Source organism: Canis lupus, chromosome X (assembly GCF_003254725.2).
Source record: "Canis lupus dingo isolate Sandy chromosome X, ASM325472v2, whole genome shotgun sequence".
Taxonomy (NCBI): domain Eukaryota; kingdom Metazoa; phylum Chordata; class Mammalia; order Carnivora; family Canidae; genus Canis; species Canis lupus.
In genome coordinates, this window is record NC_064281.1 from 9,420,541 (window position 1) to 9,564,719 (window position 144,179).

Consider the following 144,179-nt stretch of genomic DNA (forward strand, 5'->3'; position numbering starts at 1 on the left):
GACCGTTGGCTTAGCTGGGGCTTCTTAGACAAAGTCATTTCTTTGCTGCCAGTTGGCCACCCATGCTGTGGCCCTACCCGGGCGCGCCAGGCAACTGCGGCTGATTCCAAAGTACGTTGGAGTCAACTGGTGATGTGGGTGGGAGTGTGCGTGGTGAGCGAGCAAGCCCGCAGCCCGTGAGCGTCTCCTCTGGGCCAGGCGCTGTACGTTCTCTCCACCATCCGGAGACACTCTATTTTTTTTTTTTTAAGATTTTTATTTATTCATGAGAGACACAGAGAGAGAGAGAGAGGCAGAGACATAGGCAGAGGGAGAAGCAGGCTCCACGCAGGGAGCCAACGTAGGACTCGATCCCGGGTCTCCAGGGTCACGCCCTGGGCCGAAGGCGGCGCTAAACCGCTGAGCCACCCGGGCTGCCCATGGAGACACTCTAAATGCAAAAACTGAACCCAGGACACAGGGTCACACATTCAAGAAAGGCCTCAAGCTCCAAGTTTTATTTATCTTTAATTTTTACTTAAATTCAAATGATTCACGTAGACTGCATCACTGGTGTCGGAGGCGGAGGGCAGTGACTCCTGAGTGCCCAGTGCTCATCCCATCACGTGCCCTCCTTCATGCCCATGCCCCAGGGACCCCGTCCCCCTGCCCCCCCTCCCCTCCAGCCACCGTCAGTCTGTTCCTATGATTAAGAGTGTCTTGTGGTTTGTCCAGGTTTTGTATTAAACACTAGTTGCCTCCGATCCCGAACAGGTCTGTGTTGTTTTACTAGAAAATTAAGACCCCCCTGTGTTTCAAAACCCGTTTGAGAAACTTGAACCTAAAACATTCTTCATCTTCCTTGCTCTCGAGGAGAGAAATTGAGGTGCTGTATAAACTCAATCCTTGGGGCGCCTGGGTGGCTCAGTTGGTGAAGGGTCTGCCTTTGGCTCAGGTCATGATCTTGGGGTCTTCGGATCGAGCCCTGCATCGGGCTCCCTGTTCAGCGAGGAGCCTGCTTCTCCTCCCTCTGCCTGTCACTCCCCCTGCTTGTGCTCTCTCTCTCTGTCAAATAAACAAATAAAATCTTTAAAAGAAAAAAAAAAAAACCCAAAACAGAAAAACAAGCCTAATCCTCAACAAGGCACACTGCTGATCTTTCCTCAAAATCCCACCCTCCTCTATCAGGAATCCACACACCAAAAAAAAAAAAAAGGAATCCACAAAATGCCTTGGGAGGTAAAGTAGAAATCACTTTTGCATTGTCCAGCCGTGGCTTACCTGTAGTGTTGTGGCTGATTGAAGGGACGGTGTCAGTGGTCAGTGGCAGCTTCTGAATAATCTAATGACAGGTCTATTGCCACAGTGTTAATGTGGCCATTAAAATGGAAGGTATGAGATGTAGGAATCGGTTGGAGTTCAGAGTGAAAGATCCAGAAAGAATTCTTGACTTGTCTTTGGTGCAAAAAGGTGGTTTTATTAAAGCCTGGGGACAAGACCCATGAGCGAAATGTCTGCACTTGGGGTGGTGAGGAGTGGCCCCCACTTTATATACTCGCAAGTCGGGAGGGGGTTAGGGAGAGCGTGAGTCTCTCAGGGATTCTGGAAGCAAGGTTTCCAGGACCTTGAGGGGAAACCCCCCCTTATTACCACCTAATAAAACCTGAATCATGAGACCCTTCCAATGTGTCAGTGGGCCACAGGCTGGGGGATGATCACCAACAGATATATCTTGGAGAGTAGAGATAGGAGACGTTTCCAAAGGAATTTTTGTATGTTCAAGTAGATTTACAGGATCCCGGAGGAGGCGGGGGTGGGGGGTGGGGGGGTGGGATCTGGGGGTGGGGGGTGGGATAGTATTAAGCTAAGCTTGCCTTCTGCCATTAGCGAGGTATTCACATCGAGGCAGCTGAGCTCCCAGAGGAATGTCACTCTACCTGTTTCCAAGGACTTGTCAGTGGGCTGTAAGTAGTAAGGAAATTTAATTTTTTTTCCTTTGCCTTTGCTTCCCACATCAGTATGTACTTGCTGCTGTATGGCCGGACCTAACACATTTCCTGGCATAAGGTTTATGCTAACAAATGTTGGCTGGATGAACCAAAGAAGTAATCAAATGAATCAGGATATGAGGCAGGAAATTCAATTGATTTATAGAATGGAAAATCTAGAGAGTTTTCGCTTGAGATTGATGACTTCTCTAGTAGTAGCCAAAGAGGTGACAGCTGGCTTTCGTTTCGTTGTTAGAGCATAAATAGAGCATATCAAGATTTATTTTCTCAGGGAACCCTTGTGCACTCTTGGTGGGAATGTAGATTGGTACAGCCGTTATGGATGGAGGTTCCTCAAAAAATTAAAGATAGAGCTACCATCCGATCCAGCAATCCCACTTCTGGGTATATATATATCCAAGGAAAATGAAATCAAGATCTCAAAGGGTTCTCTGTACCCCCATGCTCATTGCAGCTCTACAGCCACACATACTGGGATATTATTCAGTCTCAAAAAAAGAGAAATCCCTGTCATTTGGCACAACATGGGTGAACCTGGAAGACGTTACGCTGAATGAGATAAACCAGACCCTGTGGAAAGACAAATACTACATGAAATCACTTCTTTGTGGAATCTAAAAAAAGTGGAACTTAACGGAGGCAGAAAGTAGAATGGCGGTTGCCTGGGGTGGGGGTGGGGATGGGAGAAATGAGGAGATGTTGGTCAAAAGGGATAAGGTTTCAGTTTTGTAGGATGATGAATAAGTTCCGGGGATGTAATATGTGGCAGTGTGACTGGAGTTAATAATACTCTATTGTATACTTGTAATTTGCTGAGTAGATCTTAAGTGTTCTCACCACAAAACAAAACAAGAAGAACAATGGTAATTATGGGAGGTGATGGAAATGTTAATTAGCTTGATTGTAGTAATCATTTCACAGTGTAAATATATATCAAAACATTATATTGTATGCCTTAAATATATACAATTTTTGCCAATTAGAAAGCTAGAGAAAAAGAGCAGCATAATCAGAATGCCAATTTCCCTCTATTGTTAATCACTTATTTTGAAATATAAAAAGATTTGTTTCATCTTTCTATCAAAATCTAAGAATGTCACCAAATATTTTATGGGTAAATATAACTCCAATACCAACGTCAACATTTCTTGTTGGCAGCTATTAATTACGTTTTTCTTTAAAAGAAGGATACTAAAAAACAACAACAACAAAAAGGATAAAAAAAAGAAGGATAAACAGCTTAAAACAGGAAATATTTTACACAATGAGTTTTTTTTTTTTTTTTTTTTTTAAAGAACTCTTGTGCTTTTATTAACATCTGACAAATCCCCTCCGGCAGTGACTTCTCCATCAGGCACGGAACTAAGGGCTCATGGAATTATTTCAATTTCTTCTAAAAACCAGAAGGAAAAAAGCCGAATATGATCCAGCCTGGATTATACTCCTCCTCAAACCAATATAGTCATAAGTTCAAACTTTGAGTACATACATATATATTTTGGTGGAGGAAGGGCTCCAGGAAGGGAACAGTCCCTACAGCTCATAAACGTTGTGTCCAGTGGTCCGGAATATCATCTCTCTACATTCGACTGCTTTATTCTTTTCAAATAAAAAGTTGGTGTTTCTCCTTGGCTTTTGGTTTCCATTTATCAGAGAGCTTCACTCAAGCATCTAAATGACTATCTGGATCCTTCAGTGGAGGGAGACTGGCAGCTAAGGACACTTTTCACAGCCAAGAGATGACAAGGGACTGACTCAGGAAGTGAGAGGAGAGGCTGTACGTGGGGTGATCAGTTTGCAGGTCAAAGGTGAGGGGTCATGGGCGACTCCAAGATTCTCGACTGAGGGATTTGGGTAGATGAAGTTACAGTTGTCCAACATATCTCAAGGAAATAATCAGGAGAGAGTGAGGATGGTTGATGGGTGTCGTGGGGAATGGGACTGGCGAGGGCTCAGGCTGACCCTGGCAGAGATGGAGGAAAAATAGGCAGCTGTCCAGACCTCGGTGCAACAGGCCAAGGCCAGCGGACAAGCCAGAGAGCTGGTCCAGAGTTTTTTTTTTTTTTTTTAAGATTTTATTTATTTATTCATGAGAGACACACACAGAGAGAGGCAGAGACACAGGCAGAGGGAGAAGCAGGCTCCGTGCAGGGAGCCAGATGTGGGACTCGATCCCGGGTCTCCAGGATCACACCCCGGGTGAAAGCAGTGCTAAACCGCTGAGCCACCCTGGCTGCCCTGGTCCAGAGTTTTAAGAGTTATAGAGAGGTGAGTAAATTCAGAGACCACAGATGGGTCAAGAAGGTGGAGGCTTGGAGGGCCACCCCCAGCTTTGGCCACGCAGAGGGCACCAGATGTCTTCGCTTGGTGGTTTCTGAAGTGCTGTGTAGGGAATTCAGGTTGCAGTGTATAGACGTGCGGGCAGAGAGGGAAAGAGAGAGTCCCTCCCTCGAGGGCCACCACGTTTTAGAATATAAGCTGATGTAAAGGAGTCAGTGCCAGGGAGAAAGAGAACATTCTGGTGTTTTTACTGCCCTTGTGTGTTGTGTGTCTCAAAATACACTTCAACGGTCAGAAAGAATGAAGTAATTTTTACAGTTTTTTTTTTTTTTTTTTTTTAATTCATGAGACACACACAGAGAGGCAGAGACACAGGCAGAGGGAGAAGCAGGCTCTATGCGGGGCGCCTGATGCAGGACTCAATCCCGGGACCCCGCGATCACGACCTGAGCCAAAGGCAGATGCTCAACCACTGAGCCACCAGGCGTCCGGAGAGAATGAAGTATAATCATGTAGCTCAGGGGTCACTGAAGTAGGGCTCATAGGCTAAATGCAGCCTGCTGCCACCTGTTTGTGAGTAAAGTTTTATTGGCACGCAGCCATGCCCATCCGTTTTTACATTGTCTACAACTGCTTTTTTGGTCATAGGCAGAAGTAGAGTAGTTGCAACAGAGACTGTCCGGCCACTAAAAAGGAAAATATCTACTATCAGGCCTTTCTTTTTTTTAAATTTTATTTATTTATTCATAATAGACATAGAGAGAGAGAGACAGAGACAGAGACACAGGCAGAAGCAGGCCCCATGCAGGGAGCCTGATGTGGAACTTGATCCCGGGACTCCAGGATTGCGCCCTGGGCCAAAGGCAGGCGCCAAACCGCTGCGCCACCCAGGGATCCCAGGCCTTTCTTTTTTTAAATTTTATTTATTTATTCATAATAGACATAGAGAGAGAGAGAGACAGAGACAGAGACAGAGACACAGGCAGAGGGAGAAGCAGGCCCCATGCAGGGAGCTTGACGAGGGACTCGATCCCAGGTCTCCAGGATCGCGCCCTGGGCCAAAGGCAGGTGCCAAACCGCTGAGCCACCCAGGGATCCCCTACTATCAGGCCCTTTACAGAAAAGTTTGCTACCCCCTGGTCTAGGTCAACTGCCTCGAGGTAAAAGAAACAGATACATCATGATATTTCTATATCCATTTGCTGTCGAGTCTGACAATCAGTAACGCCTCTCGGAATGACTAATTAGCTAGTACCTCCCTCATCGCAAGACTTGCCTACGCATCCTAGCGACAAACCCAAAAGAAAGCGACGTGCACCTCCACCCTCTCGGTAGGGGCCTCATTGCAGGAATGTCTATTGGGTTCCTTAACGAGTCCAAGCAACTTAGCTTCGGAGCTGTTTCTGAAAACATGGACATTGAGATGAAAAGGAAATACTTGTGTTTCTGCCTCCATCCTTTAGCGTGAATCAAAGCTCATGGTCAGGTTGGCAGTTCACAAGAAAGGGCGAGGTTGCCAGAAAATCAAAATCACACGGTTTCCTGTTTTTGAAGATGTATTTCAACGATGTCACTGAGAGGGCTTCAAAGACAAAAATGGCTATTTGCCAGAGCCAGACCAGCTCCAAGTGCCTTTGTGTGCTTAATTGTTTGATGCTGAGGGGTCAGAGCACCCTCTCCATTGTGTTCTTTTCTCTGTTCCCTGCCCCTGCTATTTTTTTGTTATGTTATTAAGATTCCTGCTGAAAATTAAATTAAACTTCCCAATTCCTCTTTGTCGATCCAGGCAGCTAATTACAGACAAATAAGAAATGGCTTGCAACACTAGGGCGTTTTTTGAGGTTGCCATTGGCCACAAAGATGGTGGGGCAATCGTTTTGAAAAAGGAAAGATATTTGTCCTGATTTTTCCATTAATACGTACGTATCTTGGCATCAAAATTCCTCACATTCCCTCCATTTGAACAGGAAAAGGTGCCTCTTACCAGCGCTGTAGTCTCCTCCCCCACCCACCCTCTTCTTTGCTGCTCATCCTCACATGTCCCCCACACTATTTTTAACTTATGGTGCCAGGCCTGTGTAGCCCTCGTAATCCAGCTCCAAGGCCAAAGCTACACTCCCAGACTACCTAGCCTGTCATTGTCACACTCACAGCTTCAGCTCCGGCAAGGTTGAAAAGTCTCCCAAGAAGGGACGCCCGGGTGGCTCAGCAGTTGAGCGTCTGCCTTTTGCTCAGGGTGTGATCCCAGGGTCCCGGGATCGAGTCCCACATCGGGCTCCCCGCAGGGAGCCTGCTTCTCCCTCTGCCTGTGTCTCTGCCTCTTTCTGTATCTTTCATGAATAAATAAATTTTTAAAAATCTTAAAAAAACAAAGGCCTTCCAAGTAATGTAGATGTTGATTACGACTTTCAGTGTGAAATCAATGTGGGGCAGCCAGGAAAGGGCTGAAAGAATTGCTGACAAGGGGGCTCCCGAGAACCCTTTACAGTGAATTCAAACTGCTAAGCAACTGTGGCATTCACCACTGCCCTGAGCTCTGGGTCCAGATCCATGTGGCCATCACAGACTTGAATGTTTTGACCTCTGGCCACCATAACTGAAGATCTGAAGATTAGACTCTTGAAGAAGTTAAGAGTTTCTGGAATCTTCTTGGGATGTGGGGACTTTAGGCCTTGAGTGCCTCAAAGGCTTCCCCCAGGAGCCATTTTGGGAATGGTGACCACATTGATTTTAAATTTGAAAGGTATGAACAAATATCCACAGGCATGGACAAGTATCCACAGAGTATTTGAAGCACTCTTGCCCCCGAGCCTCGATGACTTTTTTAGGCTACATACATGGCATTTTTAAGATTTGTCACTCCTGAGTCTCCTACGAAAGAAGCATTTTTCTCTGGCCTGGTCATCCCTGTCTGTCTAAGCTGACTATCAAGATCGGTCCACCTCAGAAATAAGACCTAGGACCCCACTCACTCTGCAACCTGGTGACATACCTGAAAGTCCTTGAGGCAAAATGACCCAGCTGCCGTAGTTCTGGAGATCCCACTCCTCATACCTTGCTAAATGTCCATCAACCAGAGTATGGCTAATCCCATTGTGGGCCACCAATGACATTTTAGTTAGGGGGATTTTTCTGTATTTACCTAAGGCCAATATCAAAATGGTTCTTCAAAAGGTGCTTTATTCAGAGCAGCTTGCTGTCCTCTTTTTTGATTTAAAAGAATTGATGAGTTGTCATTCAGACATGATCAGTGTTGAGTGTTGAGCCTTCTGAATCACCAGTTTATGGTGTTCCGATTTGGGGTGGGTCAGGATTCATGAATCCATAGGACTTTATCAACACAAAAGGGACAGAGACACAGAGATAATCTTTGGCCGTCAGTATTCACCATGGCAATTACTGAGATAATCATTAAAACATCATAAAAACCAAGAGGTCACAGCTTAGCCCCATAAAATCAGAATTACAAAGCGCTTCCAATCAGTATTGCTCTAAATCAGGGCAATCCATTCATCACACTAATGGTAAGGAATACTTACTAATTTGGACAAGTTTTCTGAATAGTCCACAGATTCAAATCAACGTTTTCAATTGAGTACAATCACAGCATTTTTGACCTTTTGAAAAATGAGTCTAAAAATAAGATGGATTCAGGATGGATGAGCCACAGTTCACCCTTTCTCAGTCCCATTCCTCGGAGGGATAATGACACTACCTTACATAAGCTTCCAGAATAGTTCTTATTCCACTTGCAAATATCCAACTGACAGCAGTTGACTTCCTACTCAGCAACCTTGTGAGTGGGAGCATACTGATCCATACAGTGGCTCACAATGCACATCTGTACCGGCCTTTCCTATAGCCTGACGGCAAACCTGGGGCATCCTTGCGTATTATTGGGTGGACATGGGCCTTATTTCATGGTTGCACAGTAGTCCATTGTATGGAGGGAGCCTGCTTTAACCAGTTCCCTTCTGATGGCTATTTATGTTGATTCTAGCTTTTTTCCCCCCAGTATAAACATGGTATTTTTATATCATTGTTCAGTTGTGCAGATTTGTAGGAAAACGATCCCTGGATCAACTGAGTGCACTTAAAAATCTCGTGATCTGTTGGATGTTTCACGTTGGCTTAAAAGCCGGTTGTAATATTTGGGAAGATAAGGCACACGTGTTAGCAGAGGTGTCACTGGAATTATTTAGGATAGAGCCCTTGCTCACCCACTCTTTTGTGCCCTGTGAGCTGATTAGCAGACATTTTGTATTTATAGCACTCAGTGCCAACTGCATGCTACGATTTATTTATTTATTTATTTAAAATATTTAATTTATTTATTCATACGGGGGGTGGGGCAGAGAGAGACACAGGCAAAGGGAGAAGCAGGCTCCATGCAGGGAACCCGACGTGGGACTCGATCTCGGGTCTCCAGGCTGCAGGTGGCACTAAGCCGCTGCACCACCGGGGCTGCCCCATGCTATGATTTATACTGCATTAAAAAAAAATTTCTTTATTTATTTCACAGAGACAGAGTGTGTAGAGGTGAGGAGCAGAGAGCAAGCAAGAGGCAGGGGGAGAGTCTTAAGCAGACTCCATCCTCAGCATGGAGCCCAACACAGGGTTGGATCTCACAACCCTGAGATCACTGCCTGCGCTGAAACCAAGAATTGGATACCTAACCCACTGGGCCCCCAGTCGCCCCCATTAAATTGCATTTTATCCCCATCCTTGATTATGAGAAGCTCTTCACATACACATTGAACCTTGTGAAGATGGAGCTTGATGATTTCAGGAACACAGAGAAGACGAGATAAATGTCTAGGATTGCTATTTAAAAAACCACTGTGAATTTGCTTATTTGGCATATAGATGTGGACTAATAAGCCTTGTTACTAGTACCACAAATACTCATGCAAGTCTTTGCCCTAAATTATTTATTGTTCCTTAGAACTCAGGCCATTCTAAGTATGCCTTGGATGGTGGCAACGACCCAGGCCCTCAGTATTGTCCAACTCTGTATAACTCAAGCAAAAAGGAATTGATTAGAAGGACATGGTGGTTCATGTAATCACCAGAAAAAGGAGAGATTGGACTCAGAAAAAAAAAGCAAGAACCAACAGTGGGCCCAATGGCCAAACACAAGGCTGAGATAACATTCTGCTTTGGTCAGGGCTTCACTATTGGCGCCACTACTCCTGGACCTCCCCACACCTTGAAGCTCCTTGACTCCACCACTGGCCGAGAATAACCTCATGCCAGCCTCCCTCAAGACTCAAAGTCACAAATGGGACTTTCGGATTGGCTGAGCCTAGGTCATGTGTCCAAGTCCTGGTCGCAGAGTACCTTGGGAGAGGGAATTGCTTGACATCTTTTGGCTTTCCCTTTGGGAAATGTCCTACAAAGACCCAGGCTCCAGGGAACTGTTGTTCCTAAATGAGGAGCTCAATGCCTCATTGCTCCAAAAATGAGAAATGAGAACTGATCACCACTGTGAGGTCTTGACTTCTATTTCTGGAATGACATTATAATTTATTTATGATCCTCTATATCGGTGCCTCCTTAAAAGCAGCATATTAGCTCCTCCTAACCTCATCTAACCTCTGTCCCTTGGTGTATGTTGTAATTGTTTTGAATGATGCTCAGTAATAATAATAATAATCCTTCACAGTCGCCTAGTGCTTGCAGTTTTCTGAATACTTTTCCATGTAGGATGGCATTTAATTAATTACCTTCATGTAGTGGGAATAATTCCTCCCCATCATGTTTACTTCTTTTGACATACCTTGTTTTTAAAACCCTCTCCCTATCCCAACGTGAACCTCACCATTCCTCCTTGCCTCCTCAGCAACATTCCATGGGAGTCACTGGAATGAAGACTTAGCTTTTCCCCCCTGGATTTCAGGACCCCTCTACATGCCACCTTCGCCTGCCCCTGCCCATCCAACTGCTGCTCACCACCGAGCATCATTCATCCAGCCAGCGGGGTCCCTCCTGCTCCGTCCTGAGTGTTTATGCGTACGTCATCCACTGCCCTGAATGGAAATAAGGGCTTGGATTTTGAGGGAAAACAGTAACAGCAGCAACAACAACAACCCATGTTTGTATTATTATTTCTTAGTATCCCAGAAATGTGCAAAAGCAAATTCCTTTCTATAGTTTTGTGTTTTGCACATCTCTCCACGAAATTTTTCTTTTGTGAAGGAAAGCTGAACTGGACTAAAAACACTTGAATGAATTCTATGAAAACTTACACTAAGTCAGCTGTGTGTTTTTTTGGAAAAGTAGAGAAGCTCTCTGGGCCTCACCTGAAACGCTAAATGTGGGACCGGATGCTTTCAGATCCCTTCCTCAACGGTAACTGTACGTTTTAAAAATTCCCTGACCAGAAAAGAGAGAAAATGAGTGGGAAATATCACAGAGGGTGACAAACCGTGAAAGACTCCTAACTCTGAGAAACCAACAACGGGTAGTGGAAGGGGAGGTGGGTGGGGGGATGGGGTGACTGGGTGACAGGCACTGAGGGGAGCACTTGACGGGATGAGCACTGGGTGTTATGCTATATGTTGGCAAATTGAACACCAATAAAAAAGTATACTAAATAAATAAATAAATATTGGAAGAAATAAAAAAATAAAAATAAAAAAAATAAAATAAAATAAATAAAATAAAATAAAATAAAATAAAATAAAATAAAAATTCCCTAACCAGAAGTAGGGGCCGACGGGGAAGGGGGGCTTAAGGCAACATTATAGAGGGGAACTTCTTCTTTCACTGCCTTTATCTGAAAATGAGAATCATAACTGATCTTGGAGTAGCTGGAGGTTAGATGACTTCACTGATGCCCCGTAAGTTTCTGGTTGTAAGCTGCTTTAAGACCTTAATACACATCTCCTGGAGATTTTTTCCCAGTAAAAACCCTGAGCACAAAAGGCCCAATTCTTGTTTTAGGGAACTCATGCTTTATTCAAATATAATAGTAGTTATTATTTTCAGGTGTGATAATGGCATTGTGTTTATGTCTTTATAAAGTCTTTATCTTTTAGAACAGGATTTCTCAAATCAACACTGTCGGCCTTTGGGGATCATTCTTTGATGGGGTGTGGGGGGGTGCTAGCCTGTGCCTCCTAGGGTGATTATTTCGAGCGAAGAATCTCCTGACTTAAAGTACTGTGTTCAGTGGAAGGTACCCCATATCTAAGGGATCAAACCATCCATTCAAGTCCGTCTTTTGTGCTATTAGCGTGTTAAAGACTAACAAGAACTCTGTTCCCTTGAGATACTTATTTTTGTTTTTAACCCCATCTCCCAGGCGGCCTGCAGATCCTTTTCTGATACCGTCTCAAATCTGGAAGTGAATCTGGTAGCTGTCTTTGTTGCCAGAGTTTTCTTGTTAGATGACCTTATAAAGAAATTCAAATCCTCCATATTACTATGCTCTTATTCTTTGATGTTTTTCTTTTCAGCAAATTATTCTGGCTTTTGTACAAACACGGCTCCGCACCAGGACAAAGGCTTCTCACTCTCTTCTGAGGGTGGTCCGACCAGCATCTGCTTTTGTGTGCTTGTCCTGTGCGCTCTGTGAATGGTGTTAGCACTCTAACCCGGTTCCCAGAGCAGGCCTCAGACCTCTCGTATCACGATCCCCCCACGGTATGGATTAAAACTGCAGTTTCCTGGCCGAACCCCAGATCTTCTGAAGTTCTAAGAGTGGGGCCCAGGAAACTGCAGTTTTACCAAGCATCCCTGCAGTTGAGGAACTGTGGCCTGATCCCTTAAATCCTGGGCCTGCCCACCGCCCCCCTAGCAAGCTCTCAGGCACCTTCATCCTCTGTCTTAGGGGCCCAGGAGCCTCCCTTCCCAGATAGGCATCCTGCCCGGTGTCAGCAAGCTGCTTTCCTAGCAAGATAGACTCTTGATAAGAGCTTTGTGGTGAGGGGTGGAGAAAGCTGTTTTTATCTGAAGTGAGAGGTCATATCTTGAGCCTTAGAACACAGACAGGATGAGTCATCCAAGGAAAAGATGAAAAGATCTGCTTGCCCGAGCAGAGGGAGACAGCCTGGAGTCTGACGATGTGAAACCATCCTCTGGGTTCAATAAATAGTTGCAGAATGAAACCAATGATTTACTGATAAGGACATGGTGAGACTGGCCACTCCGATTATCTCCCTGTGTACAGTGTCTAACTCTGACCGTCATGACAGCAACATAGCTTGTGGATCCTCCGAGGCGACTGGGGCTCGGCCCTTACTCAGACCTGATTGCTCTTGCTTTGTCTGTAATTCCAAGGAGATTGGTTATCCGATTGCTCAGGCCACTGAAAATGGGAAGCAGCTGATCAGAAGCAATTTGCAGGAGCAAGGGGACGGTGTAGACACGGGCTCCGTGACTCTGGCAAGGATCAACAGAAGTTAGAATTCTGGAAAATTTGGTTATGTGAGACTCCTCATTCCATGATTATGACATATAGGTTAGGTGGGGATGTAATAATATCTTTAAAAATTGAGTACTCCCCCCCCAAAAAAATAAAAAAAAATTGAGTACTCCCAACTTAAAGATTACCTTAGGAATCTAGTACTTAAGAAAAAAATAAAAGGTAGTCCATTGGCGATCAAGGACAATGTTAACTACTTCAGGGTGGAAAAAGGGTAATGAAAGGTGAAAAGGCGGTACACAGGTCGTGGAGTGATCCCGGGTCTGGGACTAGATCTTAAACAGGACTCCCTGCATTCACAGATTTTGTCTTATAAAAGGAAAACGACAGCCCCAAAAACCTACGTGGAGCTTCTCTCTTCCACTTGACCGACCTACATTTCTTTTAGCCGTGGCTGATGAGCGACGCATTACATTAGCAAAATGCTTCCCGCTAGTCTATGGACATTTCAGCTGGAAGTGCAATACTCCAGCAATTCGAATCAATGTTCCCTATACAAATGGAAGTGATAGCTCAGACATTTCTCTGCATTTGGGGAAGAAATAAATCAAGTTCTGGCACAGCTCTGTAAATATTAGCCAACGTCAGACAGTTCCAGCAATGCCATCACAAGATACAGGATGTAAAGGTCCAAATTCGAAAATAAAATTGAATGCTATTATGGCCACTCGTGTAACCCTTATATTTGAGGTTATGTTAAGAGAATAAACTTCACGTTTGGGGTTAGCTGAGATGAACTAACTCGGGCGGTGCAGTGCATCACCGTGACCGCAGTCTCAAGGTCTCAAGGAGCCAAGAACCCTGGGCGATGAGGGCCAGGGACATTGTTGCCAATAACCAGGCAGGTGAGCTTTTATTTTATTTTTAAAATTTTAATATTAATGTTTTTAGAAGATTTTGTTGATTTATTCATGAGAGACACACAGAGAGAGGCAGAGGCACAGGCAGAGGGAGAGGCAGGCTCCCTGCGGCACTGGATCCGGGGACCCTCGGGGATCATGCCCTGAGCGGAAGGCAGACGCTCAACCTCTGGGCCTCCCAGGCCACCCGAGCTTTTATTTTGAATCGCAATAGGAATGTGCACAATTCATCTCCCGTTGAGAAACCTCTTTTCCGTGAACCCCGAAGAGGCCTGGAACCCTCCCTGCCTCGAGTTCGTGCGTGTCCTGAGCCAGGGGTGCCGGGTGCCTGTCTCTCCGGTGACACGGGGGAACTGTCGCTGCCCCCGGGCATCAACAGGACCCTCCGACTCGGCACTCGGCCTCGGGGAGCCGATCAGAGAGGGTCGGGGCTCGGTCCGCAGGAGGCGCCGTTTGCACGGGGCGGTGCTCCCTGTAGGCAAAGAAACGGGTCAGGGTGGTGGGCCGGCCGCGGCCTGGGCGCCTGGACCCAGGGGGGCGAGCCTCTCGGTTCTGGAAGCTCCTCCCAGGCGGGAGCGGATCTTCATCCCCTTGCTGTCCCGCTGCCCCGCCGCCGCCAACGCAGCCGATGTTTGCTGGGGCTCAGCGGTTGCGCCGTGACCCCGGCGCCCCGGGATCGAGTCCCGCGTCGGGTCCCGCGGGGAGCCTGCTGCTCCCTCTGCCTGGGTCTGTGTCTCTGCCTCTCCCTGTGGGTCTCATGAATAAATACATAACATCTTTCAAAAAATGTAGCGGCGTCCGAGCGGCCACGGGTAGCGGGGCGTCCGTCCGGCACCGGCGGTCCTGCGCCCCGAGAAGGCGAGGAGCGGAGCGCCCACGTCTGGCGCCGTTGCAGGGCTCCCGGCTGCCCGGCCGGCTCCGGTGCTCGGTGCCCCGACGGCTGGGGACCGCCAGGGCTGCAAGAGAAGCCGAGGCCGGGCGCACGGCAGCGGCGAGGCGCCCTGGGCCGGGGCTGGCTTCCAGGCGGCCTGGGCGGTCGCGGTCGCGGTCACGGTCACGGCCACGGTCACGGCCACGGTCACGGCCACGGCCAGCCATCTGCGGGGGGTGGGGTGGGGGCTGACTCGGCAGGTGCCTCCCCGGCCCTGCGCCCCTGCCCTGGCCCGGCCCTCTGCCTGGCCTGTCCGGCGCCGCCGCCTCCCGGGTGCCCCCCCCCCCGCCCGCGCGGGCCTCGGGGCTCCCCCGGGGGGCCGGGCCGCACCCACCACCTGGCGGCCTCCCCCGCGGCAGGCGCCTCGAGTGGGTGCCCTTCCCACTTCCCGCGGCGGGCCAGGGTCGCAGGGCAAAGACCCCGGAATGCGGCGGGGACCTGAAGGTGAGGGGTCCCCGGACGGGATGGGACCGGCCGCGGGCGGAGGGACAGCTGGGCCGTAGCCGGGCTTCGGGGCAGCAGGAGCGGGGCATCTCCCGGAGGCGGGGCCCAGGGCCAGAGGCCTAGATGGAGGGGGCTCCCCCGCTCTCCCCCGGGAGGGTGGTGAACCATCGGGGCCACCCACGGGGGCCGGGCTCGGGGGCACTGGACGTCCCGGCCTCGCGTGGGACAAAAACACTTCGGCGGCCCACGGGCGTCCGTTCAGGACCCTCCTGGCGCCACACCAGCCGCTAGACCGTCCCGCGGAGCAGGGTCTCACACAGAAGGAGGCCCGGGCCACCGGCGGGGTCAGTGACTGTCCACGCAATGCAGGCCGTAGCCCTCCCAGGGCCACAGCACAGGCCCGGTGACCGAGGAGCAGAGCACTTAAGGGGACAAGGATTTATTTTTAGTGACAGCAAGAAATCCGTGTGCCTTCTGTGCTCAGCTGCCGCGGCCACTAGTTTCTGTTACTCTGCAGAGACGTTCTTTCCCAGCAAGTGTCATGTTGCAAGAAGCATAGAAACATCTCCTTGATCTGTTTATTCCAGACATTCAACTTGGCACCACTGAAGTTATTATTACAGACTTGGCACCATTTAAAAATCATTATTATTATTAAAATGCGGATCATCTGGACGTCCAGGTGGCTGAGTGGGTTAGACGTCTGCCTTCAGCTCAGGTCATGATCCCGGGGCCCTGGGATTGAACCCCACCTTGAGCCCCCTACTCAGCGGGGACTCTCCTCCATCTGCCCCCCCACCCCCGCCACTTGTGTGCTCTCAAATAGATAAATAATTGTTTTAAGTGGTCGCTCATTGAAGAATCCAAAAATACAGAGAAAAAGAAAGAAGCAAGAAAAAGATCCCCTCTGTTATGATCCCAAACACCCAGATGCCTATCCCCACACGGTGGTCTCCCATGAAGCCTGCCGTCCCTTCCTTTCCCCCTGTAGGAACGTGCTTTTCCAAGTGTCAAGAGGTGGGGTCCCTTCCTTTAATTTGGGCTGATGTCCCGAATTGCTCTGACCGTTAGAAGTCTGTAGAAGCAATGGCGTGCCAGTTCGAGGCCTAGACTTTAAGAGGCCTGGCCACTTTCACTGGCCCTCTGGAAACCAGCTACCATGTAAAAAGTCTGACTCTGTAGAAACTCTGTGCTGTGAGGAAGCCCAAACTAACGATGTACCAGGGGCATGTAGAGGAGAGCCGAGCTGTCTGACTAGTGAGAAAAGCCTTCTCGGACTTTCCAGCCTAGCCTGGCCACCAGGTCGGTGCAATCGAACGAGTGACCTCAGCTGATGGCACGGGGAGCCAAAAACCACCCAGATAAGACCAGTGACTCACAGAATCATGAGAAATCATAAATAATTATTGTTTCAGGACACTAAATCTTACAGAGTTTGTTGCTAGGCAGTCGGCAGTAATGGAAACACTCCCCTTATATTTGAGACTATCTTCTTAGTATCCTTTCCCAGAGCTTTTTTAGCAGGGCCACGCTCATGCGACCACAGTGATTGGTGCTTAGTGCTTTTACTTCACATTGCAGGACGGGCCTGTCCTCATTTTCCCAAAAGTACTGGGACTATGTTTGATGAATACCCGCTATACAATTTTACAGGGTGTTGGCGTCTGGGCCAATTAGACAATTAGATCCCCCCCCCCCCCCCGGAGGCAAAGTGGAGACAGAGTGATTCTGGCCAATCTGTGTGACTCAGTTGGGTGGCCACATTTGGACCTGTGCCAACGGAAAGAGGGACTCCGTTATAGAGAGGAAGAGGAGAGAAGCAGACACCAAGAGAGAAGAGAAAGCGGAGACAGTGCAGGCCACCCCCCCACACACACACACACCGGGGGAGGAGGTACTGCCTGGAGCTGGTCTTCCTTCGTGTACAACCCACCGTGTTCCATGAAATCCTTGAGTATTTGTTTCCAATAAATTCTTCATTTACTCGCCAACCACTCTGATGGACTTTGGTCCTCTACGACCAAATGACTCTTAAATAAGACCAGTGGTTTCGGAAGAAGAGCAAGAAGGAATGTCATCTTGGAGAGGCACAGACACTCTCTTTTCTAAGAATAGAGTTATATGTACAGACTTCAGTTTCTGGATGATGAATCCATCTCTACACCTTGGAACTGAGCAATGAACAGGCAACTTGCGCAGTCATTCTGGTGATAGAGGTATAGGTCATCTGTGGATGTCCACCAGGGAGAGCCACTTTGGACACTGAATTCTGATTCCATAAGGAATAGAGACTGGGTTAGTCTGCTCAGGCTGCCATAACGAATACTACAGACTGGTGGGCTTCAACCACAGTTCTGGAGGCTGGGAAGTCTGAGATCAAGGGGCCAGTGGATTTGGTTTCTGTTGAGAACTCTCTTCCTGGCTTGCAGAAGGCCACCTTCTTGCTGTGTCCTCACAAAGCGGGTAGGGGGGTGGGGGTTGAGGCAGAGAGACAGAGAGAGAGAGAGAGAAAGAAAGGGAGAGATCTTTCTCTCCTTATAAAGCCATCAGTGCTATCAGATTAGGGCCCTACCCTTATGACCTCATATAACCTTAATTTCTTTCTAAAAGACTTATCTCCAAATACAGTCGCTTGGGGGTTAGGGCTTCCATATGTGAATTTTGGAGAAATACAGCTTAGTCCACAGCAGAGGCCAAAACCCATATGTGTCCCTGAAAAAACAGTGCCAAATTATGCACTTGTAAAATGGGGACATTAATAATTGTCACCTTACTACCCTGAGGCCGTGACAAAGGCGACTGCTTGGGTTTCCCAAAATCAATCATGGCTTGAGAAATTAAGGATATCTGACTATTGTGTGTGTGTACATATCGATGTATAATTAACATGGTATTTCTAGGCTGAGAGCCCAGAAACTATTTTATATACGCATGTACAAATGTACCTTTATATTTTGATATTTAATCTTTTCTTAAGTGATTTCCTTCCTGAATAAATTATTTGATGACTGTATTTTTCCATGAGAGAGCACGGAGGAATGTTCCAGATTTATTCTCTAGTGTCTTAGATGTACAGCGACCTCGCCAACACGTGGGTCTTGATGCTCTGCATCCAGCCAGGGGTCTGTTGGAGCGCCGTTCTCTAAGCCTGCCCTTTTCTGTCGAGTATACGCAAATGGCTACCAAACAACTGAAACGTGTCAGATCCTGGTTCAGCTGTCCCGTGAGTGTAATACATAGACCTAACTTGGAAGACTCAGTACCAAAAAAGAATATAAAACACCCACTAATTTCTCTGTAGATCGCTTACTGAAATGGTTGTACTTCAGATAGATCGCATCAAGTAAAGTGTACTATGTTCATTTTACCGGTTTCCTTGTACTTTTCAAAATGTGACTGGAAAATTTTCAGTTACGAGTGTGGTTCATTTCTGTGGCTTCCATTGTACTTCCAGGGGACAGCACTACTCTGTGGAGCTGAACCCAGCCTGGTAGGAGTTCAACCAAAAAAGACTGGCAACCTGGGGCACCTGGGTGGCTCAGCAGTTGAGTATGTCTGTCTTCGGCCCAGCCGGTGACCCTGGAGACCCGGGATCGAGTCCCACGTCGGGCTCCCTGCATGGGGCCTGCTTCTCCCTCTGCCTGTGTCTCTGCCTCTCTCTCTGTGTGTGTCTCTCATGAATAAATAAATAAAATCTTAAAAAAAAAAAAGACTGTCAACCTGAAAGCCCTAGACTATTTCTTCCTAGGGGCCACAAGAATCGGTGCAAGCGTAGAATGGGGGTGCATTTGCCTTCGATGCCTCCAGCCTCCATTCTTTGTGCCTGTCTCAACTCCTGGACACTACTCAGAGCTACTGTGCATTCCGGCAAGAGAGCCTCCCCAGCATGCCCTTCTGAGAGCCTTCCCTGAGCTCTGCAGCAGCTCCTTCTGTTTCATCGCCCCAAAGCTAACACCTCCTGAGCCTAGGGAATCTCGCATCGTTCTTATGTGGAATGTGGGCTTTGTTTTTATTTTATTTTATTATTTTAAAAAAGATTTTATTTATTTATTCATGAGAGACACAGAGAGAGAGGCAGAGACACAGGCAGAGAGAGGAGCAGGCTCCCTGTGGGGAGCCGGATGAGGGACTCGATCCTAGGATCATGACCTGAGCCAAAGACAGACACTCAACCACTGAGCCAGCCAGGCGGCCCTGGAATGTGGGCTTAAAAAAACTCTCTAGAAAGCATAAAAGACAGATTCTCTATTACCCTGTTAGAAATCAGGGACACCTGGGTGGTGCAGCCAGTTGAGCATCAGACTTTGCTTCTTGGTTTTGGCTCAGGTCATAATCTCAGGGTCGTGAGATGGAGCTCTGTGTCGGGCTCTGTGCTCAGTGCGGATTGTGCTTGAAATTCTCTCCCTCTCCTCCTTCCCCTCCCCCAGCTCACGCTCCCTCTCTCTTTCTCAAATAAAATAAATAAAATCTTAAAAAAAAAAAAAGGAAAAGAAAAGAAGGGAGATCACAAGGCTCTCCCATCTAATCACTTCTGGCCAAGTGTCCCAGTAAAAAGATGCATTTCCAACAGCCGGGAGGGAGGTATTTGGGGGCAATGTATTGGAACCAAGCGTCGTAGATGCCCGGCCTTTCTGTAAACATACCAGCTTTCTGCTGAAGGCATAGTTAGCCGTCTTCCAGTCAACGTTATGTGGTCTCAAACTGATTTCCCCTGAAATAATCTCTACCTGTCTCCATATGAGCCCCTCTGCTCCATTCCCATCTCGCCTTCCCCATTAAAAATCTTTAAAATTCAGAAGGTGCCACTGATGACCAAATCCCTTCTGTTGCAAAGCTGTCAGCTGTTTTTAACTGCGCTCCGTTACTGGGACCTCTCCGTCCTTTGGAGGGACGTTTTTCTCATTCATTCATTTGATATTTACACACGCACCAATCCAAAAGTCCTTGAAGTGTGTGGGTACCTTTCCCGTGCGTGCAAACATGCTTTTCCACTGTTGTTCTGTCAAACGGGGTTCTCCTGAAATCGCATTCCACGTGCACACCGGTACTGCTGCGAATGACATCTGGGAATTTCTCAAGTAGGCTCCAGCAGAGCTCAGGGCTTTTTAAAAACAGTCCCCCTAAATTAACCCATAGTCTATAAAAAGTAGCCAAGATTTCAAGAGGCTTATTAAGCAATTTCCATAGCTACAGAATTATATTTCAGGCAGTTTATGGGGATAAATAGATCTTTATTGGGAATCACCGTTAACATGGTCAAGAGCTTTCATATCATTAAATATCTTATTTCAAGGGCACTTATGTTGGACTCTGTATTCATCAGAAAATAATTGCAGAAAAATGTGCCCTACACACCAATTTTTCAGAAGCATCATTGATACAAAAGGTGGGAATCAAAGGTAACATTTTCTTTTTGTGTGTGTTTTTTTTTTATTTATTTATTCATGAGAGACAGAGAGAGAGAGAGCGAGAGGCAGAGACACAGGCAGAGGGAGAAGCAGGCTCCATGCAGGGAGCCCGATGTGGGACTCGATCCCGGGACCCCGGGGTCACGATGCGAGCCAAAGGCAGACGCTCAACTACTGAGCCACCCAGGCCTCCTTCTCTAGGATTCTTTTAATCTGTTCCTCATACATGGATGTGTGCTTCTTGCTGCCAAGTTGGGCTTATATGGTGATTGATGGCTTACTCTTGGAAGACTCAGCCCATTAAAATAAGATTATCTGTGGGTGGGTGTGGTGAACGCATCGTAATGTGACCCCCCAGTGAGTCACATCTTTATATAATCTTCTTCCCTTGAGTGCCAGGGGAACCCGTGACCTGCCTCCTGCCTCTAGAATGTGGTAAAGGTGATAGGATGTCACTCCCTTGATCACATTATGTAAGACTGTCTTGCTGGACCCAAGTGAAAGACACTCCCTGGCCACTCTTGAAGAGTGACCTGCCATGTTAGGGGTGGGTCTGTGAGAAGGCCACGTGGCAAGGAACTTTGGGGGCCCTCTAGGAGGCTGAGGGCAGCCCCTGGCAGATAGCTAATAAGAAAACGGGGACCCCAGTCCTATAGCTTCAAGGAACTGAACTCTGCCAACAACAATGTAAACTTGGAAGGGGTCACTGAGCTCCAGATGGGACTGTAGCCCGCTTGGCACCTTGACGTTGGCCTAGTAAGACCTGAGCAGAGGAGCCAGCCATGCCGTGCCTAGACTCCTAATCCAGGGGAACCATAGAATAGTCACTGGGTGTTATCTTGAGTCACTATTGGGCTTTGTCATACAGCATAGGAAACCAATGCAGTGGGTTTTCCACTAATTTCTATGACACAGTATTCATACATTTATCTTTATTTTTTTAAAGATTTTATTTATTCATGAGAGAGAGAGAGAGAGAGAGAGAGAACAAGCAGGGGGAATGGCAGGCAGAGGAGGAGGGAGAAGCAGACTCCTCCTGAGCAGGGAGCCCGATGCAGGGTTCGATCCTAAGACCCCAAGATCATGACCTGAGCCAAAGGCAGACGCTTAACTAACTGAGCCACCCAGATGCCCCATAAATTTATCTTTAAACTGGTTATTTTCAAAGTCTTTCTATGAACAACCAGTGTTTTCTTTTTCTTTTCTTTTTTTTTCTTTATTTTTTATTGGAGTTCAATTTGCCAACATACAGCATACAACCAGTGTTTTCATCTCCAATCTTATCTATGGAGAAATCTTTCGCAAAATGAAATAAAAATGAAATATTAGAACATACTAAAGAGACATACGAAAAAGTGCAAGCCCATAGACGGGTACTTTCGTAAAGTAAAATAAAAATGAATTAGAAAAATTGCATAGAAAGGCATACAAACTGCAAGCCTAAGGGTTTTAAACATTTTTTTTTCTTTTTTTTTTTAATTTTATTATTTTTATTTTATGATAGTCACAGAGAGAGAGAGAGAGGCAGAGACACAGGCAGAGGTAGAAGCAGGCTCCATGCACCGGGAGCCCGATGTGGGACTCGATCCGGGGTCTCCAGGATCGCGCCCTGGGCCAAAGGCAGGCGCCAAACCGCTGCGCCACCCAGGGATCCCGCCTAAGGGTTTTATTATTAGATCCAATAAAGATAATTTCTCTGTCAAATTAGTCTAAAAGTTTCCCGACAATTACTCTCAATTTACATATGTCATTGAGGGAGAAGTAATAAACAGTCCACAGACCAGCCCCAGCCTATGGATCATGCACTTAAATGAGCCCAAACCAACTTATCAAAATAGCTGGTATTTACGGAGGGCTTGTTACCCCCGGACACCGTGTATAGTCCTTCTCATGAATTACCTTCTATCCATGCTCCTTACAACTCTAAGAACTTTACAAATTCCCCCATTTTTTAAAAAAGATTTTATTTATGTATTCATGAGAGACCCAGAGACCCAGGCAGAGGGGGAAGCAGGCTCCCTGTGAGGAGCCTGATGCGGGACTCGATCTCAGGACCCCAGGACCCCAGGATCACGCCCTGGGCCGAAGGCAGGTGCTCAACCACTGAGCCACCAGGTGCCCCCAGCTCCCCCATTTGATGCATGAACACTCTAGGGTTGGCGGGGCGAAGTCACTCGTCCAGTGCGGTCGCAGGGCCAGGCGGTGGAGAAAGCCGTGCCCCAGCCCCGAACTCCTCCCGGAACGAATGACCCTGCGCGATTCCTTTTCATTCCTAACAGGTGGGAAAGCCTAATACTCCCCTTGTCAGAAAAATGAGCCATATTCACTTTCAGCCCGGCCAACTACCCCGCCAAGGGCTCCGGAGGGGGTTCGCTGTGCGCTGCTCCCTAAAAATGAGACCAGTTCATTCGTGCCAAACATGAGCTACAGAGAGAGAAGACGTGGTGATTTCTAGAAGGAAATGAACCATGCTCTTGTTGCTCTCTCTTCTCAAAACACGCTGGCTCTCGGCAGCCAGAGCAGAGGAGGGGAAGGCAGGTGTGCTTCGGGGAGTTGTGCCCCGCTTACCCTCTGCGAAGGCTTTCACTTCCTTTCACTGAAGTCTGGTGGAGGCTTAGGGGTGACGGTTCCCATCAGAATCACTGGGGGGATTTTTACAGCCACTGATGCGTGGGCCCTGTCCCAAGGGATTCTTAGCTTACTGGTCCGGAAGAGCCAGGGAATCAGGATTTCCAAAGCCTCTCGGATGAGTCTAATGTGCAGCCAGGGTTGTGAGGACTGGATTTTTAAGGAAGGCCAGGGAGGACCTGGGTGGGGTGCAACCGCTTTGGCTCCAGTCTTTTTTTTTTTTTTTTTTTAAGATTTTAGTTATTTATTCATTAGAGACAGAGACATAGGCAGAGGGAGAAGCAGGCCCCATGCAGGGAGCCCGACATGGGACTCGATCCCAGGTCTCCAGGATCAGGCCCTGGGCCGAAGGTGGGCACTAAACCGCTGAGCCACCCAGGGATCCCCCTCCAGTCTTGACGCCGGGTGTCCCAGGGCTGTGTGGAAGGCACATGGGAATAGTTTTCTGTCCCCAGCACTCAACCATGGGGACGCCCCAGTAGGATTAGGGCAGCTCCTGGACTGCTGCTGTTTGGGGCTTGGGAAGACTTCCACCAACCACTTGAACAAGTCCCCAGCCTCTGTCCTGTGCTTTGCAAACTACATGCCCTTGATTTTAGTGTTTCAGGCTGTCGTTTATGGCAATTTCAAAATTACAATTTCATCGCTCCTCTGCCCTCATTCATGTTTTGTTTTTAAAAGATTTTATTTATTTATTCATGAGAGACACAGAGAGATAGGTAGAGAGACACAGGAAGAGGGAGAAGCAGACTCCCCGCAGGGAGCCCGATGTGGGACTCGATCCGGGGACCCCAGGATCACGACCTGAGCCAAAGGCAGATGCTCAACCGCTGAGCCACCCAGGCGCCCCTCATTCATGGTTTTTACCCACCCTGTAGGAAATACTTCTGCCCTCTTAGAACTTTCCAAGGCATGTTAGTACTCATGCATTTTACACTGACCCAGCTTTGAGTGACCAGAATTACGAATCATTGAGATTTTACTTTTAAGAATTTTATGTAGGGACGCCTGGGTGGCTCAGTGGTTGAGCACCTGCTTTCAAGCTCAGGGAGTGATCCTGGGGTCCTGGGATCAAGTCCCGCATTGGGCTCCCCGCAGGGAATCTGCTTCTCCCTCTGCCTGTGTTTCTGCCTCTCTCTGTGTGTCTCTCATGAATAAATAAAATCTAAAAAAAAGAAAAAAATGAATTTTACATAGGTTCCCCACCCACCATATTAGGACGCAATAGCGGAGCTAAACCTGAAACCCTATTCTCACGGCATGATGGCCAGAATCCAGGCTTGTGAGAAGTTCCTGGAAGAAGAGGTTCCCAGCCCCCTGCCCCTCGACGTGTGGCGGTCTACCAGCTGCAGGACCCACGCCTCCTGGGAGCCCAGATCTAAATGCAGAATCAGAATCTGCTTTAACTAGATGCCCAGGTGCTTTGTACGTATGTGTAGGAAGAGTTTGAGAAGCACTGGATGCTGAGAAGCAACTGCACTCATGTCCCCTGTTTGAAGATGAGTGATGCCCGTTAGCATAGGAAGGATTCTGCTAAGTCCAATGTTTAAGGAAAAAACATTCACTCCAGATTTTCCCAAATCTATCTGACCATACAACCACATTTTTTTTCTAGATGGCACTTTAAATAAACTCTTTGTTGAAGTCTGACATGCATCAGGATAGTGCCCGTACTATTGCCGGGTGGCCATGCTTCCCGGGTCTCTTGCCTTTTTGCAAGTCTTGGAACCAGAGGCACTGACTTCACTCATTCTAAATTCTCTTGTCTAGGGTGTTCATAGAGCCAACAGCCTTGGAAGACAGAGCTGGGTCTCCCTCAAGAGCAAAGGTCCCATATAATTAAGCCAGTCCAGTATAATAAAGACAATGTCTCTCTCCAGGGTAAAGGTCAGGCAGGCTTACTGCCTATTTTAAAAGATTTGGGTTCCCTCCAGTCTGGGTTCTTCAACCCTGACACAAAGCCGCTGCGTGGGCAGCATCCAATGGGCCCCTCCATGGTGCCCAGGGAATCCCAGGGACTAGGGGGTGAGGGGGCGTGACACGAACATGAGGCTCATGCTGCCTGCTGTGTTATGAGCAATCAGATCCTTTGTTTCTGGCCCAAGAGTTGAGTGTCTTCTGGTGGCATCCACAAAATTATGGCAGGCTGACTTGTCAGCTTGCAAGCTGGGACAAATCGGAAATCCTTCACAGTTCCTGATAATTATATGGATCAGCTTCATAGGTTGTTATAAACTGCACATGACTTCGGGACCAGTTACCAGACCAGGAAAGATGACATTCTCAGCACCCAGAACGCCTCCTCATGACCCTTTCTGGTCACTACTCTCCTCGACTCAGGTGGACTACAGTGACCTCATATATAGGTAATGAGCTGCTTGCTAAACCAAGATTATTTAAGCTGACATTTGCTAGCATTTAGTAGGGGCCACTTTACATGAAGTAAATAATTTATTCTTTGTAGCAACCCTCTGAGGTAGGAGCCATTATACTCACTTTACAGGTGATAACTAAGCACAGAGAAGCTAAGTAATTTGTCAAAGTCAGAATCACAGCTAGAAAAAAAAAAAAAGAATCACAGCTAGAATTTGAACCCAGGTAATTGACCTCAAAACTAACTTAAAAAAATTATTTATGTATGTATGTATTTATTTATTTATTTATTTTTAAAAAGATTTTATTTATTCATGAGACACACACACACACACACAGAGGCAGAGACACAGGCAGAGGGAGAAGCAGGCTCCATGCAGGGAGCCTGATGTGGGACTGGATCCTGGGTCTCCAGGATCAGGCCCTGGGCTGAAGGCGGCGCTGAACCACTGAGCCACCCCTGCTGCCCTATTTATTTATTTTAGAATGAGCAAGTGAGATAGCTTGAGCACATGAAAGTGGAGGGAGGGGCAGAAGGAGAGCTTCTCAAGCAGACTCCCCGCTGAGCATAGAGCCTGACACGGGGCTTGATCCAACCATCCATGAGATCATAGCCTAAACTGAAATCATGAGTCAGATGCTTAACCGACTGAGCCACCCAGGCGCCCCTTGACCTCAAAGCTGACTCTTACCTCCGTCACCACATTGGACTCCATGTCCTGAAACTGGCATAGGATATCCGCAACAGGAGTCATCCTCGGAGGTCTGGGCATGTGTGGTTTATAAATACAAACAAGCCCAAAATATAAATAGGCTAAGTTCCAAGAATTTGTCTATAAACCAATTATCTTTGTTGCACAGTGCAAAAGGCACTGAGTTTACTATCTGAAAAAATCTAGATTCCAATCCTGACTCTCATCTAGCAGGTATGTGACCTCGGACAAGTCACTTAACTTCTTTGGGCTTTAGTTTCCTCCATTGTAAAATAATGGAGTTGGCCCAGAAGACCAGGCCAGTTTCTTTTAACTTGAAAATTTGGTATTTTTATATTCAATATATATTCTCCATAGAAGTCATGTTATTAATTCCAAGGTTAGCACTACATTTTTTTTAAAGATTTTTTTTTTTTAATTTCCAAGTAATCTTTACACCCAATGTGGGGCTTGAACTTACGACCCTGAGAGCAAGCGTCACATGCTTGACCAACTGAGCCAACCAGGTGCCCCCATAATGTTTCTTTTCAAGTAAAATGAACCTGAAAATTATAAATAAACACATCACAATATAGACATAATCTCCGTGAACTGGAACTTGATTTTATCACTTGTGACTTGGTCAAATCATTTATTGGGAGGAGGCTGCCTTTACTCTGATATAACGAAAATTTTAAAAATATTTGTTCTTAGGGGAATCATGAATTCTAACCAGATGTCTATCTTTATCTATCTTCTATTTATCTGCATGTTTTATAAGGAGATGGGTGTGGTGGGCCCTAAGATACTTGCTGAGTATAACTTTATCTGCCCATCCACCCATCCATTCATTCCAAAAACATTTCTCGATTTCCTGCCCACTCTTTGCCAGGTACCATGTTAATGGTGGAGGCATAACATTAGAATACGGTGTGATAAAGCTTCTGAGAAAGACAGGTCGGTGGTGCCTGGGTGGCTCATTTGGTTAAGCGTCTGCCTATGGCTCAGGTCACGATCCCAGGGTCCTGGGATTGAGCCCCATGTCAGGTTCTCTGCTCAGCAGGGAGTCTGCTTCTGCCCCTCTTCCCCACTCATTCTCTCTCAAATAAATAAGTACAATCTTTAGAAAGAAAAAGAAAGACAGGTCAGGTACAGGGGCATCTAATATAAATGGCTGGGATTTGGGGGGTGGGGTTTGGGGGGTGAAGCAGGGGAGATACCCCCGAGGAGCTGGTATAAAAGTTGAGACTTGCCTGACAACACTGACCGGGCTGGTGAAAGCCAGACTGGAGCGTGGGTACGGAATGCTGTTCCAGGCACTGGGCACAGCACGGCCTAAGCGGGGAGGCAGGCGAAAGCCAAGATTCTTTTTTGTCAGTGGGGTCCACGCATTTGGACTTTTCAGAACCACGATTCCTCCAACAAGTGGCCTGGGGGTGGTATAGGAGGCTCTGATTATGGGATGGTGTAGACAGCTCTTTGTTGCAAACTTTCAATCCACCCTTTGGAGAGAATCGTTTCTTAAGCAGCACCCCCCAAATTAGGGAAATGGGGGATGCGACTCCTGGAACAAGATCTGGCTTATTTCCAATTCCTCGGAGGATCACTTTTTCTTCAGAGGTTATATAGACAGAGTGGCAAGCCCGGGGTGCCCTAAAGTCCATGTCACTCTGTGGTCTCATCCTTCCCCTCCTCCCCTCCTTGTTCTATCCTGCCAACAAGGCGCAGAGGCCGAAATTGAACTTAGGGATGTACCTTGGTCTTCAAGGCTGGCTGATTCTAACCCCTAACGGGTCTCTGCCTGGGTAAAGATGTCCGAGGGGTCCTCTGTCTCTGCCCCCCACTCTCTTTCCAGCCTGGCCCAACCTCTCCCAGGAACCACAGACCTGCCCTGGAGCTAATGGAGCAGGCTGCTGGTGCAGTAAACCCCACAGAGTCTTTCTGCTTGGGCCTCGGCCTCTTTAGGCCTCTTCACGCACTCGCTGGGGAGGAAATCTGAGGGAGGCTCTCTACTACAAAAGGGAAGTGCTTCCAGTTTCAGCTTTTGCTTGGGAGATCAGCAGGGCCTCCCGCCTCCTCTCCCACCAGCCCAGCCCATTCACAGGGGGGGTGATGGTGTCACCTGAACACCCTTAATTTTCCTTATCAGGAGGACTTCTGTGACTCACAACAGTTCTGTGGGTGGAGAGCCAGGGAACCAGAAGCTCCTTCAAACCCAGAGGGTGATCTCTGGTGCACGGGGAATGGCTTCCCTGAGCACAGAGCTCTTGCCTCACAGCCGTCTGGGCGCCATTTTGTTTTCCTAGCCGCTTTGTGACACAGGGAAAACAGGTCATTGTTATTTGCTCTCTGCCACCTCCAGTGTCTGGCAGGTCGTAAGCACTTGAGTTATGTGGTGGAGGAGGGAAAATGAGCCTGAAGGCTGAAAACTTTCTCTGAGTCAGGCATGGCCCTGACCTCAGATGCTGGTCCTTTCCTGTGTCAGGATCCAGCCCAGGACACCATGTTCCATGAAGTCTTCTGTATTTTTAAGCAAAACGATTTCTCCGTCTGGCTGGAGAATTTTCATTCTTAATCATTATTGCCCATCTTTCTTAAAAATCCCTGGGTCAGTTTTGGAAAACATTGATATTTTGGATGCTGAGGACATTCTTATATTTAACAGTGGATTGGCCCCTCATTGCTGATAGTAGAGAAAAATTATAAAAATTTAATAAGTGCTTCTGGTGGGAGTAGATATTTTAAATAGCCAAGCAGGTGGTAGCACATGACAGAGGGATGGGTCCAGCGAACACAGTGGGAGAAACACTGATTAACTTCTAAACTTTTGTCATTTAAAAATGGATTTACTGGAGATCCCTGGGTGGCTCAGCGGTTTAGCGCCTGCCTTTGGCCCAGGGCGTGATGCTGGGGTCCTGGGATCGAGTCCCGCGTCAGGCTCCCTGCATGGAGCCTGTTTCTCCCTCTGCCTGTGTCTCTGCCTCTCTCTCTCTCTCCCTATGTCTATCATGAATAAATAAACAAATCTTTAAAAAAAATAAATAAAAATGGGCTTACTAAGTTGGGCTAGTAGATGACTCCTACAATAGCCTTGCATATATCATATAAAATGGAAGTGAGTTCATGTCTCTTTGTTACTTAAAAGCCTACGATGTTTACAGCAGCATTATTCATAAAGGCCAAAAGGCGGAAGTAGCACAAATGTCTCTGGACTGGTGAGCAGATAAACACATTGTTATCTATCCGTACAATGGAATATTACTTAGCCATGGAAAGGAACAAGGTACTAACATGTACTACAAGATGGATCAACCTCTACAACATTATGCCAAGTGAAAGGAACCAGTCATGAAAGGCCACAAATTGTATGACTTCGTTTATGTGAAACATCCAGAACAGGCAAATGTGTCACAATGACATGGAGCCTGGTGGTTGCCAGGGGCTGAAGGGGAGGAAGGAATGGGGAGTGACTGCTGTATGGGTTTGGGACTTTGTCTTTGAGGTGATGAAAACGTTTTGGAACCAAAATGAGGTGGGGTCACCCCACATTATGAAGGTACTAAGTGCCACTGAATTGGTCACTTTTAAATGGTTCTTTCTCGTGGCACCTGGGGGCCTCAGTCGGTTGAGCATCTGATTCTTGATTTCAGCTCAGGTCGTGATCTCAGGGTCCTAAGATTGAGCCCCATGTGTCAGGCTCCACACTCAGCGGGAAGGCTGCTTGGGATTCTCTCCCTCTGCCCCTTCCGCCCTGGACCCTCCTATCCCTGCACTCACGTGTGCACACATGCTCTCTCTCTCTCTCTCTCTCAATAAATAAATAAATAAATAAATAAATAAATACAAATAAATAAATGGTTAATTCTATTTATGTGAATTTTACCTCGGTAAAAAAAAATGCTTATAATTAAAACCTGCAATGGCTGCCTGTTTCTTTGAGACTAGAAGCCAAACCTTTACAGTGGCTTGCCAAGTCCTGTAGGATCTGGCCCTGTTACCTCCTGTCACCTCCTGCACCCCATCTTCCCTTCCTGGGCACACGGGCCTCCATGCGTGTGGCTTCCCCTCTGTGCCAGGTGTGCTCCCACTCTCCACCCCTTTGCACAGGCCATTCCCTCTGCCTGGAAGACACTTCTTCCCATTACCCTTGTGGCTCCCTTACTCACTTCCTTTATGTCTTAGCTCTGATGTCACCTGCCAAGGAGGCCTCTCTTGACTACCCTATTTCCAATGGGCCCAAGTGTTATTCCCTTTAGTCTGCTCTACTTTATGACCTCCTAACAAACTCTGTACTTTTGCTGATTTACTCTGTTTATTGCTTGTTCTCATCCTCCCCCTCCTCCTCTGCCATTAGAATATAGCTCCATTAAGAAAAGGGTTTTGATTTTTTAATAAAGATTTTATTTATTTATTCATGAGAGACAGAGAGAGAGGGAGGGAGAGAAAGACAGAGAGAGAGAGAGAGAGAGAGAGAGAGAGAGGCAGAGACACAGGCAGAGGGAGAAGCAGGCTCCGTCCAGGAAGCCCGATGTGGGACTCAATCCCGGGACTCCAGGATTACTGCCCTGGGCTAAAGGCAGGCGCTAAACTGCTGGGCCACCCAGGGATCCCCCCAGAAAAGGGGTTTAACACGTTTCTGCATTCTGAGCTCCATTTGTGTTGAAATTTTTTTAACTGTCCACAGAATCAAAGGACAAGGAATTACACATTCAAACAGATTCAATTAGGTGGATTCTGAAGGAAATATCCGTAGAAAATTAAGTATCAAATCTAATAATAAAATGCTATTATGCTTTTTTAATTCTCTGCCAATATGTATACTTCATGTGGACATAAAAGCATTTCGGTTGAAGTTAAAACTTTCTTATGAGTCATTTGAGTTTTGAACCTGAAGGAGTTACTTTGGGTTGAAAGTTATTCATTACAGAAAGTGGCGGAAGTGGAAGACATTTTCTACAGGGAGAAGGTAACTTATTTTTATTTTTTTATTTTTATTTATTTTTTAAAAAAGATTTTATTTATTTATTCATGAGAGACACACAGAGAGAGAATGAGAGGCAGAGACACAGGCAGTGAGAGAAGCAGGCTCCATGCAGGGAGCCTGATGTGGGACTCAATCCCAGGTCTCCAGGATCATACCCTGGGCTGAAGGCAAGTGCTAAACTGCTGAGCCACCCAGGGATCCCAGTAACTTATTTTTTAATAAATAGGGCTATCTTCGTGCCCTGGGCCAATTTGGGTTGTTGCAGCTTTTATGGGGGGTGGGGAGGGTGGCATATAAAAACCTCTTTCTGTGGTTGCATTTATTTATTCCATTTGTGCAGGGTCTTGATGGTGACTGTGGGAGATCCAAAGGACATACACATTAGTATTCAAAGTAAGACAACTGGATTTATCAGAAGGGGAGTAAAAGTCCGAGAAAGAAAGGGGGGAAAAAAGGGAACGGAGAGAAAAAAGAAGGGACCAGAATTTAGAAATAGATCTCTGCCTGAAATATTTTTGTACACGAGCAGGAAGTCGCTTTCGGAAAGCCAGGCCGCAGACTCTTGCACACAGAACTTACACAAGGCAAATCTATGGTTAGAAAATCGTGTCATGAGCTTAAAGCTCGTACATTTTGCAGACGGGGCATCTCTATTAACGTGGATCTATATTGTGGCTGGAGATCCTGCTAATCTGATGCAAAAACAGACAGAGAGGCCACCTCCCTTCCTCAGTGTTGGTGTTAGAGCTGAAACGTATTTCTATGTGTGTCTGTTTACTTCAAGCATGAGGAACTGGAGTAGCATAGTGTCAGAATTCAGCAGGTATCTAAGATTTAGTGTGGAATTCTGATAGAAGAGCCCTTGGGCACAGAGTTTCAGCTTGGGCCAGGAAGGAGTTCTCTGTATCCGTCACCATTCTCTCATTCGGCGGAGGGGCACGCTTCACGAGTCCACATTCCGTTGTCCTGGCATGGACTTGGACACACCACTCCTATGGATTCCATTTGAGGAAAGAAAAGCTCAAGAAGCAGAGGGGAGGTGGGATTTATTTTATTTTATTTTATTTTATTTTATTTTATTTTATTTTATTTTTTGGTGAATGTTGTAATTTTAGAGAACACAAAAGTAGCGTGACCCAACATTGGTGACTCTGATGCTGCAGTTGCTCCGTTGGTAGCCACATAGGAAAAAGTAGAATTTTGCCTGCTGGCCAAAGAACAATTATTTTTCTTAACTTATAAAGCAGGCTGATATGAATGCTTCCCTTGGTTGATTTAAGCCTCCTCAAATAGTAGCAGACATTTGTGTTCTCACAGGGGGAGTCGGAGGGCAGATTAGTGGCAGTATGAGGCAGGAGTCATCATGCAGGGGTTTTCATATGTTCTTGGAACACAAACCGAGCCAAAAATATCCAAATAAGCCAGTTCCTCTTAGAGCTCTGATGATGTACAGTGAAACCTGCCCAGAAGACTCCAAAGATTGCCCAACCCAGCGGTTCTCGGCCGGGGGCAAATTGGCACGGGCACATTTAGCCGTATCTGGGAATATTTTTCATTGTCACAATTCAGAGAGGTGGCCACTGCTACTGTCATCGGATGCATAGAGGCCAGGGATGCTGCTAAACATGCAACATGTGCAGGACAGCCTCTCACGACAGAGAAGGACCCAACCCAAAATGTCACTAATGCCAAGATTGAGGAACCCTCATCTTAACACAGGTTCTAAATATAGACCCATTAGAAACATCCCCCAGTTGGAATTACCAGAACAGCAGTCTGGTAAAACACAAACCAAGCCACCTAGTTAGTAACATTCCCTCCTTCCTCTTTCCTACCCCACAGAGAACCACTGAATAAATGTAAGTATGACCTTTAAAAAAAAAATAAAATGACCCTGTAAGCAATCTCCTTAAGTGTTTAGCTCTGATATCTGCCATTCTCTAGAAGCTCTTATGTTCCCCCCAAATTGTTGAAACCACCTGTCATAATAAGAACGTACCAGTGCATTAGCATCTCTTGGTTAAACTTGTCGAAATGACAGGTGAGGGGGGAACCCAAAGCCTTCTTTAAAAAAAAAAAATCTAGTTTGTTTGATTATTGCTCTGCAGTTTCAGAAGGAAGACTGGAATTTATACTGATACTGTCTTTAGATGCAGGACACCAAGTGACGCGTATCAAAATGCAGTGGGGCCCAGTAGAGCAACCCCAGTTTCAACTGGCCTGAGCTTGTAGCTCTTCTCGTCTGTTGGCCAGAAGAGGAAACCCAGCTTCAGTCGTTCTTCCGAGTTAGGAAGCTTGATGATTGTTACTGAGATACGAAGCCGGAGATACTCTGAAAATGCCAATACAGAAAGTCCTGCCCGGGGCTTGGAGAGTTTTGTGCAAAGGGCACCGACTGGGCCAACTGGGGCATTTGGGCTTTAAGACCCTCCTCGGTACCATCACTTATCTGACTGACCTTGGTCTTCAGTTTTTCCCATCTGCAAAACAAAGGCTCTGGGATATGACCTCTGACGTCATTTTACACTAAAAGACAATCACGTAAAAATAGCTTAGTACAGGCCGACCTTGGAGATTTCCACCCTCCCACCCAATGTCGCCAGTCAGTTCTACCAATGTAGCAGTCGCTGAGTGCTAGCACGACCCCGTGGCTTTGCTGTTTCATTCAATAGAGGAGAGGACAGATATCTGCTGCCGAAGGACTGTGAATAATAAAGACCCCCCTGGGATCCCTGGGTGGCGCAGCGGTTTGGCGCCTGCCTTTGGCCCAGGGCGCGATCCTGGAGACCCTGGATCGAGTCCCACATCAGGCTCCCGGTGCATGGAGCCTGCTTCTCCCTCTGCCTATGTCTCTGCCTCTCTCTATCTCTCTGTATGACTATCATAAATAAATAATAAAAAAAAAAAATAAAAAAAAAAATAAAGACCCCCCTTTCCTTCAGCAGATAAATGAAACGAGGGAAATCTGTGACGGAGAATGGATTATTGCTCCAGCCCTCTTGTTATTCTGAAATGGCCAGGATTGGGCGTTTGTGTAATTGTGGGCTATTTCTGTGTCCAGTTTGGCCTTGCACCCCCCCGCCCAGACAACAGTACCTCTCTCTTAACATGGGCCTGCATGTTAACGTTAATTCATTTAGAACATTAGAGCTCTCCAAGCAAATCTGTAAGCAGAATAGGTCGCCCCACCAGCGTGGCGTTTCAGCATCTAGTGTCTTCTCTGTGACAAGCTCTTGAAAGGCGACAAGGGGAGAGAGCGGAGAGCAAGAGTGCAGAGATCACTACCCGGGTTTTCCTCTACAGGAAGCCTCTCGCCGGAAGCCGTGCCACAGAGCACACAGGCAGCCTGCAGACCCGGATGGAGCCCACACTGTGCCTGAAAGAAGCTTCGGGAAGGCCGGCTTGGCTGGTTTCTCAGCCGGTTTTATATCCCTGCCCACGCCCTCCCACCAGAGCATTTGGCTCTCTAGGCCCTTCCTTCTGCAGCTGCTTTCAATTATTTCAGGAATGGTTTCTAAAGTGTTTGCTCTCCCCCAATTTGGTCCTGCCTTTCCCCGTCTTCCCGGGCTTGGATTTCGACGGGCCATCAGAGCGAAGGGCAACGAATCCCAACCTCGTTTTATTTATTCGTTCTTTTGACAGTTTGCTTTCCTCTCAGCAACCGGTTAGCAAGAAAGAAGGTGGACAGGGTGACAAAAGTGGATTTACAACACCATTAGCGAGTTTTAAGAAGGCAGGCCCTCGTGGCGGCCGCTGCGGGACTGTTACACGTGGGCCGCGCAGGCAATCTGAAAAATGGTGTGCTGTCCGTTTAGAAAGGTCTCTTGGGGTGCCTATCAAGCTGCGTGCCTTTTTTTAAAAAAAGAGATGTTATTTATTTATTCATGAGAAACACAGGGAGAGAGGCAGAGACAAGCAGAGGGAGAAGCAGGCTCCATGCACCCCGGGATCTTGACCTGAGCCAAAGGCGGACACTTAACCACTGAGCCACCCAGGCGCCTCAAGGTGTGTGACTTTTGGAGAGAGGAATGGAGAGACCAGAAGGAGAACAAGAGAAGCCATCCTCCATTTGAGATCTTGTGAGCCAGCTCTGTTTCCTCTGCTAACTGTCTAAAGTTAAACACACACACACACACACACACCCAAAAAACCCACAGTAAACCCTCAATGGGGAAATATGTCAATATTTACAAAGGCTTCCCTTCTATCCACCATACCCTTGTGCAAGATGTATCATCTCTGCCTTGCAGTTTGGTTGTAGTTGAAATAAATGGTGCAAGAGGTGTTTTCGTTTATTTTTTTGTCTCCATAAAGGGGTGTAACCTACTTGCCAAGTCTGTGAGCATGCGTGCTCAATTGTGGACTTCATCTCTCTCGGAGGCGAAAAGCTAGGCCCAGTGCCCCTGGGATCTGAACGTGTGGTTCCTAAGAGTCTGAGCAGCGTAGATGTGGTTTTCGGGTCCCCTCGGACGCCCCGTTAATGCTTGTGCAGTTGTGATAAATGACAAGGCAGCTAAAAGGTTTTGTCTCGGAGCCGCATTTCCCAAAAGAGCTCGCTCCGCGGTGTGAGTGGAGTGGGCCGCTTCCTCCTGCAAGTGGTCTCCTAGAAGTTTCAGGAACTGTTGCTCAAGGGAAAATAGCTCCATCTGAGGGATTCTTTTGGAGCAAGTGAGCAAAGGCCCTGTGCGCAGGCCTCGCCTCAGCTGGGTGCGCTCCATGGTCCTTTGCGCGGTACGGTTCCGACGGTGCCGTAAGAGCAAATAAATACAGAGTGAGAAATCAAATGGCTTTTGTCAAGTGTGAAAGGGACCGCATCTAGCTCACACCAGAGCTGGACAGAAGCCGTAAAGGGCATCTGGTGTGAACATTTCCGGCTGCAAAATCTACCTGTTGCACTGAAACCACGACTATCGAGCACATGCTTGCAAGAACCACCCCCACCCAGCCACCCAGAAGCTTCCTGTTTCGTGTGGCTCAGGAGCAGGGCCGCACACTGCAGTACAGGCTTCATTGTCTTTGTACTGTTTCCAGGATGGAAGAAAGGACACTGTATGCTTGGCATTTTCAGGTATTCACGAATACTTTACATCTACCAATCTCTCCATGAGTACACAGACACTACAAGACGATAGAGGGGAGGGGTGCCTGGGGGGCTCAGTCGGGTAAGTGCCCAACCCTTGGTTTGGGCTCAGGTTGTGACCTCAGGGTCGTGACATCGAGCCCTGCATCTGGCTCCGTGCTCGGGGCAGAGTCTGCTTGGGAGTCTCTCCCTCTGCTTGCGCATTGTCCAAATGAATGAAAGAATAAATAAAATCTTAAAAAAAAAAAAAAAAAGGCAACAGAGAGGAGAGCGTAGAGCCAGCCTAGCCAGTCCATCTAGGCTTGGGGAAGAGTTGGATCATCTCCAAAACTCAAAGCAGTGTCGTTTCACAGAGGGGCTTCCAAGGAAGCATGGGGCTGAGACGGGGGAACGTGATTGACAGATGGTACGGCGATTCCTGAAGGTGGAACAGATGGGCTGGGCACGGGCAGGTTGCTTTGTGAGGCCAGAAGGCTTGCAGCCTCTCCTACCAAGTCCAGCATCAGGCAAAGACCGATTAGCGTGGAGGAGAATGTGGCCTCTCGCAAGGTTCCCATCAGCCCTAGCAAGTTAGCACCATGTATTCCCTACGGGATGGCTCGGGCCTCTCTTCTCAAAAGCTACACATACTCAGCGCCATTAAGGATGAGCATCTGGCCACCCTGTGACCCACACCGTCAAGGTTCTGATTGCAAGGTGAGCAGTTTCCTGATGATAGGAGATCCCTGTGACCATGGCCACAGGTCCCCAAGTAGGGGCTCCTGGGGCCTTTGGGCTCCTCCTTGAACTCTGCCCAAGGTTCACTTCAATGTGCTCTGAAGGCGACAGTTGGGGAAGGCTTTCTCTTCCCCCGTGTCAACTCAAGGAAACAGCAGAATGTCTTAGCTAGACACCGGGGCCTGTGCTTCTCCCCCCACTCTGCCCAACGGCTCAGAATTCCCAAATCTTCCATCAGTTGGGAGAAGGCTCACAGCCCACCGTCCCTGAATTAGCACGCGAGAGCAGTCGTCTCCTTCCCCACGTGCCTGGGTGAGCTTTTAGCCACCACTTCTGAGCATGGAAGCTGGGGCTGTCACATGGCACAGGTTCTATGGAATCACGATGGCCCTTTTATAAGCCGCAGGGTGCACCAAGTACGGGATGGCCTCGGGACTGACATTCTGGCCTCTGTTGCATCGACTGGATTGCTAGCCTGTTGCCTTCCTCTCAATTTCATGCTATGAAGTCACTAATTTCCTAAATGAATTTTTATTTTTTTATTTATTTTTATTTTTTTAATTTATTTTTATTTTTTTTAAAGATTTCATTTATTATTCATGAGAGACACAGAGACACAGGCAGAGGGAGAAGCAGGCCCCATGCAGGGAGCCCGATGCGGGACTCTATCCCGGGTCTCCAGGATCACACCCTGGGCTGAAGGCGGCGCTAAACCGCTGAGCCACCCGGGCTGCCCCCTAAATGAATTTTTAATTATAACAACGATGCTTAATGACTGTGGAGAATTTCAACAAGACAGAAAAGCACGACGAAGGAGCGGGGAGGCCCTTAGGAGCCTCATCCTCAGGGAGCCAAAGTTGCTGTTCGTATTTTGATATAAATTCCTTCTGGCGTTCTTTTCTCCCCGTCTACATACTTTCGGGAACATGTGTCTCTTTTCTTACGAACCTGGGTCATGCTGCATGATCAATTTCGTTCCCTCTCTTTTTTTTCACGTTACGTAGTATTTTAGCCACATTACTCCCATTCTCCCACCACACGGTTATCAGTGAGCATCAGAAGGTGCTGGTGCACAGTATCGGACTGCCCTCCAGGTGCCTGTGCCGATTGGCAGTCATGTAGGTTCTCTTTATTGATCCAAGGATCCCTGGTCCCGAGGGCTGGCCGTGATGGTGCAGTGTCTTAAGGGAGAGTGCGGAGCACAGCCCAGCTCCACGTGTGGGATTTAAAGATCCAGGAGGAAAACCGATCAGATGTGGAGCTGAGGGTGCTTCCCAGGGTTGTTCCAGAAGGAAGTAACCTCTCGAGGACCGTTTTGTCCTAAGTACTGACCTTTATCAAAGAGACTCGCACAAAAGGCCCTCGACTTGAACGTGAAGAAGACATATACTTCATCCAAAATTTCCCTTATGCCGCCAAAGCCGCACTTCTCTATTCAAGTCAGGGTTCATGACCGGCTAGCCCATTAGGGTTTGAGGCCTCAGTAAGGGGGGAACGTGTGTCTGTGAGTAGCTCTTGCGAAAAGGGAAAGCAAATGCACAAGTTGACTTTTGAGGTCACTCGGGATGCATGGCACAGTGGGCAACCTGGGGTGAGCCAGTGCTGGTCCTCTTCTGCTTCTGGCCAGAACTGGCTGCGTCACTGCCTGGTCTTCCACTGGGGATAACACTACCCGTGGGCTTCCCAGGGGGTGCTTGGCGTTGACTCGCTGTGTGTCAAGGTTGGGAGGAGGGGACCCGACGGTGCGTGCGAATGACGGGCAGGGAAGGCCAGCCGTGGCGTGGGCTCCCGCATGGCTAGCTAAGGTGCCTTGGTGGCTCACGGGATGAGGCTGGGGTTAATGGCCTTCATCCTCACAGAGTTTCTGGGGGGATTGAGCAAGAGACTCATGATCTGATCACAAGAGCAACAGGAGTGGCCACGTTGTGATAGCAGAGTGAAGCGGGCCTGGACGGAGTACAGCGCTTTCGAACACTCGGGGGGCCATTTCAACTGCAAAGCATGTCATCATCTCAGGCCATCGTGGAGAGGGGCCAGCTGAAGCCACCCCACCCGCATCCTTTTACCAGCACCCAGCTTTCAACGGGGCCGGGAAAACCCACTTGAGCTATACAGCTTGCTTTTCAGGGGTGTTTAAGCTGCTCGGTTTCCAGAGGTGCAAACTGGCAGCGCGGCAGGAAAGACAACTGCAGTTCGACCCAACGACCCGACGAGGGGACTGACAGCTCCGGAGACTCAAATGTCAAGGCCACTTGGGGTGTGGCTTCTCCGCTAATTCTGTTCTGTCAAACACAGTTTGAAAAATGTCAGCCCAGATTCCAGCTTGACTCCTCCAGCAGCCGCTAGTGGTGGGGCCCGGCCACCGCCCCCCCCCCCATTTAAATGATGAAGAAGGAGTTTGAAAAACCATTCAGTTGATTTCGACACTTCCTGGGGGGCCGTGTTCAAACCGCAGTGTTCTCTTTTTGGGGCAAGTCGAGAGCCAATCACGATTGAGGTTTCTCAGCAGGTTCTGTCCATATTTGGCTGTGATCTTGCTTCATTCACCTAAATTTATAATATATGCGCTTGAAAAGCAAGGCCCTGAGAAGTGGGTGTCTGTCTCCGGGTTGTAAAAAGCGCCTTACCTCTACGCCTTTGGGCGTGCCCGTGACCGTACAGGGTAGCTTCAAAGCAAAGAAAGGAGTCAGGCAGGAAACTGAGTTTTAACTTTTATTTAAAAAAAAAAAAAAGACTTCAATTGTAGCTTCTGGCTTTGTACCATTTCCATGAAAATACATAGAAAACAGAAACTAGTTTTGTCTTGTGCAAAAAGAACCAGAAGTGGCTTATGAGATTAGGGGATATTGCAGAAGGAATGCCGCGTGCGTTCTTGATGCCTTGGAGGTCCGTTTCACAGAGGCTCCAGGAAATAAGTGCATCCTTCAGAGCTGCTTCTCAAGGGTTCTTTGGGAAGGATGATCAAGTCTTGTGGAAAGATATAGCACACATACAGTAAACCTCATCCTACCTTTTAATTTTAATTTTTATTGTTTTTCATCCTACCTTTTTAAAGTGAATAGTTAGTGACCGCTTTATAGGTACCGTCTGTTTCGTTCCCACCATCGTCCCACAGAGGAGCCCCTATTCTTATCCACATTTTGCAGATGAAGAAACTGAGTCAGAGTTTATTTGACTTGCCCACGGTGCCTGGGCCTGTAAATAGTGGAGCTAGGAATCCACATCAGCAATTGGATGCCCAAGATCTCGCTCTTAACCACACGTTAAGATTGGGGACCCCAATCTTTAAGGCCTTAACCTCCTCTGTCTCTCAGGATCCTAGGGAAAGTTGAGAGGTCTCTCAGTCCCTAGGAGATCACGTCCGGAACTGTCTCTGGTCAGAGAGGAGCCCACGATCCGCCAGCTGAGTGGCTCACTCAGAGCCTCAGTTACTTCTAGTCTCAGGAAACACTGCCAGCGAAGGCCCTTCTCCGTGGGCTGAACACGCACAGGCTGGAGCAGAGACCCAGCAACATGAGCCTCTGTGTTATCAAAACCAGGGGGACTAGAGAAAGGAGGGAGGTGGTGAGGCAGCCCAGCCTCCCCTGGGACTACAGAGGGGCCCGACCTCCTCCCTGCAGAGCAGTGGTCTCAAGAGGCAGGGGGCAATTTGGAGACATCCCCCCACGGGGACGGTTGGCAATGTTTGGAGACATCTGGGGTTGTCACAGCTCAGGGGAAAGTGCTACTGGCATCTAGTGGGTAGAGGTCAGGGATGCTGCTCAACATCCTCCAGTGCACAGGACGGACCCCCCTCAACAAAGAATGATGTGGCCCCAAATATCACCAGGGCTGTGGTGAGAGGCCCTGCCGGAGAGTCTTGGTTCAGTGCATTCCACCCACAGATCTGAGGAAGCTCTGTGTGGGGTTCCTTCAAGGAGTCATTCTGCAACCAGGAAGCCAGCAGCCTGCACGCACCACCACCACCAGACAGAAGGGGGGAGAGAGGGCGGGACCACGCATACGGGTTTCAGTTTACTGCCTCTTTCTTCCTGACAGAGAGAGGTCAGTGTTGGCCGCTGTTTACAGGCCTTGGGACCAACGGCCCAACGCAGGGGCCGGCCCCATGCAGTAGGCAGAATGATGGCCCCCAGAGATGTCAGGTCTTAACACCCTGGAGCCTGGGAATGTTACTTGATGTGAAAAAAAAAATGGTCTTGGCAGGTGTGATTAAGCTAAGCTTCAGGAGATGGGGAGGTTAGCCTACGTTATCTGGGAGGGCCCTAACTGCGATGGCCAGCAACCCTATAAGAAGGAGGTGGATGGAGGCGTGACGCCCGCACAGTGGCGAAGGCAGGCTGAGAGAGGAAGAGACCCCAAGGACGGGGCCGCAAGCCAAGGAATGTGGGCAGTCAGCAGAAGCAGGATAAAGCAAGGGACAGAGTCTCCCCTAGAGGGTGCAAGGGGAGCATGACCCCACCAACACCTTGATTTGGGCTGAACCCAGTGATACTGGGTTCAAGCTTCTGGCCTCTAGAACCATGAGACTAAATTCTCCTTGTTTTAAGCCATGAAGTTTGTGGTAATTTGTTACAGCAGCCCTAGGAAACCAGCACACCCTGATGCTCCTTGAACCCCCAAATCTCGCAGTTGAGGCTGAGGGGAAAATCCTTCTAGTACGGACAGAGCCAAAGCCCTTCTGGGGTAGGATTTGAGAGGGAAATGGAAATTTCCTCCCTCCAGATGCTTACTTCTGCCATCCTCCCTTTGAAGCACCTCCCCTGTGAAGACGTGGCACCTACCTTCCCTCTGCTTCTCTCTAACACCAGTTTCCAGCAAATGCTGGGCAAGGCATCTGGCAATCCCAGTGCTTGGTTCCGACCTGTCCGGGGCCGCCTGTCACCTTCTGCGATTTATTGTCAGCGTACGTGCGCTATGTCCCATCCTAGATTCTGAGCTCCTGGGAAGCAGGAACCCTGTTTGATTTATTGTGAAGTCTCCCGAGGACCACAGCACATCAGCAAGCACACAGTAGGTGCTCAATCAGTGGTTAAGGTGCTTCCCTTACTATGAGAAATGATACTTGATTTTTTTCGTTGCCTGGCAGTGAAGTAGCTCAAAGCCAGGTCTGATGCTTATAACCAGGAATCCTCCCACATTCTGTGGGATCTGCAGCAACAGGACATGGACATCATTAGCATTGTTTGTTTTTAATCTGGTGCATAATGTACATGCGGCAAAATGCACAAATCCTACCTGCGCAGCTTGATGACCTTTCCCCCTCTCTATACTCTCTTATGACAACTGCCTGGATCAAGATACAGAATCTCTCCAATTGCCCCAGAACATTCCCCTGTTCCCTTTCGCAGGCAACCAACCCCTAGGCTCCTCACACGTCAGCGAACCACTGTTCCGTCTTCTACTCCATAAACTGGGTTTGCTTGTTTGTAAATTTCATTAAAAAAAAGATTTTATTTATTTATTCATGAGAGACACACAGAGAGAGAGAGACAGAGACGCAGGCAGAGGGAGAAGCAGGCTCCACGCAGGGAGCCCGATGTGGGCCTCGATCCCGGGTCTCCAGGATCACGGCCTGAGCCGAAGGCGGATGCTCAACCGGCATCCCTAAAAATCTGTTTTCTTGTGTCCAAACCATGACTAATGATACTAATTTTGATGAAGTTCAGCAGACACCTTCCGTGCGGCCCGGCCGTTATTCCTAGGTGTGTAACCCAGGGAAGTGAAAGGCCAGGGCCGTAAAATACAACAGCGCTCACAGCAGCTTTACTCACGATAGGTCTAAACTGGAAATGGTCCAAACGCTCATCAACGGAAGAAAGGATACACAAATGGTGGCGTATCCTTGCAACGGAATCATGCACGACAGTTTTTTTTTTTTTAAAGAAAAAACTACGGATTGAGATATAAAACATTACTCAAAAACATTACTTGGCGAGAAAGAAACCAGGTGATTCCATGTATATGAAATTTACATGGGGCGCCTGGGTGGCTCTTATGAACAAATAAATAACATCTTTAAAAAAAACCCAGGTTTTTAGACAAAAATGAAGCAGCGACCCTCTTTCTGTACTCATTTTCCCCGATTCTGTCCATTAGGGTAATTCCTTAAAGAAACAGAGTGCCACACGCATGGCTAATTGAATCAGCCGCAGAGAAAGCTGGAGGGTCACGAAGTGTGGAGAATCGAACAATCGCGCGCACATAAACACATTCTGCTATCATTTTCTACGCACACCAGCACATACCTTTATTTTTTTTATTTTATTTTTATTTATTTTATTTTTGTTTTATTTTTTTTTAGCCCATATCTTTAAAGCTGGTCTTCCCTGGCATTAGGATCGAGCACTGTGCCCACATGAACAGGTTCCCTAGGAAAGAAAATAGTTTATTTTTTAATTATTTTTAAAGATTTTATTTATTTATTCATGAGAGACACAGACAGAGAGAGAGACAGAGAGGCAGAGACATAGGAGGAGGGAGAAGCAGGCTCCATGCAGGGAGCCCTACGTGGGCCTCGATCCCGGGTCTCCAGGATCATGCCTTGGGCCAAAGGTGGCACTTTTATTTTTTATTTTTTTAATTAATTAATTAATTGATTAATTTTATTGGAGTTCAACTTGCCAACATATAGTATAACACCCAGTGCTCATCGCATCAAGTGCCCCCCTCAGTGCCCGTCACCCAGTCACCAAAGGCGGTACTAAACTGCTGTGCCACCCGGGCTGCCGGAAAGAAAATATTTTATTATTTTATTATTTTTTACTTATTTATTTTTTCAAAAGAAAATATTTTATTTATTTTTATTTTTTTTATTTTTTATGATAGTCACAGAGAGAGAGAGAGAGAGAGAGAGAAGCTGAGACACAGGCAGAGGGAGAAGCAGGCTCCATGCACCGGGAGCCCGACGTGGGATTCGATCCCGGGTCTCCAGGATCGCGCCCTGGGCCAAAGGCAGGCGCCAAACCGCTGCGCCACCCAGGGATCCCCAAAAGAAAATATTTTAAAAGGAAAACGTGCTCTGTAAGGAAGCCCGGATTGAAATGACAACTGGAGGCAGCGAGAAGAATGTGGACTCTGCAGAGTGAGGGCAATCAGATCCTTCCGGGGTGTCCGTTCTGAGGATCTGAAAACGTCTGATTCCGCTGCCAAATCTGCAGCTCTCTTGAGGTCCCGGGCGCACAGACCTGCCCTGCTGCCAGCGGCCAGCTCCCTACAGAAGGGAGCTCCTGAGAACCAGCTGCTCCCCACTGGAGTCCCACTGAATTCAAGAAATCCTAAAGAGCTTTGCAAAAGTGACTAGAGAAGCGGAAACTATTTTAAGACCCTGTAGTGTTGTCAAGAGACTGTAGAGCTAAGACTGGGACCGAGTTTTGTCTTTTGCAAAAGGTGTGTTTCCCGGCAGCAGTGACTCATTACAAGACAAATTCCTTTTCACCCAAATGGGTGTTCATACAATTTTTCTAAAGGTGCACGCTGTCTGATTGCTTTCAGATTAGCTAACATCCCATCCTTTCTGCTATTTAAGACTTTGATCTTTACCCATGTGGTACGTCTTGTGCATCGCCGAGGGGCAACTCAGTTCTTTCTTGTAGAATCTAATGTGGTGCTTCTGGGATCCAATCTACCCCTTCTGTGTCTCATAATTTACCTGGTTTCCCTCAAATCTTCATACTGTTCTTTGCCCCTTTATTTCCCATCCATGAAAAAAAAATTGGCCACGTCTGAGTGGCACCAAATGGATCGAGTCAGCAAATACGAAACGTCGGTCGTGATAAATAAATAAAATCCTAAAAAAGAAAGAAAGAAGGAGAGAAAGAAAGAAAAAAGAAAGAAAGAAAGAAAGAAAGAAAGAAAGAAAGAAAGAAAGAAAGAAAGAAAGAAAGAAATGTCAGTCACCAAGGTTGTATATCTGGCACCGGGAAATTAAAACAAAGGGGAGATTCGATATCTTTTTTTCTCTTGTTTTTCTTTGTTGTTGTTGTTGTTATTAAACGTTTGTTTTTCCACTGCTTTCCTCCTGTGTAGATAGTTGTTTTCTGGACAAAAATCAATCACCTGTTACTTGATCTTCTTTGCCATTTTTGAGAGAGACTGTTGATTGAGCTCATCCTGGAACTGTTTTCAGAAGAGAAGTGAGCTCTCTCAGGGGGGTTGGTAAACAATGCAGTGGGAACTGGCCCTACATTTTTAAAAAAAATATTTTACTAATTTATTTGAGAGAGTGAGTGATAGAGAGAGCATGAACTGGGGTGAGGAGAGGCAGAGGAAGAGGGAGATGCAGACTCCCTGCTGAGGAGGGAGCCCAACGCAGGACTCGATCCCAAGACCCTGAGATCCTGACCTGAGCTGGAGGCAGATGCTTAACCCACTGAGCCACCCGGATGTCCCGGCCCTACATTTTTTTATAGTGCTTTCCTGGATCTGTCATTATTTATTATTTATTTATTTATTTATTTATTTATTTATTTATTTATTTATTTTTATTATTTTTTTATCTGTCACAATTTAGAGCTCATTTCTCCTTTATTCTAAAGGGCATGTAGGGTTGCTTAGGAAGCAGTGGTCATGGACTCTGGTAGAGGCCTCTTTTATTATAGAAGTCGATACTCGTCCCCCCAGAATCCCACATGGAGGTCCTCAGTGGCCTCCACAGCGGTGGGGCATATTGTTTACGGAAACACTTCCAGCATCAACTTATTAAAATACTTTTTAAGCCTTTAAAAAAAAAAAAAAGAAACACTTCCTTCTTAAGTTCTACTAGCACGAGTAAGTCTTCACTTGGAAAATAGTGAATGTATTAGTTTTATGCTTGTGGGTCCAACTTTCTTCATTGTTGATCATGCAGGTTTAGTTTACCGATAGTGTCATTTGTCCTTTTTATGTATACAGTTCTAAGAGTTTTAAGAAACAAAATCATAGATAATGTTTTATTTTATATATTTTGAAATTTATATGTTATATCATTTAAGTGTGAATATGTTTCTGTTAAAAAAAAAAAAAGAGACAAAAGGCCCAACATGAAGTCACTTGTGCTAAACCTATGTCAACAAACCGAAGCTTAATATCTAACCTAAATGCAATTTCAACTTTTTCCAAGATTTCAGTCCTAACCTGTCAGTCCGGAATTTTCTGGTCAGCAGCAATGAGAAAATCTGCTGCGTAGATTATTTTTTTTGTGCCCCAAAGGAAGATGTAGTAATTCAGTCTTTCCTTATCCCTCCCCCTTCTGCCTGTAAGAGCTTCCCATTTTGTACGGTTCTTCAGAGCTCCTTTCTACATGGTAAGTGGGTGTTGCCTGATTCATAAAATCATTGAATAAAGCCAATTGGATCTTCAAATCTAAAAAAAGACAGAAAGAAAGAAAGAAAGAAAGAAAGAAAGAAAGAAAGAAAGAAAGAAAGAAACCAAGTCATGTCACGACCACCACAACCAAGACAGAGCATATTTGTCTCACCTCAAAAAGTTTCCCACCACTTCCCACCAATCCCCAATTCCTGGCAACCATGAGTCTGTGTCCCTATAGATTGGGTTTTTATAGAATGCCATATAAATGGAATCTTAACAGTACGTCATCTTTTGTCTCTCGTTTTCACTCCCCATAATGCTTTTGAGACTCATTTATGTTGTTGTTGTTTTTTTTAAGATTTTATTTATTTATTCATGAGAGACCCACAGAAAGAGAGGCAGAGACCCAGGCAGAGGGAGAAGCAGGCTCCATGCAGGGAGCTCGATGTGGGACTCGATTCTGGGACTATGGGATCACGCCCTGAGCCAAAGCAGACACTCAACCGCTGAGCCACCCCAGGATCCCAAGACTCGTTCATGTTGTTGAACGGATCGGTGCTTTCTTCTTTTTTATGGCAGAGCAGTATCGATCACAGTATGCACCACGGATTGTTTATGTTTCCTTGTTGACGGGGCACTTGGGTTGTTCCGAGTTTGGGGTGATTATGCACGGGGCCGCTATAAACCTTGCCTGGACAGACGCTTATGTGGGCGTGTGTTTCCATCTCTCCTGTTGCCTTACTTTGGGCCGTTATAACAAAGTGCCATGGACCCAGTGGCTTATAAAAAGCAGAAATTTCAAAAAAAAAAAAAGCAGAAATTTCTATCTCACAGTTCTGGAGGCAGGAAGATCGAGATCAGGGTGCCAAGCATGGTCAGGTTCTGGGGGGGAGGCTCTTCAGGGTCACAGAGGGCTGTCTTCTCGTTGTGCCTCAATGGCAGAAAGAGGGCAAGGGAGTGCTCACTTTGGCAGCTCACACATCAAAATGGAACCGCTACAGAGAAAATTAGTGTGGCCCCTGTGCAGGGAACACATGCAATTTTGTGAAGTATGCCATATTTAAGAGAGAGAGAGAGAGAGAGAGAGAGAGAGAGAGAGAATGTCCTTTTTTAAGTGCACTGATCCTGTTCCTGGGGCTTCACCCTCATGACCTGGTCACCCCCCAAAGCCCTACCTGATACCATCATACTGGGGTTGGGAGTGGGAATGCTGAGTTACGTGCTGAGTGCAGATTCATGTTTGTTTGTTTGTCTTAAAAGATTTAATTAATTTATTTATCTGAGAGAGAAAGAGGACTCGAGAGGGAGACGGAGAGAATCTGAAGCAGACACTGCGATGAGCGCAAAGCCTGACGCTGTGCTCAACCCCACGACCCTGAGGTCAGGACCTAAGCCGAAACCAAGAGTCGGCCATTTGGGCCCCTGGGTGGCTCAGTGGTTGAGTGTCTGGCTTTGGCTCAGGTTGTGATCTCAGGGTCCTGGGATCGAGTTCCACATCGAGCTCCCCGCAGGGAGCCTGCTTCTGCTTGTGTCTCTGCCTCTCTCTGTGTGTGTCTCTCATGAATAAATAAATAAATCTTAAAAAAAAAAAAAAGAGAGACACACACTTAACCGACTGAGCCACCCAGGTGCCCTGAGTGCACGTTCGTCTTACAAGGACTACCCGTTTTCTAAAATGGCAGGACCCTTTTCCATTGCCGCTAGTGACCCATAGGATTTCCAATGGCTTCACATCCTTGGCAGCATTATCAGTTTCAAAAAAATTGTAGCCACTCTTACTAAACTTATGCTGGGTTTAGTTCATATTTCCCTCATGACTAATGATGTAGAACATCTACTCATGTATTTATTTGCTATCAGCCTCTCTTCTTTAGTGAAATGTTTGAGCCAATCTTTCGGTGACTTTTAAATTGAGTTGTTTGTTTTGTTTTTATTATTGGAATGTGAGAGTTGTTTAGATAATTCTGGATCTGAGTCCTTCATCAGATATGTGATTTGTAAATATTTTCTCCCTGTCTCGTCTTGCCTTTTCATTCTCTTACCAGTGTCTTATTGTGCACTCTGAATCATTTTCACAGTGCTAGGATTGTTCCTTGCCCCACTCCTGACCCCTCCACCATCTTGGACAGCAGGGTAGGGAGCTAGGAGGTGCCACTGGCTTTGGTCCAATCTCTGATACTCCAGCTGTGGGTTAAGGTCAGTCTCCTAATCAAAGGATGTTCACCTAAACAATGGACACTTCACTCCCTAACTGTCGTGTGTGCATAGAATCATTCAGAAAGTTCGATTAACATGCAGGTCTCCAAATTGCACTCCTGGAGCTGTGTATGCAGTAGGTGTGCGGCGAGGTACGGGTTGTTGCAATATTCAACAACGACCCACATTATCTAGATCTGGGTGGCTTTGGGATGGTATTTTGAGAAACCCCGAGACTCTAATGTCACTGACGATGTGTCACATCCTCTGTGGTCAGGATGCAAGGTCCAGGCCTAAACAAACTGGTGTGGGATTAAGTCAGGGGAGGGAGACGTAACCATACAACTAGACAAAAAGAAGAAACACCAAGGATGTAGAAATGTGAGGATACTTTTTCCAAACATTGCCCGTCCCTTCATCTGTCTGTCTCTGCTGGTTTAGGCATGTCTCATTCTGCGCAGACGTCTTTTAAAAGTGCTTTTCAAGTGCAATACTTGATTTGAATAGATACTGGGTGGATAGGTGGCTGATAAGTAAACTATGGCACATTCATAAATGTCAGGAAATTCTTGTTTTTTAAGATTGCATTTATTTATTCATGAGGGACACACAGAGAGAGGCAGAGACACAGGCAGAGGGAGGGGAAGTCGGCTCCCATCCTGGGACTCCAGGATCACACCCTGAGCCGCCGAGCCCCCCAGCGTCCCTAAATGTCAGGAAATTCTTAACCTGGATCTCGAATAATAACACCTTCTCCTGGGTGCCTGGGTGGCTCAGAGGTTGAGTGTCTGCCGTTGGCTCAGGTTGTGATCCCGGGGTCCTGGGATCGAGTCCCGCATTGGGCCCCCCCACAGGGAGCCTGCTTCTCCCTCTGCCTGTGTCTCTGTCTCTCATGAATAAAAAATAAAATCTTAAAAAAAATAACCCCTTCTCCTTAGGTCAGGTACAAGGCTGCCAGGTGCAGCACCATGATAGGTTCTGGTCCATTTTTTTTAGATCCACCCCACTTCATAGAGGTCGTCCTGAACTTTTCACTGGGGATGTGTGGAGCATCTTTTGTCTTATGATAAAAATTTGGGATCACAGGCAGAACTTATTCTGCACATTTTCAAACAATTCCATGAGGGATGTTGGAGTATGAGTCATTACTGGTTTTTACAGAAAAGGAAACATAGACAGTAGCACCCCAACACCCAGCTTCACGGAATCCGGGCATCCAAATGTTTGGACTGTGTGACACCAAACTATCAGTAGGCCTGAGGTTCTTCCTGAATCGGACGCGCTGTTCTGACATTGCATAATTACAACCAGGATGATTTCAGTTTTATCTACAGACAGAAACCAACTGGGACTGACTGACCTGATTTTCTGTGTTAATTAATCAAATGTTATTGTTCAAACTTGTTGGTACCTCTCAGCTGAAATAATTTGAAAGGCCTGTTGTTTTAATCCTGTGGTGGATCTCTGGGTCCCTCATGAAATAAAATAAATAAAATCTCTTTTAAAAAAATCCTGTGGTGGAACGTTTCAAGTCGCAACTGGCTAACAAGTCTCCTAGGGTAGGGTACCTGAGGCTCTAGCAGACACGAGTGACCAATGACTGGCGACCAAAGGTGGCACAGTAGTAGGACAAAGCCTGGAACGGGAGGCAAGACCCACGGATCCTACTGCTTGTTGGAGCCGAGCTCGGCCTCCGTAAGCTTGCATGAGAGTAGATACTTAAGGAAACATAAATTTGTAGGAAGACTAAAACCAAAATGGTTAACCACTCTCTCTAAATATAATCCATGCCCCCAAAGCGGGCAAGCAAACAAACAAAGCAATCGGAACAATCCGAGTTGTTCATGTACCTCCCCTACAGAGGGGACCCGAAACCAGGAGGTCACAGGATTCAACGAGGGAAGCGGAGAACTATTTTCTTTACCCTAAAACAGTATCTAAGTCATGTATAAGTAACAGTGAACACTTAGAAAATAAGGAGAAGACTGATCAATGAATAAAATCAATTCTTCTGCTACTCGGTTAAAAACCACTGTTAGCCCGCCAGTGTATAATCTTCGATGGGTCCATGCATGTTTATGATACGTGGCTATCTCCAGTGGCTGCTGTCCTGACATCTGCTTCTTGGACGTAATGCTATATTGTGAAGCTCCCGGTGTGCCAAGCAATATGCCTCCTCGTTATCCCTTTAAACAGCCTTACTAGCCACTCTGGAAAACTGTGTGCAGGTTCCTCAAAATTGTTAAAAATAGATCTGCCCTACGACCCAGCAATTGCACTGTTTGGGATTTACCCCAAAGATACGGATGCAGTGAAACGCCGGGACACCTGCACCCCGATGTTTCTAGCAGCAATGTCCACAATAGCCAAACTGTGGAAGGAGCCTCGGTGTCCATCGAAAGATGATGGATAAAGAAGATGTGGTTTATGTATACAATGGAATATTCATCAGCCATTATAAATGACAAATACCCCCCATTTGCTTCAACGTGGATGGAACTAGAGGGTATTATGCTGAGTGAAGTAAGTCAATCGGAGAAGGACAAACATTGTATGGTCTCATTCATTTGGGGAATACAAAAAATAGTGAAAGGGAATCAAGGGGAAAGGAGAGAAAATGAGTGAAAATATCAGTGAGGGTGACAAACCATGACAGACCCCTAATTCTGGGAAACGAACAAGGGGTAGTGGAAGGGGAGGTAGGTGGGGGTTGGGGTGACAGGGTGATGGGTACCGAGGGGGGCACTTGACAGGATGAGCCGTGGGTGTTATGGTATATGTTGGCAAATTGAGCTCCAATAAAAAAAATAAAAAAACAAATAAGATCATAAAAAAGTAAATTCTGCTTATTAGACTCGATATCTTTGTGTATTAGAATACATGCTTGTAAAATATTGTATTTTGGTTAAATGATTTTTAGAGTTGCAACAAAAGTGGAGTATTTGGAGAGTCACAAAAATATCTAAAAGATTGTATGTGTTTATAAAACAGAATAAAGAGTCATAAAACTGCAAAAATAAAATAAAATAAAATAAAATAATTAAAATAAAATAAAATAAAATAAAATAAAATAAAATAAAATAAAATAAAATAAAATAAACAGCCTTACTGTATTCTTCGAATGGGCTTGGAAGTGTTAGCAACTCACGCACAACCATGCCTCCTGGGTGCCCAGCACTGTTGGAAGCCCTCTGACACCATCCCTGTGGGGTGGCTCGCACGAGGACTCCTGTGTTACAGCCAGGGAAACTGAGTGAAGGAGAGACTGATGAACTGGGTAGCTGAGGTTCAAGCCCAGATGGTCTGGTTCTAGAGTTCAACTTCTTAGCACTTGGCTCCATTGCTTCTCGCTGCATCCCCTTGGTTATTTCAGTCACAGATTTCATACTTTTGTTTATTTTTTATTTTTATTGTTTTACTTTATTTTTTCATTTATGTATTCATGAGAGACACCCAGAGAGGGGCAGGGACACAGGCAGAGGGAGAAGCAGGCTCCCTGCGGGACCGCGGGACCCCGCCCTGGGCCAAAAGCAGATGCACAAGCACTGAGCGACCCAGGCGCCCCCGGATTTCATCCTTTTAAACGGGGCGACTTGGCCCCATCGGGCCTCGCAAGGCTGGTGGGGCAGGGGTGGAGGCAGAAGGCGGAGCGCTGAGCATCTTTTAACAAGAGGCTAAGGGGGGTGGGGGGCTATTCTTTGGGGTGAGATCAGATTAGAAGGCTTGGCTCTCACGGTGGAGAACAGGCCGGTGCATAAAGTCAGTGCAGTCCGGGGGCGGGGGGCTGCTCTCAGGCCTGTGCCCGAGGCCCACTGTCACCCCGCGGGGGGCCTCACGCCGGCGTCGGGTCTGGGCGGGAAGGGCAGCCCGGGGATCGCAGCCCGGCCCTGCACTCGCGGAGCGCGCTCTCTTTGCAAAGAGAAAGGGAAGTCCTCGCCACTGGGGCGTCGGCGCCAAGACCCGGAAGTGAGGAGTCATTTGGGTCTGGGCGTGGTGGGAAAGAGAGCCGAGAATTACCCACAGGCGGGCGGGGCGGGGCCTGGGGCTGGGAGCCGGCGGCAGGGGCGGGGCCTGGGCGGGGCCTGGGCGGGGCCTGGGGGCGGGCGGGCCCGCCGGCGCGCGTGCAGAACTAGGAGGAACGCGTTATAAAGGGTGGGGACAATCCGAATCCACCTTGCCCCTCCAAGCTAGTCAGCCGGCTGCGGTCCCGAGGCGTTGGGGAAATGCAAATGAAGACCCCAAGAAGCCAGAGCTCGCACCCCGAGGCTGGCTTTCGTTTTAACAGGCGGGCAGCAACAACGGTGGATGAGGCCGGCCTGAAACGGAACCCTCCTGTGCTGCGGGGGGGCGGGGGGCTGTCACATGGTGCAGCCACTTCCGAAGGCAGTTTGACACTTCCTCAAAAGGTTAGCGTAGGGTTGGCACGGGACCTGCAATTCCTCCTCTCGTATAGGCCCCAGAGAAATGAAAATCTAGGTCTCTACGAAAGCCCAAGCGGGCGTCAGTCAAGGCCTTCTTGCTAATGGCCAAGCGCCCGGAACAGCCCAGGTGACCCTGCACAGGCACAGCAACGAAAAGTGGCCCATACATGCAACGGAGGGTCATCCAGCTGCAAAGAGGGACGAAGCATGGGTGCGGGCTCCACGGCCGGCCGTGCACAAACCTTGAAAACATGCTAAAGGGGGATCCCTGGGTGGCTCAGTGGTTGAGCGCCTGCCTTCCGCCCGGGACATGATCCTGGAGTCCCGGGATTGAGCCTGCTTCTCCCTCTGCCTGTGGCTCTGCCTCTCCCTGTCTCTGTATCTTTCATGAATAAATAAATAAAATCTTAAAAAAAAAAAAAAAGAAAACATGCTAAGGGAGGGATCCCAGGTGGGTGGCCCCATCTGCTTTCCACTCAAGTTCTGATCCCAGGGTCCTGGGATCGAGCCCTGCTTCGGACTCCCTGCTCATGGGGGTGTCTGCTTCTCCCTCTCCCTGGCTTCTGCTCTCTCTCAAATACATAAATAAAATCTTTAAAAAAAAAATCAATACTGCTAAGTGAAAGAAGCCAGCCACAGAAGGCCACCGATTGTATGATTCCATGTATATGCCACATCCAGAAAAGGCAAACCCATGGAGCAAGTACACTAGCAGTTGCCAGGGGCTGGGGACATGGAGAAAGGAGGATGGACTCCTACTTGGCATACAGTTTCCTTTTAGGGTGCCGAGAATATTCTAAAATGCATTGTTGCGATGGCAACCCATTGCTGTGACCATACTCACAGCTGCTGATTGTATACTTTATTTTATTTATTTAGTTTTACAGATTTTATTTTATTATTATTTTTTTTACAGATTTTATTTATTCATTCATGAGAGACACAGAGAGACAGATAGGCAGAGGGAGAAGCAGGCTCCACGCAGGGAGCCCAGTGCGGGACTCGATCTCGGGTCCCCAGGATCACACTCTGAGCCGAAGGCGGGCGCTCAACAGCCGAGCCACCCAGACGTCCCTGAATTGTATACTTTAAATAAGACATATGGCTTGGGAGTTATAGCTTCCTTGGCGGCATTATGCTAAGTGAAATAAGCCAGAGGACCAGAAATACGGTGTGACTTCACTTGCGTGGGAAATCTAAAACAGCCGAAATCCTAGAAAAAGAGAGTAGAGGGGTGGGCGTGGGCGAAAAGGGGAGATGTTGCTCAGAGGGGACAAACTTCCACTTGTGGGACGAATAAGCTCTGGGGATGTCGTACACAGTATGGTGACCATACACAGTGACATGGTGACAATGTTAATACTATATGGCATGCTGGAAAGCTGCTGACAGAGGAGATCTTATGTGTTCTCACCACCAAAAAAATACCCCCCAAAACATTATGTGAGGTGGAGGAAGTGTTAACTACCCCGGTGGTGGTAATCACTTTGCCATATAAACGTGCATCAAATATCAGCACGCTGTCCGCCTTACAGTAACCCAACGTTCCATGTAAATGGTGTCTCAATAAAGCTGGGGGAAAAGTGATGGGGTTGAGAGCACAGGAACAGGAACAGGAGCCTGAGGCCTGAAAGGCCACGTGTGCCTGGGGAAAGAGGAGGACCGTGACCGAGCTCGCTATAGTCTTTGGAGGGCAGGTCCAACAGATAAAATTAGTCATTACAGGCACTTCGGCATTATTTTCCAAGGACAATGGGAACTCTCTGGTGCCTACAAAACCCAGCAGTTACAGAACCCAACCCGCATTTTAATAGCTCTCTCTTCTTGAACTGCTGCAGCACAAGCAGATTGCTGTTATAGCTAAGAAAACCAGGTAGAGGGATCCCTGGGTGGCGCAGCGGTTTGGCGCCTGCCTTTGGCCCAGGGCGCGATCCTGGAGACCCGGGATCGAATCCCACATCAGGCTCCCAGTGCATGAAGCCTGCTTCTCCCTCTGCCTGTGTCTCTGCGCCTCTCTCTCTCTCTCTCTCTCTGTGACTATCATAAATAAATAAAAATTTAAAAAAAAATTAAAAAAAAAAAGAAAACCAGGTAGAGATCATTAACTTACAACTTTAGAGTTAAAATTAGCACGCGCTTCTTTCTTTTTTTATTTATTATGCATGCTAGGGAAATGAGGACACCAAAATACTTGTCTGGTGAAACACAAGGAGTGCATTATCGTGTGAGTAATGAGGTGAGCCGTTGACTCTGTAGCCCACGGTGATGGTGTTCTCTAGCTTCTAGGAATTAACAACTATAGGACACAAGTGGAGAATTGAACTCTTTTATTCATGGTCAGCAGCATATCGGCATCCCACACAGATACGGGTTTCATCGCAGAAGGAGCAAGTGGAGGCATATCTCGCAGAGGTCATGATGAGGTGGGCCAAAGCCCACCTGCGTGTCAAACGTCAGGTCAGTGGCTTCCCGGTACAGGTTCCCAGGAATCCTTTTGGCCTCTTGGCTGAAGCTGAAGAAGTTGTTGGGACTAAGGATTGCGGGTCAGACTTCTGAGCCTAATGCTGCCAAGTGAGAGGGGCCTCAGGGAGGGTCAGAGAACGTCTCAGGCAAATGGGAGACGGAGCTGGGTGGGAAGACAGCGGAATGATGCATACATTCTGGAAAGAAAAGGCTCAGGTGTGCCACCTGCCAGGGTCCCGGGGGTGCCCAGGTTTGTGTGCACCTGTTCCGAGTTCCTTGATAGCGGGAGGCTGGCGAAACTTCTGGAGGAGCCAGGGTCTCCTTCTGGAGATGGTGGCATCACTGGGAAGAAACTTCCCCCTACAGCTCCTGGCATTGACGTTAGCAAGACAAGAAACAAAATATGAGGAGCGGCAGTTGAAAACAATTACAGAGCAGCCTGGGTGGCCCAGAGGTTTAGTGCCAACTTCAGCCCAGGGTGTGATCCTGGAGACCCGGGATTGAGTCCCACATTGGGGTCCCTGCGTGGAACCTGTTTCTCCCTCTGCCTGTGTCTCTGTCTCTGTCTCTCTCTCTCTGTGTCTATCATGAATAAATAAATAAAATCTTTAAAAAAAGAAAACAATTACAATAGAAGATTCAGGTGTACACGCACACGCACATACATGTGTGCGCACACCCCAAACGCCATTCTAGGGAATTTCAAACACATTGAAACTTAGTGAAGAGAATCCATGGAGAAGAGAGAAGGTCAGAAAGCCTGGCTTCTTGTTGTAACTTCACTACCATTATCTTGGAATACGTTCCATTGTCTGCATATATCAAAATCCATTTAGTCTCGTGGCGATAAACTTTCGAGGTTCTTCTATCCATTTCGCGCTACAAACTATGCTGCAGCAAACTTTCTGTATCTACGTGTGTACATCTCTGTTGGGAGAGAACTTACGTGCCACGCAAACTGCAACACGTGTCACCAAATTGTTCTTCAAAGATGTTGAGACAATTTACAAGTCCACCAAAATTGTACGTGAATGTACACTGACTTTCTGGCCACTACTGGGTGTTGCAAATGTCAACTTTGGGGGCCACTCCTAGTTTTTTTTTTTTTTTTACGATTTTATTTATTTATTCACGAGACACTCCTAGTTTAGAACAGTTTCTCGTTGTTGTCCTCATTTGTGATTCTTCAGTTATAAGTGAGAGTGGGTATCTTTTCAGAAGTTCAGTGGCCCTTTGCTTTCTTCCCCTCCTTTCGCCCCTCCAGAAACTTCCTGTTTGCCTCCTTTCTATTGGCTTATCCACCAATTGTCCTCATTGATTTGTGTGAACTCACTTTTATCGGTGCTGTCATGTTTTTCTCAGTCTTTGGCTTTAGAAATAACATTTTCTGAAATAAGGAGCTTCGTAGTTTTCATGTAGCTAAATGTAGAGATAATTTCCTTTATGGCTTCTGAATATTACGTCTTGCCTAGAAGGCCCTGCTTTCCACCAAGATTTGAAAAGTATACACTTTCTAGAATTATCACACGATCTGGTCATTCCGCTCCCAGGCGTATGCCCCAGAGAATCAACAACAGGGAGTCGGACAGATCCTTGTACACCCATGTTCCCAGCAGCATTAGTCGTGCTAGCCCAAAAGTCGAAACAAGTGTCCACCAACAGATGAATAGATGAACAAGATGTTGTCTATCCACACGACGGAATAGTATTCAGCCATAAAAATGGATGAAATGCTAGTATGCACTACAACCTGGATGAACCTTGATGACTTTATGCCAAGTACAAAGGGCCCGTTACAAAAGGACAAATATTATATGATGCCACTCCTACAAGGTACTGGGAGAAAGGCAAATTTGTAGAGACAGAGAGTAGGATTGTGGTTACCAGGGGCTAAGGAAAGAGGGGAATGGGAAATCATTACTGACCGCATACAGAGGGTCTGTTTGGGATGATGAAAAAGTTCTGGAGATAGGGATCCCTGGGTGGCGCAGTGGTTTGGCGCCTGCCTTTGGCCCAGGGCGCGATCCTGGAGACCCGGGATCGAATCCCACATCAGGCTCCGGGTGAATGGAGCCTGCTTCTCCCTCTGCCTGTGTCTCTGCCTCTCTCTCTCTCTCTCTCTCTGTAACTATCATAAATAAATAAAAATTAAAAAAAAAAAAAAAAAAGTTCTGGAGATGCATCGCGGTGATGGTTGTGCAACACTGTGAACGTACTTGATGCCACGAGTCTGTCCTTCCTTTCTTTCTCTCTTCGTGTCTTTGCTCCATTTGCTTATCTTCTGCTTTGAGTCACCATGGTTTAAATGCCTCTCCCAAAGGGGCACCTGGGTGGCTCAGTGGTTGAGCATCTGCCTTTGGCTCAGGGCATGATCCCGGAGTCCCGGGGTTGAGTCCCGCATCGGGCTCCCCGCATGGAGTCTGCTTCTCCCTCTGCCTCTCTCTCTGTGTCTCTCATGAATAAATAAATAAAACCTTTAGAAATAATAATAAATGCTTCTCCCGTGTATTACAGAAAGTTGGATTTTTTTAATTCAATCTGAGAGATTTTTTTAAATAAAATAAAATTATATTTATTTCTTTCACTTCTCTTGTTACACATTTACCTATACGTTTGAGCTTAATTCTGTAATCTTATTTTATCTTTCCCGATTTTTTTTTAATTTTTTTTTTATTTATTTATGATAGTCACACAGAGAGAGAGAGGGAGGCAGAGACACAGGCAGAGGGAGAAGCAGGCTCCATGCACCGGGAGCCTGATGTGGGATTCGATCCCGGGTCTCCAGGATCGCGCCCTGGGCCAAAGGCAGGCGCCAAACCGCTGCGCCACCCAGGGATCCCTCTTTCCCGATTTCTAAAATATATAAGCATGTGAGTTTTTCATCTGATCATTCAGAAGATTTCTATTCATAGTTTAGTACCTCGAGGGGTCACTTCACAAAATGAAATACTAAGCATTTCAATGACTGTATAATAATTTATCACATGATAAGATCCTACTTTACTTTTATCATTTCCCTTTGTTATAAGTTTAGATTGTTTCCAGTGTCTCGCGAATCTGGGGTAATGTGATGATAAACATCCTTGGGCTCACATTTTCTCTTCCTATATATCAGATGCTCTCCAGAGACTAGACTCAGAGGATAGAATAATGATCTCAAAGAATTTTAATATTGCAAATTCCCGGTCTCTATTGTAAAATTGTCCCCCCCCAAAAAAAAATTATTTTCCCTGCACTCTGTGACAATTTGTACTCCAAACATTCACATAATTGGGAAAAAAGTCTTAGTTAATAGAGGAGATTTGCCCAAATCTTAGCCTTAAGGCCAGGATAGCCTTGGGATAAAAGCATCCCCTGTGGTTTGCATTCTGAAACAAGTTACTAGAGGGAGTTCCATAGCAATTCACTTCACTTCTATCAAATTTTGAACTTTTATTTTTTAAAAGATTTTATTTATTTATTTGAACGAGAGAGAGAACAGTAGCAGGGAGAGGGGCAGAGGGAGAAGCAGACTCCTCGCTGAACAGGGAGCAGGACTTGGGCCTCGATCCCACGACCTTGGGATCACGACCTGAGCCAAAGGCAGATGCACAACCAATTGAGCCACCCGGGTGCCCCGGACTCCTTTTCTTGATGAAGGATTTCAGAGAAGGAATCTCTCATATTTCTATGGATTTCTTATACCACAAATAGCCCCAATAGCAAACTACTTTAGCCTTTTTTAATTGCAGTGGAAAAAGAAGAGTGTTCCAAAGATCTTTTAAACAAAGAACTTAAGTTTATGGAAACTTATGTATAAGCCCATGAAGTTATCAGCAGGTTGTAATGAAGTGCAAATCAAGAAATTAATTGAGGGAAAAATAGCATCACAGCGGTTCTGGCTTCTGTTTCACGTCAGCAGGGCCTAGAAGTTCTTGCAGCAAGTGCGCTGGCGCCTTGGGTATCACTGAGTGACTCGTGGCTGGGCTCTTTAGGTGAAGGATTTTAACAGATGACAGACTAGGAAGTCTCCTTTAGATTAGTTCAAGTTACGTGGCATCTTCAGAGGAAAAAGAATTCAGGGTATTTATGTTGTTCCTCACTCCCATAATCTTGCTTGTTTACATAAACTCTTTAGAGTCTCCGTGTGAACTTTCCAAAGCATTCCACAGCGATGTGGAGTGATAAGTTCTCTTTGCTGGATCTGTAATCATAGACCACGTGAAAGGGGAATTTACGGCGTCCCCCCTGCCACGGTCCAAAATCCGAAAGGGCGGGTAAATACTACATGTCCATGCTTCTCCGGCCCTCATCTTCTGCTCCAACTTTTGAGTAGGAAATATGTTAGACTTCTTCTACCTGTAATTTCTCCCCAGGCTGACTACCTTCCTTGTAGGACAGGAGTCTGCAAACTCCGGCCCAGGGCCCAAATCCAGCCCACCGTCTGTGGTTCTATAGCCTAGGAGTTGAGAATAGTTTTTCCATTTTCAAATGATTGGAAAAAAATCAGAAGAAGATGACTATTTCATGACATGAAAATTATATGAAATTCAAAATTCAGTGTCCACAAATTAAGTTATATCGTAACACAGCCAGGCACGATCGTTTACGTATTATCTAGGGCAGCTTTCGAGCTACAATGGCAGAGTTGAGTCACTGTGACAAAGACAGAGATTCTGTGCCCACAAAGCCAAAAATATTTACTAACTGACGCTTACAGAAAAAGTTTGCTGACCTACCTCTGTTTTAGAAGATTCATTAGATTCCGAAGGCTTGCTAAGAGCCGCTAACATGGCCTACGAGATCCCATTTGTTCAAAGTTGGAGCAACTGATCCCCATTACAATGATCCACTACTGTGGTCCAGACTTCATAGACTCCTCCAACGTGAGCCTCTCATTTTTGGTTCTTTCCTGCCCACTAAGGGATCAAGTCCTGTTCAACTGCTAAAAATTCTGTAGTAGGGGGGCATAGCGGGCTGAGCATGTGAGTATAAATGAGGTTGTAGTGAGCTAATGTCTCCAGAAATATGGTCTAGGGCGTGCTTCTCAAACTTCAACGTGCATTTCTGTTACCTGGAGCTCTTGTTAAAATGCAGATTCTGATTCAGCAGGTCCAAGGTGGGCCTGGGATCCTACATTCCTCCCAGGCTCCCAGGGGATGCTGCTGCTGTTGGCCTACAGACCACACTGGGAATGGCCCCGGTCTATACTACCGACGTCTGTTTCTTCAACTGACTTTGTTGCCTTTTCATCTTTGAATTTCTGTAATACCAGCCAAAATACCAATTTCTGTAATCCCAAATTGTGATGGATGGCTTATATATTCTATTAAGATATTAGTCATCTCCTTACCTCATGACTTATACCTTTTATTATAAATAGACTGTGTCTTCTAGAATTTGGATAGTAAGCCTCTCCTCTTTAGACCAAATCATGCACTAGGCTCAGTTTGCCTTTAGCCTCCTGATTCTTTTGTCTTTTTTCATCCCCTCTTTTCTTATGGGCCCCAGGTGTAAACCTCCTAAGCCTTCCTACTCTTGTCTTACTCCTGGGATCAGTCCCCATTCTGATTCCTCCCCTCACCCTTGGGCCTCCACAAGTCCCTCTGCACTCCAACCTGATGAACACAGGAGTCTTAAAGAACCTTGGGGAACATCCACTCCAGCTCCCTCATTTTGCAGGTGGGCACACCACGATCTGGAGAACAGAGGTGACACTCCCAAGGTAACCAGCTTTCAGTCCTTGAACTTAGCTCTCTTGGGCCCAGATGGCCTAAAAATCATCAACAAGGAATTGTTCAGTTGACATCAGGGTACATTTGTGTCATACTTCCCTGCTCACACGTACTTGCAGTGAAGCAGGATCTTTCTAGAGTGATTCTTTTTTTTTCTTTTCTAGAGTGATTCTAATGGTTGTGGCTCCATATACCATGATGGGGTAGCTGGGGACAATAGCTTGGAAGCTCTGGGCCTTTTCCTCCCACCTCAAATCTATACTGATAAGGGCTCGTTCATTTGGCTTCCTGCATTAGAGAAATGGAGGTAAGATTCCCATAACGTCAAGTTAAAAAGTGAACAATTCAGGACATTTAGAAGATTCACAATGTTGTGCAGCCATCACCTCTATCTTGTTCCAAAATATTTCATCAACCCCAAGGGAAACTCGTTAGCATTTACTCCTCATCCTCCCTTCCCTAGGCCCTGGCAACCACCAATCTGCTCGCTGTTTCTATGGATTGGACTATTCTGGACATTTCATGTAAATAGAATCATACAATATATGACCTTTTACAGCTGGCCTCTTTCACTTGCCATCATGGTTTTTTTTTTTTTAAAGAGTTTTATTTTTTTAATTTTTTTTTTTATTTATGATAGTCAGAGAGAGAGAGAGAGAGAGAGAAAGAGGCAGAGACACAGGCAGAGGGAGAAGCAGGCTCCATGCACTGGGAGCCCGACGTGGGATTCGATCCCGGGTCTCCAGGATTGCGCCCTAGGCCAAAGGCAGGTGCCAAACCGCTGCGCCACCCAGGGATCCCAGCCATCATGGTTTTGAGGTTCATCCGTGTGTAGCCTGTATCGGTGCTTCATTCCTTGTTATGCCTGAACCATCTTCCATTGGCGGCATATACCATGATTTATCCATTTTTTCATTGATGGCCATTTGGGTTGTTTTGACCTTTTGGCTATTGTGAACAGCGTTGCTAAGAACTTCGCTGGATAAATATCGGCGTGAGGCCCTGTCTTCAACTCTCCCCGGTAGATACCTAGGTGTGGAATTGCTGGGTCATAGGGCAAGTCTATGTTTAACTTTTGGAGCATCTGAATTTCGTTTCAGAGGTTTTACTCTTCTTCCACGCTATCACGCGATGTCACTATAAGGACAAATGAGATAATCAGGCACTGGAGAAGTATCTCACTATATAGTATCCTTTAAAAAAAAAAAAAAAGATTTGACTCAATCCCAGGACCCCGGGATCACAACCTGAGCCAAAGGCAGATGCTCAACCACTGAGCCACCCAGGTGCTCCTCACTATTAGTATCTTTACAGCTCCTCCACCAAATGCCTTTAGCTATATCAGTAAATTTCTATTTATATTGTTTATTTTCCCAGTCCACAACTTAACATAGCCGTTTCTTTTTTATTTAAAGATTTTTTATTTATTCATTCATGAGAGACACACAGAGAGAGGCAGAGACACAGGCAGAGGGAGAAGCAGGCTCCCTGCGGGGGGCCCGATGCAGGACTCGATCCCAGGACCCTAGGATCATGATCTGAGCCAAAAGCAGACGCTCAACCACTGAGCCACCCAGGCACCCCACATAGCCGTTTCTGAAGGGCCAGAGATTTGTCTCAAGCCAGCGAGCAGGAAAGTGGATGAGAGAAAATACAGAGCCTGGATAACCTTCAAATTGCCTCTAAACAAACAATTGGGGCTGACCTTGTGGGCACAAGACCTGTTTAATCATGCAGATCTCCCCACTCAGAGGGACCCCGTGCTTGGTTCTCTGTCTTGAAAATGTTCATCATTTTTTTAAAAAAGATTTATTCATTTATTCATGGGAGATGCAGAGAGAGAGAGAGAGAGGCAGAGACACAGGCAGAGGGAGAAGCAGGCCCCATGTAGGGAGCCCGATGCGGGACTCGATCCAGGGTCTCCAGGACCACGCCCTGAGCCGAAGGCAGGTGCCAAACTGCTGAGCCACCCAGGGATCCCCATTCTTCATCATTTTTGAACATAGGCCTCACATTTTCATTTTCCACTGGGCCCCACAAATGACGTAGGATGGCCTTACCAAGAATCGAAGGGTTTCTATCTTACCGCCATCCCGTCCCTTGAACGACAAATCCTAAATTCTAAAATAAACTCTAAAATGGGAATAGAAAAAGATGTGTCTGTCACTCAGGGTGGAAGCATTCCAAATGTGGGTGGCTACTAAACAGAACGGTAATAGAATAACTCAATTATATTTCAACATACAGACCACGGACCAAAGCCAGACAGTTTCCACGAATGAATCTGCTGTGTCTACTATCGTCGGGCTGAGAAACAAACTCAAAAAGCCATCAGAGGAAACTGAATCCAAACCAGGACAGGGCAAGGCCGTTCCTTCTGCTCTCCGAGGAGAAGGGGAGAGGTTTCAGCTCTTGGGCCTTCGGGTCCAACCGGGCAAAGCCCCTCGTGCTCGGAGGGGCCTGGTAAAATCAGGAGCAGAAAGTGGTTCCTAGAGATGAACTTTGGAGAAAACAAAATACTTTTGCCATCGGCTGCTCAGCCTTTCCGTCGTCTTTTGGCGGCTGGAGAGATCAGGTCCGAGGACTCGAGGAAAAATAAACGTGTTACTGATAAGCCTAAAGCCTGCCCTACCCTTTCCAGTATAAGCAAGGAGAGGAGGGCCCGGATTTTTCCTAAGAGAAGAGTAAACAGGTTTTTAGTCCAGGCTAGAATCACAACTGGCCAAGAAGCCAAGAGGGCCTTGTTATCTGCTCTATCTGCTGGCTCTCGACAGACTTTAGCAATTGCTCAATCCTGACGTCTTTAAAGAAATCTGGCCAACCACACCCTTTTCCCAAACTTGCCTGAGCTAAAGCATCTAGAAAAGACAGGGTGGGAGAGGGGCCACCTCGGGCTTTATTACAAGTGGGCTTGAGAAGTATCCCAGGAGACAGATCCTCCAGGACGGCGATGAGCCTAACCGTCCTGTCCAGAGGCTTCCAACAAGCCAGATTAGCAGTGATGTGATTATGTAATTATATGGCATGTTTCGAGGGGGGAATCATAAGCGGCAATTGACTGTTTGGCATCAGCCAGCAATTTGGGGTGGAACCCCTATCAGCTCTTGGATTTGGCTCATGTCCTGATCTTGTGGCTCGTGGGATCGAGCCCCACATCGGGCTCGGGGCTCAGCAGGAGTCTGCTTGGATGTTTCCTCTCTCTGCCCCTTCTCTCTCTCTCTCTCTTTCTCTCAAATAAGTAAGTCTTAAAAGAGAGAGAGAGAGAGGTGTTTGGCAGTGGTGAGAAATGCAACGTATCTGTGGTTTCTTACATGGAGTTTTTTTTATACATTTCTAAGAACATCCGTCCACACCTCTGATTCCCTTTAACAGTTCCCAGTCTGGGTTGAGAACAAACAAAAAGGCTTAAGGTAGAGATCATAAGAGCAGGCTCACCCACAGTCCCTGATTTTCTTGGGTCCAGCGGGAGGGAGCTTCTGCAGTAGCTTCGCATTCTACTCTCTTGACCCCCACGTGCAAAGCCGGGCCGGGCAGGTTCTCACCCAGCTCTTCTGCAGCAGGTGGGCCTCTGGGCCTCCGGAGCCCTGACCTCCTTGCCTTCTGGGCACGTGGGTCATTCTGGGCTGTGGTCAGGGGCACTCTCTGGACGACCCTCTAGGTCTTTGCATTCGGATTTTTAATCCTCAAGTTTGAAAACTCCTGATCTGTCTGGAATTGCTTGAACTTCACTCTGGTGGAAGGTTAAATGAGATGATAGTTGCTTTTTTACTTCTCTCTGTCCCCCTACCAGAACACACTCCTTGAGGGCAGGTATCTCATTCTACTGACCGTGGTGGCCCTGGGGTCCCGGACTAGCTTGGCCCGCGATAAGTGCAAATGTCAGTGAGTGTTTCCTGGGGTTTTGCTAGATGAATGAAGCAGAGACCCTTTCAAGATCTTGTACAGCCCAGCAAGTGTGGTATAGGGCGTGCTTAGGAGCAGAGGTTCCAGGACGGGGGGCTATTGTGTCCTTGCCCTGCCTCTTTCTACTTGGGACAGTGTCTTAAGTTACTAAGCCTCCCTGCACCTCATTTCACCATCTGTGAACTGGGTCTACTCATAAACTCAATCTGACAGCATCGTGGAGATGAAAAGAGTTAAAACTTAGAACTCTCTCCTGGACCATGGGAGGGACTCAACTGTGTTAATGCTCATTACTATTTACAAAAAAATGTATGGATGAGCCGTTTCCATGCTGTTGCAACCTCGCTCCATCCCTACTGCTCCTCAGCAAAGTGATTACTCTGTAAAATATTTTCTCATGATAAATCGTTCTATAGCTCATCATCTCCCTTGTGATTGTTGCATTGGAGAGGGCAAAAATCCCTGTAGGAATGAATGTCTCCAAATCCACACTCGATAAGGCAATGCTTAATAGGCCAAAAAAAGAAAAGAAAAGGAAAAAAAGTGGCAGGATAGACTTTTGGAGCTTTCTTTTTTTCTTTTTTTCTTTTTTTTCGTTTGACTTTTGGAGCTTTCTGAAGCTCTTGATGACCTAAGCATTTATAGCATTTAATAAATTTTGATGACTCATTTTCAGTTGTTGAACACAAAAATACAGCCTATGCATGGGTATATTTGCTTAACTTTGGTTGATACTCCATGTTTCTCATTAATCCTAAACTAGAATATGGGAATAAAGTCAGAATAGTGAGTTAAAGCTCATAAAAAAAAACAGACTTTCTGGCTTTACCACTTCAGAAAATGTCCACACGTGTACTTGTGGAAAACTTGCAAAGTTACAAATACCCCAAGTGTGTCTTGGTGTGTTATCCTGAACATGTCTCTTATGCTGCTGGAAAGGTCTGACTGTAGTCGGTACTTGACGGTACTTGACATTCGGGGGAGAGGGACCTGCCTGTGCTTCTACCACAGAAGCAACCCTGATCCGAAGCTGGTGGGGGAGAGCCTGGGGCTTGGGTGGTGAGTGTTTGCAGCTGCAGCTTCTCTGACACAAATCCATTCATTGGTGTGCCTAGAGGTGGTGCTCCCTTGAGGGGCTCCGAGCAGCCAGGCAATGGTCACCCCTGCTCTCCACCCACCAGCTCCAGCTTGTCTCCCTGGGTAACCAGCTGCTTGCTTCCAATGTCATCAGACTCCTCGAACAGTCTGCAAACAGCGGCATAGCATTGCTAAATGAGGGAAGAGAAGGATACGAGGCGGTACATATGAAATGGTCTGAGTGGTTAAAAAAAAAAAACAAAAAACAAAAACCACCACCAACAACAACCAAAAAACAAAAATCACACTCAGGAATAACATTGGAGGAAAAGACAGTTGGTGGAGTGTGGGACTCTCTCACTGTTGGGATAGTGAGTTCGAGGCCCACGTTGGGCATGGAGATTTTTTGAAAAAGGGGGGGTCCCCTGTAAGTTAGCAGAGATTATAGTGAGCTTTTAATTTGTGGCTGATTTTTATTTTCTCCTTTATGCATGTCTATATTTTTTCAAATGTCTATAAAAAAACTTATGCTGCTATAATCGTATAAGAAGGGATTAAGTTCTATTCAGAAGACTCTCCATATGATGTGGGGAGGACCGGTTTGCAGCCACATGTTATGGGGCGACATCCGATTGAGAGAAAAGCAGCCAGGCCTCCTGTTGGCCAGGCCCGCTCACAGGGACCCTCCAGAGGTCCTGACAGCTAAGTCGGTTCTGGAGGGCTCTGCCCCTGTGCCTGCCGGGAGTTCCCTGCGAGTGCATCCCAGCCTCTCCTGTCAGCCTCCTCAAGGGAGGTACACTAGGCCACACCTGAGGCTCGAGGCCCACCTGCAGCAGGAGGGAAGCTGTGTGTGCTTCCGAACCCCCTGCTCGGCTGGTTATGCCCAGCGGCCCCCTGGCCACAGAGGGGTTCCCTGACCCCCACCGTCCAGCAGCAGCAGTGCCCCCTCCCCCGCTATGAATTGTCCTTCTGCTGGTTAAGGTTAGCTCAGTAACTCATGGGGGTTGGGGGGGATCCACGGCCTCACCTGGTGAATCCCAACAGCCTCCTTTCTTCACGAAGAGGGAGAAGGTTTTGATCTCATGAGAGCTACTGCTCTTTGGGTGGGGGATTGGCCTTGTTAGGGGCATTTTCACTTTCTTACGAACTTGTCTGTCTGCCTTTTGCTTTGCAAAAGGGTATTTATTTGGTGGACTAATGTATAGCTTATTTTTTGAACTTCTAATGTGGAAAAGAATGGTTAAAAATATCGATATCCACCCAACCCGTCAAAGGATATAGCGCTTGTACAAATGCTAGTGACTTCAGAAAATATGGCTTTAGAGGCATGAGGAGGAGGAGGAGGAGGAAGAGGGGGAGGAGGAGGAGGAGGAGGGGGAGGAGGAGGAGGAGGAGGAGGAGGAGGAGGAGGAGGAGGAGGAGGAGGAGAAGGAGGAGGACAGGCTAATGGAAGTCCCCAGCCAGTGAGAAAGACTGGGTTACTCCAGAGATTTCTCATCTGACTAAAGAGCCTCCTTTCCCATCGGCTCTACCCGATGTGCTATTATTTATTTATTTATTTATTTATTTATTTATTTATTTGAGAGAGAGAGAGACAGAGAGAGAGAGAGAGAGAACACAAAGGGGTGGGGGGAGGGAGAGGGAGAAGCAGACTCCCCACTGAGCAGGGAACCAGATGCGAGACTCGATCCCACGGCCCCAGGATCATGACCTGAGCCAAAGGCAGATGCTTAACCGACTGAGCGACCCCGGCGCCCCCCTGACGTGCTGTTATTTTTTTGTCTAGCCTTCTGTCCTGCAACCTCCCGGGTCTTTCTCTGTGGAAGTGACTTCTCCTCCTTACTCACCTAGAGCTCATCAGGGGCACGTGCTGGGCCCTTCTCATTTTCCTAAAGTCTTCCTTGCTGCTCTCAATTCCTGCCGCACACACTAGCGGCTCAACTGTCATCAGGTGAATGAATTTGCGATCTGTTCCTTGGCCACGTATTCATTCGGTCGGTCACTGGAGCTTTGGTTTGCGCGTACCTTTCTGCCAGCCGTGCTCAGGGTGCTGGGGACACACTTACCCACATCAGGTTGCAATCTCCCTCCTTTGGAAATTTATATTCTCTCGAGTCTGACCCAGTGCTGGGAAAACCCTTAATTTCTTTGTTTCTGGATCCTGATTGCAGGGGGGGGGGGGTATCTGAAAGGAGCTGGGTGGGCGGTTTGCCTGTGGCCTTTCCTCTCTCTGAGGATATGATCAGGCTCAGGACACAAAAAAACCCCCACAGAAAACCTGGGATTTCAGAATTTGGGCCCAGAACTTCTTGTGGCTAAAAGTGCAACCTGGTGGCCCGGCCCCCCCTAGTGGGGAAGGGCAGGACCTGGGGGCGACAGGGAGGCAGAAGGCTGCTAATGCTAAGTCGCCCCCTCCTTCCCTGCATGGTCCCAAACTCGAGAATTTGGCAACTGTAGGACCCTGAGAAAATGAGGAGGGAGGATAAAGATCTCTGTGTGAAGGGGATGGGGACCTGCCAGTCACAAGGGGTGCAAAGCACCTAAAAGTGACCTAAAGCCAGGACGCACCCCCCCCCCCCCCCCCCCCCCCCCCCGGAGCTGGAGTGGAGAGGAGGAAGCAATGACCAGGAGGAGGGAACTAACCACTGGGAATGTTCCCGAACTTTAGAACTTTAGCACGGGTGCAAGACTTCCGCAGGATATGCGACTGGGCCCTGAGCTATTTCACTCAGACGGTCAAGGAAAGGCCCAGGCCTGATTTCAGATCGTTCTGGAGTCACGACCTGCGTTTCCAGCCCATGAGAGCAGTTTGTTGGCAGCTCTTTATAGGATTCTGAGCGTGTTTATTTGGCTGGTCTTCATATTGCCTCACTTCCAGCAAATCCCAGGACTTTCACAGATCTCTGGGAGGGAAGGGATCGTCTGGAAAAGCCTTCCCCTCGTCCTTGGAAACAAACTTTCCTGAAATTAAAAGTACACAGGCTATACATCTGAGCGGACATACCGTCGGGGCCCCCATGGACTTTAGAGGCCCACGGTTTTTCTCGGAGAGATCCAGAATGAATCCTAGGAAAAAGCAGGAAGGCTCTCAAGCACGTGGTTTTGACGCGCTCCTTCCCCACAAAGAAGCTGTTTTCCAGGGATCCCTGGGTGGCGCAGCGGTTTAGCACCTGCCTTTGGCCCAGGGCGCGATCCTGGAGACCCGGGATCGAGTCCCACGTCGGGCTCCCTGCATGGAGCCTGCTTCTCCCTCTGCCTGTGCCTGTGCCTCTCTCTCTCTCTCTCTCTCTTTCTCTCTCTCTGTGTGACCATCATAATAAATAAAAATTAAAAAAGCAGAGACGCTGCTTGACCGTGAGCTGATCCATCAGCAGTGCATTTGCACAAGTCGTTGGCTCTGCACACCCCGAGCAGAAACCACATTGACCAGCACTCCCAGCAGTGGGGGGCCGCGGGAGGATGGGTGCTGATGCTTCCTCTCTCCCGGCCTCTTCACCAGACCCCTCCAATCCCAATCCTTGAAGGAGCAACTGAACCCGGGGAACCCCGGGGGTTCACTAAAATGACAAATTCAATTTGATTAGAACAAACTCCCACCGTCCCCCCGAGATACACACTCCTGCGCTGTTGTGGCTTTGAAAATGAACTTGGGGAAGAAAGTTTCCAAAGACCATCTCGGTTCGAGAAAGACCCGTGTGGCAAATTAGGTCCCCTCTGTCCTTGCAAAAAGTGAGGGTTCAGGGGAAACCCAGGACCCCGGGACTTCTGCTTAAAAATGTAAACCTGCGCCGAAGAGGACGCCGTATTTAGAACAAGGACCAAAACAGGTCACTGTGGGGATGCTCGGGCGTGTTGGCCACGTGCCGATCCATGTTCCATTTGCAGCTTGACCCCTAAACCCCTTTGGCTTAACCTCTTCCATTGGGGGGGTGAAAACCGAGCTGAATCATGGAGAACGGTGAGCATCCGAGGATTTAGTAATCTTCTCATGCAACTGGCTACGAGCAAAGAGCTGCATCTCCTGTCATTCCCATCTAGCCCCTTGCCTGATGCTGTGTTTTGTTCCCCTAAAGCTTTTAATGGTCCCGGATAAATCAGAGCTTTCACATTACCCATCACTTCTTGCCGTCAGAACACCCTGTACCCTAATCTAGGATTGATCACATCTAATGGCGTATTTACTTTTGGTCACATTCTCTTTTTTTTTCTTATTTACTTATTGACATTTTTAAAATTTAAATTCAACTTGCCGACATATAATACAACACCCAGTGCTCATCCCATCAAGTGCCTCCTCAGTGCCCGTCACCAGTCACCCCCCACCCACCTCCTCTTCCACTTCCCCTTGTTCTTTTCCCAGAGTTAGGGGTCTCTCCTGGTTTGTCTCCCTCTCTAATTTTTCCCACTCAGTTCCCCCCGCCCCTTCCCCTAATAATCCCTTCACTATTTCTTCTATTCTGTTGCGTCTTTCCACCCTGCACAGGGCTTTTCTGCGTGGGCAAGCCCACAGTTCTGGTTCTGCTTGCAACTGGCTTTTCCCAAAGTTTCCACTGGTCTCCTAAGGGCAGACAATGGGAATGTCTTACAGACTGAGACAGAAAACTGGCAACGAGGCATGCCGGAGCTAAAAAAAAAAAAAGTCAAACCCCAAGTCCCATGTAGCTTCTCCTCCATGCTGCAGGTTCTTATCCGCCGGGCACTCAGGCTCCTCGTTCTCTAAGTCTCCCCCTGGCATCATGTGACGGCTATTGACACCGGTCCCTCCCATGGACCTTTAAGCACCTTGCACAGGTTCCATTCCAGCATGGTCCTCATGCTTTTGTGACGATTTGTCCACCCGTCTGTCACATCTAACATCCAGCCCCTCTCTGGTCTGTGATTGTGTATATTCTTACCTAGCACCCGATAAATGCTGTCTACTCAACTCCCACAGAATGAAGTTGCTGAACTTCAGCTCTGTTGACATTTGGGGCCAGGTCCTTCTTTGCCGGGCACTGTCCTGTGTGCTGTAGGATGTTTAGCAGCAGCCCTGGCTTCTACCCACTAGACGCTGGTAGCAGCTCTCTGCTCTCACCTTCCCCCCAAGTTGTGGCAATCAGAAATACCTCCAGAAATTTTGTCTTCCAAACATCCCCTGGGTGGGTGGGTGGGTGGGTGGGGGTTGGAAAATCAACCTTCTGCTATAGGCTAAGACTACAGATGCCAGTGCAGGGGTCAGACCCTTCAAAGCTGTCACAACTGCTCCTCCTTTTTTAGAAGAAAGCACCATGGGCACCCGGGGTGGCTCAGCGGTTTAGCACCTGCCTACGGAGATCCTGGAGACCCGGGACTGAGTCCCATGTCGGGCTCCCTGCATGGAGCCTGCATCTCCCTCTACCTGTGTCTCTGCCTCTCTCTCTTTCTGTCTCTCATGAACAAATAAATAAAAATATTTAAAAAAGAAGAAAGCACCAATATTTTACCAATGCAGCCTCCAGATTCTACTTTAATAACATATTTTCAAATCATAGTAAAGCCCAAGTTAAGGGGTGCCCGGGTGGCTCAGTTGGTTAAGTGTCTGCCTTCAGCTCAGGTCATGATCTTGGGATCCTGGAATCGAGCCCCACGTTGAGGCCCTGATAAGTAGGGAGCCTGCTTCTCCCTTTACCCTTCCCCCCTGCTCATATTCATGCTCTCTCTCACTCTCTCTCTCTCAAATAAATAAATTAAATCTTTAGAAAAGAGAAAAAAAACAACCCAAGTTAAAAAAAGAAAAATCCCCGAGAGGTAGCTTTGTTGCAGGCTCTCTAGAGTAGTGGTTAACAGCAGAATGTTGAACCCACCACTTCAGTTTGAAATTCAACTGTAGCGGATATTTACCGTGTGATTTTAGGAGACTCACTTGCCTGTGCTTCCTCAGCTGAATAATAATCCAGTCTACCTAAATCATAATCTAGAATAATAATATCACCTGCCAGAAAGGGTTGTTGAGAGAGTGAATATGAGTGAAGATTTGAAAAGCTCTTAGAAAAGTACCCCGCACAAAGTAAATGAGGCAGAAACATCAGCTCAAAGCCAAGAGATAGGATTTTCAAGAGGCCTTCAATTTAGAGCACTTTTTTCCCCCTCTCTCGAACTATTCGGAAGCTTTAAGTTTTTGCTGCCAGAGGGATCAGAGTAGATCCTGCAAAACGTACAAAACATCTTGCTATGGCCAATATTTTCGCACTGAGCTTAAAAATGAGGGTCAGCTCTCTAAGTTTCTACTCTTAAGACTTGACCTCCCTTCAGCTGTGGTTCCAAGTACTTATTTTAGAAAGTACGAGATACAGTGAGTCTCCACAGTTAAGAGCCTGGGACGTCTCCCCGTGTCTTGGGAGCACCAGTCATCGGGTTCAAAATCCCAGAAGAAACCAGTTGGCCAGCATTTTTGATTAACACGTTCAAGTTGCTTCATTGTGCTCTGGGACATGGAGCCATTCATCTCCAGGGAACCTCTTTTTTAAAAATTTCCTTCCCTTTTAAAATAGTAAAGATTAAAAAAATAAATAAATAAAATAAAGTATTATAGATTAAGGAAAAAAAAAGGTTTGACACAGGTCACGCCCGTGTCCTCACTGTGCTGTGGTTTTTAGATGCTCGTCCGTGATAATAATTTCATCCGCTCCTACTGCTCGATACTGTACCTTAGACACAGCAGAGTCCGGGAATCAGAACACAGCCTTGGGGCTCAGATTCCAGCTCTGTGACTAAAAACTCGGTAACCTTGGGTGAGGCACGTCGTTTTTCTGAGGCTCAGTTTCTTTTTTTTTTTTTTTTAGATGTATTTATTTATTTATTTATTTATTTATTTATTTATTTATTTATGATAGATACAGAGAGAGAGGCAGAGACACAGGAGGAGGGAAAAGCAGGCTCCACGCTGGGAGCCTGACATGGGACTCGACCCGGGACTCCAGGATCGCGCCCTGGGCCAAAGGTAGGTGCCAAACCGCTGAACCACCCAGGGATCCTCTGAGGCTCAGTTTCTCTACTCATCAGGTTACAATGACATGACTGCTCTCATCGGACAGGTCTGGGGGGACTGAAATGAGATGTCCGTGTTCAGAGGTCAGCGCAGAGCAGCACACGTGGGTAAACCTCTGTTCGTGTTAGTCCTTAGTGTCCCTAATATTTCGTGACCACAGAGGAGGTGATATACTCTTTCAAGCAGGTTCATGTTCACAAGCTCATGTGACAGTAAGAGCCTCATTGAAGAACTGGGGAAAGGCGATTGTAGCCCCACCTTGGAGAGAAGATGACCAAGGTGGAAACATGGTGAGCAACTGGTCTGAGATCGCCAGTAGAATTAGCACTGGTTGGACCTGGGACGGGATCTCAAAGACCCTTCTGCAGGGTTTTTAATTTTTTTTTAGTTTTTTTTTTTAGTTTTTTGGATTAGTGCTTCTCGAAAAATAACGTATTGAAATGACACGACGATCCTGCTAACCTGCAGATTCCGACTCAGCAGATCTGGTAGTGCGAAGGCTGAGATTCTGCGTTTCTGAAAAGCTTCTAGAAGATTCTGAGGCTGTTGGCCCATGGACTGTACTTGGAATAGCGAAGGTCTATAACTGAATGCATCCACCTCGGGCATTTCTGATGCCTTGTTGTTAATTTTCATTCGAATTCAAGAAAAAAGGGACGCCTGGGTGGCTCAGCGGTTGAGCGTCTGCCTTCGGTTGAATGTCTGCCTTTGGCTCAGGGCATGATCCTGGGGTCCCGGGATCGAGTCCCACATCTCTACCTCTCTCTCTCCCTTTCTGTGTTTCTCATGAATAAATAAAATATTTTAAAAAAAAGAATTCGAGAAAAAGGAGGTGTGCAAAAGTTTCACAAAACATATCGTGGGGATCACCCCCCAAGTGATCATTTTCCCACCACCGTGAAGTTACGTGGGAGTTTATTACCAAAATACCCATCGACCTTTACGGTATCAGTACAAGCAGGCAACCCTAAGTTTTGCCACGGCCTCTAATCAGCCAAAGTTTCTGTGCTGTTTGCTGATTGGGATGGGACCCACAGAAGTCCCTCGGCGCCTTCTGCTTCTTCACCCTGGGCCAGCAAGCTCCCTCACAAAGTGGGGGCCCCATCCAAAAGAACATTTGTCTGTCTTCCGAAAACGGATAGCTCCCTCTCCATATACATTTATTTTCCATTTACACAGATATTTCAGCTATTTTTGTTTTGTTGTGTAACCCAGGTGACCTCAAGCAACTAACAGGAGAAGTGATTCCAACTCGTGCACCAAATTTCAGACCATACCTGAGCTTCCCACAGGTCACACGGCAGAAAGAACGGTAAGGTTTCTGTAGGGAGGGTGGCCCTCTCTAACCTGAGACGGCCAGGCTCATAAAAAGGGGGTACAGATGCTCAGCAGAGGTTCAAGTGCAGCTTCTGAAACTCAACTCATTTCTCTCTCTCTCTCTCCTTTTTTCTCAGTTTGTGTGTATGTGTGTGTGTGTGTGGACTTTGACTTTCAGATTAGACTGGTCTTTGCATTCTAAAAGGGAGATGGGCAAACGTGGCCATTAAAGGGCCAGAGAATGAATATTTTTGGCTTGGCAGGCCATAGGGTCGCTCTCAAAACGACTCAGCGTTGCCCTTGCAGCTCAAAAACCGCCACAGACAGTATGGAAACAACTGAGCAGGGCCGTGTGCCAAATATACCTTTTTTTTTTTTTTTCAAGGACGCTGAAATTAGCATTGCAATTAATTTGCATGAATGACAAAATATTATTTTCCTTCTGATTTTTCTTCTCAGCATTTTCAAACGTAAAGACCGGTCTCGGCTCCCAGGCTGTGCAGAAACAGGCAGCCAGGCGGGATCTGGCTCAGGGGCCCTAGCTTGCTGACCTCTAGTTAGAGCCCTCTGAACACAGCCAAAGGCAACATTCTCGTATATTGTAATGTTAAAAATGAGATGTAGAATAGCCTCCCAGATTTCCTGCGTTTATGATGGCAGCTGTAAAGGAAACCAAAGCTGTGTGCTGGGAACCATTCTAAGTGTTCTGCAAATGTTTTCTTCATGTTAGCTTTTGGTATATAATACATTCTCATTTCCTTGGGCTGTTTAGTTTGTGAATGTGAAACCATCGACTTCCTGTGTCAACTTCAAGTAGCTAGCTTCGCCTATTTGTTTAAATTCCTTTAGTGGACCCTCACGTATTTATTTATTTGAGTTCCAAAGACCGACCATATTCATAGCAAGAGTTTGGAAACGTAAGTAGTGATTTTCTGCAAAGCAATATATTCTGACCCACTCATTTTACCGAAACTTCCTAAACTATGTACTTTTAGTCAAGTAATAATGACAGTAACACGGGCTCGTAGCCAGGTTCTTCAGGCCTGTGGCTTGCATATGCAGTAACTACAACAGTGTGGTTGGGTTTTTTTTTTTTTTTTCCCATGGAGGAATTCTATGCGTAACCCACAAACTGTCTCAGTGTGAAGTGGATCTTTGTAACGCGCATCTTCAACAGTGCACTCGTGGTTTTCGTGTACGAAAAAAAAAATCTGCTTTTCTGTTCGATAGTCCGAGCCCCCTTTTCTTTTGCATATTTCATTTTATATCAATCACTGCTCAGCCTCCCTTCTACTCTCATCGAACGCGTGCCCATTAATCTCGACAGCCTCGGCCGGAGGAATCTCTCTTAATGTCCTGAAATTAATTTTCTCCAAACACCTCATTTGTCTATTCCTCCGCTTGGTAGCACTACCTTCAAACAAGATACATGGGCTTTTTGGTTCGGGTTCTTCTTTTATGGCTTCTGTAAACCATGACCTGATTGTTCAGCGGACAGATTATAGACAGGGAGCAAATTTATTAACCAGAATATCTCTTTGTGACCCATAAAATTAATTTATTTCCACCAAACGAGTTTATGTGGGGAACGGGCCAGTGAGAAACATCTGAATCACAGTCACTTTTGGAACAGTCCTTGTACTCCATAAAAATAACATGGACCAGGCCCACCCCCAGTGCTCTGGGCTCCTGTGGCCCGGGGATGCGGAATGGTGCGGCAACGGCAGCAGAATGTGAACGAAGGGTGCTCGCAGACCTGGAAGGTGCTCGTCTGGCCAGGCCAGTGTCCCTGATGGCAGGAAGGAGCACAGGTGGATGCATTCGGTTATAGACCTTCGCTATTCCAAGTAGGTCCAATGGGCTTTGGGCTGCATGGGCTTCGCCGGCAGGGGTGGGTGGTGGAGGGCAGAGAAGGAGGCCACTGAGGCCCAGCTGAGGGGCTTCCCACGAGCTTCCAGATCTCTGACGTCTGCGCTTCGGAGGCCCTGACCTGCGCCCACCCCGACCCCGGCTAGGGGGTGGTGCTCCAAGCATTCAAGCCCTGCGGATCCAGGACGTCCCTGCGTGGCCTCCCGCTAAAAGCACAGTGTGCAGGAGGAAGGAAAGCGAAAGCAAGAACTCTAAGTGAGCAAATGTGCCGTGTTGCCGGGACCGGCCAGCCCGTGTGTGTGTAATTGCCAGCGCATAAAATCGAAGGGAAAAGAAAGGAGCTAGCACATGGCTTGGCTCCGGGCTTGGAAGAAAACGGGCTGAGAGAGAAGCATGGGCACGGTGAGGCGCTGACGGGCAAGTTTTGCTTCCAGGGGCCCGTGGGGTGCACCCCGAGGCGCTTTGGCTGCGCCCTTCATGCTGCCGCCCTGGCTGGACCCAAGGGGGAGGCGAACCCCGCATCTCTCGCTGGGCTGCGCTGCAGCTGGGGAGGCAGGGCCGTGCGGCCCGAGGCCGTCGCCGGTGACTCGGGACGAGCCGTGCACACTGCCTGTTGCACCGGGTTTACCCTTCCCATCTTCCGACGACGTCTGTCTTGCACTCCCGGTAGCCCCTGAGCACGCCGTCGGGAGGAATCTCCCCGCAGCAAGCTCGCAGAGCCGGCTCACTGCAGCTCGGGAAACCCCGCAGCCGCAGCACAGGGAAGCCGGTGGAACTTCTCTGCTGTCCAGGCCCAGGGAATCGTGCGCTGTCCCCACGTGCTTCTCCTGTGCTACCCAAGCGCCCCTGGTGCTCATAATGTGTCCAGCAAACCAGGCAGCCGTGGACAAATCCGGTCAGCTGATGGAAGCGCACAAAACCCTCCAGTGCACGCCCCCCCCCCCCCCCGCGCCCCAGCATGGTTGGCATCTTGGCTGGATCGGTCTTGGTGGTGGGGGCTGACCCGTGGGCCCCCCGGGGCCCTGCCTGCTGGTGGCCACAAGCACCTCCCCTTAGATAAGACAGTCAAAATTGTCTTCAGATGTGGCCCCCTGTGCCCTGGGAGGACCACCTTGCGCCCAGGCGAGCACCACTGCTCTTGGAGGAGGGAGTCGTGGGGGGTGTGCAAGACGGCTGGTGGGATCCCTTTGAGCTCGGCTCAGTTTGGAGCTCTAGTCATTCTTTCCCCGATTTTGAAGCAGAGGACAGGCAGTCACGCGAGCCCTGTGAGCAAAGCTACCTGCTTTACTCCTCGCTCCCAGCCCAGGCAAAGCAAAGCAGGTGCTCATTAAAAGTACGACCAGTTTCACCGAGGGGGGCACTTGACGGGATGAGCACTGGGTGTTATGCTATATGTTGGCATATCGAACTCCAATAAAAAAATATATACAAAAAAAATATGACCAGTTAAATTACATTTTCTTTTGTCCTGCTTATTCTCTGTCCGTCTCACCGTGTACTCCAAGCCCAGGGCTGTTGACTCACTTTTCTTGGTAAGTGGAAGAAAAGGACACTTGGGCTTTGGCCCTCCGGTCCTGGTTCAGTTTCAGATCTCAATTTCCTTTTCTTAACCACCAGATCTTAACTCGAGGGCACCTCGAGGAACTTTCCGGGGTATGCTCGAAGGCTCCACTGTCTCTGTGCCATAAGCCTCCTCTTCCCACTTTGTCTTCCTCCCTAGAGTTTCTTCGCCTTTCTCGCTGACTCCAGCTCTTCACGGTCTGCCTGTAGCCCTCCATGGCCCTCAGTGACCGCCGAGCCTCTGTTTGGGGCCCCCACATTCCCACCGCTCAGGAAGCCCCCTCTCAGGGCCCTCAGTCCTAGGCACGTCTCTTCCCAAGTACTCATTCACAGACAGCCAAGAGAGGATGTCCTTGAGGTAGATAGAGCCGACAGATGGGACTTTGGGAATCAATCGACTTCTAAATTGTCAGATGACCCCGAGCAGAATGTCCACGGCCTTCACTGCATATCCAGAATGATTTAGGGCCCACAGAAAATTCCAGAACCGTGCTTCTAGATCCTGGCCCAGCAAAGTGTAATGGCATTTTGAGATCCATTAAACAAGTGCGTGGCTCATACTCTATACCTCATCTTTAGGGAAAGGGATTCACTTCATTATCTCAACATGGAGCCCTGTGGCATACCAGGCCCTACACTAGGAGCAAGGTATAAGCGGCCCCTACCCTCCTGGAGGTTGGCGGGTCAGGATGAGCTAGCTCGGGCAGAAGAGAAGAGGGGTCGGCACTCATTTCTGAATGCGGCCAGTGTCTTTGATCATTTTAGAAAGTAATAAATAAATAAGTATGCTGTGTGAAAGGTTCACAGTGAAAGGATCCTTCCATGGATCTGTATAGATCCGTAGAATTGCTAAGTAAAAGCAAATATCACAAGGATCTTCAAGTGTAAGAAACCAAATGGACAGAAAGACACGTAAGCCTTTTGTATGGGAGGAAACTTAAAGGACTTTTGCTCCACATTTTTGAAAGAAGTGTTAAGCAATAAGGCTGCTTTAGAGAATGTAAAGAAAACTTGAAGAATTCATCGAACTGCAAATGTAATTGGAGTAGGGAAGCCTTCAAAAATAACACGAAGTGTTTTGTTTTGAGCCTTTCATCTTATGATGCTGGAAAGGGAAAGAAAAGCTGCTAGGAGATTTGGGGGAGTAGGAGGGTCTCCAAACAACCTGGTTTCTGGGTCATGTTGATCTAAGAGCCCTTGGTGATTTTATTCCGCATGGGAGGTGGCTGTGGAAAAAGGATGTAGACCATTATTTTTCTCGATTGAGTCATATAAAGAATGATATTGCAAAAGGAGTCTGAGGTTGTGCCAGAGATTATTATATAATTGATTCTCCCATTAAAAAAATATGGTCAAAAGACATTTTCAAAACTAGATTTTCATTTTCCAGTACGCTGCGCCTTGGGCAATATGTAACAAGGCACAAAGCCATCTTATCCCACCCATTAATTGTTAATGAGAATATTGTCCAAAAACGAAAAGAAAGAAAAAAAAGAAAAAAAAGTTGGGAGCACAATGATTATGTTCTAGCTCAGAAAGGCAAACAAAAGAGAGCGTGACAGAGCACAAGCAGTGGGAGAGAGGGAAGCAGGCCCCCCGCTGAGCAGGGAGTCCAACACGGGGCTCCATCCTGGGACCCTGAGGTCACGACCCGAGCCGAAGGCAGGGGCTCAACCGACTGAGCCCCCCAGGATCCCCCGCAGGGTAGCTTGGATAATAAAAACAACTCTGTCCATCATCACAACCCGTCTGGACGCAAACACTTCTGTGCGGCAGGGAAGTGGGGTCTCCCCATCCCCACTGTACAGATGAGAAAACCGAGACTCTAGCAGGTGCTGCTCCGTGAACACGGTCGGCACAGAATTTGAATCTGACTCCTGGGCCTCCCAGCCTCCGCCCAGAGCTGCGATTCCGTTTCTGCCGGCTCGGTCAGCACCGCCTGTTGACCCTCTGGCTAAGGTCAGAGGACTTAAAATACTGAGACAGGAACAGGGTCAAGCCGAGGGGGGAGGCTGGGGAAGTCAGCGAGTCTGTCTGTGGTTTCCTTGGCCTGAGATGGCCTGGGGGGCTTCTGGTTTTGTTCATTGCAACATTCTAGAAGACTTTCTGGCGGCAAGCGTGGGCTGGCCAGCGCTGGGCAGTCCCCTCCTGCCCCCCTGAACCTCAGGTTACAATAGGACATGGATAGATGGTTCGAGGCACACTGCGGCCTGCAGGCAGGCCAGCTGCTGGGTGGCCACGGGGCCACGTCGGCCTCTGGTACCTGGCCAGAGCTTGCTGTTAGGAAGGCAAACCGGTCAAGATCTCTTTATTGAAATATTGGGCTTTTCCTCTGGAAGCCCGGGTGCCTTCCGTGCGGCCCTGCGACTTGGAAGTAAGCAAAAGGGTGGCTGCTGGTCCTTTCCTAGTCACACTGAGGCTCTGGCCACTAAGCCAAGGGGATTTCATTCTCTACAGAAATGCATCTTTGTTTGCCTTATTATTACCACTGATCAGGCCCAGGACTCTGCAAAGTTAGATGTTAACGCCCAGACTGGGGACTTACAAATGCCTTTTTTTGGTAAAAGGGATAACCTCAAAGGTTACAGCTTTGCTGCCTTGTAGGACATTAGACAGTTTGGTATCTATCTTTGCATTCTTTTCCCCCCCCACCGACCGTTCCTACGACAGCGCGCCTCTTCTGGGCTGGCTTCCTCCTTAATGAATTAGATAGTGTCTCTGATACACGCTCACCCTCTATTTGCGTAAAGGTCATGTTTCCAGCTTTTTGAAGTTTGCTTTGGCAGCGCCTTGGCAATTCTTACAGACAGAATCAAGTGTAGTAGTTTAGGGCATTCATCGATGTGAGGGTCACAGGGTGCAGGGAGGCAAGTCCCACGGGGAGTATATGTGCTGTTGAACTTGATCCTTGCCTTTGGCTGTTCATAAACACTGTCTAGAAGCTACTCCTCACAGTGTGCTGGCACTGGATTCCAGAACAAAAACAAAATAAAACAATGCAAAATGAGAAAGCCCTCTGCAAACAAACGGAGGAACGGAGAAATTACAATTTTAGAAATGAAAAGGAATCTGGTGGTGGTGGCCACCCAGAGAGCATCCTCGTTGCTTCTAAATTATGTCTCTCCACAAGCACTTACTTTCCTTTGCAACCCAGAGCCTATCTGCAAGGCCACGAGCATCGGGGAGAATTTTTCCTACAAAGAAAGATAAGCTGTATTGAACATATTTTATCCTAATCTCCACAGCAATCATTTCCTCCTCCAGACAGGAGGACACAAGGTGTAAAGATACAGAAACCAGTGCCTTTTCGAATGGCTACCAACCTCCAACCACCTTTGCTGAGTTCCAGATCCTAGAAATAATTGCTCGGGACCTAGTGATAAAGACTACAATTGTGTTTATTTATTTATTTTAGCCATCTTGGTGGTGGAGCCAGCAGAGTCTGGGGAAAGAGAAGAGTATTTGAGAAATAAACCAATTACGTCCTGCTGTTTAGTGCGTGTGTGCGTGTGTGTGCATGCATGTGCAGTACAGGGCTGTTGTTTGAGGCTACCGTTCCGTTTGGGCACTTCTCCTGAGACTTAAGCAGAGATCATTGAAGATCCCATGTGCTTTGTTGGTATATCTGTTATAAATATAGTAACCACCTAGACCACATTATCACATGAGTTCCTGCAGTCCCTGACCACATGTTTCCACTGCTAACGCATGTGAGGAGGCTGGGAGTGTCAGAACAGTTGGTTCAACTACGGTGGGGATGCTCCTCCCAGAAAAAAAAACACCTAACCGCTGTGATTTCCAGGATGACTTCCATCCAGTGGGTCACAGGAAAGAGCTCTGGGGATAATCCACGTCAGAGTTCTGCTATGCATGCTTTACATAACTTACAAAGGCCCATAAATAATAAGTCCATGTGACAACATTGTCATTTTTTAAAAAATATTTTATTTATTTATTCATGGCAGACACACACACACACAGAGGCAGAGACACAGGCAGAGGGAGAAGCAGGCTCCTTGCAGGGAGCCCGATGTGGGACTCGATCCCGGGTCCCCAGGATCACACCCCAGGCTGAAGGCGGCGCTAAACCGCTGAGCCATTGGGGCTGCTCACAATATTGTCATTTACGTCTGTAATCCATGCACTGTTTCTGTCACATTCTAGATCCTCAAACAACGTGCCTCTCAAAGAAAAATACTATGATATATATATATATGTAACCATAGGACATATTTTTATCATTGGTGTTGCTTATTATAAAATGATATTTTATGTATTGCATAATATTCCTAGATGCCAACTGGTAGGAAGCCACATGTGTGTCAAAGAACCTTTGACTTGTGTTCGTTGTAAGGCGATGGAATAGTTTGTCTTTTTCCTGATGTTCTCATATCATTCTCCTTCCAGGGTAGTAATTTTATTTTAAGATGATATTAGGTGGATCAGACATTCCCCCTTCCAGAGGGCGTCACTCTGTGCTGATGACGACTGGTTTTCTACTAGGAGCTCAGAAATCAAACCTTTCATAGTTATGTTAGACTCGTCCATTGGTCAGTGGTATTCAGAATCCAAATTCTGATCTTCAGACATTTATTTATTTATCTATCTGTCTATCTATCTATCTATCTATCTTCAGACTTTTGCTGCTCATTCCGTTCTCTGGGTCTTCAGTGGCAGGTTAGAGGGCTCAACATTAAGTTTTCTCAGGTCCTTAAGATGTCTCTTATGCCAATAAGGAGACTCAAAAATATTTACAAATATTATTATTCCTACATTTTGGAAATATTTAGAAAATCAAACCACTTTCAAGTATGTCAACTGATTTTCCCCAAAACTTAAAGTCTCTCATCTGCCTCTTAAGATCATACTCTCATATATCTCTATTAAACACTTCCTTCAAGGAAAAAAAAAACAACAACACTCCCTTCTCGGGGTACCTGGGTGGCTCAGTTGGCTAAGTGTCTGCTTTCAGCTCAGGTCATGATCCTGGGGTCCTGGGGTCCTGGGATTGAGCCCTGCATCAGGCTCCCCACTGAATGGGGAGCCTGCTTCTCCCTCTCTCTCTCTGCCTGTCGCTCTACCTGCCTGTGCTTCTTTGCTCTCTCTGTCAAATAAATAAGTTAAATTAAAAAAAAAAAGCTAAAAAAGCTACCCTGCACTGGATGCTGACTAAAGCAGGAGGTGCTTTCTATCCCCTTACTCGAATCCTGTAGAAGCCACACGGCTGTTGGCTGTGGCGGATGCTGTTCCTTGCACACCAGTACCCATTCACCCCTTCGTCTGTGCTGACGTACCCTCGAGTCTGTTTGCAGTCTCAGCAAGCCCGGCTCTGTTGCCCAGACCCTCTCGTAGCCGGGAGTAGGCATGTGACTCGATTCTGGGCAGTGAGCCTTAAGCAGAAGTCTTCTGGGGACAGGGGCGAGCTCTGGACAGCTTTGACTTCCATGACCAAAGGAGACTGGGCTGGCTGGGCTGAGCTTTCCGTCTTGTCTTCCCATTTTCCCTCTGCCTTGGATGCAGAAGTGATGCTTGGAACCTGGAAAATGAGAGAGAGGCCAAGAGAACGGCAGGCAGCTGGGCTCAGCTGTGATTGGGTGGAGCTGTTCGATCTGAGCGCACAACTGCCCATCTCCCAACTTCCTGTTCCATGAAAAAATTAATTCCTCTGGGTTTAAGTCACTCAAGTCTGGTTCTCGACCACTTGCAGCTGAACACAACCCTAAGCAATGTACAGGAAGCAGAGCTGAGCCTCCCGAGGTAAACCGTGGACTTTGGGTGATGATGAGGTGTCAGCGTAGATTCATCTCTGGTCACAAACGCACCACTCTGATGAGTGCTGTTGATCACGGTGGAGCCTGTGCTTGCGAGGGGGAGGGCGTAAGTGGGAAATCTCTGCATCTTCCTCTCAATTGTGTTATGATATGTTATAATAAAACTGCTTTAAAAAGTTAAAGTCCCAGGGCGCCTGGGTGGCTAAGTTGGCTAAGCCTCCGACTCTAGGTTTCAGCTCAGGTCATGATCTCAAGGTTGTGCAATCGAGCCCCAGGTCAGGCTCCGCTCTCTCTCCTTCTCCCCCTGCCTCTGCTCTTCCCCCTGTCTTTAAAAACAAAAATAGAGAGAGAAGTACACTGAACTTCTGATTCGCAAACTTCCTTTCCAGTGTTGGGTTTGAGAAATGGCTCAGGACTGCAAGACACATCTGCGCTTCCAGCTAGTGGTGCTTTGCTAGGAGGCAAGTGAGGCCTATCTGGTGGGCCTTTTTGAAAACACCAACCTGTGTGCTATCCAAAACGTGTAATAGTCGTGCCGAAAGACATCCAGCTAGCACACCACATAGGTGGGGAACATGCTCAAGAATCCGCTATGATAGGGGCTCCTGGCTGGCTCAGTCCGTAGATCGTTGTCACTTGTGAACTCAGGGTTGTAGGCTCGAGCTCCGTCTTGGGTATATGGATTACTTAAAAATAAAATCTTACAAAGAAAAAAAAATAGAATCCACTATGATGGAAAACATCTCATTCCTAAAAAAAAAAAAAAATTCTCTTCTTCCTGTTATTGGTAGTTCTGAATGTTAATAGGTTTTTTTTCCCCCCCTGGGATCAAAAAGACCTGAGTATATGATTGGAAGTGGAAAAATAGGGACAGAAATCAGATACTGGCAGTTTTTCCGTTTTCATGTGTGTGTGAATTTTTGTTTCTATTTATTTTTAAAAAATTTAAGTTTATATTTTGCATATGTGTGTGTGAATTTTTCATATAAATGTGGAGACATAAAGCATTAATGCAAGTCAAAACGCTTTGGTGAACACGTTTCAGCAGTTAAGCTTTGTAACAATTATAAATAAGCCTGTTAAATTCTTCTGGATAATTCCAGCATTTGGATTTTTTAACAAGTACATTTCGTATTGACGGCAACTAAATGGTGTTTGTGGCATTTTTATCATACAGTAGATTCCATCCATTCACTATACTTTTCTAACTGGGTTGTCCTACATGCAAGCACATGTTTTAAATGTTGTCTGTCTTCTGTGCTGTTCCTGTAAGTTTGCTATTAAAATATATTAAATCATTTAAAAAAAAAAGTTAAAGTCTAAAAAAGCTGTGTCTGCAGGAGTTTGAAGTTCGATTATTCAACCAATGCCACCTTTTTTTTTTTTAAAGATTTTATTTATTTATTCATGAGAGACAGAGAGAGAGAGAAAGAGGCTGAGACACAGGCAGAGGGAGAAGCAGGCTCCATGCAGGGAGCCTGATGTGGGACTTGATCCAGGGTCCCCAGGATCACGCCCTGGGCCAAAGGCAGGTGCTAAACCTGCTGAGCCACCCAGGGATTCCCCCCCCAATGCCACCTTCTTTATGAAAGCCTAGACCTTCTGAAGTCTGGGGCCTGGCTTTTCTTATGTAAATGCAATGGCTTTTACAACCCCCCTCTGCCCTCCCTCGCCCCCAAAAAATCTTTAAAAATTATCTTCAATGGCCAACTCTTCAAAATTAAGTACATGATTATTACCCCAAACTAAGGTTGGTTCTTGACATGAAGCAACTATTTTTAAACACTTGACCTTGTTATTCCAACAAATTATAGAAGTACCTTGGAATTGAAGATATTTTGCCATGCAAACCCAATTGATTCATTAAATCAAAAATTAATGAATACTGGCTAAGTTCTGGGCTTTGGGAAGATAAAGTAAGTCTAGGGAAGAAGATAGACTTGGAAACAATTGATTTCAGAAAGACTGAAAGGAAAGCCACCAAGACATCTTTGTCATTATCCACATGAGAAGGCCCCATGAGCGATTTCACTTTTTCATGTATTTCTAAACATTTCCATCTTTCTATAGCGAACATACATAGTGATAGGGAAGCGAGGCAGCCCCTCAAACATTAAATAAATAAATAAATAAATAAATAAATAATCTTTCATTGCATAATAACCCCTGCATTTTGGGTTGAAAAATATAGTTACTAGGTCTGACATATCCCCTGACATGGAGATAGATAGGTATGGGTCACATTTTTGAAGCCAAACTTACACACTGACTTTTGTCAGACACACACCCACCCCCCCACCCCCCAGTTCACAGACTGGCAACATAAAAGGGGCCTTAGAGATGACCTAGGCCCACTCTCAGATGAAGAAACTGAGTCTCAGACAGGTGAGTAGACATAGCATTTCAGGGTTAAAAGTCCTTCTGGGAAAAGACCAGCCAGGGGGTCAATGGCCAGGTTAGCAACAAGTATTTACAAGCACATTCTTAGTGCCAAGGACTCTACTAGAATATATTTTTAGATTAACTTTATTTGGGGGGGAGGTGCACCTGAGTGGCGCAGTTGGTTAAGTGCCTTTAGCTCAGGTCATGATCTCAGGGTCCTGGGATCGAGCCCTGCATCCGGGCTCCCTGCTCAGCGAGGTATCTGCTATTCTCCCTCTCCCTTTGCCCCTCTCTCTGCTCATGATCTATCTCGAACAAGTAAATGAAATCTTAAAAAAAAATCAACTTTATTTTTTGAGCAGGTTTGGGTTCACAGCAAAATTGAGAGGAAGATACAGAGATTTCCTATGTCCCCGCTTCCCCTACCACGTGCCTAGCTTCCCCAACTAGGAAAGTCCCCCACCAGAGGGGACATTTATTACAACCGATGAGCCTACACCGACAGACCATCATCAACCAGAGTCCATAGTTTACATTACAGTTTACTCAGTGTGGAACATTCTATGGGTTTGGACAAATGTATAATGACCTGGATCCACAACTATAATATCATACAGAGTAGTTTCATTGTCCTAAGAAGTCCTCTGTGCTCCACTTGTTTGTCCTTCCCTCTTCCCAACCCCTGGCAACTACTGATCTTTCTACTGTCCGCGTATCTTTGCTTTTCCAGAATGTCATATGGTTAGGAACCTTAAAGTCTGTAGCCTTTTCAGGCTGGCTTCTTTCACTGAGTAATAGGCATTTAAGTTGCCTCCATGGCTTTTTATGGCTTGATGACTCATTTCTTTTTAGTGCTGAATGATATTCCATTGTGTAGATGTATCACAATTTATCCATTCACCTCCTGAAGGACATCTAGAAGCTTCCAAGTTTCAGTCATTGTGAAGGAAGCTGCAATCAACATCCATGTGCAGGGCTTTGTATGGACAGAAGTTCTCAGTTCTTTTGGGGAAATACCAAGGATTGTGTGGTTAGAGTGTTTGGTTTTGTGAGAAACTGCTAGGCTGCCTCCCAACTGGCTGTGCCTGGACAGCCCAAGAAGAAAGAACAGTGGCCCCCCCTCAGCCCAAGAACCCGGAAGCTAATAGTCCTTGTTCCATCAGTGAAGGCACATGAGGCAAACCTCTTGCTATGATCCAATGTACACGAGTCTTTGAGATCCTGGAGACACGTTATCTAAAACCCACACGGCGCAGGGGAGCGCAGGGCTCCCGTGTCAGCTTTCACCCCAGAGATATTCTGCTCATGGAGAAAGGGCTGCCGGAGCTGTGGTTGTGCCCCAATGGGAGAGGCCCCCAGGAAATGGGTTATCTGGGCAGAGCCTGGCCTTACTGGGCACTGCCTTCCTGGACTCCCTCTTGGTCAAACCTCTGGCTTTATCTCTCGATAATGCAGTGTTGACACAACCTGCCCTTGTACCTGGGAGGTGCTGCAAGCAGCGGGCGTGTTTTACTGCCCTTATTCCAATCTCTGGGCCCCTATAAAGAGAAAGAAAGCAGGTGGAAGGGGAAGATTCTGGATCGAACCTTTCAAAACTCATTAAACTCCAAGGAGGGGGGGAAGTAATTCTTATATTTTAGAAGGAGACCATTTTTTATTTTTTAAAAAATTTTTAAAAAAAATTTTAGGCGACCATTTTTTAATAGGTATTTAGGCTTTACGTTTCCTGGCGTTTCTTGAAGTTCCAGAAGCAAGTTGTAAAAATGCCCACCAAATGTCACCGTGAAAGGAAAGAAACACAACTCATGAGACAGAGGTCAATAAAAACCAAAGGAGGTATAAATTCTATGTTTCCACTTAAGAGACTGTTCATCTCTAAGTGAAAACTATGGGGACCCCCGGGTGGCTCAGTGGTTGAGTGTCTGCCTTTGGCCCAGCACGTGATCCTGGAGTCCCGGGATCGAGTCCCACGTCGGGCTCCCTGCATGGGGCCTGCTTCTCCCTCTGCCTGTGTCTCTGCCTCTCTCTCTGTGTCTCTCATGAATAAATAAATAAAATCTTAAAAAAATAAATAACCGAAAACTATGGCAGAAAAGGAGCCGACATCCTGCAATTTGATGAAAGACAGAGTCGACCCTGCGGGTCCTCTAAGCAAGTCATTAAAAAGATAGCTACCTTAAGAATCCTTTTTTTTAAAAAAAATTAAGATACAATTTACATACCACAGAAGTTACTTTTTTTTTCAAATTTTCTTTTAAGATTTTATTTATTTATTCATGATAGACAGAGAGAGAGAGGCAGAGACACAGGCAGAGGGAGAAGCAGGCTCCATGCAGGGAGCCCGACGTGGGACTCGATCCCGGGTCTCCATGATCATGCCCTGGGCCGAAGGCGGCGCTAAACCGCTGAGCCACCCAGGGATCCCCTTTTTTTTTCAATTTTTAATATAAATTCTAGTCAGTTAACATATAGTGTAATATTGGTTTTGGGAGTAGAGTTTAGCGATTCATCACTTACACTCAAGTTACTTTTTTAAAGTGTACAAGTCAGTGGTTTTAGAATGATCACAAAGTTGCACACCATCACTGCATTCTAATTCCAGAGCATTTTCATCACCCCAGAAAGAAACCCCATATTCATTAGCAATCGCTCTCCAATCTCCTCCTCCCCCCAGCCCCTGACAAGGACGGCTCTGCTTCCAGTCTCCACGGACTTGCCTGTTCTGGAAGTTTCATTCAGATCCCAGGGTCCAGGGATCGAGCCCTACTTCGGGCTCCCTGCTCCCTCTCCTCTCCCTCTGCCTGCTGCTCTGCCTATTTGTGCTCACTCTCTCTCTCTCAAATAAATAAACAAAATCTTTAATAATAAAAAAAAGATTCTTTGTGTCTTTATATATATTCTTCATATATTCTTTTCCTTTAGCATAACATTTTCAAAGTTCATCCACACAGTAACATGTATCTTTGTTTTTTATGGCTGATAATATTCCACCGTAAGGACATACCACGTTTTGCTTACCCAGGATGAGATAAGCTACAGGTGGTCAATGACTCATTTGCCTCGGTGATCAGTGGTGTTTACAATTTAGTGTAAAAAAAAAAAAAACCCTTATTATATTAAGAGCTATATTTAAATAATACAGCCTGCTTTGGGCCCGGCCTTCAGGTACCCATCTGGTCATCTAATGAGTGCCCGTTTAGTCATGATACCTGAAAGAGTTTCCCTGATGGGAAAGTGTATGATGCATTGTAGCTATGAAACTCCTTTTTCAAACCAAGCCAATCGCTAAGCTGTGGAGTAAACATGGCCAATTTTCAGGTGCAAAATGTCACTCAAAGTATATAGAGATGTTTAGATACTCAGGGAACGGAATGTTAAAAGTTCTGGCTGAACCAAAGAAGACATACAGGTGGCCAATGAGCGTATGAAAAGATGCTCCACACCGCATGTTGCAAAGGAAATGCAAATTGAAACAGCAAAGGGATCGGGCACCTGGGTGCTTCAGTTGGTGAAGTGTCGGCCTTCGGCTCAGGTCATGATCTCAGGGTCCTGGGGTCCTGGGATCCTGGGATCGAGCCCTGCATGGAGCTCTCTGCTCTCTCTCCCTCTTCCTGCCACTCCCAGTACTTTTGCTCTCTCACTCTCTCTCTGTCAAATAAATAAATAAAATCTTTAATAAAAAATAAAAAAATAAAAAAACACAGCAAAGAGACACCACTACACACTTACTAGAATGCCAAAGTCTCAGACACCAACACAACCAAATGTGGGGGAGGATGTGGAGCAACAAGAATTCTCTCTCTTTTCTTTTTCTTCTTCTTTTTTTTTTTTTTTTTTTTTTTTTGCTGGTGGGAATGTAAAATGGCACAGCCCCTTTGGAAGACAACCTAACAGTTTCTCACAAACCTAAACACTCTTACCATATGATCCCCAGTTACACTCCTCAGTATTTCCCCAAAAGAACTGAAAACTTCTGTCCACACAAAACCTTGCACATGGATGTTTACAGCAGCTTCATTCACAATGACCAAAACTCGGAAGCCTCTAGACGTCCTTCAGTAGGTGAATGGATAAATTGTGATACATCAAGATAATGGAAGTGGCACATTCAAGTTTTTAAGTATTGGTGTTACTTTACAAATAAAGGGTTAAAGTAGCTTTTGCATATAAATTGCCTTTTCAGATTAATATATAGAGACTATGTCATTTCATATTCTTGTATAGCAATGGTTCCCAAAGTGTGGTCCATGGACCAGCATTATCAGCATCACCTTAAAATTGGATAGAAATGCAAATTCCTAGACCTCATCCTAGATTTACTTAATCAGAAACTTTGGGGGTAATGCACAGCAATTTGTGTTTGATTTAACGAGCCCTCTGGGGGATTCTGATACATATTCAAGCAGAAGATGCATCTTTTTTTAAAAAAGATTTTTTAAAACTAATCTCTGCACACAATGTGGGGCGTGAATTTATAACCCCGAGATCAAGAGTCCCACACCCTACTGACTGAGCCAGCTGGGTGCCTCGAGATGCATCTTATTTTATCATGTGGATATAATATATTTTATATTACCATTTCTAAGAAGTCTCTGGACAGTTGTTGTTTTTATAAAAATCGCAGTGGTAAGCATCCTTATAATCCGGCCTCTGGGCCTATCTACAAGTTATTTCTCTAGAACAGACATAAGAAGTGCAACTGCTAGGTCAAAGGATACACACAACTCTAACCACCCACATTTTTTTTGCTACGAAATCACAGGGTCAGCACCCCGTGGGACTGTGGTCTGGAACCAGTGCCTTTTGTCTGTACGACTCCACGATGCTCCTGTGCAGGTGACCTCATCAAAGATAAAAACATTCCAAGGGGAAAATTTGGAGCAGGCTCTGGATGCCCAGACACCAGTGCAGGAAACCAGTGGATTCAGAGCAAGGTTCTGAGGCTTAAGGAAGTGGAGGGGAAAGTAAGATGAAAAGCCAAGAGGGCTCCCCATAAATAAGCAAACAGTGGGGGAAGCTATCACAGATTTAGCTCCTGAGAGGATCAACTATGATTAAATGCAAGGGAAGTATAAAGCCAAATTTAAACTTCACGATGATGAAGGATCTCATATTAGCTATTACATGAAAAGGCCTTACTGCATACAGATCAGGAAATTATTAAAACAAAACATTCCAAGCATTGTAAATGTTTCCAGAGACATGAGTCATTTTATAAAAATAGGTTCTTTTTCTCTTCTTACTAAGAGTTGGTATGAGATGTTAGAAATAGAAACCCGAAACCCCTCACTGGAGGCTGGTGATGCATGACAAGGAACTTCAAAATTCCTTGAGCAAGTCCCCCATCAGATGGCGGTCCTTGTTTGACGTTTACAGCTGCCAAGCATCAAAGGGACGTAGGAGAAAGCCCAATCAATGACAAGGAGCTATGCTCAGTGGTCATCAAGCGTAAAGGGCTAGATGGTGGCTTGCAATTCTTAGATGCGTCTTCTGACCCGTAGAGGTGGTGGCGCCCCATGGAACAAGGCTCTAGCCTCAGCTATGTTATTGCCAGATGTGTGACCTTGGCCAGATCATTCTCTCATCTTCCATGTGAAGGGCACGCAGATCTCTGCCCTTGTCTGTCTCTGAGGATTATAGTGAGCACGAAACGAGGGGACAGCTCTGAAGATGTTTTATCAGGATGCATAATGGTAGGTGTTGCCATTACAAAAAGTGGACATAATGAGCCAGTGGCACGGCTGAGAGATGGATGGGTTTTTGTCTTGACTGTTCCCACTAGCGTGCTAGTATGTGGCTTTGGGTAGCAACCGGAATAGATACTGGTGGTGCCCCGCTCGGATGCCCTTTATTGGGCTGAGGCATCGTCCTCCTCCAGCGGCAGGATGTTCACAGCTGTCCCCCTCTTCAGAGAATTGCCCCTGGCCAAAGGGAGTTACCTTGTGTGGGAGGTCATGCTCAGTCCTCCCTCCCCCCACTGCAGCCCTCAGCAACAGGGATCCCAAAGGTGGGTTCTCTTGCTTCAGGGTGCAACTCTATGGTGCTCTTCATGCTCCAGAGCTCTCCACGGGATCAGGCTGGAGCTAAGCTGAGATCGAATCCTTGCTTGCCTCCTTTCCCTTCTCTACCGTGTCTCCCATGCTTCTTTTCTCCTGCAAGCACTACCTCAAAGAATTCCCATGCACCTGAATCCAAGTCAAGTTCTGCTTCTAGAAAATCCAATGAAGACATTATACACTCTTATCTTCCTTCCATGTATCACTATACAAATCTTCCTCAACTTTCAATGGGGTCACATCCCAATAAACCCAACCTAAGCTGGAAATATCAGAAGTCCAAAATGCACTTACTACAACCAACCTAGTGAACATCGTAGCTTAGCCTAGCCTACTGTAAGCATGCTCGGAACACTTAACATGAGCTTACAGCTGGGCAAAATCGTCTAATGTGAAGCCTATTTGTTAATAAAGTGTTGACTATCTCGTGCAATTCATGAAACACTGTACTGAAGGTGAAAAAACAGCTTAGTCAGATGGGGACACAATGGTCGCCAGCGTATCAGTTGTTCACTCTTGTGATTGATCGTGTGGCTGACTGGGAGCTGTGGCTTGCTGGCCTGCCCAGCATCACCAGAGAGGAGCCCACCATATGGTCACCAGCCTGGGAAAAGATCCAGACTCAAAATTCCAAGTACCATTTCTACTGGATGCAGATCACTGTTGTGCTCTCAAAACAGTGAAAATCTTAAAAAAAAACAAAACAAAACAAAAAAAAAACAGTGAAAATCTTAGGTGGCACCATGAGTCCGGGACCCTCTATAGTTTTGTTCCAGAGCGATTTCTCAACACAAAGAGTTAGTTGAAATTTCGGTCACCAGGGTGCTCTGGGATTCCTGTACCAAGACCGGTTCAATATTCATTTTTGCACAAAATGTTACTCTTTAACGATGGCTTAGGCGCTTCTCCTGCTACAGGGGTTCTATCACTTTCTACTTTTCATGCAAAGTAGCCCCAAGAAATGATTTGCAAATGAACTCTCTTCTCTCTCTCTCTCTGTCTCTCTCTGTCTCTGTCTCTCTGTCTCTCGATGAAACACAGCTCTTCCCCAGCGACTCAGAGCTTAAAAGTGAGTTTTGCTGATCCAACTAAGTCAAGAGCCTTGTCGATTCTTCCAATGGTGTAAACGAACAAATATCCTGGTTTTTTTGTTTTTGTTTTTGTTTTTTTGCTTTGTTCATAAAATGGTTTGTTCCCCTCAATACCAGGCTATCTTTCTACAGGTTGGACGAAGTCCCCAAGGGCCACGTCCCTGAGCGTCATAATGCTGCTACTGGAACCCACTGGGCTACCGCTGTGCCTACTGTTTCGGTTGGGGGTGCTTCCCCTAGTAGCCTTCACGTGGGGCCTGTTGAAGGGGAAGCCAGAATGATCTAGGCCGTGGCGTCGTGTCAAGTCCCCACAATGACCTTGCAGAGGCCTGCGACGAACACGACAATCATGTGGACATGTCAGCACATGACATCAGTTTTCTGAGGACTTGTTAGCGCCCGGCAGCAAGGGCTCCTTAGTGCACTCAAAGCTGGGCTACCTAGGCTGTGGGGTACACGGTTCCCCAAATCTCTGAGCTCCCCACGAAGGTGCACAAGCATCACTCTCTCTGCGGACATTCACGAGCAGTGCTGCCATCCTCTGTCCTTAGGCCAAGAAAACGCAGAACAGGGGGCAAAAACGGGCAAATAATAATAATAATAATAATAATAATAATAATAATAATAATAAGGAGCTTTACATTCCTCCTGAGCCCTGGGGTCCTTTCTTCCTTGGTCTCTTTCTGCCTCCAAACTCCGGTTCAGCCAGTATTTACTCAGCTTGTCGGGGTGCTCAACAGGTGACAGGGAGGAGACCAAAGAGAAAGAAAACCCTGTGCCTGTTTTTATGTCGCTAACAGGCGAGCTGGGGAGATAAGACCTGGCTAAGCTGGATATCGTTTATGCACATTTCTCAGATAAAGAAACGGAGGCTGGTGGAGCTGAACTGTGTGTCTGGGGTCACCCCGCTACCATCTGATTCCTGCTCAGCCCTCCTGCCGCTGCCTCTGGGGCCACTGCTCATGAGTAAGGCCTGGGAAGGCCGCGCTCTCCGGCCCTAGAAGGAAAATGGATGGAGGAAAGAGAGAAGCAGCATCTCAAGAAAAGTCCAGCAATGACGGGAGATCTAGAATATGACGGCCCCAGGACTGTTAAAGCACATGCATATTCAGGGCCGCATTTTCTGAGCAGTGAGCCAACCAATTCTACTGTCCGGGGATTCTGTTGTGTACTTCTTGTGAGTCCAAAAAAAAAAAAAAAAAAAAAAAAGAGAGAGAGAGAGAGAGAGAGAGAGAATTGTGAATGCACTGTGTTCAGCATTGTCCTAAGTGTTGTGAGGAGCTGACATACATAACAGCAGGACCTCAAAGAATTTGCACTCCTGTCGAAAGGAAGTTTTCTAAAACAACGGCAGTTACCCGGAGAATTCCCCCCATACCCGGGTCACTTGCTGCATGAGCACACCCCTCACATCTGTGCAGAAGAGAATTAAAGAGGTCTGGTCCTATTGCAAGGTTGGGGGCAAGCAGGGGGCTTGTGGGTTGGCCCAAGTAAACTCTTGGGAGGATTTTTCATTGCACGCCACGTTACACCCATGTTACGTGTGCCTGCCAGGGAATACATCCTGGTTTGTTTGTTTGTTTGCTTTCTGAAGCAATAGGACCTTCTTGCCTGTTGTTTTTATTCCAGCAGATGATTTAAGGTCAAACAGGCAACTCGAGGTCAAGGGTCTGAGTAACTAGCAGGAGTTGCTCTAAGATCAGCTCTGGAGGTCTGCATATGTGCCGTAAGATATCTGGACTGGGAAGTACTAACCGGATGGAACAGAACGGCTCCTTCTCTCCATTCCACCAACTAAATATTCAGTGAGCAATCGTTCTAGCAGGTACTCCATGCAATGGCATCTCAGAACATTTTATGCTCAGACGCCAGTATGTTGGATTGTTACAATATTTTTCTTTGAAAAAGCTCTCTATTATTTAGTCTTAATTCTGGGAAGAATAAAAAGAATGCAGGACCAGTACTGACACTGTCTGGAATGTTCTGTGACATTTTCTCAGGTCTTTCCCAAGTGTGTCTGTGCAAAAGCCACTTTTCTTTCCCTATCACATCCTTTTCCCTCGCTTCCTTGGGTGCTAAATAAAGGCAGTGAGGGAGTGGTCAATACGTTTTATCAAAGATGAGCTGGGTCATGGTTCCCATTGTAGGCTGCTGATTGCTGCTTATTCCAGTTTAAGCGAATCCCAATGTCCTTCTCCCAAATCCCACTCACTGTAAGAGGCCAGGCCCACTGTTCGCAAGCATCACGAGACCTAGAGCTGGACAAAGGGTCTAGAGTCCAGGCATGCTGTCAGTATCTGTCCTCTTCCACGATGGTGGCCCGTCGAGTGGGGGCAAAGCAGCTGCCCCAACTACCCTACTCCCACCACCCTCGTTCCGTCCTCACTACAGCATGGGATGGTTTATCACCTGGCTTTCTGCTTCTAGATGAGACACAGAAAACTTGCTTAATATTAATAGAATGAATTGAATATACTTGCCTACCAGCCTGCTTTTTTATAGTAACTTTTTAACTTCGTTAATATTTTATCGTTGAGTGTGTTACCTGTATTTAAGAGGGTTTTAATGTGACAAGGTACAATCCATCTTGACTTGGAAATCTTTTGAGGTAAAATTCACGTAACATAAAATTAACCACTTTAAAGCATATGGTTTCGTGGCATTTAGTGACTCTCAGGGGCTCTATGTGACAGGAATACCAATACGGTGGGCTGAATTTGGAGGAAGAAGGAGAAGATGAGTCCTTCCAAATATTTTCCCCCCGATAGCACACGTTGTGGGGTAAGATGTGACAGTGGGGGTCTCCAGTCTCAGATGCCAGTTGACCTCATGGTGGTTGATGTGACTGTGGATTTCAGAAGAGACTCTTTGCTGGGGGCAGTGATGCAGAGAGATTTGAGAAGGCATCCAGACAAATGGTGGCTAACTGCCCTCCTCTCTCTGCCCTTCCCTCCCCCTCTCTGAATGGACCTGTAAGAGGACGGTGTGCATTGTTGTACAACCATCACCGCTGTCTAGGTCCAGAACTTTTTCATCACCCCAAAAGAAAACCCCATGCCCATTAGGCGGGTACTCCCAATTTTCCTTTACTCCCAGCCTGTGGCAACCATCAGCCTCCTTTCTGTCTCTATGGATTTGTCTAAGTTTCATATAAATGGAATCATCCAATACGTAACCTGTTGTGACAGGTTTCTTTCATTCAGCTAGCTTAACGTCTTGAGGTCCATCCATGTTCTAGCATGTGTCAGCACTTCATTCCCTCTTATGGCTGAACAGCCTTCGATTGTGGGGATAGACCACATTTTGTTTATTCATTCATCCATTCATCGACATTTGGGTTGCTTCTACCTTTTAGCTATTGGGAACAGTGCTGCATGAGCTTTCTGTACAGGTATTTGTCTATCTATTTCCAATTCTTGAGACAGCCTGTTCACTTTTCAATGTAGAGCAGTTACGTATTTTGGTGGGTGGTAGAAGACAGTGGGCTCCTATTTCACCAGAGAGGTGAGCCCCAAATGGATGCCTTAGCACCATATTTGCCTTCCCAGGCAAGGTCACATTTTTTTGGTCCTCTTTTAGGCTCTCACATCATTATGCTTTTGTAAAAGCCCAATGGCCTTTTGGGCTTTTACAAAAGAAAATGTAACTGAAGGGTGGGGACCCTGCCCAGCTCTCAGCTTGGATGCGAAACTCATCCTTGGTGAAGGACCTTCAGTGACAATTAATTAACACTGTGTCAAGGGAAAGGGTTTTGGGTTTCTCCACTTAATCACAACTTCCTGTTTTTTTTTTTTTTTCAGAAAGATAAAAAGATTATTGTTAATAGAAAAAAGGCACCAGATATTAGACAGCAGTCACGAAAACATGTTCTGAGGATGACACTTTTAATGACTGAGGAAAACCATTTCAATCTAATATTGCCATTAGCTGAAGAATCCAGACCGAGGCCTGCAAACCCAGCTGTGGTAAATCACCATCTCCCTAGTGCGGCCGTGTGTAAAGACAACACAGTGTATCTCCAGTAGCTACTGAAAGGAAACAAACACACACAGACATGGAAGCTGGGAACTGCTAATATGTCTTCAGAGACTTGGAGTCGATTCCAGAAGCCCGTGCTTCTCTTTGTAGTCTGGTTGCTATGGTTCTTCGTTATTGCAAAATACTGTGAGTTCTACTCCAATAAGTGGTTAATGAAAGAGTTGATAACCACAGAGGCGTTTGCAGATCCCTATCTCTCAGGCTCTCCTCCCAGCCTGAAGCTTTCTGACTAAGCCTTCACTCCCACCGTCTTAGGGCTTCTGGAGCTGCCGGTGATTAAGGCGGCACAGGAAGAAATCAAAGGAAAAGCCACACAGAGCACAGCAGCCATTTCACTGCTGACTCTCAGGGGCTCTATGTGACAGGAATACCAAGCTGAAGGGGGGCTGAATCTGGAGGAAGAAGGAGGTTAGGCCTTGCAGATACTTCCTCCCACCCACCCCCAATAGCACACGTTGTGGGGTAAGATGTGACAGTGGGGGTCTCCAGTCTCAGATGCGAGTTGACCTCATGGTGGTTGACGTGACTGTGGATTTCAGAAGAGACTCTTTGCTGGGGACAGTGATGCAGAGAGATTTGAGAAGGCATCCGGACAAATGGTGGCTAACCGCCCTCCTCTCTCTGCCCTTCCCTCCCCCTCTCTGAATGGACCTGTACGGGGAGTTCCTCTTCCAGTCCCCCGGCACCCAAGGAGCCTCCCCCACATCTCTTTGTAAATCATCTCTATTGAAGTATAACCCACATATGATAAGGAGCACCCATTTAAAGTGTACACTTTGTTCGGTTTGGGCACCCTGAAGCCACTGCCACAATCAAGATACAGAATATTCCTCCTCCCAAGAGTGTCCTTGTGCCTCTTTGTCGTTCATTCTATCTTAGGCAACAAGTGATCTACTTTCCATCACTCCCAATTAGTTTGCATTTTCTAGAATTCCATGTGAGTAGAGTCATGCAGTACACACTCATTGTTGCCTGGCGTCCTTCACTCAGCATCGCGACCATGTGGTGTGTCCATATCGTTACGCGCAGCAGTCGTGCCTTTCCCTTACTGAGTTATATCATGGTGTATGGATGCACCTCTTTTTGTTTACCCATCTTCCTGGTGGTTGAGTTGTGCCAAGTTTGTGGCTGTTTCTCCTCTATCTTTAATTGCTTCCTCTCTCCTGACTCTACCCCCTTAACATAGAGGTATCCCCAGGCTCTTCCATTTTTAAAAAAAAACACCAGCAACCTTATGTACCCAGGTGGGAAGAGTGATGAATTAGGCTTTTCTGGAGTATTCTGAGGATTTGTAGCCGTGATCCGAATAAAAAAGGCAGGTAAATTTAAATGGCCTGTCACAGTCATGGCATAAGCCAACCTTTGCAGACACAGTTTATCCAATCTACATTTCTGAGGGCAGGCTCACAGTCTCTACAAGTAGCTGCTTTAGGCTGGGATCCCCCCGGGCCATTTTTCTTCCTGTTTCAGGACCAAATAACCATAGGTGCCTCAGTTTCCCTCTTGGAAATCATGAAGAACCTTCATTTATAATTATTTAAAATTAGTGAAACAAGTAAAAGTCGAAGAATACTGGCTTGAGTAGGGAAAGACACAGTGACTAGATCTTAGACATGTATCTATGTCTTGAGTATTATAAACACACTTGCATTAGGGTCAAGGATAACGACTTGTTCTAAATCATGAAGTATATACAACTTGTATATATTACAAGTTGTAATACTAAAATTGTAAGTGCTGTGGCTGTAGTATCAGTGATATACAGAATAGTCTGAGACACAACTGGTAAACTGCCAGGGCCTGGTCCTATGTCTAGTTCACAGTGGGCACAAAAAAAAGTGTCAAGGGACTGACCCTACCCCCGATGAGGTAGACAGCTGGGCCAGATGCTGTGTCCCCACCTTACCCATGGAGGTCCTGGTCGGGTATGAGGTTGCCAACCAGACCTGGGGCCTGCACCAGAGCTTTCACCAGGAAGCTAGACAGAAGGTGGAAAGATGAGGACAAAGTATTTCCACAACCCCAGATGGAAATGGCTGTAGTGATTGTGAGAAGCCAGACACAATTCCCTGATCGTGTTTAAAATCATGGCCTTTGCCCAAAGAGGTGACTCCACTCAAAGCTTGGGCTCAGTAAGTCATGAGGCCTCCCAGTGTTACCATGTGTAAAATGGGTTTACCAATGCCAAAATCCAGGGTGGTAAAAGGACAACATGAAGTGATGAACGCAGGGTGTGCACTGTCCATGCCCAGACTGTCACAGGTGTCTAAAGGCAGTGATGACAGTAATGATGCTACTATTTCAAGGAGGCTCTTCTTTGTTGTGTTATTGGTAGAAAAATGGCCCCCAAAGCTGTCCAGATCTTAATCTCTGAAACCTGTGAATATATTACTGTAGAGGACAAAAGGGATTTTGTAGATTGTTTAGGATCTTAAGGTGCAGAGATTATTCTGGATAAACCTTGTGGGCCCAGTGTGATCACAAGGGTCCTTATATGAGGAAGATAGGAGAGATTAGAAGATGTAATGCTTTGAAGAAGGAAGAAAGGGCCACCAATCGAGGAATGACAGTGGCTTCTAGAAACCAGAGAAGGCAGGGAAATGGATTCTCCCCTAGAGCCTCCAGAAGGAACAGCCTTGCTGACACCTTGATCTTGGTCCAGTGGGATCCATGCCAGACTTCTAATCTATAGAACCATAGGATAACAAATTTGTGCTCTTTTAAGTCACTGAGTTTGTGGTAATTTGTTACAGTGGCCATAGGAAATACAGTCTCTGAGGCGAAACCAGTGTGATTAGTTAGGATTCCAATTCTTGGATACTTGGTCACTACCATTTCAGGTTCCCCAGGGGAGTACACAGAGAAGACATTCCAAACAAGTGGATAATGCTTTTTTTTTTTTTTTTTTTAATTTTTTTTTTTTTTAATTTTATTTATGATAGTCACAGAGAGAGAGAGAGAGAGAGGCAGAGACACAGGCAGAAGGAGAAGCAGGCTCCATGCACCGGGAGCCCGACGTGGGATTCGATCCCGGGTCTCCAGGATCGCACCCTGGGCCAAAGGCAGGTGCCAAACCGCTGCGCCACCCAGGGATCCCGATAATGCTTTTTAATAGCTACAGCGATGGCCCTACACCTCTGGATGGGAACTCTGACTTTGGCCAGCCGGCCCAGGCCCTGGGTGGCCCTCGAGGAGTTGAGTAATCTTGAAAATGAGGCTGTAAAGCAATCTGTGGAAATTTGGCCTTTCAGGGGCCCTGCTTTGCCTATAGCTTTGACTTTACATTTTCACTTGCTGAGGTCATTTAAATTGAGACACTTGAGAGGCAAATGATTCCTGACCTCCTCTGAAATGATACCTTCCTGATATCCAAATTCATAATCATTTAATATATCGCTGAATCCTCAGGCTGAATAACATTCTAGGGTAGAAAATTCTTTGGGGTCCCTAGAATACTATTAAGATAACTTCACTCTTATGTTGGGAGCATTTACTTGGATATAATTTACGAAATGGATCACGGATGCAGAGAATGCTAACCATGAATAGGATACTACTCATGTCCATGGACTTAATTTCTTGTTGCCCTAGGCAATCTATTTTGAATATAGACCTATGATACACACTTTAATATTTCCTTAGTTGATTTCTTTCAAGAAACCATGTGCCAAATATAAACCTTTAGAAAAAAACAGATTGATAGCAAATGGAATTTAGAGTAGCATATGTTAGGATGCCTGGTGGCAGTGGTTGAGCGTCTGTCTGCCTTAGGCCCAGGGTGTGATCCTGGAGTCCAGGAATTGAGTCCCACATCCGGCTACCTGCATGGAGCCTGCTTCTCCCTCTGCCTGTGTGTCTGCCTCTCCTTCTCTCTGTGTCTCTCATGAATAGATAAATAAATAAAATCTTAAAAAAAAATAGACTACCATAAAAAAAATAGAGTACCATATGTTTAGTATGTAGAAACCTGATGGCCGCGCTAGCATGGTCATTTATTATTTACTGAATTTGCTTAAATAACCTTGGGGCCCAATGCTAAATGCACACGGTGGGCTCATAGTAGTCATATATTATAGATTTTAAAAATGTATATGCTTCCATCATTCTATGGCTTTATGAATGTAGAGATTTCAACATAAGCATAACCAAGTTTCTGACTTTCCAGGCACTTTGCAATAGATCAGAGAGGCAGCCCGTGCCTAGTTTATCAATATCGAAGGGATGCACAATGGTAAAAGCACGACATATCAATTCACAAGTAAAACTCCAAATTTTTTTCCCCTGATTCATCATTTCACATCAATATGCTAGCTTGTGAGTTGTGTTTGACACACACTCTATCACCTATCATCTCCAGCTCTGGTTTGATTTAAATTACCATATTTTAATTACTCAGAATCATCTTCTGAGTTAAATCAACCAACACAGACATCCGTATGCAAAAATATGAGAGTTTAAAGTGTAGTTGGGAAATTAAAATATAGGCAGAGAAAAATCTTAAGGTAGTATATACTATCAACCGAGTGGAACTGATAATGATGTGGCTATAAAATAAAGATAATCTTTTTTATTTTTTTTGACAATCCAATTATAATGATCTGATTTGGCCATAAGTTATTTATTTATTTATTTATTTATTTATTTATTTATTTATTTATTTTAAATGTAGATAAATAAATAAATAAATAAATTTATTTATTTATTTGTTCATGAGAGACACACACACACAGAGAGGCAGAGACCCAGGCAGAAGGAGAAGCAGGCTCCATGCAGGGAGCCCAACGTGGGACTCGATCCTGGGACCCGGGGATCACACCTTGAGCTGAAGGCAGACGCTCAATCGCTGAGCCACCCAGGCGTCCCATCTTTTTTAAACAATTTTACTGAGATGTAATTCACATTCCATACATTTCCCCCACTTAAAAGTGTATAATTCAGTGTACACTTTTAGGTCTTTAGTATATTAACAGGGTTGTGCAACAATCACCACAATCAATTTTAGTACATTTTCTTCAGTCGTAAAAGAAAGCCTGTAGCCATTACCAGTCACTCCTCATTTCCCCCATTCCTTCCATCCCACCCCAGCCCTAGGCATCAACTCATCTACTTTCTAGCTCTGTAGATTTGCCTATTCTGAACACTTCATATAAATGGAATCATACAACATGTGACCTTTTGTGTTTGTCTGCTCAAGGGCTGATGGCCATTCGGGGTGTTTCTACTTTTTGGCTACTGTGAGTAATGCTGCCATGAACGTAAGTGTACAAGTGGTTGTGCGGACATACTTTTTCATTTCTCTTGGGTATATACCTGGGAGTGGAATTGCTGGGTCATATGGTAACTCTATGTCTAACCTTTTGAAGAACTACCAGATTGTTTTTCCAAAGTGGCTGCACCATTTTCCATTCCCAGCAGCACTGTTTGAGGGACTGTCTTGTGCAGGAGAGAGGGACAGATGCCAGAAGCATTGCATGGGGGTCAGCAATCAGATTGGGATGCTGGTTTTGCATGAGGGATGACCAATGGGAGCTAAGGTGAGAGTGCCAGCCTGGGTCCCTGGGAAAATTCTGATGTCCTAAGACAGATGAGGAAGTTAGGAGGAGCAGCAATATTGGGGGATAAAGGACAGGGTGGTTTTCATATGGTAAATGTCGAGTTTGGGGCTGTTTTGGACAGCAGGAGGAATGATGGTACTTGGAGAGAGGCATTGGTTGGAGCAGGGATCTACAAACCCCGGCCTGCAGACCCAATCTGGATCTCAGTCTGCTTTTGTAAAGGTGCGTGAAGAGTAGTTTTTACATTTAAAAAAAGATTTTATTTATTTATTCACGAGAGACACACAGAGAGGGAGAGGCAGAGACACAGGCAGAGGGAGAAGCAGGCTCCCTGTGGGGAGCTCGATGCAGGACTCGATCCCAAGACCCTGGGATCATGACCTGAGCCAAAGGCAGACGCTCAACCACTGAGCCACCCAGGAGTCCCAGTTTTTACATTTTTAAATGGTTGAGAAAAAGAAAAATAGTATTTTGTAAGAAGTGAAAAATTGTCTGCAATTCAAATTTCGGTGTTCACAAATACAGCTTTATTGGAACACAGACATGCTTATTCATTTGCATGTTGTTTCTGGCTGCTTTCATGCTGCAGAGACAGAGTGGAGCAGTTGCAACAGAGACTGTATGTCCTCCGAAGCCTAAAATATTTATTATCTGGCCTTCTGCAGAAAAAGTTTGCTGACCTTTGGGTTAAAGAGAAATTTGGGAGGTGTGGCCTCCTAACGGTGACACCCACAGCTAGAAGAGTGAGAGTGACCCAAATTGAGAAGCAGTAGAAAGAAAAGTGAGCCTGGGCCAGTTCTTGGGGCTACTTCTATTTAGGGAACAGAGAGAGGTAGGAGAATCCATGAAGAGAATAGGTAAATAAGTTTAAGTAGACCTCAACTTAATTGAACATGTCAACTCCCAGACTATTTTATTGCTTGGTATTTTAAACACACTCCCAAGAGGAAGATCAATGAATAAAGTTACCAGCTGGGGTAGGCGTTCAGCTGGACCCGACCAGCCGGCAACAAGGAGAAGTTTGTCTTTAGCAAGTCCCCACCTCCAGTCTTTTCCTTCCTTCTCCCCCAGCACCGCGAGGTGTCTCATTCCTGTCTTGTTCCAGCTGATTTCTAGCTGATTCTCTCAGAAAGGGGTATGAGGAAGTATATTCCACTAAGGTAAATGTTTGATAAGAGCTCAAAGTGCTATTCCTGCCCTAAGATTTGGATCTCGATAGGGGAACTTTTAAGACACTCTAAGAACTCTTGACTCTGGAAATTTCAGCCACTGCAAATAAGTAAACAGGGAGTTGTGTAAGAATATGGTGGCAGAGGGGGTTGGAGGGGGAGATCCTTGCACTGGTGCGCCAACCAGGCCATTGTGAGTGCTAGCCACGTAGGGGTTGAACCCACCAGCTTGCCAAGTGGCCTTGGGTAAGTCACTCCAATATTCTGTTCTGGTAACTCATGTGGAAATAGGGAATAAATTCCAAGTCACATTTATATATTTATTAGTTTTAAAGATTTATTTGTTTATTTGAGAGAGAGAGGGAGAGCGCACATGGGGGCAGGGGCAGAAGGAGGGGGAGAGAAGCAGACCCTGGCTGAGTGCAGAGCCCAACGCAGGGCTCTATCTCATGACCCCGTGATCATGACCTGAGCCGAAACCAAGAGTTGGCCACTTAACAGACTAAGCCACCCAGGTGCCCCCTACGTCACTTTTAAATGAGAGGCACAGAAGCATTGGAGTCTCCAGTGTTTGCCTAAGTAATTGCTGCAGACTGGCTGCGTCAGTAACAGTGAAGTCCAGAGCAAAGCGCCTCCATTAGAGTTGCGGGTGAGATGGCTTCCTCCTTTCCCTGGGCTCAGCACAAGGAGTGCGGGAACAGGAAGCCATTCCCAGGAGTTGCCTCTCCCTCCCACCCCTGAGTACATGGCAGGGGAACAGCGGTGGCTGGATGCCCAGGCCCAGAACCACGGGTCCTAACCTGTGCCCTTGAAAGCAGGAAACACATTGTGTTCATGGACTCTGCTCTTTGGGAGCAAACACCACAGCTCTTGTAGGAGGCCCTGGTGGGCCCAGATCCAGCAGAACATCTGCTCTCTCCAATCATTGCTCCATCTTACATTTGTTTCTGGGGCTCTTCAGGAAGTACCAACTGGTGCCAGTTGCCCCATGAAGTACGTATGTAATAAATTATCCTCTATCTGCACACACATACCCCTGCTCACTTAGCTTATCTCACCCAAGGGACCGAGAGAGGTACAGAGGAACAATATTAGCAGAATTTACAGCTTTGCTTGGGGAAGTAAGACCCTGAGTCTCCCTCCAACCCCCAACTACCCAAATTAGTATATACTCTGTTCCCTTCCGAGTGTGTGCCCATGGCAAGTTGACTGGTGACCCGTAGTTGATGAAATTGTCTCAATGTCTACCCAGTATGGGGTCATCAAAACCTTCATGATCCATTGTAACTGCTGAACTGAGAATGATCTCAGCAAGCCTCTGGTCCACTGAGCATCGACTCCCTCCCTTTTATATAGAGAGAAACTCGGGCGCATGGGTGGTTCAGTCAGTTAAGCATCCAACTCTTGGTTTCGGCTCAGGTCGTGATTTCGGATCGTGAGATCGAGCCCGGTATCAGGCTCTGTGCTCAGTGCAATGTCTGCTTATGTTTCTCTCTCTCTCTCCCTCTCCCTCTGTCCCCCCTTCTCTAAAATAAATAAGTCTTTATCTATAGAGAGAAACTAAGGCCCAAGGAATTTAAGCACTTTTTATAAGTGCTTAATAGTTGAGGCAAAACTTGGAACAGAATTCAAGGCACCTTGACTTGCAACCCAAACCGTCTTTCTACTAATCCCAGCTGAGTTCATGAATACAAAAAACTTCATAAATGAAATTATAACACCTATGAAGATGTTAGCCACCATTACTTATAGTTACTGATCATAAATTATCTGTCCTTCAAGACTTTGACAGATACGCTTCTAATCCTTCCCTAAGAAGCAAGGTCTCTGAGACCCCAGGAGCCACCAGAGGCCCCCATCTAAAGAGACATGAGGGAATAAGCAAGGGAGATGCTGCGGACCATAATTTTGCAGGCAGACATTGAAAAGAAATCTTTAGTAAAAACCCCTCTAGTTCTGCGTGATTTTGTGCTTTTGTTTTAGTTAAACTGGGAGAAACAACAACTTCTTGATCGCAAGGAATTTTTTTTTACAGAGAAGAAAAGGCCGTGCATTCCCACGAATCGCCCTGCCTGGTGTAGGGGCCAAGGGCGTACTGCCCCAAATGGACCACCCCTTGGCTACAGTGATTATCTTAGATAAAAGTGACTTAAGAGACAGCCTGCACAAGAAGTACACTCAGACTCTCCTCTGTCCTCCTGAAAGCAGAAAATAAATCCCCCATGTGAAAGTTGTCCTCCCGTACCAGGAGGTAAAGTGATTTCCTTATCACCAGAGATAAGGAAGTTACAGCTGACAAGGCTACATAAACAATGCTTATTACTTCTTACTAATTTACTATCCTAGCCCAAATTCTGTTTGGAATTCCTTACTAACTAAAGCTGGCAGAGTTAAAGTTTTGTTTTGTTCCCTTTTGGTTTTTATCCCGTCGATTCCTCACAGATTTATGGTTTCTTTGTCTAAAAAGTATAAAAACTGCCTGCCTTGGTCACTTCTTTAGGTTTCAATTTCATTGTTAGGCCTCCGTAGGCACATAACGAAACTTTGGTTTATTCTCCTGCTGGTTTGCCTTTTTTCTTTTCTTTCTTTTCTTCTTTTTTCTTTTCTTTCTTTACTTTTCTTTTTTCTTTCTTTTCTTTTCTTTTCTTTCTTTTCTTTTCTTTTCTTTTCTTTTCTTTTCTTTTCTTTCTTTCTTCTTTTCTTTCTTAAAGATTTTATTTATTTATTCATGAGAGAGAGAGAGAGAGAGAGAGAGGCAGAGACACAGGCAGAGGGAGAAGCAGGCTCCATGCAGGGAGCCCGACGTGGGACTCCATCCCCGGTCTCCAGGATCAGGCCCTGGGCTGAAGGTGGCGCTACACTGCTGAGCCACCCGGGCTGCCCTGGTTTGCTTTTTTTCAACTTCATTCCTAAACCAGCTGGAAGAACCTTGGAGGGAAGCATACAATTTCTTCCACCCTACACTAGAGAAGCCAGAAGGCCCCCTGGATTAAAGGTTGCTAGCTATAGAAGAGTCAAAGCACGCAAAGGGCGCCTGGGTGGCTCAGTCGGTTAAGCATCTGCCTTTGGCTCTGGTCATGATCCCGGGGTCTTGAGATTGAGCCCCATATTGGGCTCCCTGCTCAGTGGGGAGCCTGCTTCTCCCTCTCTTTCTCTTTCTTTCAAATAAATACAATCTTTTTCTTTTTTTTTTAAAGAGTATGGGCTTTATTTTATTATTATTTTTTAAAGATTTTATTTATTTATTCATGATAGACATAGAGAGAGACGCAGAGACACAGGCAGAGGGAGAAGCAGGCAGGGAGCCCGACATGGGACTCGATCCTGGGAATCCAGGATCATGCCCTGGGCCAAAGGCAGGCACTGAACCGCTGAGCCACCCAGGGATCCTGTAAATAAAATCTTTAAAAAAAAAAAAAAGTCAACACACGCGAAACTCAGTGACAATGCAAACTTTGTATAACAGACCACGGTGTCTGTAACTCCATAAGGATAGAGAAGCAGCTGGAGAGAAAGCTTTGTGGGTGACAGATGAATGGAAGGGTGGCCGGGTGAGAAGGAAGGAGAGCAGGAAGGAAGAGAATAGGTTAAAATGTTTGTTGTGGCCTATCTGTGGGTGGCAATTTCCATTTTCCAAGTTTTGCTCCTCTGTATTTTATAGTCTCGTACTTTCTTATAATCAGTAAACAACAGCAACAGCAACTCTTAAAATAGCTGTGATTTGTTAAGAGGCTTCATTGACAGTGACAAACACAGACCCCTTGACACTTCCACCCCCGCTTCCCAGCAGTTCTGCTTTCGCTTGGGCTTCTTCCCCGACCTTCCTCCGCATGGAGGCTTCGAGAAATCCCATCAGATGAAGTCCAGAGCACATCTAAGACAGAAGCCCGTACACTGAAACTTTTCTCTGATCCTTCCGGCCCCTCCGACTCGCTGGAGATAAACCGATGACTAACCTGCTGCGTCGTTTGTCGTTAGGTTCACCCAGGCCGAGCCCTTGCCCCTGTCACTTGGTCTGTCATTTGGTTTTCGTTGTACCGGTTCAGTTTCCCTGGTGAAAATGTCATTGAAATTACGACCTCCGTTCAGCACCTCCGGGTTAACATCAGGGCCAGACCCAAGAATCCGATTCCGAAACCATTTGACAAACCTCGTTTGAATCGCAGAGGGCTCTTGGCCCAAATCCAAACCTTATCTCTGGGCCCTCAGAAAATAGCTGTTTCGATATGTTAATCATTTAGCTATTAAGATCCCTCTGTTTGCTGTTTTATCTTTTATCTACTGATTTCATAACACAATTCTTCTCCAGTACTTCCTTAGTATTTTTTAGCCCCACAGTACCTTACGGCTAAAATATACGCTATTTATCCCAGCTGCCCAAGACATGGGGGGGTGGCACCTGGGTTTGGCCCGGGGCGTGACCCCGGGGTTCTGGGATCGAGTCCCTCATCGGGTTCCCCGCAGGGAGCCTGCTTCTCCCTCTGCCTCTCTCTCTGTCTCTCATAAACAAATAAAATCTTAAAAAAATATTTTTTTTCAAAGACATTTGGGAAATAATACGCTTTGATTCTAAAAGAATGTGAAAACAGGAGAATGAAGGTTTTTGTGACATTGGAATCTAGTCCATTTTTAAGCCCAGATCAAAGAAAGGCTACTTACACCAGGAAAAATACATGTTGTCCGGCATGTTCTGGAAAATTCGTGCTAGGGTTTTGGAAACACTTAGGTGGGATTGTAGGAATCTCTGAAAAGCATGGACTATAATTTTTTTAACTTCTGTAGATTTTGTGACATTTGTGTTTAATTTTGTTTGGTTTCAGAGACTGAAACAATAGATATTTTCTTTTTTTTGAAAGATTTTATTTGGGATCCCTGGGTGGCGCAGCGGTTTGGCGCCTGCCTTTGGCCCAGGGCGCGATCCTGGAGACCCGGGATCGAATCCCACGTCGGGCTCCCGGTGCATGGAGCCTGCTTCTCCCTCTGCCTGTGTCTCTGCCTCTCTCTCTCTCTCACTGCGTGCCTATCATAAAAAAAAAAAAAAAAAAGAAAGATTTTATTTATTTTTAAAAAATATGTTATTAAATAAATAAATAAATAATAAAGATTTTATTTACTTATTCATGAGAGACACAGAGAGAGAGGCCGAGACACAGGCAGAGGGAGAAGCAGGCTCCCCATGGGAACCCCGATGCAGGACTCGATCCCAGAACCCCGGAATCACTCCCTGAGCCAAAGGTAGATGCCCAACCACTGAGCCACCCAGGCATCCCGATATTTTACCGTTTCTAAACATGTGTTTTTATCTCCACTATGTGCTAGGAAGTTTTCTGTTTTAATAAAGGAATTAAAGTTGAATAAAATCTGGCACAGTGTCTGACACATTATAGAGAGACAATAAACAGTTATTCAGGGGCGCCCGGGTGGCTCAGTCAGTTAAGCATCTGTTTGTGTCTCAGGTCACCATCCCCGAGTCCCGCTTCTGCGGCTCCGCCCGCTTATGCTCTCTCGTTTGTGCTGTCTCTCAAATAAATAAAATCTTAAAAAAAAAATTTACTTAATGAATGACAAAATCTGGTCTTATTCACACAGGATTGAAAGTGTTACCCACCCTCTTCGGAGTAGGGTTTTAAGATTTATATACCAGGTTCCGGAAAGTGTCACGAGCCACATAATTTCTTGCAGAAGATCATCTAATTCTCCTCTTGGCTCAACTATGGCGTGATGAATGGGAGTGTCTATGATAAGAGGTTTTAAGGTAAATAACAGTCAGAATAATAGCATCATGCATTCATCAAATGCTTACTTCTTGAAAAGCACAGTTCTAGATGGTTTCCTTTCTAGCTCATTTAATCCTCTCAGTCCATATATTTGCTGCTGTTGTTACACAGGAGGAAATCGTGGCTACAGATGGGTTAAGGCACTTCCCAGCACCCAGCGCTATGAAGTGTTAAGGGCAGGCATCGAAACCAAGATTTACACTCTCTTCTGCTCTGCCTCCGTTGCGCTACTTCCTGTAACATTGGTGGGAAATGTGATTTGTAAGGCAACTCGTTAGCCTTAGTTTACTTTTTGAGTATATGATAGATTGTGCAACTGATGTCATATTATAGAAGGCCGACTTGGTCCGTCTGGTGGAAAATGCACTGGAGTTCTGGAGGTGGGGGGCAGAGGGGGTTAGATGAGCAGCAAGCACGTGACTATGACAGTAGTATAAGGGACAGAGGAGAAGGATCTGGAGAGGGAGCTTAGAGGGGCACCCGGGTGGCTCAGTCGGTTAAGTGTCTGGCTTCTGCTCAGGTCATGATCTTGGGGCCCTGGGATCCAGCCCCACATCGGGTTCCCTGCTCACAGGGAGTCTGCTTCTCCCTCTGCCCCTCCCCTCCACTTGTGCTCTGTCTCTCTTTCAAACAAACAAACAAATAAATAAAATCTTTTTAAAAAAAATATGAGAGAGAGAGCGAGCTTAGAGAAAATGGGGCCAATTCAAGCAATAATTTCAACAGAATTTGGCGAATCCATTGAAAGGAGAAGAGGAGAGGAAACGTCTAACATTACTTCAAGGTCTTTAGGGCAAATAGCTGGGTAGTAGTGGCCCCATTTCCTTGAGAAGACTGGAAACAGGGAGGGAGGAGGAAGTCTGGGGATGATGGGTACCAGGTGTCAAGGAACCTGGGTTGGAAGGTGCATCCTTGGGGGTGATTCTCCAGGGAAGAGGGGGGACGTGCAGAAGCAGGTGGAAAACAGGGCCGGGAGTCAGGACCTTATTGCCTACAGAAGGCGAGTTCTCTGATCCTCGAGACCCCATATGTCAGGAAGTAGAAGACCGGGCCTATTAAACCATAGGGTGAAAAAAAAAAATCAACTTTCAACGACTCTAGGCCGGAAACCAAATTAAATGCTAGAATTCAGTGCATTTCTACCCACCTTCTATTCAGAGACAATGAGCTGCTTTTCATCAGCTCAGAGTCATGCACAAAAGCTTTTCCTGGTGGTTTTGTCTGGAATGTTTATGCAATTCCCCCTCAGAAACATCCCCGCTCCCAGAGTTGAATCAAATTGCTCTCCGCAGGGAAGGGGGAGTTGTAACACCCCGAGCTTTGCCTGCTGGCTACTCCGTGTCGTCCCCAGCCCCTTTGTTACTGCAGCATGGCATCCTGTCATTTGGGCTGAAATTTAAAATTACAGTGTAGGTTGCAGCTGCAGCCTGGGGCTTTGTGCAAAGCCTGGCACTCGGGCCTTTTTCTGCATGACATCATCGTCCTCCTAATTACAGAGGGCTTCACTTTTACTTAGGGCGAGTGACAAAATAGAACAAGGGGCACCAGCGACAGCACAGTGGAGCAGTCAACCACCAGCCTGGGGAGGTGGGGACAGACAGGCCTGATCCCCCCAGGGGCTCTCTGGAAGGGACAGGTCTCCTTCCTCCAGCTCCAAGGCCAAAAAAGCTGGTGTTGAGCCTCCCCAAAAGCTGGTTTGTGCATCGTGGTGCCTTCTGGCTCCCACTGGAGCAGAAACTTCCCTGAAGTCCTCGAGGGCAGCTGTTTCTCATTAAGAAGAAGCCATCCCTGACGACAGTGACAGTGTTTCCAGCCAAGCCCAGGCCCATGTCCCTCTGCAGTGAACTTCTGAACCCTTGGACTTCCTGCTCCTGGAGGAAGTCTGCCCTCTGAAATGCTCTGATGTTTCCCCTCCTTACCCAGCCTTTCTGTTGACCATGGAGACTTTCCAGAGTTTTCGTTCGTTCTGCACCTACCCCACTCTCTCAGCCACCAAGAATGAGAGGAAAAAGCCACTGGTATGCTTACAATCCATTTGAAGATCTAGCAAGTCAGCCATTCACAGCCGAATTTCCACAAAACTCCAGGGTTTAGGGGAGAACAGATGGCAGTGAGGGGGCAAATATTTTTGGCGTGCTTCGCACTGTGATATAATAGCCAGGCCATTCAAAAGTTAAAATATGTTCATCTGTGTCTTGGGTGGGTATAAGAAATCTTTTGTCTCCAAAAATTCCTCGCTGTGTAGCTTGGGGTTTGCTGCCCTCTGTGTCAGTGACCCCCATTGCATCTCCCTGCAGGAATCTTCTGTGGAATGATCAGTTAATGAGGTCACAAGAAATCTAGCTGTATTTTTTTTTGTTGAGATTTTATTTTACTTTTATTTTATTCATGAGAGACACAGAGAGAGAGGCAGAGACACAGGCAGAGGGAGAAGCAGGCCCCATGTAGGGAGCCCGATGCGGGACTCGATCCTGGGACTCCGGGATCACGCCCTGGGCCGAAGGCAGACGCTCAACCACTGGGCCACCCAGGCGCCCCGGTGACTTGCTCTGAATCGGGAGATGAGGCTTTCTTCTAGCAAAGAATAAGTGACTCGAGATAGGGAGCAGCAAATTGAGAGTGAGCAAGGAATTCTCTGTTGGTGGACACAAGAATTTGTCAGTTTGAGGACTAGTTATCCTTTTAACCCGATACAAATTCCCCTCTGACTTGGGATAGTATGGACTGTTTTTATTTGTTTGCTGCAAAGTAATTTAGATTGCCTGAGTTTTTAATGAGCCGCAAATACTTGGATAAGAATGCAGAATGCGACAAGGTTAAAGATGCTATAAACTATTCCCAGGGAAGGTAAATAGAGAAGAACAGGGGACCCCGAGTTCAAAGGAAACAGCATACGGGGTTCTTTACAACACACAGCTGCTAGGAATCCGCTGCTGGAAGACCTCTTCTAGGAAAGGAAGGTATTTACACAAATAAGGTGAAATTGTCTGTAATAAAAGTATCACTCTATGGTATACGAGGATAGAGAGGGAAGTAAATGACGGGTTCCACGGCTCTGTAGGGGAGTCAGTGGAAGCATTGGGCTCAACAGTGGATGCGTAGACTTGCCACCAGGGGAATGAGTGAATTCCTGGTAGAGGGGAGAACATATAGCAAGGCCCCAAACCATGAAGAAGCAAGATGTGTTTGGGGAAAGTCTAGAATTTGAAATGGCTTCAGTACAAGGTAGGTGGGAAGTTGGTTGTGAAGGACCATCTTGAATTGCATCCACTAATCAACCAATGATGGTTGGTTGGTTGGTTTTTCCCCGTATATGTCAATCAGGCATATCTATATTTCTTTGGATTTTCATTTCAATGGAATAGCTGAGGATGAACAAAATAAAAAGTCATGGGGACACATTTAAAAATCAAATAGTATTATAAAACTTATGAGACCAACAAGAGTTCCTTGCCCAGCCCTTCCAGGTCCTCAGTCTTATCCCCACAAGCGACCATATTCAACTCTTCTGGCTCTTTCTTCTCTTGTGTCCACCTTTCACCAAATGCTTAATTCTTGTCTATCATAATAGGAAGTCAGAATAAGATGTCTAAAAATCAGCCTCCCTCATTATATCCTAATAGTGACATGATATCATAGTTTCTATGTCAATCTGTGATAATACTGTAAGAATATGATATTTTATATATATATATATTATTCAAGTAGTGTACCATAACTATTTATTTTCCCCCTAGAGATGAAAATCATGTCATTTTTCACTTGCTTAGTGTTTATGTACTTATTGCTAATTCTTCTCATACGTCCCAATATATGTATGGTCAAAAATGCAATATATCAGATTTATTTATTTGTTTCTCGTTTATTTCTCCCCTCCTTGGTGACATCTTTCCTAGACTCTTTTGTCTTTCTCCTTCGATCTGAATGAGTTGCTTTCTAGACTTGGTGTATGACTGGTTTCCTAGGGTTGTTTCTTCCTAGTCTTCTGTGTTGGATCCCCTGATTCTCTGATCTCACATGTAGTGGCTTTATTTATTTATTTATTTATTTATTTATTTATTTATTTATTTATTATTTTTTGTAGTGACTTTAAAACAGGATTGCAGACTCTTTGGCACTCTTCTCACCAATGGTGCTGTGTCCCCTCCGCCCCCTGCCCTCCCCTCTGCCTTGTATCTGGGTGAGCTTCTGACAGCTTCAAACAACAGAGAATGGCAGAAAGTAATGGTCCATGAGTTCTGGGGCTAGATCATAAGAAGCCTTGGAGCTCTGCCCCTGTTCACTGGGAACCCCGTAAGGGACTTGAGCTACCGTGTAGAAGTCCAAGCACCGAAACCACTGATGGAAGAACATGCGTAGATGCTCCAGCAGACAGTCCCAGCTGAGCCTGTCCTCAGCCATCTCAGCCTAGGTGCCAGATGTGTGGATGAAGGGACCGGACTGCAAGTAGATCCTCTAGCTCCTGCCCTTCCAGCCCCCAGCCAATCGACTTCCAGACATCCGAGTCGTCCCAACTGAGACCTCAGACATCATGGAAGAGAAAAGAGCCATCCTTGCCGTGTCCTTTTTTATGCCACTACATATTTGGGTGGTTTATTACACAGCAAAATATAACCAGCATGTCATATTTTTTTTCTTCCTTCCTTCCTCCCTCCCTTCCTTCATCATTTCTGTTTGTTTGTGTATTCCCTTGTTTTGGTGGAACGTATCCACCAGTGTTTTTCTGAGAAAGATATGGGAGGTGAAGTTTTGAGTATTTTCCTGTGTGAAAATATTATTTTAACTACTCATTTGATTGAAGCTTTGGCTGGGTAGAGAGCTTCTATTTCACATTTTAAGACACTGCTTCTTTGACTTGTAGCATCATGTGTCCCTATGGAGAACAAGGTCAATCCAATTCTCAATCTTTTCTATGTTATCTGCCCATATCCACTCTTTCCACCAGGAATCTTTTCTACTTAAAAATAAATAAATAAATAAAGACTCCGATGGAAAATAGGGAATTTCACAATGCCTGGATGTCACTCATGTTGCTTATTATCCTCGCTGTATTTATTTTTTTACTTTGCTCTCAGTTTTAATCTGGACACTCTTCTTTTTTAGAATATATTCACATGTTATTTTATGATTTTCCCTCCTCTGCTTTCCCTGTTCTCTGTTTCTGGAACTTCTATTTTATCAGAGAGTGGTCCTGCCAGACAGATTTTGCTTAATCTTGCTCTCACATTCTCTGTTTGTTTGGGTTTTAGTCTCCTTTGGACCACTTAGTTGTACAGCTTATGGGGCGCCAGATAATGTCAGTGGTTTTCCATGAGACTGTTCAGTAGGAAATATGCCTGGGAGATCACCTTTATCACCTGAACCTTTTACTGAGTTTTTTCATTTGGGCTGTAGGAACATTTTTCGGTTCCTTCTAACAGGTCATCCTAGTCTTGTTTCGCGTATCGTCTTATTTCATGTTTACTGTTTTATGATTCTGAGAAAATTAATTTTAATTTGGTTAAACTTTTTCTTCTTCCTGATTTATCTTTGTCTCCTACAAGTTTCTGTACTTGTGTGTGTGTTGGTTTCTGTCTTTCATATTGCAGGCTTTCCTTGGTTGTGTTCAGATATAGGGCTAAAGTGTGAAAAATAAAATGAGAAGCTGTGTGAGCAGAGATGGGGCTCGATGACAGTTCACTTTCGCTGTGGGTGTGCAGTGATTTTCTGTTGAGTTAGATTTGATGTCAGTGGATCTCTAGGTATTAGTATCTATAGATTTAAGATTTATAAATAATCGTCTATAGGTATTTGTATCTATAGATCTGCAAGACATTTGCTTTCTTCTATCATCACTACACAATTTGTTATCCAACTTGCAAAAAATGCTGGTATCTGCATGAATGCACTTTTACTATCGCCGCACCACCCCCTGCCCCCCAGATCTCAATGGCTTACATCAACACTTTATTTATTTATTTATTTATTTATTTATTTATTTATTTATTTATCTAAGTTACATGAAGGCTATTGCTGGTACATGAGGGCTCTGCTGGGCTTGGCTTCATGTATTTTTAAAATCTAGGACTCAGGCTTAAGTGCAGATACCATCTGGGGAATTTTGTGCTTCTAGGGAAGGATAGAAACAGAATGAAAAGAACTGAACCACAGGAGTACACTAAGGCTTCTGTTCAGGCATGTCTTCTGCATTATTTGCTCACATTGCAGTGGCCAAAGCAAGTCAAATGGCTGTGCCCAAAGGACATGGGGGTGAAGTATTTCCATCTATAGGAAAGCAGTGCAAATACAGGCAGGGAACAAATAAGTGTGAACAAATAGTAAAATCTATCACAGCATCTCACGTGGACTGGTTTCATTTTTCCTGGTCTCTGTATCTCGCGCAGTTTTACTCTTTTCATCTTTTACTATTATTTTAATAGGTTTGTGGGAGTATCAGAAAGAAATGTTGGGTGTTTGGTCTTTAATGTTTAACCAAAAATCTGCTGGTAAATTCGAGGTGCTATTAATGTTGTTGGCTCAAACTTAGTGTTCGTCAGAAACAAGTCTTGTATGAAAAGGGGGAAATAGGGTCCTTAGGTGGCTCAGTGGTTGAGCATCTGTCTTCGGGTCAGGTTGTGATCCTGGGGTCTTGGGATTGAGTCTCGAATCAGGCTCCCTGCTCCATGGGAGCCATGTTTCTCCTTTTCCTGCTCCCCCTGCATGTGCTCTCTCTCTGTGTGAAATAAATAAAATCCTAAAGAAAGAAAAGTGGGAAATTAAGATTAACATTCATATTTGTTTAGGTGAAATTCTGAGGGAAAAAAACACATACAAAACAAAACCCAGTATTTACCTGGGGTGGCAGTGGGCATAGGAGCTGGATATGGCTCACAGGAAGGCTGGGGACCTTTCTACCACATAACAATTATACATTCTCATTTTTCTACCATGTGAATGCATCCCCTCCTCAGAAAGTTAAATTTACCCATAAATTCTAGCAATGCTAACCCTTAGAAGAATTTACATCCATTTCTAATATTGTTATGGCTCAACTAGCAAATCAAACTGGGTCTCTTCCCAAAAGCCATGAACAGTGTAATATCTTTCTGTTTCCTACCTGAGTCCAGTTGCCTAACACGCAAAATGAAAGTGTTTTATTTAATCTCAACTGTCCCTCCTCTTTCCTATTGTTATCATTTGAGCTCCTTGTGGGTGAATAATAGATTTTCCAGTCAGAGTGGGGAAGTAAATCTTTCCCTAAACTACCTCTCATTGCTCTGTTTGAAAGTGGGCTTTAAAAATTCATATATTGCCATTCTTCTAAATGAAACCGGGTAAGAGAAAAATCCAGAAAAACAAACAAACAAACAAACAAACAAAACCCAAATGTACTGTTTCCAAGTCATTAGCAGAGAACACTGGAAGGCAAGGGGAACTTGGTAAAAAGATTCAGTTCAAATGTCATTCTCTGAAGACTTTCTTAACCTATCCTCTAGCCACTCCTGCCCCAAGAGAACTAATATTTTGTGTCTCTGTGACAGCAAAGCTTTGTGTCTGCACTATGGCACTCATAAATCTCTAATGCAATCATTGATCTGTATGTCTCTCTCTACTGGAGTGGGTTTCTTATGGCTGCATAATGCTAGGGCCTAGCTTGGTGTCTAGCACTTAATCAAATGTCAATGAATCATTAATGAATTAGTATTTTTTTCAGAATCTAATTCAGTAAAATGAATAAAATGCTAACAAAAGCAAGTGCCTTTTTGTTTCATGATGTTTTAAAGTCCCAATGCTGACCTTTATCAAAATTCCATTTCATTTCTCCAAGCTATGTATTTTTGTCTGTTTTTTTAAAAGATTTTATTCTTTTTTTTAAAAAAGATTTTATTTATGTATTTGACAGAGAGAAAGCACAAGCAGGGGGAGCAGTAGGCAGAGGGAGGGGAGGAAGCAGACACCTCACTGAGCAGAGAGCTGAAGGCAGATGCTTAACTGACTGAGCCACTCAGGTGACCCTAAAGATTTTATTCTTAAGTAATCTCTACACCCAAGGTGGAGTTCGAATTTACAACCCCAAGATCAAGAGTCACATGCTCTATTGACTGTGCTAGCTGGGCACCCCTCTTTCTAGCTGTATTTGTTTTTGCTGGATAACCACAGGGAATAAATGTCACTGATGCATTATTTTGTTCAAAATAAATTTTTTTAGATTATAAATTAATACATGCTTATTGAACAATACAAAACGAAATATTAAAACAGTAGAAAGTGCATGAAGTGGAATGTGAATAAACTATGTCATTATCCTACCAAAAAGTAAACAGCTATTAACAGGTGTGGAGACAATTATAATTAACAGATATTCACAAGCACGTGCACATGCACACACACACCTAATGAAAATTAGGAAATAAAAATATAACCATTGGGGATCCCTGGGTGGCTCAGTGGTTTAGCGCCTGCCTTTGGCCCAGGGCGCGATCCTGGAGTCCCGGGATCGAGTCCCGCATCAGGCTCCTGGCATGGAGCCTGCTTCTCCCTCCTCCTGTGTCTCTGCCTCTCTCTCTCTCTCTATGTCTATCATAAATAATAAATTTAAAAAATTTTAAAAATATATATAACCATTAAAATGAAACCTCAGCAGATATACAGGCTTTCTGGTTAAATGTAGTAAATTGAACACTCACATCTACTTCTATTCCTAATAAAATCCTACTAAAATGGAAATTGAAAGACTATTTTTTTTTTGAAAGACTATTTTTAAAGGTAAAAACAGAGGTACCTGGGTGGCTCAGTGGATTAAGTGTCTGCCTTTGGCTGAGGTCATGATCCTGGGGTCCCGGGATCAAGCCCTACATCGGGCTCCCTACTCAGGGAACCTGCTTCTCCCTCTGCCCCCGCCTTTTGCTCTCTCTCTCTCTCTCAAATAAATAAATAAATAAATAAATAAATAAATAAATAAATAATTTTTTAAAACTAAAATATTTTTTAAAAATAAAAAAATAAAGATAAAAACATAAGACCAGTGAGAGGAGAGATGACAGAAAAACACATTTTAGAAGGTGAACAATGGTTACATGAGTGGAAACTGACCTAAAACACCCAAACACTGGAACCTAAGCTGGTAGTGCTGCAAGGCCCCAAAGAGCATGCTTGCTGTGTACAACCCCACACACGCTCAGGGTCTGAGCTACCAGCTACCTCCACAGTTGAAGATGTAATGGGACTGAAGTGAGGAAGAAGTGAGAATCCAAATTCCCTCTCCATTATGGCAGAGTACTGTGGGTAAGAACCAGGGGAACTTTGAACTTGAGATATCAAGCACAGCTAAGAAAAGGATGCTGATGGGGCTCCTGGGTGGCTCAGCGGTTGAGCCTCTGCCTTTGGCTCAGGGCATGGTCCTGGGGTCTCAGGATCGAGTCCCACATCGGGCTCCCTGCATGGAACCTGCTTCTTCCTCTGTCTGTGTCTCTGCCTCTCTCTCTGTGTGTCTCTCATGAATAAATAAATAAAATCTTAAAAAAAAAGAAATGCTGATATTTACATATATATATCCTCTCATATGTGTGTGTGTGTGTATTTTTCTTTTTAAAGGAAGAAGTTAAACATCTGTGCAGTTAACCATGCCATGCTCAGTTCCCTTCCTGTACTTGGAGCCCAGAGCTCTGCAAGTGGTGTCGTATCCCCCAGGCAAGAAATGAAAGAGTTCTTCTCAAGAATTGCTGAAAATACCTAAAGAAACTGACAGCTGGGCATTCCACAACTGAATGAGTCAAAGAGAACATGCTTGATTCAAGTCTGCAAACAACAGAAAAGCTTACTCATAAGTGGATGCTCTAATCTGCTTTGTTCTTAAATATGAGCAGGCAGTCAAAGGTCAGCAGCTATTTGAGGGAAGCCTGGAACACGAAAGACAGAGACCAAGGCAAAAAAGGAACTTGGAAGAAACAGAGACAATGCAGGAAGAAGAAAATATCAATAATAGCAAATCTATAACTAATATTCTCAAAGGTATAGAGGAAGGTATTGCAGTCATGAAGCAAGAACAGCACAGTATAAAAAAGGAACATTCATCAAATGCTTAGAAATTAAAAGAAAAAATAAAAGAGAAGGAGACACCTGGGTGGCTCAGTGGTTGGCTCAGGGTGTGATCCTCGAGGTCCTGGGATCAAGTCCCGCATCAAGCTCTCTGCTCATGTATATGAAATCTGCTTCTCCCTCTGCCTATCTATGTCTCTGCCTCTCTCTCTGTGTCTCTCATGAATAAATGAATAAAATCTGGAAGAAGAAGAAGAAGAAGAAAGAAGAAGAAGAAGAAGAAGAAGAAAAAAGAAGAAGAAGAAGAAATTAAAAATAATGATAGAAATTCTGGCAAATAAAATCAAGGAGGTCTTCCAGGAAATAGAATGAAAACATAAAGAAATGGAATGCAGTGGAACAGGCAAGAAACTCAAACGAGCAGTCCAGGAGATCCAGCGTTAAACGGTGGCAATCCTAGAAACAAAGGACACAGAAAATATAAAGGAAGAAATCTTCAAGAAAGTATTACGCTATTTCTCCCAGAACTGAGGAACGTGCATCTCCAGATTGAAGTCTCCCTTAAGTGAGCAGCATAACAAAAGAAAACAGACCCAAACCACTGCAAATCGCTATGAAATTTTAGACCATCAGGATGAAAGAAGATTCTAAACATTTCCACACAAAGTTATAAACTAGGTCATATAAGAAGACAGGGAGGGCAGCCCGGGTGGCTCAGCGGTTTGGCACCCCCTTCAGCCTGGGGTGTGATCCTGGAGACCCGGGATCGAGTCCCATGTCGGGCTCCCTGCATGGACCCTGCTTCTCCCTCTGCCTGTGTCTCTGCCTCTCTCTCTCTCTCTCTCTCTCTGTGTGTGTGACTATCATAAATAAATTAAAAAAATTTAAAAAACAAACAAACAAAATGCTGCATGGAAGTCTGTGGTCATGGGCCTTACCATCGGGCAGTCAAGTGAGAGGATAAGAAAAATATTCAGACCTGAGAGTGTTTGCAATTTCACCACCTCTTTCTTTGAAAGCTCCTGGGGGAGAAACTGCACCAAAATGAGGTAATAAACCAAGAAAGAGGAGGTTATGGAGTTAGAAACTACTGACTCTGCCCAGGAGGGATGTCAAGACAGTCCCTGAGGTGATGATGAAGCTAGGTTCTAGGATGGTGAGGTGCCGAGGACCACAGGGTGACAGTCCATGCTGAGGCTGAGGGCTGGTACTTCATGTTTGATTTTTTTTTTTTTAATGATTTTATTTATTTACTCATGAGAGACACAGAGTGAGAGAGGCAGAGACACAGGCAGAGGAAGAAGCAGGCTCCCCGTGGGGAGCCCGATGCAGGACTCGATCCCGGGATTCCGGGATCACGACCTGAGCCGAAGGCAGATGCTCAACCACTGAGCCCCCCAGGTGCCCCTCATATTTGAATTTATTGAGAGAGGAGTCGTCTTCTAGCAGAGCTCTGAGGGGACAAATCAGTGGCAGATACAGATATTTTCTTTTCTGGTTTTATCAAAGTAGCACAAAGCTACAGCAGATAGTTAATTAAAAACATCACTTCTCTGTCCTCATCCTACATGGTCTGTCAGAGGCAGCCTCTTTCTTTCTTTCTTTCTTTCTTTCTTTCTTTCTTTCTTTCTTTCTTTCTTTCTTTCTTTTCTTTTCTTTTCAGATTTATTTATTTATTTGAGACAAAGCACACGCACACGTGAGTGGGGAGGAGGGGCAGAGGGAGAGGGAGAAGGAGAGAGAGAATCTCAAGCAGACTCCCTGCTGAGCGCAGAGCCCGATGCCGAGCTCTATCTCATGACCTGAGCCAAAATGAAGAGGTGGGTGCTTAGCAGACTGAGCCCCCCCACCCCGGTCGTCCAGACATTTTTAAGTCTCTCAGTTGCTTCCTCTGCTATTTAATTCTGTGTTGCCAACAAAATGAGGTAATGAAGCAAAAACAGAACCCTGATGATTTTGCTGTTTAATTATTTAGCTGTAGGTATTATCTGGTCATTTTCCAATAAGAAAATTCCCTGTTCTTCTCCCATCCTCCTAACATAATTATAGGATAATTGTTTTATCAATCCATAGTCATTATTCATATTTTTATGGCTACACAAATATTATTCATACATATCGTTGCATCTCCTTTCTTTCACACTTATTTCTAGAGTTTTAGAATTGCCTTCTTTTGTTTGTTTGGTTTTTATGTTTTGGTCAGAGAAAGAGCAGGATTGAGGTTTTTTAGACAATTGGGAAATTTTTGATGGTAAACTAGGTATGGGGTATTAATTTTGTTCAGCATGAATGGTGCTGTGGTTATGTATAAGAAAATACCTGAGGGGCACCTGGGTGGCTCAGTAGGTTAAGCGTCTGCCTTTGGCTCAGGTCATGAAGCCCAGGTGGTGGGATAGAGCCCCGCATCAGGCTCCTTGCTCAGCGGGGAGCCTGCTTCTCCCTCTCCCCCTGTCTGCCACTCCCCCTCCTTGTGCTGTCTCTCTCTTCCATCTCTGCCAAATAAATAAATAAATAAATAAATAAATAAAATCTTAAAACATCTGTATTTTTTCGAGATGCATATGAAAATATTTAGAGGTGATATGATATAATATTTGGGATTTGGTTAGAATACTCAGCAAAGAGGGAAGGGAGAAATACAAAGGAAGTGAGGAAAAACTTTATAATTGTTGAACTTGAGTGAAAGGTACGTAAAAGCTCCATTCTCGTGCTCGCTTTGGCAGCACATGTACTAAAAAAATGCTCAGTTCTCTCTACTTTTGTGTATCGGTGAATTTTTTCCTAACTAAAATTAAGTGTCATTGGGTCCCTTGGTGGCACAGTTGGTTAAGTGTCCGACTCTTGATTTCGGCTCAGGTCGTGATCTCAGGGTCATGAGATCTAGCCCCAAATATGGGCTTTGTGCTCAACAGAGAGTCTGCTTGGGATTCTCTCTCTCCCTCTGCCCCTCCCCCAGCTCTCGCTCTTAAATAAATAAATAAATAAATAAATAAATAAATAAATAAAATCTTGAAAACAAAGTGAAGTGTCTAGTGGTAGGGTTGCAGTGGAACCACACTTAACCGAAGTTCATCAATAAAGTTTAGAATTACAAGGAGTAGCTATGATGTGGAAAATATATTGTGAATCAGGTATATCTAATGCCTAAAACTGAACACACGTGTGCACTGGCAATACCAAAATTTAAGCCTGCAGTCTCAGTTTTGCCACCACTATAATATAGGACTAGGGCATCATGAATCAAACCGGACCTGGTCTCGACTGTCAAATGAGAAGGTGGGCAAAATGATAGTTGGGCCTTTTCTGCTCGAAGCATCTTGACTATGGAGAGCTCCGTCTAATATATTTGCCTCAGTATAAAAACGCTCCTCTGGGATTATAAACAGATGCCAAATGTCAGAGGCTCTGAAAACTTAGACTCCAACGGTACCCTATAAGTCATGCAGCTCGTATTCCTACCCAAAGCAGGAATCTTCTCTCCAGTAGATGTCCATCCAGCCTTCCCCTCTTCCTGAAATGGGTATCTCACTGGCTGGTGAAGCTGCCCATTCCTTTAGCGACTACTTTGATCCTTAGCTTAAGCTTATAAACTGTGTCTTTCTTGAATTGCTTACACGGGAGCACTTTCTCATTTTGGCTAACAAACACCATCATTTCATTATGCTAAAGAGCTTTTGAGGTTTTCTCAAGCACCGAGTTTAAAATGATGACAGATAAAAATCTTTTTAATGCTAAGAAACTCATTCTATCTGTGCAAAAAGGACGGCGGTGTTCTTCCTTCCGATGGTTTCCTACCTCCTCCACTACTTTCTCTACCACCTTCCTCTGCCCTGTGATCCTTCTGGGTCGACTTAGAATCATATTGACATGAGGCAGATGAACAGAAGAAAATCAAATTTAATAGCTCACGTAGGTAGGAGGAATCCACGCAGACATGGAAATTCCAAAGACAATGAGACAACAGGAAGCCCCCGTGGACTCAGGAGAGGGGGCGGGGCCCGAGGACAGAAAGGGGAGAAGGCTCATTAGCAGGAAGGTGAGAGATGTGTGGCAAAACAAGTTGCCCTATTATGCAGAGGAGTCTCCTAGGTAAAGGGGAGAGCCTGTTAATAGGTCTCTTCCCAGTCCAGGCTCTCCTTCCAGTGTAAGTGTAGGCAGTCTCGGGGGAGGCCTTCTCCCTGCATCTGCTGGGTTTTGACTACTTGAAACTGGAAATAATCTTTATGCCAAACTGGCACATTTTGGGGCATCTCATCCTGCCCCCTTCACCGCCAACTGATTTCTCCCCTATCCTTGCCAGTTTTTTAATTGTGTGGAAGCCAGCTGTGGATTGATTGATTGATTGATTTTTTTTTTTGGGCGGGGGGGTGGATAGCTGTGGATTTAGAATTACCTTCACATGAAATTCCATCAGGGACTGCTGTACCCAGTCTACGTCCTGGGTGTATTCCATGTGGTCGGGCCCAGACCTTCGTCTATCCTGTTTTTAGAAACTGAAATTCTCTTTTCTCCCCAAATTATGCATTCAACCTCATTCACTGGATAACCCAGTTTCACTCATTGCCTATTTTCTCCTTTCGATTAGAAGCCTGGGGTTTCTCCGTATTCTCCAAGAGGAACAGGCAGGCTTTAGGAATTTCTGTCTATAATCGACGGTTGTTATAACCCGAGCACTTTTAGAGAAATGTGTGAAGAAAAGCATTCCCTTGCGTGTAGCTGCTTTTGGTCATTTGCAGCCTTTGCTTCCCTGGCTGGAGGTAGGCGAAGGGCTCAATTCTACTGCTTGCTCATGCAAAACCTATATTTTTATAACCTTGAAGGTCAAGTTCAGTATAAAATGTCTTCTAACAAAGCAGATCACACTCATTTTGGGGGGTTCCATTGAGTGCTGAGTGGCGCATATTGGAAGTTTTGGCCACCCATTTATCTATAGGTTAGAATAGTCTAGAACTCTTTGCTGAGGGAGATATTGATCCTTTCCACAGACACGCTCTTAATTCGCCTTCCCCGCGTGACAGCTGTGAGGACATCCATCCAAACACCTGTCTTGAGTTGGCATTTTGTCAGTTTCCCCAAATGACCTAAACTCCACCCTCTTTTTGATGGTTGAACCGTATGGATCATCTGGCATTCGGCAGCAAAAAAATACTCACATCAGAGATCTTAACCTGGAGCAGTCTTGTCCACGAACCTTACGAGAAACGCAGTGACAAGAAATAGTGTTGTTGGAGGATTGCTTAGAAGAAATGAAGTCCATCCTGAAACATTCTGAGGACCGGATCAAATCTACCCTTGGGCCGATCCAATCTGTGGGCAAGCTTTGTACTTGACCTTCATTGCTCAGACCCCGAACAGGTCACTCAGTGAATTGCCTTCGGCCTTCTGCTTTTACCCGACAGCAAAGGACCCTTCTAGGAAACGGCCTGATGAAACTCATCTTGAAGGCTTTGCAGAAAAGTTGTCAAAGCTGCCTTACAGACTTTCTTTTCTAGGTATGGTCCCGGGAGCAGCAGTTCGGACATCGCCTGGAAGTTTGTGAGAATTAGAGGGCAGCCCGGGGGGCTCAGCGGTTCAGCACCTGCCCTTGGCCCAGGGTGTGATCCTGGAGACCCAGGATCGAGGCCCACGTCGGGCTCCCTGATGGAGCCTACTTCTCCCTCTGCCTGTGTCTCTGCCTCTCTCTCTCTCTATCATGAATAAATAAATAAAATCTTAAAAAAAAAAAAAAAAAAGAAAGAAAGAAATAGAGCAGCCCGGGCTCCACCCCAGACCCGCTGAATCAGAATCTGATTCAGAATCTGCATTTTAACAAGACTCCCAGGTGATGTGTCTGCACATTCAAGGGTGAGCCGCTCTGCTTTCAACGATGCTCCTTTTTGCCAGGGAGCTTTGGCAGAAACAATAAAACAGTCATATTTCAGAAGCTCATGAAGCTTCGGTTCCCTCCAAACTTTTTATTCTTTGGCTTATTATTTTTCCGGTCTTACTTTCCTTTCACAACGGAGGTATGGGTCCGCAGCGGCGTTCCTGGTCTAGTGCTGGGTACCAAACCATCCCCAGACGTCGTGGCTTGAGACAGCATTCGCATTTATTTTGCTCACAGATAGGTACTTTTGGACGGGGCTGGACCGGACAGCTGGTGTCTTGCTCCACCTGGCATCAGCTCGGGCAGCTCCAAGGCTGGGGGCTGGGGTCATCGAGGCTTGGCTCACTCACATGTGTGAAAGTTCATGCTGGCTGCTAGATGGGAAGACACGGCAGCTGAGCCCAGGGCCGGAACACCTGCATGTCACCTCTCCACGTGGCCACCAAGGGCGAGGATCCCAAGATGAGGATGAGCGGGGCAGGAGCCGTCTTTCCTTTGATGACCTATTTGCAGCGTCACCCCTGCGACTTTCTTTCCTAAGGGCCATCACGTAGTCATGGCCAAAAGAAAGGAAAGTCCTTCCCCAAAAGAAAGGAAATAGATTCCATCTTTTAACAGGAGAATGAATGGCAAGATTCTGGAAGGGGTAAGAGCTATTGCTGTGGCTGTGTTTTAGAAAAAAAAAATCTGCTACGATACTCCCATTCTTAAAGCTATTTTAAATTGCTTTGGAAGAGAGTGGGGACACAAATTAATAAAGAATATTTATTAGAATTCAATAGTTCTTCGTTGTTTTCCCCCCTAAGTCTGTTGGTACATCTTTGCTTTCTAGTAAAGCAAATAAGCTGGGATGACCAGGAAAACAGAATTCATGGAAATCGATTTCTTGCTCTTGATGTTAGGGGCTGATCTTCAGCCCCATGCATTATTTTGAACCCCCCCCCCATAGGGACCCGAGTATCTGCTTTACAGTCTCAAGTTTAAAATGCATGCAGCTCACCTGGAGGGGCTTGTTAAATGCAGATTCTGATCCAGCGGAGCTGGGGTGGGGCCCAAGACTCTGTATTTCTCACAAGCTCCCGGGTGATGCTGCTGCTGCTGATCCATGGACCACACTTTGAGTATCAAGGCGTTAGACTGAAGGATCTCTAAGATGTGGGGCTGGAGGAAGCTTATTTGCCAGGACTACTGCCCTGTCCCTGGATGCTAACCACAAGGACGGTTCTACTTAGACACTGAGACCAGTCCCTTCCTTAATTCTGAAGGCAAACAGAAGCCCATTGGAGATGGCTGATTCTACGCTCAGTCTACCCAAAAGATGAGGTAGCTTCCTCCTCTGCCGCCCCTAATGCCTCTCGGTGATGGAGAGTGGCAAGAAAACCGCATCTCATCAGGTTGCTTGAAGCTCCTCTTGACTGACTCCACGTCCTTCTTGGATCTTCTCTGTTGGTGTAAAATCTTACCAGCTCTGGTTTTTCTGACCGTAGACTGTGAGCTGGACTGGCAACCGGGCGAACCTTGGTCTTTTGGGTAATGCCCTGCTTTCCCTTTTACTAGCTCCTCAAACCTTGCTGGCCCTACCTTCAAAGAGTTCATCTGTGCCTGGGACTGTGCAACCGTCCCTTCATATTACACGCATTCTATTCGTAAGACAGAGACAAATCTGATCTAGCCCCGGGGGATTCTGTTCTCAAAGACCCAGGACCCTGGGATGGGATTTCTAGATTCTATAAATTTTCTTTCTTTTCTTTTCTCTCTCTCTTTCTTTCTTTCTTTCTTTCTTTCTTTCTTTCTTTTGCACAAGCATGTGATTTAATGGAGCAAAGCACTGACCGTGTGCTCCGAACATCTGGGTGTTTATCTCAGTACGGTGAGCCTGGCCCCTTATTACCACACAGGAAGTTCTACGGGCCTGTTTCTTTGCCAGTGAGGTGATTATAAACCTCCTACCTCAGAACACTGTGGGAGGAAAATTACAGCAAATCATAGTGCAAAAGTGCTTTTGAGATTAAAAATGCCAAACAAATGGAAAGGCCCAGGGTGGTGGCCTAGCCGCTGCCAGGGCAGTTATAGGCATGACAACAGGGAAGACGTCGTTTTATCTTTAATGTCCAATTTTTCTGAAAGCATGGTTCAAGGACCAGTGCATCAGAATCACCTGGAAGGCTTTTAAAACTGCCAGTTCCCAAGCCCCACTCTAGCTTCAACTGGATCTGAGGTCCCACAGGGAGATACAGGAAGCGCTCTGTACCATTTGGGTCTCCACAAGTGGTTCTTACGCGTACAGAAGTTTTTTTTTTTTTTTTTTTTCGTACAGAAGTTTTGAGAAGCAGGTTGCTTGCCTCACCCTTGCCCGGCCTCTGCTGGGTGAGGCTTCATGGGCCAAACTCATAGACAGGATTTATCCTACTCGTTCTCTAACCTCAGAGCCCGAGCTCCTGAGCTCCAGTCGAGGCTTGCTTTCTCGCAGCCTCCCATGTGTGAGTAAGCTCCAACCTCCGTTCTAGTTTCTCTACATCTGGCTCTCATTCTAGAGCTTCTCCTGGGTGTCCTTCCCAGAAGCCTCAGCTTTGAGCCTCCCTCCAGCTTCCACTCCTAGAGCATGCCCTCTGGCTCCCCAGACTAAATTCTCAGGCAAGTTTCTGCAGCCCCCGGGGAGTAATTATCACCACCTTCTCTTTTTGAGCTCGCTTGTGAGGCCTTCTTGGCTACAACACATCCCATGAGTCAGCCCTGTCAGGGGAAAGGAAGGCTCACCAACAAGTCAGGTCATGTGGGAATCATCTCTTCCCTTTGAGAGAAGGGCAGCGACAACCTGGCCCTGCCTCGGGGCTTGCTGGGAAGCCAGCAGTTCTCCTCCAGCAGTGAGCACAGAGGTGGCTCTGAGCACTCCTCTCCTGACTCATTTAGGAGGGAAGTCCAAACATCCAGGGAGTTGCAAAACCGAGCCAGTGCACAGCGGTTCCCGTTGGCCCCCACCTCCCTAGGCCCAGGGAAAACTGGGGCCCGCTCAGTGGACGCAAGTTCACTTCAGGGCCTGTCAGCCGCACTGGGGCCACAGGGATGCTGTACTTCCTTAGCTTTCACAGAAAGAAGTGTATGTTAGGCAAGCGAGGCTTTGCATCATAGACCAGGACCAACCCAGCTTCCGCTGGCCTTGCTAGCAGGTGTGTATGTCAAGTTCTACTTGCAGCCAGGAATCCGAGCACTAAGATAATTCAACTTGGCTTCTCATCCTGGAATCATTTCCTAGCACATCTCTATGTTCCCATGGACGTGAGAACATTTGAGATGTAGATTTTATTCCAAATCACACTTGTTCCTCTTTTCCGATCATGGTGTCTCTATGGATTAATGATACTATTATCCAAGTCACTCTTTGCCGAGTGAAATGATGGCGGAGTAATGTAGGAGACTCTTTAATCGGTTGGCCTTTAAAAGGCTGACCTGCTGGATTTGTTTAGATTTGGGGCTGGCCACCTGCAGACCTGTTTTGTGAATAAAGTTTTACTGGCTCACAGCCTCGCCCACTTCTTTACATATGGTCTGTGGCTGCTTTTCCACCACCACCACGGTAGCTAGAGTTGAGTGGTTGGGACAGGATGATCTGACCCTCAAAGCCTAAGATATTTACGACCTGGCTCTTTACAGGAAAAGTTTGCCCACCCCTGGCTTACACTGTAAGCTTCTAGAAGTCATAGAACAGGCATAGTGAGTTACTTGTAAAGAGCCAAGCACAACTCTACATGCCCGAAAGCTCCATCCTTGTGTGTCTGTTGATTTCCAGTCTAGGACTTTGGAACTTCTCTGTGGAGGGGCAAAAAAAATGAAGAAACAGAAAATGTTAACCATGCTTATCTTCGATGAGTAAGATTATGGATCGGCTTAATTTTCTCCCTTTTCCCTTCTGGATTCCTCAGTCCTTCAATTTCCTTCAATCAATATTTACTACACACACACACACTGTCGGGGAGGAAGACGTTTCTCTGCCCCACGGGTCCTTCTAGCTGGACTTAGAATCAAATTGACATGAGACGGATGAACAGGAGAAAATCAATTTTAATAGGTGGACCTACAGAGAATCCACAGAGACATGGACATTCCAAAGACAGTGAGGCCCCCAGGGGCTTGACTGACATCCTGAGCTCAGGAGAGGGAGCGGGGCCGAGGACAGAGAGGGGAGAAAGCTCATGAGCAGGAAGGTGAGAGGGGAAGTCTGGAAAAACAAGGTAGCCCTGTTATGCAGATAGGGTTCTTAGGTAAAAGGGAGCCTCCGTTAATGGCTCTCTTCCCGGTACAGGCTCTCCTTTCCGATGTAATTGTAGGCAGTCGAGGGGGAGGCAGAGAGCTTCTCCTGCGTCTGCTGGGCTCTGATTACTTCGAATTCAAAATCATCTTTATGCCAAATGGCCCATTTGGGGGCAACCAGCCCTGGATCCCTACAACATACACTCACACACACGCTCCAGGTTACTGGATGGGGTTCACTTCTTTAAACAAAAAGGGTCTAAGCAACATGGAAATTGTTTTTTTTTTTTTAATTGTTTTTTGGTAAGTCAGTACGCAGGCAGGCATAAAGGGGAAAATTTTGTCATAATCAAACCGTAGGTAAATTGAAACACTAATATTCAAAAGTCTCTCCTTTAGCCTCCCGTCCCTGTGCTGGATATTTGTGAGAGTCTGTTAAGCAAATGAAATGTTAATGAACTAGGAGGATTCTACAAGGTATTTTACATTCCTAAATCCAGATCACAGCCCTCAGTAGGTGCTAGGCAATCATATTTGCCAGATTGCTTCTGCTGAGCTGTGTATTAGTCAGGACTTCGTGCTTGGAAGTGAGAGAAAGCTGACTCAAATAACCTAAGGCAAAAAGAGGAGGCATTTATTAGCACACACGCAAACCACCAGGAGGATATAGGAGCTACTGGAAGCAGCTCAAAACCCATCAGCTTTCCCCATTTTTACCTCTGCTTTCTCTCTATCCGTGAGAGTCATTTTCTTCAAGCCAATTTAACCAGCTCTTGCTTGAAAGATCACAGGGCGGGGCGGGGTGGGGGGCTGCGCCTGGGGGGCTTAGCGGTTTAGGGCCTGCCTTCAGCCCAGGCCTTGATCCTGGAGACCTGGGATTGAGTCCCACATCAGGCTCCCTGCGTGGAGCCTGCTTCTCCCTCTGCCTGCATCTCTGCCTCTCTGTGTGTGTCTATCATGAATAAATAAATAAAATCTTTAAAATACATAAATAAATAAATCCTTAAGGGTCATTCATTAAACACCATTAAAATCTAGGCCTCTTCTCCCCTCCTCCTCCTCTGATGGAGGAAAAACCAAGTACGCCTCCGTTTATCTTCCTCCAGCCCTTTGCTGTCTACCCTACCAGTCAGAGCCCTGATTGCTCCCATTAATCATCACCTCTATTCAGGGGGGCAGAAGCTTGAAATGGTCCCCTAGGAATCTGCTCCAGCGCTGCTAGGACTTTAGTGGGCCTCGTTCACCCTGCCGGCTTGCTGAAACACTGATTCCTAAGCCCATCCCTGCAGAGTCGGAGTCCGTAGGTATGGAGTAGGGCCCATGAACTTGCATTTCTAACAAGCTCCCCGCTAATGCTGATACTGTGGGTCCGAGGACCATACTTTGAATAGCACTGAAATAGTCCATGGCTCAAAACCATGTTTCCATAGTAAGCTCGAAACCTCGGTTGTTCCCACCTGGGGGGCAATTTTGCTTCCTGGGAGACAATGGGCAACGTATCTGGCACTTGGCCCTTGTAGATACCTGCAGATACTTTTTTTTTTATCGCTATTGTTTGGGGAGACGAAGTGGGAGCTACTGGCATCTGGTGGGTAGAAGCCAGGGATGCCGCTAAACATCTTATAATGCACAGGACAGCTGCCCGAGAGAAAATTATCTGGCATAAATATATCAATAGCACCGAGGTAAAGAAACCCTACTTCAGTCCATGGGATCAACCCACAGACAAGAGATGAACTTGGCTAGTAGTTTTGTAAATCTTCAACTGTTCTCTAAAAGGCGGCACAAATCAAAAGATGCTCCACATCCTATGTCATCAGGGAAATGCAAATTGAAACAATAGTGAGAAAGCACTACACACCTATCAGAATGGCCAAATTCTAGAACACTGACAACGCCGTATATGGGCAAGGACGTGAAGTAACAGGAACTCTCTCATTCATTGCTGGTGGGAATGCAAGATGGCACAGCCACTTTGGAAAAACAGTTTGACGGTTTCTTACAAAGTTAAGCATCCTCTTACAATATGATCCAGCAATTACATGCCTTGGAATCCACCCAAAGGAGTTGAAAATTTATGTTCACATAAAAACTTGCACACAGATGTTTATAGCAGCTTTATTCATGATTGCCAAAACTTGGAATCGAGTTCCGTAGGGAATGGATACATAAACTGTGGTATGTCCAGACAATAGAACATTATTCAGCTTTAAAAAGAAATGAGTTCCCAAGCCATGAAAAAAATGAGGAGGAACCTTAAATGCATATTATTATGTGAAAGAAGCCAATCTGAAGACGCTGCATGCTGTATGATTCCAGCTATATGATATTCTGGAAAGAGCAAAACTATGGAGACAGTAAAAAAATCAGTGGTTGCCAGGGGTTGGGTGGAGGAAAGGATGAATAAATGGGATGTAGAAGAGTTTTTAAGGCAGTGAAACTATTCTGTGTGATACCATAATGATGGAGACATGTCTATTATACATTTGTCCAAACCCATAGAATGTACAGCATCACGAGTGAACCAGAATGCTGTAGGGTGAACTATGGACTCTGGGTGAGGATGACGTGTCAAAGCAGGTTCACCAACATGGTGGGGGATGTTGCTAATGGAGGAGGCTGTGCATGTGTGGGGGTAGGGGATATGGAAAATCTTTGTACCTTCCTCTCAGTTTTGCTGTGAACCTAAAACTGCTCTCAAAACACAGTCTTAAAAAAAAAAAAAAAAAAGGCTGCAAAAGACAGTAGATCATAGTACAATCAATTTAACATCTGTTGTTTTCTATTGTGCTTACCTCCTTATAATTCCAGCCTGGCCCCTGGAGGCGTCTGAATTTGCAACCCTCTGATCTAGACCAAGCTCTTTATAGATGAGGGAGGAGTGAGGAGATGGGCCAAACTCTTTCCCCAAGGTTCAAGAGGGAAACCAGACTTGAAATCCAAGCCTGTGACAGTGATCACGCCAGTGTGAATCAATATACACACGCCAGCACTCTCTAGTACATTCAGGAAAAGCCATATCATGCATTCATTTATTTATTGTTTCAGCATTCATTCCTCATGCACAATGTTCTTATTTGCACGCACACAATTAAATATTAGATACATAAATCAGAGGTTCTCATGTATTACCTAATAACAGCATTGGACACGTGACATATTTGGCCCGTGATATTTATTTAGCATCCCCTCCAAATGCTTAAAGATAGAGATGTTCCAGCAACAAGTTCTATTTCTGAAATACCAAATTGAAACTTGGAACTTATTATATGAGACCGGATGGCTCTTCCATCTATCAAGACAGAATGAAAACAGCTGCCCTCTTAAAATGTGTGAGCTATGGCCAAACCATTTCTCTTCTGTTCAAAGACATTTGACACCATCTAGGCTTTTTTTTTTTTTTTCTTTAATTTTATGTTTACCATTTTAGCGTTAAAAGAATTGTAAAAAAAAAAACAAAACAAAAACAAAAACAAAAGCAATGAACAACAACAAAACCATGGAACAAAAAATTCAAAATAGTAAAGAACAAAGAAAGTTACTAAATTACACTTGAATGCTGCCTCTACAAAAGGGTTTGGGAAACTATGGCCGGCACGTCAAAGCCAGCCCACCATCTGCGTTTATAAATAAAGTTTTATTAGAAGACAGCCATGTCCATTCATATTTTCTATGTCTACTTTCATGCTACTGTGGCAGGGTAGAGTAGGGGAACAGAGACCTTATGGCCGACAAAGCCTAAAATATTTACTATCTGGCTATTGGTGAGAAAAGATTACCAAACCCGCTCTTGATGATGTATTAGGTTGTGCCCTACGAAATTGCCAACCTTTGGCAGTTTTGACCTACACTTTCATCTGGTTCACTTTTTAAAAATTTTAGGTTTTTTATTTAATTCATTTGAGAGAGAGAAAGTGAGTGAGAGCATGAGCTGAGCGGGGTGGGGTGCTGTCAGGGGGAGAGGGAGAAGCAGACTCCCCGCTGAGCAAGGAGCCCCAAGCAGGGCTCCACCTGAGCTGAAGGCAGATGCTTAACGGACTGAGTCACCCAGGCGCCCCCATATGGTTCAGTCTCAAAAGTGAAGGATATTATTCAACTTGTAGTGACTCTTGAAACACAAAACAGAATTTCACAATGGCCATGTTTATCAAGAAAATCACTTCCTCATCTAAAACATAAATAAAATAAAAACCATCCTTCCTTTTCCCCAGAAAATGGACACAGACTAGACTGCCTCACTGGCCTTGAAACAGAATTTTCTAGTGAGAGATTTTGCAGTTCTCCGTAGACCTAGATCCACCTTCCCCCACCTATAAAAATCTCTCTCAATGGCAATTAGTCATCCATGAGGACTTGTTCTTAGCTCCCTCTGCGCATGCCATTTATGCAAGCACTTATAAGTCTGTGTTTCACCTAAGAGATGGCACTAATATGCTTGCATAACGTGGGTCTTTACAGATCACCGCTAACATAACAGAGTGAACCTCTGCTCAGATGGCCTCAAGTTACACCACACCCATAGCTGCCAATTTCTATCTTCCTGTAGAAATATCCAGCATTGGGCAGCCTTGGTGGCTCAGCAGTTTAGCGCCACCTTCAGCCCGGGGTGTGATCCTGGAGACCAGGGTTCAAGTCCTGAGTCAGGCTCCCTCCACAGAGCCTGCTTCTCCCTCTGCCTGTGTCTCTGCCTCTTTCTCTCTCTCTGTCTCTCATGAATAAATAAATAAAATCTTTAAAAAAAAAAGAAGGAAAGAAGAAAGAAAGAAAGAAAGAAAGAAAGAAAGAAAGAAAGAAAGAAAGAAAGAAAGAAAGAAGAAAGAAAGAAATATCCAGCATGGTGACAGGGCATGAGCTTAGGCGCGGGACTTAGGTCAACTTACTTTGGAATTCTGGCACTACCTCTTACCCGTTGTTTGAGCTTGGGCAAGTTTTGTAGCTTTGATAAGCCTGACTTTCCTCAACTGTAAAATGGGGGTGGATGCCTATTTTGCAGAGGATTAATAATTATGTGTGGGGCGCCTGGGTGGCTCAGTTGGTTAAGTGTCTGACTCTTGATTTTGGCTCAGGACATGATCTCAGGGTTGTGGGATCAAGCCCCGCATTGGGCTCCACACTAGGTATGGAGCCTGCTTAAGATTCTCTGTCTCAGGATGCCTGGGTGGCTTAGCAGTTGAGTGTTTGCCTCTGGCTCAGGGCGTGATCCCAGGGTTCTGGGATCGAGTCCCACATCAGGCCCGGGAGCCTGTTTCTCCCTCTGCCTATGTCTCTGCCTCTCTATCTCTCATGAATAAATAAATTTAAAAAAAAAAAAGATTCTCTGTCTCCCTCTCCTTCTACCCTTCCCCACCCCTCTGTCTGTCCCCCTCCTACTAATTATTATTATTATTATTATTTTATTATTATTATTATGTGAGCAAAGTGCCTGACAATTAGCAAATAAGTCGAACCACATGAAATTGCTACCCCCCAAAGTAGCAATAGCATGTCATTTAACCCAAAGTTGTCACCGTGGGGATTGGTTGCCATCATTGTGTGTACATGGGCTGGGCCCAGGTAAAATGGACATAGCACTGTGTGCCACCTGGAGCTTCCAGTCAGGGTCTGGACTAGGATGAGGCTGGTAAGGCACTCAAGGTTCAAAATTTAAGAGGCACTCACTCTCAGGTGTAGCCCCTGTGTTGGCATGACTCTGAGAGCATCGGCTGTCCTAAGTTATCCTCCTGAGGCACCTCTCTTGACCCTCCAGAGTTCCAGCTGTTGCAGGGTTCCCCTTATCTAGCTGAGAAATTCCTCATTTCTTTAGCTCACCTGATTTGTGCCTGTCCCTAACCTGAAAACCATCTCTTGGGTGACCCTTTAATAACTAAGGGATAAATGAGTCATAGCACATTGTAACATTACACCTTCCCCAAAATGCTTGCTGCAAGAGAGGATCAAAATCTTAATTAAAAAAGCACCAAGGCGGGCTTTAAGGCATGACTTAGTGGAACAGAATATTGCAAGAGACCAGCAACCTGTGGGGATCCTGAAAACTTTATCAGTTGGCAGATAGTGTCTCGTGTCGCCCCACAGGTCTAAGCACATGAACATGTAGCCACGGAGAGACTGATGCACTGGGGACTTCAAGTGAGTCTTGGAGAATGGTTAAATGGTCAGTTAGGTGAGAAGGGAAGGCATTTTAGCATGATTGAAGGCACATTCCAAAGGATCCCTTCTTCTTTCCTTTTTTCCTTCTCCAAAAATGACTTGATATGACGAAGGACTGGTGTGGTAACCAACTTCCAAGATGGCCCCCAGTGACTGTCCCCTCCTGCTATTCATGCTCTAGTGATTCCCCTCCCACACTGGATCAGGGCTGGTCTGGGTGACCAATGCTATATGATGGCGGTGAAGGTATGTGACTTTTCGGGTTAGCACATAAAGGAGATTGTGCCTACTGCTTTGCTCTCCTAGCTCTCCTAGCTTGCTTCGCTCTCCTAGCATGCTCACTCTTAGAGAAGCCAACCACCATGTCATGAGGATACTCAGCAGCCCTTTGTGAAGAGAACCATTCGGGAAAGGACCCGAAGCGCCATTCCAACAGCCAGCACCAACTTACAAGCCAAGTGAGTGCAGCATCTTCAAGGTGGATCCTCAGGTCCCAGTTAAGCCCTCAGATGACTCCAGCTCCAGCTGACATCAGACTACAACCTCCTGAGAGAACTTGAGCCAGAACCAGCCCTGTCAACTTTCACAAATTCCTAACCCACAGAAAATATGTGATAATAAATATTTCTTGTTTTAAGCTGATAAGTTTTTTTTTTTTAAGATTTTATTTATTTATTCATGAGAGACATCGAGAGGGAGAGAATCAGAGACACAGGCAGAGGGAGAAGCAGGCTCCATGCAGGGAGCCCGATGTGGGACCCGATCCCAGGTCTCCAGGATCACGTCCTGGGCTGAAGGCAAGCGCTCAATTGCTGAGCCACCCGGGCATCCCTAAGCTGATAAGTTTTAAGTAACAAGTTCCATAGCAACACAACTAGAATTCAGACCAAAAAACCCCTCCTTATATCGATCAGAAAAGGACAAACAACACTATAGAACAATGGGCAAAAGACTTGAAGAAACAACATACAAAAAAAGAATATCCAAATGACCCATAATCATGTTGTTATAGACTGAATGTTGGTGCCCTCCTAAAATTCACATGTTGAAACCTAATCCTCAACATGAGAGTATTTGGAAGTGAGGTCTTTGAGAAGTGATTAGGTCATAAGGGTGGAGCCCTCATGATTGGGATTATGGCCTTGGGACGGAGACCCCAGAGAGCTCCCTCACGCCTTCTGCCATGTGAGGACATGGCGAGAAGACAGCTGTCTGTGATCCCGGAAGCGGGCCCTCTTCTCCAGACATCAAATCTACTGATGCCTTAATCGTAGATGTGCAGCCTCTAGAACTATGAATAATACATGTCTGTGGCTTATAAGCCATTCAGTCTATGATGTTCTTTTATAGCGGCCTGAACTAAGATAGAAACTGATCCCAAGAATTGGGGGTGCTGCTGTAATAAATACTGTAAAATGTGGAAGTGGCTTTGGAACTGGCTGATGGGTGGAGGCCAGCAGAGTGTAGTGGTGCCTGCTAGAGAGACAGAGAGCCTGGGTGGCCAGGATTGAGCTGTTCGGGGCAATGCTGAGCACTCAGAAAAGAAAGACAAGCAGTGTATACAGAAAGCTTCAGACTTGGAGAACCCGGAACCCAGAACAGGATGGCAGCAGGAATATGAATGGGAGGGGCACCTGGGTGGCTCAGTAGGTTAAGTGTCTGCCTTTGGCTCAGGTCATGAGCCCAGGGTCCTGGGATCGAGCCCTGCATTGCTTGGGCTCCCTCCTGCTTGTGCTTGCTCTCTCTGTCTTTCAAATAAACAAAAAAATAAATAAATAAACATAAAATCTTGAAGAAGAAGAAGAAGAAGAAGGAGGAGGAGGAGGAGGAGGAGGAGGAAGAAGGGGAGGAGGAGGAGGAGAAATACTAATGGGAAAGCCTGATGGGGTTTTGGACAGAAATGAGGAACGTGTTATTGGACACCGTACGAAGGTGATCTTGTCATAAAGCAGCTGAGAACTTGGCTGAATGTGTTCGTGTTCTAGTATTTTGTGGAAGGGAGACCTTGCAAACGATGAAAGTGGACTGAAGCTACCTATAAGCCAAGTGTTGAAGGTGTGGCTTGGCTCTTACTGGCACTGCTTACAGGACAGCTTGGGGAAGAGAGAAATGACTTAGAATTGTGAAGCGAAAAAGAAGCAGAGCTTAAAGATTTGGACAATCTTCAGCTGATCCAGATTGCAAAAAATGAGAATGCTAACGATGTGCCCAAGTGACCTAGATAAGGAGGTTAGTGTGAGTCGCCATCTCTCCAGAAGCTAGGAGCTGCATCCCAGACAGCGGAAGGAAGAACGACCTCCAGGGCAATTCAGAGATGCTCAGAGTGGCCACCCCCAGACGGAGCAGGCCCAGGTGCGGGGGTTGGGGGGCACCCAGTGCCTGCAGGCCCTCAGCACTTGCTGCCCGCTGCCACCTCACCCCTGGGCTGTGCTCCTCACACACTGGCACCGCCTTCCTTGGCTGCCTCGGTCTGGCTCTGGCAGGCTAGCGGCTGCCCCTCTGGAGGCCCATGGCAGCAAATTTGGTGGCATCTACACAATGCGATTTCTGCTGCACACAGAGAGCCCAGGCCCGGGGGCCGGGGCTGCCTCCACCTAAATGTCAAAAAATGGCCTACTCGGGGTTTTTTAACAATGGGCCCCAAATGGGGTTACTTGTGCTAAGCCCCACAATGGCAAATCAAGACTTAATACTTAACCTACCTGCAGTCTCGGCCTCTCCCAGAAATGTACTATTAACCCACCTGGAATTATTACCTGTTAGCCCTGGTGAGGAATCCGCCCAGCAGACCCCTTCCATCCCCCATGGAAAGGTGACCTTGCCTGAGACCATCCACTTTTTGCTTGAAACTTCCTTTCCCTGCCCCTTTCTGCCTATAAGAGCCTTCCATTTTGTACAGCTGTTTGGAGTTCCTTTCTGTCTGCTGGAAAGGTGCTGCCGATTTCAGGAATTATTGAAGAAAGCCAATGAGATCTTTAAAATGTACTCGTTTGAATTCTGGCTTTGTGCAAGTCTTCCTCACTGTAAGAAAAGATTTTTTTATTATTATTATTTTTTTAATTTTTAAAGATTTTATTTATTCATGAGAGATACAGAGAGAGGGAGGCAGAGACATAGGCAGAGGGAGAAGCAGGCCCCATGCGGGGAGCCTGACGTGGGACTCGATCCAGGGCCTCCAGGATCAGTCTCTGGGCTGAAGGCAGCGCTAAACCACTGAGCCACCAGGTGCCCCAAGAAAAGATTTTGAAAGCACCCATTTTCCGTGATTAGAAGGCAAGAGGCTCCCGGGTCAGATCCTGACATTCATCGTTCTGAAGTCCAGGCTCAAGATGAAGTCCCGTTCGGGTGCCTATTCCTCTAATTCAGCAGTAGGCAGATTCTAGCTCGCAGGCAAAATCTAGCCAGCCATCGTTTTTTTTGTTTTGTTTTGTTTTGTTTTTGTAAATAAAGTTTTATTGGGGCACAGACACATCCATTTATGAATGTGTTATCTGTGGCTGCTTTTACCAGACATCAGCAGAGCTGAGTAACTGTGACAGAGATTAATTCCCTGGCTCACTAAGTCAACAGCTCTGATTGATCTAGAAGCTTCTTTAAAAAAAAAAGATTTATTTCTTTATTCATGAGAGACACAGAGAGAGAGGCAGAGACACAGGCAGAGGGAGAAGCAGGCTCCCTGCGGGGAGCCCGATGTGGGACTCGATCCCAGGACCCCGGGATCACACCCTGAGCTTAAGGCAGATGCTAAACCACTGAGCCACCAGGCGCCCCGATCTAGAAGTTTCTGTTGCTGCTGTGTCTCTCCCCCCTTGAGCTTCTCGACCCTTGATCCTCCCTTCCCCTTGCTCAAGCTTGTGTATCCGATACACCTTATCCAAGTGCAGACAAGCCCTGCGATTCTCTGGAGGTAGGGCCGGGACTTCGCTGGCTGTCGCCCCACCTCTCCATGGCCACATACCCAGGTGTTCCTGCGAAGTGCGCCCTGAACTGGAACTATCAGATTGTTCATTTGGCTCATTACTAAGGTGCTCCCGAAGATGCGATCGAATCTGACAACAGTGGCAATTCAGGGCGTGCAGAACACCTGCACACAGTCAAGCTACGAAGCAGAAAGCGACCTGTGAGTGCATCGTTTTTGGAAAAGGACATCTGGACAGAATCATTTTGATGGCTAACTTCAGCTCTACTGTAGCAGGTAATCAGAGATGGGCTCTGGGTTCCCACAGCTTCATTTTTTGTTTTTTAGCCAAGAGTATCTGACACATGCCAGGTGTTTGGCAATTACTGCTGAATGTGGTCACTTATGTGGAAATACAAAAATCATTTCACTGTTAAAAATCAAGAAAATTGTCACTGCCAGACATGTTTGAGATGTTCTTTTTTTCTGAAGTATTTTCCCTCCCTCGTCTATAATCGGCTGTCGTTTAGGCATCATTTTTCCTCAAGAAAGGAGACACTGAAACGGAAGAAAACATTTCCGAGAGGAATCGTCCCATAGTTACCACTCTAAGTTTCCATTGAAAAAGCTGGCCATCTTTTCTGCATTCTTCCAAGGACTTGCTCTGTGACCTTGGGCTTGCTTAGCCTATCTGGTCTTCCATCTGGAAAAAGTAAATTTTTCAGTTCATGCTCCCTCGACTTCCTCAATTGATCTAGGGAATGATAGTTGTCCGTGAAGTCCTTTTAGCTGTCTAGGTGGAATAGAGGTGGAATTAACCCCTGTGACGAGGGCCAGTAGATTTCCACTGCCAGGACTCTGCCATAGAGAGGACAGATTAGGGATCCCTGGGTGGCGCAGCGGTTTAGCGCCTGCCTTTGGCCCAGGGCACGATCCTGGAGACCCAGGATCGAATCCCATGTCGGGCTCCCAGTGCATGGAGCCTGCTTCTCCCTCTGCCTATGTCTCTGCCTCTCTCTCTCTCTCTCTCTCTCTCTGTGACTATCATAAATAAAAAAAAAAAGAGAGGACAGATTAGTGTCCATACTTGCTCTAACTTGCACAATATCTTGGAGTGATGCAGCCGTCGTGTGACTTCATGCATGCGCACCCAAGGCAGGTGAAGAGGAGTCTGGGTCAGGAGAAGAACCCCCTTCTGGGAGGGAGAAATTGTACAGAAGCACAAAGGGAAAGACCTTCCAACAGTATTTATTACTTCTCCTTTTTCTTTTTCTCTTTCTTTTCTTGTTTTTTTTTTTTTTTTGTTGTTGTTGTTGTTTTTGTTTTTTGTTTTTTTTTTTTTTGCTTGTATTGGTCGGATGTTAAATTAAGCCAGAAACACATATTGAACATATATAATATTTCAGACACTGTTGTGGATACAGAGGCATTTTAGAAACCCTCTTTGTGAGATGCAAGAGCTTTCAGAGTAAGCAACCACAAAGTTCAAAATCCGTCTGCACCATTTGCCGGATACATGATCTTGGGGAACCTACTTAGCTTATCTGAGCCTTAATTTTCTCATCCAAAAAATGGAGATAATCATCCATTATCCACTCAGCCCTTAGCATTGCAAGGAAAAGGAAATGAAATAAAGGATATAAAGTGCTCAGTAGAGCCCCTGGAGAGAAACCAGCAGTGAATCTTAGCCACGTGACCCCTGTTATGTTAAACTGGGTTTCACAATTGCATCTACTTTTGTTAAGAACCGATTTCCAAAATATAGAACACAGGAAGATTACAGTGTGCCCTTTCAGTGCCTGCTGGAACCTACAGGCCCACCTAAGGGGCAGCTAATGTAGGCAAAACTTTGTTTGACTTGTTTTTTACTTGATTAGACCCAAGCGGTTATCAAATTAAATGACAAACTTCTGGAAAATTGGGGAACTGAAGAAGATTTTTGTCAAGTAGAGATGTGAATGATTCCTAACAGAGAAGTATCACGGTTCTAGTACTCCGTCCGATATTAGCCACTGAGCCATGCTGTCTCTAACTTGGAGATCTTGTCGTGGCGTTCTTTTTTTCAGACTATCAATACTTCAGTCTTTGGTATTCTCTTTTGGGCGGGTTGCACCATCCTGCTGGCCGAAACATGCTTATTCACTATAGGTATGTAGGCTTTGTTTTTAGCTTTTCGAAAATTACAATCTGATGGTTTCTAGCCTCATCTTTTTTTCTCTCTTCTTTGAACCGATTAGAAGAGCTAAGTATTTGAATCTTCCAGGATGCTCGTTGGAGGAGGGGAAGTTGTGATAGGAGAGGCCTAGAATCTTTCATAACAAAAGATCCATAGTTAATGCAAAAAGTCACTGTACCTCAGTGCCTAACACACAGTAGATGAAATGTGTACTCGCCCACCCCCTACGCTCACCCCCTTCCTTACACATTAACATACCATCACATTTTGAATCTAGAATGTGTCTCTTGGGCAGCCAGGGTGACTCAGCGGTTTAGCACCGCCTTGGGCCCAGGGCGTGATCCTGGAGACCCGGGATCGGTCCCACGTCGGGCTCCCTGCATGGAGCCTGCTTCTCCCTCTGCCTCTCTCTCTCTCCCTCTGTGTTTCTCATGAATAAATAAATAAAATCTTTTAAAAAATTGTCTATTGTAGACAGCATAGAGTTAGATCTCATTTTCTTTATCTAATCTGACAATAACTGCCTTTTGATTGCAGTGTCTAAGCCATCATAGTTATTATCAAGATGATTGAATTTATGTCTGCCATTTTGTTTTGTTTTCCAAATGTCTCCTATATTTTTTGTTCCTGTCTTCCACCCTTATTACATTCTGTTGTAGTCAGTGGATATTTTCTAGTGTATAACTTTAATTCTTTTTTTTTAATATTCAATTTCTCCATTCATGGGAGACACAGAGAGAGAGGCAGAGACACAGGCAGAGGGAGAAGCAGGCCTCCTGCAAGGAGCCCAATGTGGGACTCGATCTCGGATCCTGGGATCATGTCCTGAGCTGAAGGCAGATGCTTAACCGCTGAGGCACCCGGGCGTCCCTAACTTTAATTCTTTTAATCATATTTTGCTGTTTTTTTCTTTCCTCTCTCTTTTTTTTTCTTAGAGGTTGCTCTAAGGCTTACAAAATACATCTCAATTTATCATAATCCACTGCAGACATATTAATTTAATCCCAGTAAGATGTGCAAACTTTATTCCTATATAACTCCATTCTTTACCCCTATTTGTACCATTACTGATATATATTGTGTCTATATATGTTAGAAACCAAACAATACATTGTTATAATTATTCCTTTATATGATGGTATGTCTTTTAAAGAAGCTGAGCCAAGAAAGGAGAGAAAGTATATATTTATAGAATTTGCTATGTTAATCTTCTTATTTACCATTTTTAGGTCTCTTCACTTCTTCCTGTGGATTCAAGTTAGCATTTAGTGTCATTCCGTTACTCCATATCCTCACAAATAACATCTTTATCAGAAATGGACTTTAGAGTCTCAGCCTCTGTGGATGTGTGTGTGTGTGTGTGTGTGTGTGTGTGTGTGTGTGTGTCTGGAGAAATAAACATGCCTTCTCTGATTCAGTTTAAGATCTTTGTCAATAAATTTTAACCTTACGTCATCACATCCAAAATAAGACTATCTGGGGGCACCTGGGTGGCTCAGGGGTTGAGCATCTGCCTTTGGCTCAGGTCATGATCCGGGGGTCCCAGGATCAAGTCCCACATTGGGGTCCCCTCAGGGAGCCTGCTTCTCCCTCTGCCTGTGTCTCTGCCTCTCTCTCTGTGTCTCTCATGAATAAATAAATAATCTAAAAACAAAACAAAACATCCAGACTATCTGGATGTTAGCTCTTCTACACACAGGAAGACAAATACAAACATTTCTTATTACTTAATCCCACCCTAAAGCCTTTCTCCTATAAAATACGTTTAAAACATGAAGAAATCAGAGGTCTTTTTATGGACACTGGTTTATTCAGGCAAACTTCAAAGGTTTAGGTAACTTGATGGAATATTCTTTGACTCTTCAACCCCAAAGCTTTTCCTGGGAAAAGGCAAAAGTGGTTTTTTGGAGGCTTTCGCTTTAATCTATTTTTCCTTGAGTTGTTGGGAATTTTGATAGGCTCCAGGCTGTCCCTTAGCATGCTGTGCATTTTAATGACAAAAAAATCTAGCCCTGGTGACACATTGCTTGCTTTCTCCAAAAGAAGGCCTGCATTTCCTTCCACCTCTAGCGATGTTTACTGCTAAATAAAGAGGTGAGGGGAGGGAGAAGGTATCTCTTCTTTGGACTAAAATATAGGAAATAGTCCTAGCGTTTCTCCTCACAGAGAGGCCACACGGAGTCTGTTTGGAAGCAGTGCTTCTGAAAGTTTAAATTCATGTTAAAGACCCAGAACTTAATTAAAATGCAGATTCTGATTCAATACAAGGAAGGTTTGGCCTGGGTACCTGCGATTGGGATAAGCTCGTGGACAACGCAGATATTGCTATGGTTGGGAGACCACACTTCAAGTAGCAAGGGTTAG

The 144,179-nt window shown here is 46.0% G+C and overlaps 1 non-coding gene across 1 annotated transcript; it reads left to right on the forward strand.

Annotated features, from left to right (window-relative positions):
• The first annotated feature begins 47,055 nt into the window (after positions 1-47,055).
• On the forward strand, positions 47,056-47,162 carry LOC112656044 (U6 spliceosomal RNA). Its single transcript, XR_003134064.1, has one exon. It is a non-coding gene; the product is annotated as a U6 spliceosomal RNA (small nuclear RNA).
• The last annotated feature ends 97,017 nt before the right edge of the window (positions 47,163-144,179 follow it).